Source organism: Pimephales promelas, chromosome 14 (assembly GCF_988280905.1).
Source record: "Pimephales promelas chromosome 14, fPimPro1.hap1.1, whole genome shotgun sequence".
In the NCBI taxonomy this organism is placed as follows: Eukaryota; Metazoa; Chordata; class Actinopteri; order Cypriniformes; family Leuciscidae; genus Pimephales; species Pimephales promelas.
This window is the reverse complement of record NC_142782.1, coordinates 5,586,999-5,731,177: the sequence shown is the minus strand read 5'-3', so window position 1 is coordinate 5,731,177 and position 144,179 is coordinate 5,586,999. Positions and strand designations below refer to the sequence as shown.

Sequence of the window (144,179 nt, the reverse complement as noted above, 5' to 3'; positions counted from 1 at the left end):
CTCATGGCCCTCTATCAGAATCCAGAGTTTTGGGAAGATTGGAGAAACTTAATTTTTCGCCCAAAAAAAAAAACGTAAGGGGTACCACTGTCGTTTTTTTTTTCGGGCCGAATTTTTGAGTTTCGATATCTCAGCTCTGGAAGGGGCTAGAGCCTCCATTTTTGCACTCAGGTCTAAGTCTCATGGCCCTCTATCAGAATTTGGGAAGATTGGGGAAACTTAATTTTTCGCCCAAAAAAAAAACGTAAGGGGTACCACTGTCGTTTTTTTTTTCGGGCCGAATTTTTGAGTTTCGATATCTCAGCTCTGGAAGGGGCTAGAGCCTCCATTTTTGCACTCAGGTCTATGTCTCATGGCCCTCTATCAGAATTTGGGAAGATTGGAGAAACTTAATTTTTCGCCACAAAAAAAAAACGTAAGGGGTACCACTGTCGTTTTTTTTTCGGGCCGAATTTTAGAGTTTCGATTTCTCAGCTCTGGAAGGGGCTAGAGCCTCCATTTTTGCACTCAGGTCTAAGTCTCATGGCCCTCTACCAGAATTTGGGAAGATTGGAGAAACTTAATTTTTCGCCCCAAAAAAAAACGTAAGGGGTACCACTGTCGTTTTTTTTTCGGGCCGAATTTTTGAGTTTCGATATCTCAGCTCTGGAAGGGGCTAGAGCCTCCATTTTTGCACTCAGGTCTAAGTCTCATGGCCCTCTATCAGAATCCAGAGTTTTGGGAAGATTGGAGAAACTTAATTTTTCGCCCAAAAAAAAAAAACGTAAGGGGTACCACTGTCGTTTTTTTTTCGGGACGAATTTTTGAGTTTCGATATCTCAGCTCTGGAAGGGGCTACAGCCTCCATTTTTGCACTCAGGTCTAAGTCTCATGGCCCTCTATCAGAATTTGGGAAGATTGGAGAAACTTAATTTTTCGCCCAAAAAAAAACGTAAGGGGTACCACTGTCGTTTTTTTTTTCGGGCCGAATTTTTGAGTTTCGATATCTCAGCTCTGAAAGGGGCTAGAGCCTCCATTTTTGCACTCAGGTCTAAGTCTCATGGCCCTCTATCAGAATTTGGGAAGATTGGAGAAACTTAATTTTTCGCCCCAAAAAAAAACGTAAGGGGTGCCACTGTCGTTTTTTTTTTCGGGCCGAATTTTAGAGTTTCGATTTCTCAGCTCTGGAAGGGGCTAGAGCCTCCATTTTTGCACTCAGGTCTAAGTCTCATGGCCCTCTACCAGAATTTGGGAAGATTGGAGAAACTTAATTTTTCGCCCCAAAAAAAAAACGTAAGGGGTACCACTGTCGTTTTTTTTTTCGGGCCGAATTTTTGAGTTTCGATATCTCAGCTCTGGAAGGGGCTAGAGCCTCCATTTTTGCACTCAGGTCTAAGTCTCATGGCCCTCTATCAGAATCCAGAGTTTTGGGAAGATTGGAGAAACTTAATTTTTCGCCCAAAAAAAAAAAACGTAAGGGGTACCACTGTCGTTTTTTTTTCGGGACGAATTTTTGAGTTTCGATATCTCAGCTCTGGAAGGGGCTAGAGCCTCCATTTTTGCACTCAGGTCTAAGTCTCATGGCCCTCTATCAGAATTTGGGAAGATTGGAGAAACTTAATTTTTCGCCCAAAAAAAAAAACGTAAGGGGTAACACTGTTGTTTTTTTTTTCGGGACGAATTTTTGAGTTTCGATATCTCAGCTCTGGAAGGGGCTAGAGCCTCCATTTTTGCACTCAGGTCTAAGTCTCATGGCCCTCTATCAGAATTTGGGAAGATTGGAGAAACTTAATTTTTCGCCCAAAAAAAAAACGTAAGGGGTACCACTGTCGTTTTTTTTTTCGGGCCGAATTTTTGAGTTTCGATATCTCAGCTCTGGAAGGGGCTAGAGCCTCCATTTTTGCACTCAGGTCTAAGTCTCATGGCCCTCTATCAGAATTTGGGAAGATTGGAGAAACTTAATTTTTCGCCCCAAAAAAAAACGTAAGGGGTGCCACTGTCGTTTTTTTTTTCGGGCCGAATTTTAGAGTTTCGATTTCTCAGCTCTGGAAGGGGCTAGAGCCTCCATTTTTGCACTCAGTTCTAAGTCTCATGGCCCTCTACCAGAATTTGGGAAGATTTGAGAAACTTAATTTTTCGCCCCAAAAAAAAAACGTAAGGGGTACCACTGTCGTTTTTTTTTTCGGGCCGAATTTTTGAGTTTCGATATCTCAGCTCTGGAAGGGGCTAGAGCCTCCATTTTTGCACTCAGGTCTAAGTCTCATGGCCCTCTATCAGAATCCAGAGTTTTGGGAAGATTGGAGAAACTTAATTTTTCGCCCAAAAAAAAAAACGTAAGGGGTACCACTGTCGTTTTTTTTTCGGGACGAATTTTTGAGTTTCGATATCTCAGCTCTGGAAGGGGCTAGAGCCTCCATTTTTGCACTCAGGTCTAAGTCTCATGGCCCTCTATCAGAATTTGGGAAGATTGGAGAAACTTAATTTTTCGCCCAAAAAAAAAAACGTAAGGGGTAACACTGTTGTTTTTTTTTTCGGGCCGAATTTTTGAGTTTCGATATCTCAGCTCTGGAAGGGGCTAGAGCCTCCATTTTTGCACTCAGGTCTAAGTCTCATGGCCCTCTACCAGAATTTGGGAAGATTGGAGAAACTTAATTTTTCGTCCCCCAAAAAAAACGTAAGGGGTACCACTGTCGTTTTTTTTTCGGGCCGAATTTTTGAGTTTCGATATCTCAGCTCTGGAAGGGGCTAGAGCCTCCATTTTTGCACTCAGGTCTAAGTCTCATGGCCGTCTATCAGAATCCAGAGTTTTGGGAAGATTGGAGAAACTTAATTTTTTGCCCAAAAAAAAAAAACGTAAGGGGTACCACTGTCGTTTTTTTTCGGGCCGAATTTTTGAGTTTCGATATCTCAGCTCTGGAAGGGGCTAGAGCCTCCATTTTTGCACTCAGGTCTAAGTCTCATGGCCCTCTATCAGAATTTGGGAAAATTGGAGAAACTTAATTTTTCGCCCAAAAAAAAACGTAAGGGGTACCACTGTCGTTTTTTTTTTCGGGCCGAATTTTTGAGTTTCGATATCTCAGCTCTGGAAGGGGCTAGAGCCTCCATTGTTGCACTCAGGTCTAAGTATCATGGCCCTCTATCAGAATTTGGGAAGATTGGAGAAACTTAATTTTTCGGCCAAAAAAAAAACGTAAGGGGTACCACTGTCGTTTTTTTTTCGGGCCGAATTTTTGAGTTTCGATATCTCAGCTCTGGAAGGGGCTAGAGCCTCCATTTTTGCACTCAGGTCTAAGTCTCATGGCCCTCTATCAGAATTTGGGAAGATTGGAGAAACTTAATTTTTCGCCCAAAAAAAAACGTAAGGGGTACCACTGTCGTTTTTTTTTTCGGGCCGAATTTTTGAGTTTCGATATCTCAGCTCTGAAAGGGGCTAGAGCCTCCATTTTTGCACTCAGGTCTAAGTCTCATGGCCCTCTATCAGAATTTGGGAAGATTGGAGAAACTTAATTTTTCGCCCCAAAAAAAAACGTAAGGGGTGCCACTGTCGTTTTTTTTTTTCGGGCCGAATTTTAGAGTTTCGATTTCTCAGCTCTGGAAGGGGCTAGAGCCTCCATTTTTGCACTCAGGTCTAAGTCTCATGGCCCTCTACCAGAATTTGGGAAGATTGGAGAAACTTAATTTTTCGCCCCAAAAAAAAAACGTAAGGGGTACCACTGTCGTTTTTTTTTTCGGGCCGAATTTTTGAGTTTCGATATCTCAGCTCTGGAAGGGGCTAGAGCCTCCATTTTTGCACTCAGGTCTAAGTCTCATGGCCCTCTATCAGAATCCAGAGTTTTGGGAAGATTGGAGAAACTTAATTTTTCGCCCAAAAAAAAAAAACGTAAGGGGTACCACTGTCGTTTTTTTTTCGGGACGAATTTTTGAGTTTCGATATCTCAGCTCTGGAAGGGGCTAGAGCCTCCATTTTTGCACTCAGGTCTAAGTCTCATGGCCCTCTATCAGAATTTGGGAAGATTGGAGAAACTTAATTTTTCGCCCAAAAAAAAAAAACGTAAGGGGTACCACTGTCGTTTTTTTTTTCGGGCCGAATTTTTTAGTTTCGATATCTCAGCTCTGGAAGGGGCTAGAGCCTCCATTTTTGCACTCAGGTCTAAGTCTCATGGCCCTCTATCAGAATTTGGGAAGATTGGAGAAACTTAATTTTTCGCCCCAAAAAAAAACGTAAGGGGTGCCACTGTCGTTTTTTTTTTCGGGCCGAATTTTAGAGTTTCGATTTCTCAGCTCTGGAAGGGGCTAGAGCCTCCATTTTTGCACTCAGGTCTAAGTCTCATGGCCCTCTACCAGAATTTGGGAAGATTGGAGAAACTTAATTTTTCGCCCCAAAAAAAAAACGTAAGGGGTACCACTGTCGTTTTTTTTTTCGGGCCGAATTTTTGAGTTTCGATATCTCAGCTCTGGAAGGGGCTAGAGCCTCCATTTTTGCACTCAGGTCTAAGTCTCATGGCCCTCTATCAGAATCCAGAGTTTTGGGAAGATTGGAGAAACTTAATTTTTCGCCCAAAAAAAAAAACGTAAGGGGTACCACTGTCGTTTTTTTTTCGGGACGAATTTTTGAGTTTCGATATCTCAGCTCTGGAAGGGGCTAGAGCCTCCATTTTTGCACTCAGGTCTAAGTCTCATGGCCCTCTATCAGAATTTGGGAAGATTGGAGAAACTTAATTTTTCGCCCAAAAAAAAAAACGTAAGGGGTAACACTGTTGTTTTTTTTTTCGGGCCGAATTTTTGAGTTTCGATATCTCAGCTCTGGAAGGGGCTAGAGCCTCCATTTTTGCACTCAGGTCTAAGTCTCATGGCCCTCTATCAGAATTTGGGAAGATTGGAGAAACTTAATTTTTCGCCCAAAAAAAAAACGTAAGGGGTACCACTGTCGTTTTTTTTTTCGGGCCGAATTTTTTAGTTTCGATATCTCAGCTCTGGAAGGGGCTAGAGCCTCCATTTTTGCACTCAGGTCTAAGTCTCATGGCCCTCTACCAGAATTTGGGAAGATTGGAGAAACTTAATTTTTCGCCCCCCAAAAAAAACGTAAGGGGTACCACTGTCGTTTTTTTTTCGGGCCGAATTTTTGAGTTTCGATATCTCAGCTCTGGAAGGGGCTAGAGCCTCCATTTTTGCACTCAGGTCTAAGTCTCATGGCCGTCTATCAGAATCCAGAGTTTTGGGAAGATTGGAGAAACTTAATTTTTCGCCCAAAAAAAAAAAAACGTAAGGGGTACCACTGTCGTTTTTTTTTCGGGCCGAATTTTTGAGTTTCGATATCTCAGCTCTGGAAGGGGCTAGAGCCTCCATTTTTGCACTCAGGTCTAAGTCTCATGGCCCTCTATCAGAATTTGGGAAGATTGGAGAAACTTAATTTTTCGCCCAAAAAAAAACGTAAGGGGTACCACTGTCGTTTTTTTTTTCGGGCCGAATTTTTGAGTTTCGATATCTCAGCTCTGGAAGGGGCTAGAGCCTCCATTGTTGCACTCAGGTCTAAGTATCATGGCCCTCTATCAGAATTTGGGAAGATTGGAGAAACTTAATTTTTCGGCCAAAAAAAAAACGTAAGGGGTACCACTGTCGTTTTTTTTTCGGGCCGAATTTTTGAGTTTCGATATCTCAGCTCTGGAAGGGGCTAGAGCCTCCATTTTTGCACTCAGGTCTAAGTCTCATGGCCCTCTATCAGAATTTGGGAAGATTGGAGAAACTTAATTTTTCGCCCAAAAAAAAAAAAACGTAAGGGGTACCACTGTCGTTTTTTTTTTTCGGGCCGAATTTTTGAGTTTCGATATCTCAGCTCTGGAAGGGGCTAGAGCCTCCATTTTTGCACTCAGGTCTAAGTCTCATGGCCCTCTATCAGAATTTGGGAAGATTGGAGAAACTTAATTTTTCGCCCCAAAAAAAAAACGTAAGGGGTACCACTGTCGTTTTTTTTTTTCGGGCCGAATTTTTGAGTTTCGATATCTCAGCTCTGGAAGGGGCTAGAGCCTCCATTTTTGCACTCAGGTCTAAGTCTCATGGCCTTCTATCAGAATTTGGGAAGATTGGAGAAACTTAATTTTTCGCCCAAAAAAAAACGTAAGGGTACCACTGTCGTTTTTTTTTTCGGGCCGAATTTTTGAGTTTCGATATCTCAGCTCTGGAAGGGGCTAGAGCCTCCATTTTTGCACTCAGGTCTAAGTCTCATGGCCCTCTATCAGAATCCAGAGTTTTGGGAAGATTGGAGAAACTTAATTTTTCGCCCAAAAAAAAAACGTAAGGGTACCACTGTCGTTTTTTTTTTTCGGGCCGAATTTTTGAGTTTCGATATCTCAGCTCTGGAAGGGGCTAGAGCCTCCATTTTTGCATTCAGGTCTATGTCTCATTAGCCTGGCTGCGCCCGCCTACGCACTTCCGCTCAATTTCATTTTCCTTCAGTACTGCGTCTGGGACCGCTCCATATCCTTAGGTTTCCAGAAATCAATTTTTTGTAGGACCAATCAGCGAATAGAGGGAGTGGCTGAGAACGATGACGTTGATGTAGTGCGTCAGTTTGAGTGCAGTAATGGCAGCGGAGAAAGACGTGAGAAAAGCTATTCGGTCCGTTGTTGGAAAAGAAACTGCCGAATATACAGAATTTAAAGCCGGATTGTTGTCGTCTCACCTCTTGTTGCACAACGGAGGACCAAGTGAAGGAGGCAGAAAGGTTGGAAGTTTGTGCTGGGCAGCTCGTGCACAATGACCGTGACATTTTGGACTTTAGCCTGGTGTTCGCGGTGTTCGGAAGCCCCGAGTCCTGGCTGCTAAACTATTGTTGAAGATCCGCTCAGGAGTCATGTCAGTCGCTCAGATTCCCAACAGTAAATTTACTGATTCTTGTGATGAATAGAACATTTTGAGCCCCTTTGTGCACTCGTACAGGAGGTTGGTGTGTCAGTTTTACATGTTGTAAATCATACAAATTGGTTGTGATTTAAAAAAAAAATTGTCATAAATAAAAATTTGAAAACCCATACTTTGGAGACTATATTTGATTTTCAGTTTTAGATGTCAATGGTTAATTTGTTTTAATAAAAAAAACAACTAAATGCCATATAAAAATGTACAAACACATACTTTGAAGACCATAATTAAGGTAATTAAGAAACAAAAATACGTAATATGAAAAATTGTTGTTTATTACACATCTGCAGACAGACTGATCATTCACTGTAACTTACAGCATTGACTGAATAATCACTGTCCTTCATGTCAAATATACATTTCGAATTAATAATTGTTCCTAGATTAACAAAACCTGCAGCTCTCGTTGACTGAAATCCTATTGTAAATTTAATCCTCTGATCATTCGGAGTTCGGACTTGTTGTTTCTTTTACTGTCTATGGTTGTTTCCAGCCGTTTCGGCGCATGACATACGTCACTCACGACCACACATTAGCGATTGGCTATGGCAGATCGTGAGTGACTCTGGGCAGATCCAATAGATTTGAACTTTAATAGTGAACCCGCCTACAAGGAAGGAAACGTTTCTCAATTGAGGGAGGCCAGACTCTCTGTACAAATGAAATGTATGTACGAGAGTCTGGTAGAACCAGGCTAATGTCTCATGGCCCTCCATCAGAATCCAGAGTTTTGAGAAGATTGGGGATACTTAATTTTTCGCCCAAAAAAAACGTAAGGGATAACACTGTCGTTTTTTTTTTCTGGTCGAAATTTTGAATTTCGATATCTCAGCTCTGGAAGGGTCTAGATCCTCCATTTTTGCACTCATGTCTATGTCTCATGGCCCTCCATCAGAATCCAGAGTTTTGAGAAGAGAAGATTGGGGATACTAAATTTTTCGCCCAAAAAAAAAAAAACGTAAGGGGTAAAACTGTCGTTTTTTTTTCGGGTGGAAATTTTGAGTTTCGATATCTCAGCTCTGGAAGGGTCTAGAGCCTCCATTGTTGCACTCAGGTCTATGTCTCATGGCCCTCTATCAGAATCCAGAGTTTTGAGAAGATTGGGGATACTTAATTTTTCGCCCAAAAAAAAAACGTAAGGGATAACACTGTCGTTTTTTTTTCGGGTCGAAATTTTGAGTTTCGATATCTCAGCACTGGAAGGGTCTAGAGCCTCCATTGTTGCACTCAGGTCTATGTCTCATGGTCCTCTATCAGAATCCAGAGTTTTGAGAAAATTGGGGATACTTAATTTTTCGCCCAAAAAAAAAAAACGTAAGGGGTAACACTGTCGGTTTTTTTTTCTGGTCGAAGTTTTGAATTTCGATATCTCAACTCTGGAAGGGTCTAGAGCCTCCATTGTTGCACTCATGTCTATGTCTCATGGCCCTCTATCAGAATCCAGAGTTTTGAGAAGATTGGGGATACTTAATTTTTCGCCAAAAAAAAAAAAAAGGTAAGGGGTAACACTGTCGTTTTTTTTTCGGGTCGAAATTTTGAGTTTCGATATCTCAGCACTGGAAGGGTCTAGAGCCTCCATTGTTGCACTCAGGTCTATGTCTCATGGTCCTCTATCAGAATCCAGAGTTTTGAGAAGATTGGGGAAACTTAATTTTTCGCCCAAAAAAAAAAAACGTAAGGGGTAACACTGTCGTTTTTTTTTCTGGTCGAAGTTTTGAATTTCGATATCTCAGCTCTGGAAGGGTCTAGAGCCTCCATTGTTGCACTCAGGTCTATGTCTCATGGCCCTCTATCAGAATCCAGAGTTTTGAGAAGATTGGGGATACTTAATTTTTCGCCCAAAAAAAAAAACGTAAGGGGTAACACTGTCGTTTTTTTTACGGGTCAAAATTTTGATTTTCGATATCTCAGCTCTGGAAGGGTCTAGAGCCTCCATTGTTGCACTCAGGTCTGTCTCATGGCCCTCTATCAGAATCCAGAGTTTTGAGAAGATTGGGGATACTTAATTTTTCGCCCAAAAAAAAAAACGTAAGGGGTAACACTGTCGTTTTTTTTACGGGTCAAAATTTTGATTTTCGATATCTCAGCTCTGGAAGGGTCTAGAGCCTCCATTGTTGCACTCAGGTCTGTCTCATGGCCCTCTATCAGAATCCAGAGTTTTGAGAAGATTGGGGATACTTAATTTTTCGCCCAAAAAAAAAAAACATAAGGGGTAACACTGTCGTTTTTTTTTCTGGTCGAAATTTTGAATTTCGATATCTCAACTCTGGAAGGGTCTAGAGCCTCCATTGTTGCACTCAGGTCTATGTCTCATGGCCCTCTATCAGAATCCAGAGTTTTGAGAAGATTGGGGATACTTAATTTTTCGCCGAAAAAAAAAACGTAAGGGGTAACACTGTCGTTTTTTTTTCGGGTCCAAATTTTGAGTTTCGATATCTCAGCACTGGAAGGGTCTAGAGCCTCCATTGTTGCACTCAGGTCTATGTCTCATGGTCCTCTATCAGAATCCAGAGTTTTGAGAAGATTGGGGATACTTAATTTTTCGCCCCCAAAAAAAAAAAACGTAAGGGGAAACACTGTCGTTTTTTTTTCTGGTCGAAGTTTTGAATTTCGATATCTCAGCTCTGGAAGGGTCTAGAGCCTCCATTGTTGCACTCAGGTCTATGTCTCAGGGCCCTCTATCAGAATCCAGAGTTTTGAGAAGATTGGGGATACTTAATTTTTCGCCCAAAAAAAAAAAGGTAAGGGGTAACACTGTCGTTTTTTTTTCTGGTCGAAATTTTGAATTTTGATATCTCAACTCTGGAAGGGTCTAGAGCCTCCATTGTTGCACTCAGGTCTATGTCTCATGGCCCTCTATCAGAATCCAGAGTTTTGAGAAGATTGGGGATACTTAATTTTTCGCCCAAAAAAAAAAAACGTAAGGGGTAACACTGTCGTTTTTTTACGGGTCGAAATTTTGATTTTCGATATCTCAGCTCTGGAAGGGTCTAGAGCCTCCATTGTTGCACTCAGGTCTATGTCTCATGGCCCTCTATCAGAATCCAGAGTTTTGAGAAGATTGGGGATACTTAATTTTTCGGCCAAAAAAAAAAAACGTAAGGGGTAACACTGTCGTTTTTTTTTCTGTTCGAAATTTTGAATTTCGATATCTCAACTCTGGAAGGGTCTAGAGCCTCCATTGTTGCACTCAGGTCTATGTCTCATGGCCCTCTATCAGAATCCAGAGTTTTGAGAAGATTGGGGATACTTAATTTTTCGCCCAAACAAAAAACGTAAGGGGTAACACTGTCGTTTTTTTTTCTGGTCGAAATTTATAATTTCGACATCTCAGCACTGGAAGGGTCTAGAGCCTCCATTGTTGCACTCAGTTCTAAGTCTCATGGCCCTCTATCAGAATCCAGAGTTTTGAGAAGATTGGGGATACTTAATTTTTCGCCCAAAAAAAAAAACGTAAGGGGTAACACTGTCGTTTTTTTTTTCTGGTCGAAATTTTGATTTTTGATATCTCAGCTCTGGAAGGGTCTAGAGCCTCCATTGTTGCACTCAGGTCTAAGTCTCATGGCCCTCTATCAGAATCCAGAGTTTTGAGAAGATTGGGGATACTAAATTTTTCGCCCAAAAAAAAACGTAAGGGGTAACACTGTCGTTTTTTTTTCTGGTCGAAATTTTGAATTTCGATATCTCAGCTCTGGAAGGGTCTAGAGCCTTCATTGTTGCACACCAGGTCTTAGTCTCATGGTCCTCTATCAGAATCCAGAGTTTTGAGAAGATTGGGGATACTTAATTTTTCGCCCAAAAAAAAACAAAACGTAAGGGGTAACACTGTCGGTTTTTTTTCGGGTCGAAATTTTGAGTTTCGATATCTCAGCACTGGAAGGGTCTAGAGCTTCCATTGTTGCACTCAGGTCTATGTCTCATGGCTCTCTATCAGAATCCAGAGTTTTGAAAAGATTGGGGATACTTAATTTTTCGCCCAAAAAAAGAAATGTAAGGGTTAACACTGTCGTTTTTTTTCGGGTCGAAATTTTGAGTTTCGATATCTCAGCACTGGAAGGGTCTAGAGCCTCCATTGTTGCACTCAGGTCTATGTCTCATGGTCCTCTATCAGAATCCAGAGTTTTGAGAATATTGGGGATACTTAATTTTTCGCCCAAAAAAAAAAAAACGTAAGGGGTAACACTGTCGTTTTTTTTTTCTGGTCGAAATTTTTAATTTCGATATCTCAGCTCTGGAAGGGTCTAGAGCCTCCATTGTTGTACTCAGGTCTATGTCTCATGTCCTTCTATCAGAATCCAGAGTTTTGAGAAGATTGGGGATACTTAATTTTTCGCCCAGAAAAAAAAACGTAAGGGGTAACACTGTCGTTTTTTTTTTCTGGTCGAAATTTTGAATTTCGATATCTCAGCTCTGGAAGGGTCTAGAGCCTCCATTGTTGCACTCAGGTCTATGTCTCATGGCCCTCTATCAGAATCCAGAGTTTTGAGAAGATTGGGGATACTAAATTTTTCGCCCAAAAAAAAAAAAGGTAAGGGGTAACACTGTCGTTTTTTTTTTTTCGGGTCGAAATTTTGATTTTCGATTTCTCAGCTCTGGAAGGGTCTATAGCCTCCATTGTTGCACTCAGGTCTATGTCTCATGGCCCTCTATCAGAATCCAGAGTTTTGAGAAGATTGGGGAAACTTAATTTTTCGCCCCCAAAAAAACGTAAGGGATAACACTGTCGTTTTTTTTTTCTGGTTGACATTTTGAATTTCGATATCTCAGCTCTGGAAGGGTCTAGAGCCTCCATTGTTGCACTCAGGTCTAAGTCTCATGGTCCTCTATCAGAATCCAGAGTTTTGAGAAGATTGGGGATACTTAATTTTTAGCCCAAAAAAAAAAACGTAAGGGGTAACACTGTCGTTTTTTTTTCTGGTCGAAATTTTGAATTTCGATATCTCAGCTCTGGAAGGGTCTAGAGCCTCCATTGTTGCACTCAGGTCTATGTCTCATGGCCCTCTATCAGAATCCAGAGTTTTGAGAGGATTGGGGATACTTAATTTTTCGCCCAAAAAAAAAAAAGGTAAGGGGTAACACTGTCGTTTTTTTTTCGGGTCGAAATTTTGAATTTCGATATCTCAACTCTGGAAGGGTCTAGAGCCTCCATTGTTGCACTCAGGTCTATGTCTCATGGCCCTCTATCAGAATCCAGAGTTTTGAGAAGATTGGGGATACTTAAGTTTTCGCCGAAAAAAAAAACGTAAGGGGTAACACTGTCGTTTTTTTTTTTGGGTCCAAATTTTGAGTTTCGATATCTCAGCACTGGAAGGGTCTAGAGCCTCCATTGTTGCACTCAGGTCTATGTCTCATGGTCCTCTATCAGAATCCAGAGTTTTGAGAAGATTGGGGATACTTAATTTTTCGCCCCAAAAAAAAAAATGTAAGGGGTAACACTGTCGTTTTTTTTTTCTGGTCGAAGTTTTGAATTTCGATATCTCAGCTCTGGAAGGGTCTAGAGCCTCCATTGTTGCACTCAGGTCTATGTCTCAGGGCCCTCTATCAGAATCCAGAGTTTTGAGAAGATTGGGGATACTTAATTTTTCGCCCAAAAAAAAAAGGTAAGGGGTAACACTGTCGTTTTTTTTTTTCTGGTCGAAATTTTGAATTTTGATATCTTAACTCTGGAAGGGTCTAGAGCCTCCATTGTTGCACTCAGGTCTATGTCTCATGGCCCTCTATCAGAATCCAGAGTTTTGAGGAGATTGGGGATACTTAATTTTTCGCCCAAAAAAAAAAAACGTAAGGGGTAACACTGTCGTTTTTTTTACGGGTCGAAATTTTGATTTTCGATATCTCAGCTCTGGAAGGGTCTAGAGCCTCCATTGTTGCACTCAGGTCTATGTCTCATGGCCCTCTATCAGAATCCAGAGTTTTGAGAAGATTGGGGATACTTAATTTTTCGCCCAAAAAAAAAAAACGTAAGGGGTAACACTGTCGTTTTTTTTTCTGGTCGAAATTTTGAATTTCGATATCTCAACTCTGGAAGGGTCTAGAGCCTCCATTGTTGCACTCAGGTCTATGTCTCATGGCCCTCTATCAGAATCCAGAGTTTTAAGAAGATTGGGGATACTTAATTTTTCGCCCAAACAAAAAACGTAAGGGGTAACACTGTCGTTTTTTTTCTGGTCGAAGTTTTGAATTTTGACATCTCAGCACTGGAAGGGTCTAGAGCCTCCATTGTTGCACTCAGTTCTAAGTCTCATGGCCCTCTATCAGAATCCAGAGTTTTGAGAAGATTGGGGATACTTAATTTTTCGCCCAAAAAAAAAAAAACGTAAGGGGTAACACTGTCGTTTTTTTTTTCTGGTCGAAATTTTGATTTTTGATATCTCAGCTCTGGAAGGGTCTAGAGCCTCCATTGTTGCACTCAGGTCTAAGTCTCATGGCCCTCTATCAGAATCCAGAGTTTTGAGAAGATTGGGGATACTAAATTTTTCGCCCAAAAAAAAAAACGTAAGGGGTAACACTGTCGTTTTTTTTTCTGGTCGAAATTTTGAATTTCGATATCTCAGCTCTGGAAGGGTCTAGAGCCTTCATTGTTGCACACCAGGTCTTAGTCTCATGGTCCTCTATCAGAATCCAGAGTTTTGAGAAGATTGGGGATACTTAATTTTTCGCCCAAAAAAAAAAAACGTAAGGGGTAACACTGTCGTTTTTTTTCGGGTCGAAATTTTGAGTTTCGATATCTCAGCACTGGAAGGGTCTAGAGCTTCCATTGTTGCACTCAGGTCTATGTTTAATGGCTCTCTATCAGAATCCAGAGTTTTGAGAAGATTGGGGATACTTAATTTTTCGCCCAAAAAAAAAATGTAAGGGTTAACACTATCGTTTTTTTTTTCGGGTCGAAATTTTGAGTTTCGATATCTCAGCACTGGAAGGGTCTAGAGCCTCCATTGTTGCACTCAGGTCTAAGTCTCATGGTCCTCTATCAGAATCCAGAGTTTTGAGAAGATTGGGGATACTTAATTTTTCGCCCCAAAAAAAAAACGTAAGGGGTAACACTGTCGTTTGTTTTTTTGGGTTGAAATTTTGAATTTCGATATCTCAGCTCTGGAAGGGTCTAGAGCCTCCATTGTTGCACTCAGGTCTAAGTCTCATGGCCCTCTATCAGAATCCATAGTTTTGAGAAGATTGGGGATACTAAATTTTTCACCCAAAAAAAAAAATGTAAGGGGTAACACTGTCGTTTTTTTTTTCGGGTCGAAATTTTGATTTTCGATATCTCAGCTCTGGAAGGGTCTAGAGCCTCCATTGTTGCACTCAGGTCTATGTCTCATGGCCCTCTATCAGAATCCAGAGTTTTGAGAAGATTGGGGATACTTAATTTTTCGCCCAAAAAAAAAAAACGTAAGGGGTAACACTGTCGGGTTTTTTTTTCTGGTCTAAATTTTGAATTTCGATATCTCAGCTCTGGAAGGGTCTAGAGCCTCCATTGTTGCACTCAGGTCTAAGTCTCATGGCCTCTATCAGAATCCAGAGTTTTGAGAAGATTGGGGATACCTAATTTTTCGCCCAAAAAAAAAAAACGTAAGGGGTAACACTGTCGGTTTTTTTTTTCGGGTCGAAATTTTGATTTTCGATATCTCAGCACTGGAAGGGTCTAGAGCCTCCATTGTTGCACTCAGGTCTATGTCTCATGGCCCTCTATCCAGATGTTTATTCGCCTCTGCCATAACGACCTATCGGTTTTCATTAAACCGAGAAAAATTGAATTTTGTTTTATTTACGATCACTGAGAAATGTTCTATTATTTAAAAAGCAAAAAAAAAAAAAAAATTTTATTATTTTCAAGGTGAAAAGGATTCATTTGCCTGGATCCACGCCGAAGAAAACGTCTAAATGTCACATTTTTAATGAAGCAGCCTAAATATTCCACTTTGGAAAATGTGTAGATGTCAGGTTTTCATTAAACCGAAAAAATTTAATTTTGTTTTATTTACGATCACTGAGAAATGTTTTATTATTTAAAATGCAAAAAAAAAAAAACATTTATTATTTTCAAGGTGAAAAGGATTCATTTGCCTGGATCCACGCCGAAGAAAACGTCTAAATGTCACATTTTTAATGAAGCAGCCTAATGAGTAAAATGTCTATTTTCTTGGGCGTCCCCCAGCTCCTCGTTTAAGCAAAACGTACGCTAAAACAACGTTACATCGACGTTAAACCACGTTAACGGTGTTAACCATAACCTTTTAAATACTCAGCAACGAAGAAACTCAGAAAAATGGAATTTTGTTTTATTGACGATCACTGAGAAATGGTCTATTATTTAAAATGCAAAAAAAACATTTATTATTTTCAAGGTGAAAAGGATTCATTTGCCTCGATCCACGGCGAAAAAAACGTCTAAATGTCACATTTTTAATGAAGCAGCTTAAATAGTCCACTTTGGAAAATGTGTAGATGTCATGGTTTAACCCCCTCAAACGTGAAACTTACACGTTTGCGTTAACACGCTCCAGTGGAGAGATATCCAGATGTTTATTCACCTCTGCCATAACCATAGATATATACACTAGACCTCACCTTGGGGGTCTAAGCATGCGTCAAAACCGCCGCCATCTTGGAACAGGGGTCTTGTCATAGGAAGTAGCTAGGTAATGCTGCTATCTCTGCCTTTACTTCAAATTCATTGATGGTGGCGGACTTTTGTGCAGCGTATGATGTTCACGGATTAAATCTGAACTAGAAAGAATGTTTTTTTTTTTCTTTCTTTCTGGAATCAATGATAAATACATGTCTGACTGTTGGAACATTCCAAAAAACCAAGAAAAATCGCATTCATGATGATTTATGGTGATTTACTGTGTCTACTACATTGATGCTGATGCATTAAAGTGGAGGGGCTCCCCTGTTTCAAGATGGCGGCTCTATTGACGCATTCGTTCCAATGAACTGCCTTAGCCAAGGTGAGGTCTAGTGTATATGTCTATGTGCCATAACGACCTATCGGTTTTCATTAAACCGAGAAAAATGGAATTTTGTTTTATTTACGATCACTGAGAAAAAAAAGTGCATCTATCCATCATACAAGTTCATCTGTCCATCATAAAAGTGCATCTATCCATCATAAAAGTTCATCTGTCCATCATAAAAGTGCATCTGTCCATCATAAAAGTGCATCTGTCCATCGTAAATGTGCATCTGTCCATCATAAAAGTGCATCTGTCCATCATAAAAGTGCATCTATCAATCATAAAAGTGCATCTGTCCATCATAAAAGTGCATCTGTCCATCATAAAAGTGCATCTGTCCATCATAAAAGTGCATCTATCAATCATAAAAGTGCATCTGTCCATCATAAAAGTGCTTCTGTCCATCATAAAAGTGCATCTGTCCATCATAAAAGTGCATCTGTCCATCATAAAAGTGCATCTATCCATCATAAAAGTGCATCTATCCATCATAAAAGTGCATCTGTCCATCATAAATGTGCATCTATCAATCATAAAAGTGCATCTGTCCCTCATAAAAGTGCATCTGTCCATCATAAAAGTGCATCTATCCATCATAAAAGTGCATCTGTCCATGATAAATGTGCATCTATCAATCATAAAAGTGCATCTATCCATCATAAAAGTGCATCTGTCCATCATAAAAGTGCATCTATCCATCATAAAAGTGCATCTGTCCATCATAAATGTGCATCTATCAATCATAAAAGTGCATCTGTCCCTCATAAAAGTGCATCTGTCCATCATAAAAGTGCATCTATCCATCATAAAAGTGCATCTGTCCATGATAAATGTGCATCTATCAATCATAAAAGTGCATCTATCCATCATAAAAGTGCATCTGTCCATCATAAATGTGCATCTATCAATCATAAAAGTGCATCTGTCCATCATAAAAGTGCATCTGTCCATCATAAAAGTGTATCTATCCATCATAAAAGTGCATCTATCCATCATACAAGTGCATCTGTCCATCATAAAAGTGCATCTATCAATCATAAAAGTGCATCTGTCCATCATAAAAGTGCATCTGTCCATCATAAAAGTGCATCTATCTATCATAAAAGTGCATCTGTCCATCATAAAAGTGCATCTGTCCATCATAAAAGTGCATCTATCCATCATAAAAGTGCATCTATCCATCATAAAAGTGCATCTGTCCATCATAAATGTGCATCTATCAATCATAAAAGTGCATCTGTCCCTCATAAAAGTGCATCTGTCCATCATAAAAGTGCATCTATCCATCATAAAAGTGCATCTGTCCATGATAAATGTGCATCTATCAATCATAAAAGTGCATCTGTCTCTCATAAAAGTGCATCTGTCCATCATAAAAGTGCATCTATCCATCATAAAAGTGCATCTGTCCATCATAAATGTGCATCTATCAATCATAAAAGTGCATCTATCCATCATAAAAGTGCATCTGTCCATCATAAAAGTGCATCTGTCCATCATAAAAGTGCATTTGTCCATCATAAATGTGCATCTATCAATCATAAAAGTGCATCTATCCATCATAAAAGTGCATCTGTCCATCATAAAAGTGCATCTATCCATCATAAAAGTGCATCTATCCATCATAAAAGTGCATCTATCCATCATAAAAGTGCATCTGTCCATCATAAATGTGCATCTATCCATCATAAAAGTGCATCTGTCCATCATAAATGTGCATCTATCAATCATAAAAGTGCATCTGTCCATCATAAATGTGCATCTATCAATCATAAAAGTGCATCTGTCCATCATAAAAGTGCATCTATCCATCATAAAAGTGCATCTATCCATCATAAAAGTGCATCTGTCCATCATAAATGTGCATCTATCAATCATAAAAGTGCATCTGTCCATCATAAAAGTGCATCTATCCATCATAAAAGTGCATCTGTCCATCATAAAAGTGCATCTGTCCATCATAAATGTGCATCTATCAATCATAAAAGTGCATCTGTCCATCATAAAAGTGCATCTGTCCATCATAAATGTGCATCTATCAATCATAAAAGTGCATCTATCCATCATAAAAGTGCATCTGTCCATCATAAAAGTGCATCTGTCCCTCATAAAAGTGCATCTGTCCATCATAAAAGTGCATCTATCCATCATAAAAGTGCATCTGTCCATCATAAATGTGCATCTATCAATCATAAAAGTGCATCTGTCCATCATAAATGTGCATCTATCAATCATAAAAGTGCATCTGTCCATCATAAAAGTGCATCTATCCATCATAAAAGTGCATCTATCCATCATAAAAGTGCATCTATCCATCATAAAAGTGCATCTATCAATCATAAAAGTGCATCTGTCCATCATAAAAGTGCATCTATCCATCATAAAAGTGCATCTGTCCATCATAAAAGTGCATCTGTCCATCATAAATGTGCATCTATCAATCATAAAAGTGCATCTGTCCATCATAAAAGTGCATCTGTCCATCATAAATGTGCATCTATCAATCATAAAAGTGCATCTATCCATCATAAAAGTGCATCTGTCCATCATAAAAGTGCATCTGTCCATCATAAAAGTTCATCTGTCCATCATAAAAGTGCATCTGTCCATCATAAAAGTGCATCTGTCCATCATAAAAGTTCATCTGTCCATCATAAAAGTGCATCTATCCATCATAAAAGTGCATCTATCCATCATAAAAGTGCATCTATCCATCATAAAAGTGCATCTGTCCATCATAAAAGTTCATCTATCCATCCATCATAAAAAGTGCATCTGTCCATCATAAAAGTGCATCTGTCCATCATAAAAGTGCATCTATCCATCATAAAAGTGCATCTGTCCATCATAAAACTGCATCTATCCATCATAAAAGTGCATCTATCCATCATAAAAGTGCATCTGTCCATCATAAAAGTGCATCTGTCCATCATAAAAGTGCATCTGTCTATCATAAAAGTGCATCTATCCATCATAAAAGTGCATCTGTCCATCATAAAAGTGCATCTGTCCATCATAAAAGTGCATCTATCCATCATAAAAGTTCATCTGTCCATCATAAAAGTGCATCTGTCCATCATAAAAGTGCATCTGTCCATCGTAAAAGTGCATCTGTCCATCATAAAAGTGCATCTATCAATCATAAAAGTGCATCTGTCCATCATAAAAGTGCATCTGTCCATCATAAAAGTGCATCTGTCCATCATAAAAGTGCATCTGTCCATCATAAAAGTGCATCTATCAATCATAAAAGTGCATCTGTCCATCATAAAAGTGCATCTGTCCATCATAAAAGTGCATCTGTCCATCATAAAAGTGCATCTGTCCATCATAAAAGTGCATCTATCCATCATAAAAGTGCATCTATCCATCATAAAAGTGCATCTGTCCATCATAAATGTGCATCTATCAATCATAAAAGTGCATCTGTCCCTCATAAAAGTGCATCTGTCCATCATAAAAGTGCATCTATCCATCATAAAAGTGCATCTGTCCATGATAAATGTGCATCTATCAATCATAAAAGTGCATCTATCCATCATAAAAGTGCATCTGTCCATCATAAATGTGCATCTATCAATCATAAAAGTGCATCTGTCCATCATAAAAGTGCATCTGTCCATCATAAAAGTGCATCTATCCATCATAAAAGTGCATCTATCCATCATACAAGTGCATCTGTCCATCATAAAAGTGCATCTATCAATCATAAAAGTGCATCTGTCCATCATAAAAGTGCATCTGTCCATCATAAAAGTGCATCTATCTATCATAAAAGTGCATCTGTCCATCATAAAAGTGCATCTGTCCATCATAAAAGTGCATCTATCCATCATAAAAGTGCATCTATCCATCATAAAAGTGCATCTGTCCATCATAAATGTGCATCTATCAATCATAAAAGTGCATCTGTCCCTCATAAAAGTGCATCTGTCCATCATAAAAGTGCATCTATCCATCATAAAAGTGCATCTGTCCATGATAAATGTGCATCTATCAATCATAAAAGTGCATCTGTCCATCATAAATGTGCATCTGTCCATCATAAATGTGCATCTATCAATCATAAAAGTGCATCTGTCCATCATAAAAGTGCATCTGTCCATCATAAATGTGCATCTATCAATCATAAAAGTGCATCTGTCCATCATAAAAGTGCATCTGTCCATCATAAATGTGCATCTATCAATCATAAAAGTGCATCTATCCATCATAAAAGTGCATCTGTCCATCATAAAAGTGCATCTGTCCATCATAAAAGTTCATCTGTCCATCATAAAAGTGCATCTGTCCATCATAAAAGTGCATCTGTCCATCATAAAAGTTAATCTGTCCATCATAAAAGTGCATCTATCCATCATAAAAGTGCATCTATCCATCATAAAAGTGCATCTATCCATCATAAAAGTGCATCTGTCCATCATAAAAGTTCATCTATCCATCCATCATAAAAAGTGCATCTATCCATCATAAAAGTGCATCTGTCCATCATAAAATTGCATCTGTCCATCATAAAAGTGCATCTGTCCATCATAAAAGTGCATCTATCAATCATAAAAGTGCATCTGTCCATCATAAAAGTGCATCTATCAATCATAAAAGTGCATCTGTCCATCATAAAAGTGCATCTGTCCATCATAAAAGTTCATCTATCCATCCATCATAAAAAGTGCATCTGTCCATCATAAAAGTGCATCTATCCATCATAAAAGTGCATCTATCCATCATAAAAGTGCATCTGTCCATCATAAAACTGCATCTATCCATCATAAAAGTGCATCTATCCATCATAAAAGTGCATCTGTCCATCATAAAAGTGCATCTGTCCATCATAAAAGTGCATCTGTCTATCATAAAACTGCATCTATCCATCATAAAAGTGCATCTGTCCATCATAAAAGTGCATCTGTCCATCATAAAAGTTCATCTGTCCATCATAAAAGTGCATCTGTCCATCATAAAAGTGCATCTATCAATCATAAAAGTGCATCTGTCCATCATAAAACTGCATCTATCCATCATAAAAGTGCATCTGTCCATCATAAATATGCATCTATCAATCATAAAAGTGCATCTGTCCCTCATAAAAGTGCATCTGTCCATCATAAAAGTTCATCTATCCATCATAAAAGTGCATCTGTCCATCATAAAAGTGCATCTGTCCATCATAAATGTGCATCTATCCATCATAAAAGTGCATCTGTCCATCATAAATGTGCATCTATCAATCATAAAAGTGCATCTATCCATCATAAAAGTGCATCTGTCCAACATAAAAGTGTATCTGTCCATCATAAAAGTTCATCTGTCCATCATAAAAGTGCATCTGTCCATCATAAAAGTGCATCTGTCCATCATAAAAGTTCATCTGTCATCATAAAAGTGCATCTATCCATCATAAAAGTGCATCTGTCCATCATAAAAGTTCATCTGTCCATCATAAAAGTGCATCTATCCATCATAAAAGTGCATCTGTCCATCATAAAAGTTCATCTGTCCATCATAAAAGTGCATCTGTCCATCATAAAAGTGCATCTATCCATCATAAAAGTTCATCCGTCCATCATAAAAGTGCATCTGTCCATCATAAAAGTGCATCTGTCCATCATAAAAGTGCATCTATCCATCATAAAAGTTCATCTGTCCATCATAAAAGTGCATCTGTCCATCATAAAAGTGCTTTTGTCCATCATAACAGTGCATCTGTCCATCATAAATGTGCATCTGTCCATCATAAAAGTGCATCTATCCATCATAAAAGTGCATCTGTCCATCATAAAAGTGCATCTATCCATCATAAAAGTGTATTTGTCCATCATAAAAGTGCATCTGTCCATCATAAAAGTGCATCTATCCATCATAAAAGTGCATCTCTCCATCATAAAAGTGCATCTATCCATCATAAAAGTGCATCTGTCCATCATAAAAGTGCATCTGTCCATCATAAAAGTTCATCTGTCCATCATAAAAGTGCATCTATCCATCATAAAAGTGCATCTGTCCATCATAAAAGTGCATCTATCCATCATAAAAGTTCATCTGTCCATCATAAAAGTGCATCTGTCCATCATAAAAGTGCTTCTGTCCATCATAAAAGTGCATCTGTCCATGATAAATGTGCATCTGGCCATCATAAAAGTGCATCTATCCATCATAAAAGTGCATCTGTCCATCATAAAAGTGCATCTATCAATCATAAAATTGCATCTGTCCATCATAAAAGTGCATCTGTCCATCATAAATGTGCATCTATCAATCATAAAAGTGCATCTATCCATCATAAAAGTTCATCTATCCATCACATAAGTCTATCTGTCCATCATAAAAGTACATCTATCAATCATAAAAGTGCATCTATCCATCATAAAAGTTAATCTATCCATCATAAAAGTGCATCTATCTATCATAAAAGTGCATCTATCAATCATAAAAGTGCATCTATCCATCACATAAGTGCATCTGTCCATCATAAAAGTGCATCTGTCCATCATAAAAGTGCATCTATCAATCATAAAAGTGCATCTATCCATCATAAAAGTTAATCTATCCATCATAAAAGTGCATCTATCTATCATAAAAGTGCATCTATCAATCATAAAAGTGCATCTATCAATCATAAAAGTGCATCTATCCATCATAAAAGTGCATCTATCAATCATAAAAGTGCATCTGTCCATCATAAAAGTGCATCTATCAATCATAAAAGTGCATCTATCCATCATAAAAGTGCATCTATCAATCATAAAAGTGCATCTGTCCATCATAAAAGTGCATCTATCAATCATAAAAGTGCATCTATCCATCATAAAAGTGCATCTGTCCATCATAAAAGTGCATCTATCCATCATAAAAGTGTATTTGTCCATCATAAAAGTGCATCTGTCCATCATAAAAGTGCATCTATCCATCATAAAAGTGCATCTCTCCATCATAAAAGTGCATCTATCCATCATAAAAGTGCATCTGTCCATCATAAAAGTGCATCTGTCCATCATAAAAGTGCATCTGTCCATCATAAAAGTTCATCTGTCCATCATAAAAGTGCATCTATCCATCATAAAAGTGCATCTGTCCATCATAAAAGTGCATCTATCCATCATAAAAGTTCATCTGTCCATCATAAAAGTGCATCTGTCCATCATAAAAGTGCTTCTGTCCATCATAAAAGTGCATCTGTCCATCATAAAAGTGCATCTATCCATCATAAAAGTTCATCTGTCCATCATAAAAGTGCATCTGTCCATCATAAAAGTGCATCTGTCCATCATAAAAGTGCATCTGTCCATCATAAAAGTGCATCTATCCATCACATAAGTGCATCTGTCCATCATAAATGTGCATCTATCAATCATAAAATTGCATCTGTCCATCATAAAAGTGCATCTGTCCATCATAAATGTGCATCTATCAATCATAAAAGTGCATCTATCCATCATAAAAGTTCATCTATCCATCACATAAGTCTATCTGTCCATCATAAAAGTTCATCTATCAATCATAAAAGTGCATCTGTCCATCATAAAAGTGCATCTATCCATCATAAAAGTGCATCTGTCCATCATAAAAGTGCATCTATCAATCATAAAAGTGCATCATAAAAGTGCATCTATCAATCATAAAAGTGCATCTATCCATCATAAAAGTGCATCTGTCCATCATAAAAGTGCATCTATCCATCATAAGTGTATTTGTCCATCATAAAAGTGCATCTGTCCATCATAAAAGTGCATCTATCCATCATAAAAGTGCATCTCTCCATCATAAAAGTGCATCTATCCATCATAAAAGTGCATCTGTCCATCATAAAAGTGCATCTATCCATCATAAAAGTGCATCTCTCCATCATAAAAGTGCATCTATCCATCATAAAAGTGCATCTGTCCATCATAAAAGTTCATCTGTCCATCATAAAAGTGCATCTGTCCATCATAAAAGTGCATCTGTCCATCATAAAAGTGCATCTATCCATCATAAAAGTGTGTTTGTCCATCATAAAAGTGCATCTGTCCATCATAAAAGTGCATCTATCCATCATAAAAGTGCATCTCTCCATCATAAAAGTGCATCTATCCATCATAAAAGTGCATCAGTCCATCATAAAAGTGCATCTATCCATCATAAAAGTGCATCTCTCCATCATAAAAGTGCATCTATCCATCATAAAAGTGCATCTCTCCATCATAAAAGTTCATCTGTCCATCATAAAAGTGCATCTGTCCATCATAAAAGTGCATCTGTCCATCATAAAAGTTCATCTGTCCATCATAAAAGTGCATCTATCCATCATAAAAGTGCATCTGTCCATCATAAAAGTGCATCTATCCATCATAAAAGTTCATCTGTCCATCATAAAAGTGCATCTGTCCATCATAAAAGTGCTTCTGTCCATCATAAAAGTGCATCTGTCCATCATAAAAGTGCATCTATCCATCATAAAAGTTCATCTGTCCATCATAAAAGTGCATCTGTCCATCATAAAAGTGCATCTATCCATCATAAAAGTGCATCTGTCCATCATAAAAGTGCATCTGTCCATCATAAAAGTGCATCTATCCATCACATAAGTGCATCTGTCCATCATAAATGTGCATCTATCAATCATAAAATTGCATCTGTCCATCATAAAAGTGCATCTGTCCATCATAAATGTGCATCTATCAATCATAAAAGTGCATCTATCCATCATAAAAGTGCATCTGTCCATCATAAAAGTTCATCTATCCATCACATAAGTCTATCTGTCCATCATAAAAGTGCATCTATCAATCATAAAAGTGCATCTATCCATCATAAAAGTTAATCTATCCATCATAAAAGTGCATCTATCTATCATAAAAGTGCATCTATCAATCACAAAAGTGCATCTATCCATCACATAAGTGCATCTGTCCATCATAAAAGTGCATCTGTCCATCATAAAAGTGCATCTGTCCATCATAAAAGTGCATCTGTCCATCATAAAAGTTCATCTGTCCATCATAAAAGTGCATCTGTCCATCATAAAAGTGCTTTTGTCCATCATAAAAGTGCATCTGTCCATCATAAAAGTGCATCTGTCCATCATAAAAGTGCATCTGTCCATCATAAAAGTTCATCTATCCATCATAAAAGTGCATCTATCCATCATAAAAGTCCATCTGTCCATCATAAAAGTGCATCTGTCCATCATAAAAGTGCATCTGTCCATCATAAAAGTGCATCTGTCCATCATAAATGTGCATCTGTCCATCATAAAAGTGCATCTGTCCATCATAAAAGTGCATCTGTCCATCATAAAAGTGCATCTGTCCATCATAAAAGTTCATCTATCCATCATAAAAGTGCATCTGTCCATCATAAAAGTGCTTTTGTCCATCATAAAAGTGCATCTGTCCATCATAAATGTGCATCTGTCCATCATAAAAGTGCATCTATCCATCATAAAAGTGCATCTGTCCATCATAAAAGTGCATCTATCCATCATAAAAGTGCATTTGTCCATCATAAAAGTGCATCTGTCCATCATAAAAGTTCATCTATCCATCACATAAGTGCATCTGTCCATCATAAAAGTGCATCTGTAAAAAAGTGCACTCCTCCCAGGCCCGAGTTTTTGCCTCCACAACCACCCAGGCTGGAGTCCGCTTGGCCTGCCGGTACCAGTCAGCTGCCTCAGGAGTTCCACAAGCCAGCCAGGCCCCATAGGCCTCCTTCTTCAGCTTGACGGTATACTTTACTTCCTGTGTCCACCACCGGGTTCGGGGATTGCCGCCTCGATAGGCACCGGAAACCTTACGGCTGCAACTCTGAGCAGCCGCTTCGACAATGTAGGTGGAGAACATGGTCCACTCGGACTCAATATCTACAGCCTCCCTCGGGATCTGGTCGAGGCTCCTCCAGAGGTGGGAGTTGAAGATCTCTGCCAAATGTTTCCAGCAGACCCGCTGTACAGTACGCTTGGGTCTGCCGAGTCTGTTTAGCTTCCTCTCCCGCCATCTGATCCAACTCACCACCAGGTTGTGATCTGTTGACAGCTCTGCCCCTCTCTTCACCCAAGTGTCCAAGACAAATGGCTGCAGTCAGATCAAACGACCACAAAGTCGATCATCGACCTACGCCCTAGGGTGTTCAGGTGCTGCATGCACTGATGGACACCCTTTTGCTTGAAGATGGTGTTCGTTGTGGACAAACTGTGACTAGCACAGAAGTCAAATAACTGAACACTACTCGGGTTCAGGTCAGGGGGCCATTCTGTCCCTAGAGCTAGTTTCCATGTCCAGGGATCGGGTTGTTGAGGCCCCCGCCTTCGACTGCCGCCCGATCCTCTCAGCACAGGCCCCTTACGGTCCCTCCCGAAGGTGGTGAGCCCACGGGAAGCAGGGCCACCACGTTGCTTCTTCGGACTGAGCCCTGCCGGACACCGTGTGGGAGGCCCTGCCACCAGGCGCTCACATACTGGCTCCAAGGTGGGGCCCCGGCTGTCCTTGTTTTCACTTCACTCATAAGGTTTTTTGAACCGTTCTTGGTCTGACCCGTCGCCTAGGACCGGTTTGCCTTGGGAGACCCTACCAGGGGCATATAGCCCCGGACAACATAGCTCATAGGGTCGTTCGGGTACTCAAACCCCTCCACCACGTTAAGGTGGCAGTGCAAGGAGGGGTTGATTAGAATCACTTTTTTTCTATTTCAGTTTATTCTAATGGGGATTTGTTATACCCTATATGAAGAGTTCAGATGCAAAAGCCTCTAAGTGCCATTTGAAATTTTCTTCTAAAATTATCATTTTTATCAAGCTTGTATATTTAAGTTCAGTAATTTCACTTAAATGGCAATGAAGATTACCTATTAATGGTCATTTAAGTGAAATTACTGAACTTAAATACACAAGCTTGATAAAAATGGTCATTCTAGAACCAAATTTCAAATGGCACTTAGAGGCTTTTGCATCTGAACTCTTTATATATACATTACACATAAAAGTATTTGAATATATGAGTGGTTTTCTGTTTTTTTTTCAATAAATATAACACCAATATAATGGTTTGAATAGTGGGAGATGTTCATTTGGACCAACATGTTTCAGGTGGGGATCATCAACATTTGCTTCTTAGACATCATAAAGACTGTAAAAGTACAAAAGTTAGAAAACATATATCAATAGGGTCCTGAGGACAGGAGTTCCAGTGATCCAATGTCACAATTTATTTTTACATTTTTGGTGTTCATTTGAGTGTTTATGCACTATACATCATCTAATCATGACTTGATGATGAATTTAGGGTCTCAGATATATCTACCATAAGGGAGTGCGTCTTGTTCCACTCGTAGAGTGGGAGCATTCGTGGAATTTCCAGAGAGTTGGGGGCATCAAATTCAGGTTTCACCTCCTGTATCATGATCCCACCGGTCCAGTTCACCACACTTGAGCCATGAATGTTTGTTGTTATTTTGTTCAGATTGTCCCACTCGAGATGAAACACATTCCCTCACCAGTAGTAATAATAATAATAATGAAAGTATAATTAATTAATTATTAAGCATAACATTTTTTTTTCAACTTAACAGAAACCTGGAGAGACCATTATCTGCCAGTTAATGTGGGCTTCCATAACGCTAAATGCTCTTCACCAAGAAAGACCTTTCTAATTGTGTGTTGGTGCATGGTGTAGGGTATGTATTTGTGTAGTTAGTTTAAAAATGTATGTTAAATAAACCTCACATTACCAGTGAATCCTAATTACATGATGTGATTTTTAATTAATGCATATTTTTGAACACGTTGTATCTTAAAATGTATTATTTAATTAAAATATCTATGTTATATTTTTAATGTGCAACAAGTGAACATTGGGAACAAGCTCAACATGTGCTCAACAATAATTTACATAGCCAATTATGAAAAATGGAGGAGATTTATCAAATCGAAAACTAAAGGAGAAAAACAGACTGCCTATATGTGCTTTTTTGGATATCCAGGGTGGCAACCAATATAGCCAGAAAATACATACATGTGACAATATTTCAGGTGGGGATCATCAACATTTGCTTCTTAGACATCCTAAAGACTGTAAAAATACAAAAGTTAGAAAACATATATCAGAAGGGTCTATAGGGGAGGAGTTCATGATCCAATGTCACCATTTTTTGACATTTTTTGGTGTTTATTTGAGTTTTTATGCACTATACATCATCTAATCAAGACAATCCTCATGTCTATCAGTTCCTCATGCAAAGACGAAGAGAAAATGGGGTAGATTGTGTCTGTAGGATGTATTGTTCAGATTCTATGTAGATTTAAAGTTTTCATTTTCCGCAGCCAAAAATCAAGCATCAAGCAAAAATCACATATGGGACAAAAATTTGCGCGGGGAACATCAAAATTCCTTTTCTAGACACCTTAAGGATTACAAAAAACTAGGTTAAAAAAATATATCTTTCGGGTGCAGGTGAACCCCCCCCCTTCCTACCCTACTAATGCAATTTACGTTGGATGTATATTTTGTTCTTGCAATGTTGTAGGCTATTTGTTGCAATTTTGCACTTTTGACAAACAGTCTGAGATATTTGAGTGTTGTGTGTAATAAAACAACACTCTTTGAAATCATAATTGTATTGCATTGTTTTAACCCTCAGGTGCTCTTCGTTTCGGAGTCACACTTGTTATCTTCCCGGTCAAAAGTGACCGGACACCTAAAAATGAAACTTTCTCCATCCCAGTAAAACCAATGCAATTTATTTTTGTTCTATAATATTTATTCTTTTCAATTTAGTATTTTGAGACAATTTAATTGAATTTATTAATATTTATGCAATATTTATGGTTTATTTTTGACCACTTAGCATGCTCAGATCATGACCTCAATTTTTTTGTGTGTTCACATACATAATGCCATAAAAGTCACCAAGTTTCGTAACATCGCGATGAAGCTGTGATTTTTAAAAATTCAAAACATACTTTTTGTAATCAAAAATGTGTATGTGTATAAAAGTGTGTTTGTGTGTGTGTAGGGTGGTGGGTATGTCTGTTTTGCAGTCTTGATGTTTTAGAGTGTCACCCCTTCAATGATGAGCACTTTTTTTCTGCATCATGGCCGATTTGTAGATTGTACACACAAAAATTCTCAAAGTTTTTGTGTTTTTGTCAATTTCCCATTCATTTCCTATGGTCGGTCATTTTTGACCGAAGAGCACAAGTGTTTTTTTTTTTTTTTTACGACCACTTAGCCTGCTCGAATCATGACCTAAATTTTTTTTTGTGTTCACATACCCAATGCCATAAAAGTCACCAAGTTTCGTAACATTCCGATGAAGGTGTGATTTCTAAAATTTCAAAACAGAAAATTTTTCGGTCAGAAATGACCGAAGAGCACCTGAGGGTTAAATACTAAATATTTTTCTTAAAAACTTTCCTCAGACACTTATTCAGTTATTTATAATATGCGTTGTTCAAACAGCAATAGTAGTTTCAATGTAGCTAGCTACTTTTTGATAATAACTTGTAGCGTAGCTAACTACTGTACACTACAAAAGGGGGTGACTGTAATTTAACTACTTTAACTTACGAGTAGCTTGTCAAACTATAGTTTCAGAGTAGCTTCCCCAACACTGCTTAATGGGAACATTAGCAAAACGTTCTGGGTAGACATTGGATGACACTAGTGCGTATTACCTTGTGTGTCCGAGATCTTGTTGAATCTTCTTCTGATGTGCTTCATTGATTGGGTAAAGATAGAAAAACACTAAACCCACCAGCAAAAGGTGATCGGTATGGGGCCCAAAAGCAGTTTCAGTGCCAAGATGACTCAATCCGCATGACTACAGCTTCAACAAAACACATTGCTCTGTGTAAACATTTCAATGTGAACATTTTAGACTTCCATAAAAAGGGCGGAACTACTGCAAACAGAAGCATGATTATGTTTTGCTCAAACATTCTTGCCTGACAATATTTAAAAACTTGCAGGACATAGAGCGTGAACAATTGTACTTGAATGTAGGCCCAGAGTCCACAATGTTTTTAAAAACTGACAGACTGCCACATTAAATCAGGCTTTACTTTAGCTCGGAGAGAGCGTGTGCTGACTCACTGCAGTGTCACAGAGGAGATGCCAGCAGACAGACCTCCTCCGAGCTTGATGCAAAACCTCAAGCACGAAACAAACTAGAGCTCCAGGCCCAGGGCCCTTGCGGGAGGGGGTCTGAACAGCAAACTCATCCACTACATCTAGCAGCATTGACCTGACCAAGAGGGTGCTTCCCCATGCAAAACTCACAACCACCAAAAGTGTTTAGGCTGGTTGTTAGGGTGTCCTGATTGGTTTTTAGTCGTGGTAGCTGGTTTTGGTGTGGTTTCTAGAGTGTTGCTTTTGCGTACTGGCTGAAGTTCAGACTTTCCAGTCTATTTAATATTCTGATCTCTACTTTGTAAATCTATAAGATTTTTTCATCCATTTTGTCTCTCGGCAGGCAAGATTGTACGTCTGTTTGCTTATAAAAGTAATAGCACGCACCTCTCCTCAACAAGATTTGAGTTGTCATTGATTTATCCTTAGCACAAGCAGTGCAGATCTGGACCGATGACAAATAAAAGGTAAAATCTTAAAAATCTTTAAAAATCTAGTTTAAAATAAGTATGCCAAGTTCTTAGAATTTTTAATTCATGTTGTTTTCACATGACTGTTGGTGGACACCACATAAGTTTGTTTTTTTGCCAGACAATTTTGTTAAAATATTATCAGACAGATAAATACTACTATTCACGTAGTAAACAATGTCCAGCGCTTCCGTGTTGTACGTCAGAATGTCGCCTCACTATTGGCCGGCTCTTGCGCCAGCATCACACGCATGCGTTGTGCTCAAGGGGGTAATCCATCAACCGGAAGTTGAAGCCTAGTCGCGGGAGCTGCCATCTTGTAGCAGAACTTGCATTAGCATTAGCATTTCCATTGACTCCCATTCATTTTGGCGTCACTTTGACCAACACATTCTCATCCCAAAAAGTCATATAACTGATGTTTTGGGACGTCTTTTGACCATACGTCAATATTCGCCTTTTTAGGGCCCCCTTAAACGTCGGTAGATGGCGATCCCGGGCCGTCATACAACTGACGCTTTACCTTTAACGTCAGTTAGGTGACGGGTTAGGTTTAGGGTTAGGTTTAGGTCTGGGGTAGAGTTAGGATCCCATAACCTCATCTACCGACGTTTAAGGGGGCCCTAAAAAGGCGAATATTGACGTATGGTCAAAAGACGTCCCAAAACGTCAGTTATATGACTTTTTGGGGTGAGACTGCGCTGCTTTGACAGCGAATAACTTTACATCTGAGGCGTTTGAAGACTCCATTTGTCCTTTATTTATTTCTAAAGAAACGCGACAATGATAAAATACCAGCTCCTACTCACACTCTTCGCCTCTGCAAGTTTCGGAAGAGAATGATTCAGATTTGTCATGCCACAGCCACTAGAAGACAGACGGGTTGCTCTCGTCACATCTACGTCGTCAAGCTCTGTTTGAGTCTACGCGTTAGGGACGGAAGTGCTAAAACAATCGCCAAAACAGGCTTCACTTGTCTCAATGGAGTTCCAATGAGATGGCTCTGTCCACTTCTTATGGTTGTGCTGCTCACATGACCAGCGTCAGCCAATAGAGAGGCGACATTCTGACGTACAACCCGGAAGCGCTTACACTACGTCAACAGCATAGGAGAATGGCACAGAGGAGAAGAAATTGTTGAATAAAGTTGTTATTTTGGTGTGGGTTTTGTTTGTGCACAAAAAGTATTCTTGTCACTTCATAACATTAAGGTTGAACCACTGTCTCATGGATTATGTTAACGTTGTCTTTACTACTGTGAAAAGTTGCAATGGCCTTGAAAGTTGCAATGCCTATGGTTGGTTGATAAAATCCTGGTTCTGATTTCAATAAAAATATCTTCATTTGTGTTTAGAAGATTAACGAAGGTCTTACGGGTTTGGATTGACGTGAGGGTGAAGGTTTAAAGTAAGATTTGCTGATAAAGCGGCAAGTGCTAAACTATCCATGGTGGAGGATGCTAACCTGATTAGCAGAGATGAACAGCGTGAAGGTCTTATTGTTACTCCCCATGATAACAAGAACTGTGCAGCTAAACTAGCTCCAAGCAAAACACACATGTCCATGAAAACCGGAAAGTTCTCAGGTATTGCAACCAGGACTACCAGAGCTGGTATGAGGAACTACGGAGAAACACAGGTAAAGAACATATAGATCAGGGATGGGCAACTTCAGTCCAGGAGGGCCATTGTCCTACAGGGTTTAGCTTCAACACTAATCAAACACACCTGAACAAGCTAATCATGGTCTTCAGGATTACTAGAAAGTTACAGCCAGGTGAATTTTTCCGTATTGGAGCTAAACTATGTAGGACAGTGGCCCGCCAGGACCAACTTTGCCCATCCCTGATATAGACAGATCACACTCTTAGAAGAAAAGGTTCTATATAAAACCTAAATAGGTTCTATCAGCGCTATGTATTTGGAAACCCTAAAAGGTTCTATACACTCTTAAAAAAAGGGTTCCTCTATAGAACCCTGGGGTTCTGTACTTGGCCAATAGAACCTTTTTCCAAAAAAAAAATGGTTCTATATAGAACCATTTTGGAGTTCCATATATGAAGCGGGGGATGGAACCATTTCTGGTTCTAAATAGAACCATTTCTTCTGTCACCAGAACCTCACCAAAATCAATGTGTATGGTCTCCTCACCATCAGAGGAAACTTACAGGTAGACCTATAAAAAGAGCAGTTTTCTTGCTCAGCTTCACCAATGTCATCTGCCACATTGACACTGATTGCGGCCATACATATCGATTTTTTCGAATCAATTTTTCCAATACAGAAGGTTGGTTTTTGTTATTTACCACATACAATTTCATTCAAATACTCTTGATATGATTGCATGTCAACAACATGATATTTTTGTCCAAGTTCTGATTTTCCATGTACTTTACAGGTTAATTAGAGATCCAAACTGAAGAGCTAAAGCGGAGAAGAGGAAGCCGAGGACCAGACTGGAATGGTACGACAGATGGCCAGTGAGCTTTTTCAAAACATTCAGGTATGTAGTGTGCATGTGAACACTGTGAGGCACTACAGGATCCAGAGTGAGACAACAATACATCATTGCATCAGCAATGAAATTCGAGAGCTAGAGAGCTAGCCTGGTGGGATTTTATTCGTAAACAATAAATTCCCTACAGTTCAAACTCGTATTGTTTGGCTCACAAACATGTTTAAAATGTAGTCTGCCATAAAGTTACCATTATTAAATGTTCCTCATCAAACCCTCAAGCTCAAATGTATGACCAAGGAAACAGAACAAAACAAAACAAAAAACATAAACTAAACATTCTTCAAAATTAAGGTGTGGTCACACTACACTTTTCATTCCATTGACTTACATCACGCATACGAATGTGAGAGACAGGAAGCAGAAGCTCAAGCTGCTCTTTATAGTCTTCACTGAGTTCCAAAGTTCAAGATTGTTGAATTATGACCTGCGAAGTTTTATCACATGAAGACAAATAGAAGATTGGGTAAAACATGTTCCAGTTCTCACAATTAACTAGTTGCTTATTAGCATGCATATTACAAGGATATTCTACTTCTAAAGCACATATTAATGCCTTAATCTGCATTTCTTCTAGATTCCTAATCCTACCCAATACCTAAACTTAAGTATCTCACAAAATAATTATAAGCAGTAGTTATGAGTTTATTGAGGCAAAAGTCGTTGTTAATAGTTAGTTAATAGTGAGAATTGGAACTTGATCTAAAGTGTAAGCAAAGATTGATATGCCCTAGGCCTAGGGTGACCTTTGAGCTGAATTAAAGGCACATTATGTTAGTTTCGCTGCTAGGTCACTTATTTAAAACAATATCGAAGGCGTAGCTTGATGGCGCTGTGAAAGAGCGTGGAATTATGGGAGTTGTAGTCTTCACCTCCACAGCCGATGGAAAGCAATCTGACGGGAATCGTGTTCATGGATGAGCTAAAATATTACAATTTTATTAACATTACTGTGGTTCATTACTGAAGGCCGGGGCAGAGAGCCTGGACATTTTACGCTGCATTTGAATTTAAATAGTGGGGTAATGCAACAAAACTGGTCAAAACTATCATACTAAAAATATGTTTGAGTGTGTTGAAGGTTATGTTTTATATTAGGGGGCTGTTGAACGTTTGAATCTGATTGGTTGACAAACGTTCTAAGGCGTGCAATTATTTACAGGGAGACGTACGGCTAGTTCCTGGCAGTTCCATATCACTGCGCCAAATGATTTCCACTCGCACAGAAACGCGTTGTCAGTGCTGCTCTGATGATTTTATCAATAAAATAGTTAACAGTATAGTTTATCAATTTAAATGCTACATGACCTTTCTCACTTGCGAGGTAATAACGGCGCTGTTCTTGGAGAAGATTAACGTACAGTTTTGCTATTACACTGCTGCTGAACACTGTTGAGAAGACGCACAGACTCAGGTAATTCACACACGCTTGATAACTCTCTCTCTCTCTCTCATAACTGCATTAGTGTGCTATTTGTGGCGCAAGCCTGACTTCGTCATACTCGTCATATTCTAGTGAGAATAGACCCCTTCACGGTTGACGTCACAGAAAAATTTGCGGTGCGCAGTGCGAATGCCTTGGTCAGAAAAGTTCATTCCATCATGCTGTAACCATAGTTTAAACCAGCAACCAGAGAATTTCTCGTCAACATGCCTACTTGTTGCGTCGATAAATACTAACTTGCGATAAATACTTTTTTTATGTTGTTTTTTTTTTTACATCACGCACTGATTTCCATGCATCTCAGTGATAATTGGTGAAATGACAGACACACGTTTAGTTTAGCAAGAATGACCCTGGAGGAAAGGTGACAGATGCTGGGTAAGTGATTAGCCTAGTCGTGACAGTTTTCTAGGGAAATATAACCATCAAGTCAATCAGTCTACAGTGCATCCGTCTCCAATATGATAAATAATTAATGTTACCCTGCCATGCAGGTGCAATTTGCAGTATGGATGTAGCCTTCCCGCTTGTTGATCACGACCCAGGCTTTGTACATAGAGGTCTTTTTCCCCTGGCGCTGGCTCGGTAAAACCTCCGCTTTTAACACACTCGAACGCTTATATCGCTATATAAAACCGTCTAAACAATTATACGCGTCTAGCGATTTGTAGGCTTTGAGTTTTTTACGCGTGTGTATTGTAAACACTCTGCTTGCCCACCAAATAGCTGTATATGGCGGGCCAGTGAATATCTGGCCACTTTCTGACGTTGTCTACCTATTCTGTTATGAGCTCGGGATCAGGGAGACAATCGCCATTAACTAAAACAAGTTTGTTATGGTAATGCTCCCGTTCCTGTGGTGGTAAAAGACAGTGCATAACTTGACACAATATCATGCCGGTCTATTAGCCGCGCCATTTTTCTGACCCCATGCTGCGCGCGCACCCAACAGAGGATTCCAATGTGTACAAACATTGAAGGGGTCTATATGAGTCTGAATCTGCTCCGTAGGGCTTTGATTATGAGGCGTGTGTCTTAGCCAAACCAGGGAAAAAAAACTCTCTGCACTCAATTGGATAGTCGGTAAACCTACAACCAATCTGAGCAATGCAGTAACTCAACAACTTTGCATAGGGCAGAACTACAGAACTTACTTATTTTAGAAGTAAAATAACGAGTGTTGCTTCTTTTACTTATTCCGCCATGTGTGCAACCAAAGGAGAAACCACAACGACCAAAGGCTTTTCATTACGTCCCATCTTCTTAGCGACCGTCAGTAGGGTTGGGTATCGAGAATCGAGTATCGATTGGAATCGGGACTAACTTTTCGTTTTTCCCGGAATCGTTCAAAAGTTAAAATTTCGATTCCTAGTTTCGATATTCACAGTCCGCCGAGCGGAAGAAGAAACCGCTGAACAACACCAACGAAGAAGCGTCTACCGGAAGTGTTGGCATAACCGCGCGAGTCGAACATGAGTAGCTTACGTCGGCGGTCCAAAGTGTGGCTTCACTTTTCTAAAAATAACGAAATCTCGGCAAAATGCAAAATTTGTGACAAAAGGAGTATTTGTGACAGAAGGAGTATTTCCTTCAGAAAGGATTATTTCCTTCCGAAAGACCGTTGGTTAGCAAGGTTAGCTAAACTTTTTTTGACCCTGCCTCTTAAAAGAATCGGAATCGAGAATCGTTAGGAACCGGAATCGAAACAAGGAATCGGAATCGGAATCAGAATCGTTCAAATTCAAACGATAACCAACCCTAACCGTCAGAGCCAGCTGATAAGTTACACTTTTGCCGAATCAAGTAGGAAGGACGGCAAAGAGATCTTTCCGATCGACAAATGCCTTGATTGCAGTTTTCTGTTTGTCTATTAAAATGAATGCGCTGTCGATTTATTTTACAACAGTGGAATCTATACATCTCAATTCTTCAGCTGCAGTCATATTTGAGGGAAACCAGTTAAGCGCTCTTTGATAACGTGATGATTACGTCCCTGCAGATATCTACCCATCATCGTATAAAGCCCGCCCTCGCAATTTGATTGGCCCAAACGTTTCTTGTCTGATCATAAATACTCCTCAATGGATCGAGTCCAGACCGAACTTCCTGACCAAAAAATGTTGTGGGCGGAGTTCAGGCTGGCATCCAGGCTATCCATTACTAGCTCTAAAATTACCTTTTGGAACTAGCAACGCTTGGGAATAGATGCGTAAGAAATTACTCCACAAAATAGTGTTACAAAAACCTGACTAATATCTTGAAATACATCATCTGAATAATGTTTTGAGGTGTAGTAACTGTAGTTTATTTACGGAATAATTGACTCCGAGATGTTGAATTATTGAAAATGAATGCGCACTCCTCTTCCTGTCATGGCTGCATTACCTTTTTACATAACGCTACTCTTTTAGACTGGTTAAAATAGCTGATTTCTCTTGGAAACATTTGGGATAATATAAGTACACGAGTCAACAACATATACAACATTGTTTTAGTGGTTATTGGATATTTTAATCGTACATTTTGTGCCTTTTAGAGAACGCAAACTTGTGGAGTGGATTACATATTTTGGAGTGGATGAATCTGACATCATTTTGTGACCATTTCAGTGTATGTAGAAATTTTGCACGCTCAAAGCTCAAAGTCAAGCGTGACCATGGCTTTAAAAAATAAAATAATTTCGACACAAATGTACAGCAAACATTTTTGTTCTTTGACCCCCAGGAACAGCACCACAAAGAATAGTAAATTTATGACTAGTGCTGATATCATGAAGGTATTTCCCTGTTGGGAAACTAACACATTTATGTAAGTGTACTGTATATGCAAACAACTCAGGGTGCAAATTGCAGGGGTAATAATAAGATCTCCAATGAAACTGTGGCACTAAACTGTACTCATATAAGGAACTTTTCAACTGTGTTTTTCAAACAATGTTTTAGCAACAGTTGAAAGAGTTGGATTACATGTTAGTCAGAGTGTGTATTTTCACATGGTCTCATAGACTAACTGTCCCCGAGGCTGCAAATTACCTATAGAAATTCTGCTAAAAAGATTGAAAGTAATTGTGTAATTGCACACACTAAACAGACCCAAAAATTACACCCCAAAGTTAAATACTTTATGGCTTTGTTTAATCCCTTAGTATTACAAGCTAAGCTTTCCTTAGCAAATGCAACTAATTATAAATGGTAAAACACCTAAGTGACGTCTGAACAGTTGCCCTATTCCACAGTGTGGTGTGTAGGTGTTATTGTGATATGGTTTTGTGCAGCGCTGTGCTGTGTGGGAGGTCCGGTTCTTGGTCCTCGTTCAGACAGGCTTGATATCTTTGTTATACACCCACAGCACCTGACCCTGAATCACGGTCGCCATCAGCACAGCTAACGCCTCCACACTCAGCCCTGATAGAGAGACCGAAATAGGGTGAGATTGGTGCACACAACCTCACAACAACCAGTAATACAAACTATTGCTCTGTGAAACACTATATCGCACACATCCTTCTATTGGATTAGGTCTGTTTTTTCAGTCTTGGCAGTCTAATAATAGATTATAATGGCCCTGTTCCAAAATTTAGTGAGCTGCCTACTGCCTAAATGGGCAGCTGCCTTATAAGGCAGGATTCTAACCAAAATGGAACATTGTGAGTGGCTGATTTGGAATCGTCTATGTAGGTCGCAACTCTGTGCCCCAAATCTGTGAAGTGCTATTTGTAATCTTATAGCATGTATGGCATCAGTTCGCAACAGTGTTAGTTATTGCATTCCTTGGTTGCAATTTTTTGATTTAAAATACAATAAAAACTGTTATATTGTAGAATATTTTTACAATTTAAACAACTGTTTTTATTGGAAAATACATATTCTGTGACCAAAGCTGAATTTCCAACATCATTATATACTCCAGTCTTCAGTGTCACATGATCCTTCAGAAATCATTCTAATATGCTGCTCAACATTTCTCATTATTATCAATGTTGAAAACAGTGGCGCTCTTTAATATTTTTTGTGGAAACCTTGGCTCTATACAAAAGAATAGCATTTATTTTTGAAATATTTTGAAACATTGTAAATGTCTTTTCAATTAATCAATTTAATGCATCTTTTATGCATAAAATAAAACACTTTTTCTTTTTTTCCATAGTATTTATTCATAGATTATAGTAGCTTTTATTTTTATATTTTCCATCTATTACTGGTTTTAGTAATTTTGCTGTGCATTTGACAAGTTTTTGTTTTTAAAAAATGTTTCTATTTAGCTATATTTTTATTTTAGTTTTAGTAATTTTCTTATATTACTTCAACTTTATTTTATTTGATTTAGTTGGAAAACATCAAATTTCAAGTTTGTCTAAATCTAATCTAATCTAAAATACATGTGAATAAAGATTTTAAATAGTTTAACAGTTTAACATTAGCATGTTCTAAGCTAATAGCACAATATTATAGGATTTGTAAAAATGCATAGCACAAACCAAATCGAGAAAAAAAAAAAAAAAAGGAAAATGCATCCTCTTGTTGTTTCAACCCGTATAAATTTCTTTGATTCTTCCATGGAACGCTAAATATGAATTTGTGAAGAATGCCCACTTTCCACAATATTTCTTCAGAATTTCTCCTTTTGTGTTGCATGGAAAAAACGTCACGTTTGAAACAACATGAGGGTGAGTAAATGATGACAGAATTCGATTTTGTAACGCTGACGTTGTGAGTGTATGAGTAAAATGTTATCTCTGTAAGGAGTCTCGGTTGTTGATCTCCTCCCAGAAACATGTTGAGGGATGTATATGGAACACTGTAGACCTGCAGGAAGCATAACGTTCACTTTGAAGAAGTCAAGAACGACATGCGGGGGTAGCTGTGTGATGATGTAACCGCCATTTGACCTCAATAATGAACACGAGAGGGTGGTAATGGAAGTTGGCTAATTTGCCTATTACATAAAAAGCTTTTGCTGGGCCAGTAATCATCACATGGGGAAAGGACAGGGCATATGTTGGAGATTGATAGAATAAGAATTGAAGTCATACACTCATGAAAGTCTCAAAAAGACAGCTGATAATAGGGCACTCTGAACGCTGAGCTCACTGTATTGTGAGGTATAAACCACAGAAAGAGTGACCAGTGGCAATTACAGCACTTCTCTGACACAGGAAGACACAGATGAGTCATATCAAAGCCTTATAAAACACTTTTCTCATTTCTGTTATCAATGCATCTATTATCGCTCATTCTGTTTTCAAACTGTTATATGCACGTTATAACCATTCCATTCTCAACTCTCTAATCGAAGAGTCTATGAACAACATCTGAACGACTGTATAATGTTCATTGTCATAGACAGTAATTATGATTCATGCTTTAGTGTAAAGTACACAGTAGTGCACTTACACTGGAAGCTCAGCAGTCAAGCAGGCCAGAGGGTTTAAAAGCATAAATTTCAAGCTATTTTTCCTAATGCATTTAGATGAATGATTCAGTAATTTATTCATTGTAAAGTTCTAAATGGACTTTTTTTCACATTTGGAACACAGAAGTAAACTATAGCAGGGTAAACCTCTATATAAGGTGAGTTTTTTTCACACTAGAATTTTTTTGACTGACTTACAGTAAGAGTTTCATTTGGATGATGTGAACTACTCTGGTGCACACCGGCGAACCGTACTCGAGTCCGCATTAAAAGAGTGGTCCATGTACGGTTCATGTGAACTCATGGAACAGTTCGATGCACACATCAAATAGACGCCTCTACCCAGATAGCACACGTACGTCTTTAAGTCTGTTAAAGATCACTTCATCTGGAAAGCATCTGCTGTTTGCTAACATCTGATAGACATCTTTAAGATGCCAGTTACATTCTAAATCATTACATCTTAAAGACATCTTCTAAACGTCTATTTGACATCTGACAGGAAACGTCCTACAGACTATTACAGATGAGCAAACACGTCTTCCAGATGTAAACATCACACCAAATAGACTTGTGCTGTCTGTGTGTTGACATCTGGAAGACATGTTTTTATAGTGTTTGCTCATCTGTAATACGTCTATATGACGTTTCCTGTCAGATGTCAAATAGACGTTTAGAAGATGTCTTTAAGATGTAATGATTTAGAATGCATGTTAAACTGACATCTTAAACATGACATCTTAACATCCTAACATCTGGGGTTAACATACATTCTGAGTCATTACATCTTAAAGACATCTTCTAAACGTCTATTTGACATCTGACAGGAAACGTCATATAGACGTATTACAGATGAGCAAACACTATAAAAACATGTCTTCCAGATGTCAACACACAGACAGCACAAGTCTATTTGGTGTGATGTTTACATCTGGAAGACGTATTTTTAAGAGTGTTTGCTCATCTGTAATATTCTATAGGACGTTTCCTGTCAGATGTCAAATAGACGTTTAGAAGATGTCTTTTAAGATGTAATGACTCAGAATGTATGTTAACCCCAGATGTTAGCAAACAGCAGATGCTTTCCAGATGAAGTGATCTTTAAGATGTCATGTTTAAGATGACAGTTTAACATGCATTCTAAATCATTACATATTAAAGACATCTTCTAAACGTCTATTTGACATCTGACAGGAAACGTCCTATAGACGTATTACAGATGAGCAAACACTATAAAAAATACGTCTTCCAGATGTCAACACACACATCAAATAGACGTCTCAGTCGCAGTGTTGTAGTACTCGAGACTCGGACTCGTCTCGGACTCGTCCTCGAGACCATATTTTAATGGTCTTGGTCTTGTCATGGACTCGTGTCCATTTGGACTCGGAATTGACTCGTACTCGAACATTTTTTTTTTTTAGGACTCGGAATTATTCCCGAGTCCACTCGAGTTCAATTAAAAATATTTTTCATGATTATTAATGTATGTTAATAAAATATTTCTTTAAATTGATTGACACGCCCAGTGATTGGTGATTTTCTAGTGCGCAACTGTGCATTACAAATTGTAATAAAATTACTTTTAACACCACCTACTACTATGTGGCCTTTTTACCCTAAACTGAACATATTTTTTAAACTCTAAGTAAATTCAGTAAAAAAAAAAAAAAAAAAAAAGGATTTCTCTAAGTAAATAAAAGTAAATTAGGTAATCAACCCTCACTGGTCTCGGTCTCGACCGTCTCTGGTCTCGGACTCGACTCGGACTCGACTCTCTCTGGTCTCGGTGTCGACTCGGACTCGAGTGAGGTGGTCTCGACTACAACACTGCTCAGTTGTGTCCGAAATCGCCTATTGAGGTAGGCAATTTATTTTTTTTTTTTGTTATTTACTTGCGACCGTTAAAAAATTATGCTCTATACAGCCTCGGTATAAATGTAATACAGACATATGTTGTTAATGTCACGTGACCTAACGGCGTCCGTTACGGCGCTTCACTTCCATTCACAAATCCTCTCTTGTGGACTTCAGAATCTCAGCAGATAGTTGGTCAGTCGAGATCGAGGACTTTATTTTTTTATACTTCATCGGAACGGTACGAAACTTTGTAAAGGTTTTGGCATTTGCTATAATGCCAAATACAATTATGTACAAGATTTTAAAAGGTTATAGTCCTGAAAGATATGGTCACACACTTGACCACATTGAAAACTATTAAAAACTAATGGGAAGCCAATTTCATCAACGTTTGGAATATTGCGCCCAAACAAAATCTCAATGAAAGCTTGTTCTTTGCGATATCAACCTTAAATTTGGAACACAACTTGTTTAGATTTATGGCTTTGATTTTCTCACAGTTTTAGAGTAAAACGTGTTTTAAAAGATACATTTCATATACAATTTTTAAAATAGTATTTTACACTATTACATAATTTTTATTTTATTTTTTACCTCAGCAACAATCTGCCTAGTGTGAGACCACAATTAAGTCTTAAGCCTCCAAAGCATTCAAGATTTACAACAAGTTGGAAATGCCATTTTCATGTCTATACTCAAAAACAGCTAATGAATGGATCACAACTATTCCATAAATATAATTAAGTACCTTAAAATTCCATAAAAATACAAAATTTTAAATAAAAAAATATCAAACCAAATTTTTTTACATTCATTTAATGGAGAAAAGAAAATCTGTAATTTTTCACTGTCACACGAGCAGCACCAGAGGGTTAAATCAACTCCTCTGCAAATATTATTAAACACTGAATCCACTAAAAAAATGATATTTCTTAATATAACACTATGTAATATTTAATTCAAATATACAGTACCACTCATGTCACAAACTCCGCCTCTTATCTTACCACCCACCATGGGAAGAGCTTGCTGATTTGGGTCCACTGACTCCTGCTCACTAGATAGTCGACGAGGGGGACTATGATGAAACGCCTCCATCTGAACACCACACAAGAGCAAAACAAAGAGAAATGAGGGTAAATATGGAGATTGCATACTTTCCATGTCAGAGATAAGATTGTTGAGATTAAATGACTCCATTCAAAAAAGTTAGACATAACTTTAGTTGACAAAGCAGTTAAAGTTAACCCATATGGAAATGGATTTATTTGCATAGAGCTCTTTCGGATCTTATTGTGCTTACTGGACTGCGTTCCCGGGGGCGGGGTTTATGTAAATTATAGGGTTAGTGATGTCACTAAGTGTGTTCACTACACTCTAAAAAATGCTGGGTTGTTTTAACCCAACTTTGGGTCAAATATGGACTAACCCAGCTGTTGGGTTAAATTTTTACATTATATTTTTAACCCAACATTTCGGGTTTGTCCATATTTGACCCAAAATTGGGTTAAAACAACCCAGCATTTTTTAGAGTGTAGGTTGCTTCAGAGGCATAAGGATACAATAATAAAACAATGCATTGACATACTTTTTACTTTTGATACTTACAAACTTTTAAAAACAAGCACTTCTTAAGCAAAAATCAGTCTTTACAACTTTATTTGTAACGGAGTAATATTTGACTATTATCTGTACTTTCACTTTAAGTAAGGAAGTTGTTTACTTTGTCCACCTCTGCTTTTGGCCTAATTTTTGGTGGTTTGTTGTTTTTAGTCTTATATCATAATTGATTTTATATTCACTCTGCTGGTTTCACTGATGCCTATTCCTAAGTAGAGTGAAACTAGTCCATTGATCCTCCCAGGGAACAGCACACTGTAATAAGAGCACACTGTAAGACAGTGTGTTATCACACTGTAATAACACACTGTCAGGCACATAAGGACTTCTTTGTTGTTGAACTTCGAAATGTTTGAAAAATATATTTTCATTCCAATTTTCATAATCAACTTTTATTTGTTAGGAGCATGTTATCTGTGGAGAGTAAAAAAAAAGATTAGTGTAAGATATTATTGGTAGATTTTATTAAATTAAATCATAAATTGTTTCAGTCAGAGACAAAAAAAAACTCATCTCATCCCATTTTTAAAAAAATCTTATATTAATAGTAAATTAGTTTTTATCATTGTAAATACTTTTTTAATGTCTGTTAATTTTTTTTTAAACTAAACATGTAGTACATTAAGTTATTTTGTTATGTCATTTCAGTTAAGTTAATTTTATTTCAAGTAACAAAAATGTTTTTTATGGTTTTATTTTCCGTTAACAATAAAAACTGTGCAAAGAAATTCAATTGATGATGTGAATACCATGCACCAGGAGAAACCGAGCAAAAACAACTAAATTTCTTTGTCAAATAATAAAGTTTGAAAATATGTCGGAACTATACGTAAATACTGTCAGTTAATATATAGTTCGTAATGTTTAATCAGAAAAAAATGCATATAAAAATGAACAATAATGTTAATCTTTTTACTTTTTGTGATTATAACCAAATATAATTTAACTAAATTTGAACAACAATGTAAAATGACACATTAACAATAAATACACATTATTGTAAGCATCACATAATGAGGTTTAGTTTGGACTGAGTACTGTGAATTAGTTTTATTTAGTGTTAGAGAAGTTAATTTGAAACTTTTGTCAGCTATAAAGTAATTTAGCTAGTCAGGTCCACAGGTAGTGAATCAGGTCTTGCAAACCAAAGCATCCCAGTTTCATTCGTATAAGAAAGAGTGACCCTGTAACTGGAGAGTTACAGAGATCCGTTTTCATTACGTTGTCATTCCTGGCAGACTGTCCTTAATGGTGCTTTTGCCATCCACCAACTATTAAGAGATGCACAGGTTGGGCACAAAAAAGTTATTGTTTTTCTAGAACTTTGATGGAAATATAGTAAGGTCAAAACTATGGTCTAAAAAAAGTAACTACACCCCACCCCTAGTTTTCCTGGCTATAATAACAGGAAATGATGATCAAGTGAAAATATAAGAGAAAAATGTTGTGACCTTCAAATACTTTTAAATGCTATTTTTATACCAGAGGAAACTAGTTGACACCACCCAATTTTAAACATCTGCATTTGTTTTTTACAGCCCAAACTGTTAAATAGGATACAATGACAATACAGAACTGCTCAAGGTAAATTCATTTTTATTCTTTTTAGTCATATAGAGCTCAATCTTTAAGATGAGTTTGCTAAAACGGTCTATTTGTCAGTACAATACGGACATCCATTCGATGACAAACCCCTTAACTACAAATCAAATCTGCTCACTCCTGCAGGATTCCATATTTGGAGTATGTTGTGTACCATTGCATTAAGGGCCAGATTTACTAAACAGGAAAAATTAGCATTCCCATAACGACCAACGCGATCTACTAAGGGTACGTTTACACGACAGCGATATGCTTAAAACATTTTTCACTTGTGTTTTCCACGTGCAGACGACACCTTTGTAAAAATCTGGATCTGTGAAAACAACTAAAAACGCTGTAATCTGCTGCCAGCCGGTACCCAGATAGCACACGCACGTCTGCAAGATGTCTGTTAAAGATCCCTTCAGCTGGAAAGCATCTGCTGTTTGCTAACATCTGATAGAGATCTTTACATTCTAAATCATTACATCTTAAAGACATCTTCTAAAAGTCTATTTTACTTCTGACAGGAAATGACCTATAGACGTATTGCAGATGAGCAAACACTCGAAAAATGTATAGACGTATTGCAGCTAGATGAGCAAATAAAAATGTGATGTGTGTGTGTTTACTTCCAGATGTAAACACACACATCAAATAGACGTCTCTGTGTGCTATCAGGGTAGATGGCGATGTAACACTATAGATTCAACACATAATACGTGGGCATGATGTCATCGTTGTGTTTTTGTTGACTGCACATTGACCGTTTTCAAAAACTTGCTTTTGCTGCCATTTTCACAAGTTTTTAGTTGAAAATGGTCTTGTGTAAACAGCCCCTAAAGGCCCTTGCACACTGAATCCGAAATTCGCGTTCCAAATTTTCGCACATTAAAAAACAAAAAACAAATACGACCTCACGTTATGTCAATCATGCTTGCACAGTAGCTGCCTCCGAAACTTTCATCTGTCATAAGAATTTTTGGATCCGATACGATTTTCTGCGTTTTTCGCATCCGTAGCAAGCAGTTTGAATGGTGTTTTGACAGTTCAGAGCCACCGAATCACGAATATGAAACGCAGCAGAAAATTTCAGACCTTTAGAGCAGCGCAAACTAGCAGAGCCACTGATAATATTGTACAGGTGATCTACTGACAACACAGGTGCAAAATAGGTTAAGACTTGCGTTTTTGGGCATTAAATAATGGCGAGTTGACCAGCACAGACCTTAGTGAATCACCTTGCACGATTCATTTAAAAACTCTCCAGCCATGAATTTTGCGTCTGAAAGGGAAACAGGGAACAAATGCATATGCATAACGGTTAGCTGCAAAAATAACCCTGTCCATGCCTTTCCAGCTAATTTTTCACCGTGTTTTTAGTAAATCCTGACAGTAGTTTTTCTTTAACACCAAAAGAGGGTTTGTGCTGTTGCAAGCTGTTAGTAAATCTGGCCCTTAGTGTACAAAATGTTGTGTACCAAAGCAAAGTTTTCCTCCCATCATCTGAGGTGACGGAGTAAACCAATGAATTTTAACACGGTGACAAACAAATAACATTTTTTTTTTTTATCATCAAATGACACAAAGTACAAGTTATATAAAAAAAAAAATATTTGGTCCACTTTGAAAATATTTTTGGATGACACAAATACGGTTTGCATGCACCAGTTTTGGATATCTCTGCCAAAACCCCTGCCATCATTTGATTCAGCCTGTCAAGAACCGCCTATAATTGTTGAAATAGACAACAATGCAAAAAACACATTGTGCTTAAAGCCAGTGTTGTAGTACTCGAGACTCGGACTCGTCTCGGACTCGGTCTCGAGACCATATTTTAATGGTCTTGGTCTTTTCATGGACTCGTGTCCATTTGGACTCGGAATTGACTTGTACTCGAACATTTTTTTTTTAGGACTCGGAATTATTCCCGAGTCCACTCGAGTTCAATTAAAAATATTTTTCATGATTATTAATGTATGTTAATAAAATATTTCTTTAAATTGATTGACACGCCCAGTGATTGGTGATTTTCTAGTGTGCAACTGCGTATGACAAATTGTAATAAAATTACTTTTAACACCACCTACTATGTGGCCATTTTACCCTAAACTGATCATATTTTTTAAACTCCAAGTAAATTCAGTAAAAAAAAAGGATTTCTCTAAGTAAATAAAAGTAAATTAGGTAATCAACCCTCACTGGTCTCGGTCTCGACTCGGGCTCGACCGTCTCTGGTCTCGGACTCGACTCGGACTCGACTCTCTCTGGTCTCGGACTCGACTCGGACTCGACTCTCTCTGGTCTCGGTGTCGACTCGGACTCGACTCTCTCTGGTCTCGGTGTCGACTCGGACTCGACTCTCTCTGGTCTCGGACTCGACTCGGACTCGACTCTCTCTGGTCTCGGTGTCGACTCGGACTCGAGTGAGGTGGTCTCGACTACAACACTGCTTAAAGGTTTATTGGCGTTTACCCTATGAAAGCATGTTCAGTGTTTGAGAACACAGGTGGCTACAGTCATGCTAATGACCACCAAGCTTAAATTAATATAAATGACACACAAACACAGTAGATCCAACTAGACAACTCTAAAGATAATAGACAAAATACTGAATGGGAAAAGTACAGTTAGCACTTTGTACATCATGTTTGATTTCAGTCTTAACTGTTACTGTCTGTTACATATTGGCCACTTGAGGACTCTCTTTGGCCTGGCGCATTCCATAAAGCCACTTGATCACTCGAGCATTTCTCTCGATGACGGAAACGCCATAAACAGGACGTTCATCTTTTGCTGCTTCTTCTTCCTCGTCTTCACCCTCAGCCGTACGCTCGGAAGCTGGGGCACTGGCGCTACGAAGACGTGAAACGGACACAATGTCAGAACCTGGTGTTCCCAGCTCCTCTAAATCCAATGGGTCAAGGCCACAGTAATTAAAGAAGCGCTCGAGCTCTACCCCGGCTCGTGAAAAGCAGTCGCTGACATCAGATTTTGAGCGCGTCAGTGAAGGACGCTTCCTGGAGCTTGTTGAGGAGAGCCGAGTGATGGCCGGAGATGGTGGGGACTGGATGTCATTTTTGGCTAGGAACGAAGCAACGGGGGTTGGAGTCTTTTGGGTCGGAGAGGGACACGATAGTGGTTCTGTGTTTGGTTTTATGGGGAGAGGGCTAGATGGGGATTTAGAAGAAGGTGAGGTTTGTGCAGCACCGTTTGGTGGTTTAATAGGTCCTCGGTTGACGTTCGTGACATTGTGGAAACTTTTGAAATCAATTGGTTGCTGATTTTGCTGTGTGTATGGTCTAAGCAAGCGCAGAAGTTTTAACGGAACCTGCGACGTGGACAGTTGGATTTGTGAGCGGTTCTGTAGCGGTGGTCTACCGGCCATCCTCATTTGAGGTAACTGCGGTCTGACATCGACTCTCCGCACCGTCATGGTAGGACATCCGTTAACCCCTGAGGCTTCTACCGCAGCTTTTGCTTGACTTGAAGTTGACCCGACAGAAGGTTCATCCAGCTGACTTTTTGTTGGAGAGATGGCCTTGCATGTGTCTGTAGCATCTTGATCTTTCCCAGTGCTGTTGGTTTGTGTAGAAACGACCGGAACGGTGGTATCGCCGACTCCATCGATCAGTTTGCAAAGATGTTCCAGGTTAAGGGGTGGCGTTTCAGACTTGGTGGGTTTTACAGCGATCTTCCTCGATGGCTGTAGAGCAGCTTGTCCACTCTGGTTGTTGTTGTTGTTGTTGGAGGAACAAGTGACTGGGTGCTGCTTTTTCAAAGCCACCTGTTGAGTCTTGACGTACTTGGCCTTGTCTGCTTCCAAACGTTCCACCGCACTTGGTTTGCGTATCCCTGGGGATGATTTGACTGGACAACTTAGCTCTGGGTTGCGACTCGGTGTGCCAGGAGTTACAGCCAGCTTTATTATTCTCCGTGGAGAGGGCTGTACGGCGTCAGTTGACATCCTTTGAAATGAAAAACTTCAGCTGTTTTATATATGGTTCCTTATTTCCTGCACTGGTTTGCTTTGAAGTAGATGAATGGACTTATTGCCAGTATACTTCCACATTAACACTTTGGATACCTGGGGGAACAGAAATGATTATGACAAACAGACAATTGCAAAGTCTGGCTAGACAGCCTACTGTTCTATGCACACACACTTTTAACAACATTGTAATGGTTTCATAAAGTAGAAGTGCATTTGCCGAGGATAATGGGAGTGGTGCTTGACTGCATCAGTCAACAACCACAGTTCTAGGGCATTGTGGGTTAGTTATTATACCAGAGCATTGTTTGGGAGGTTTCTTACTGGCCCAAACCCACCCCCAAGTCTCTATTCAGTTGTTAAGTCTGACATCATGCAGCACTGTTTCCTCAGAGCCCAATAGCAAACAATTAACATTGCTAATATACACACACAGCCCAGAGAAGAGCTCTCTAAACTTAGTTTAAAGGTGTGCTATATATGAAGTGTTCATAAATGGCTGCTGAGAGTATTCTCACTTTAAACAGAGTAAAGGAGTCATATTGATATACAAGAATTCATATGGATAAATGATCATAAGATTTTGGCCAAATTGTGCAGCCCTACAAACAAAGCACAGCAAACATTTTCTACAAACAAAATCGAAAAATGTATATGTTCTCTGAAAGTCTGAATCACCCAGCCCTAATTCGATACCTCACGTGCTTTTCCACCATCCGGCCTAACGGTTCTGATGAGTAACGGTACCAGTAGCATTTCCATAAGAACATGATTCAGTATGGTATGATATAAAATCTCCCACAGATGTCTAAGCATGGATTGCTAACGTTAGGATAAGAGAACTGTACAATTTGAATCGTTTTATACCTGTAATACAGACTACAGCCGCTTTCCGACCAAGTAGTTACAGGAACTTGGTTATAGGAACTGTCCACTTCTGGAGGGGTGACGTAAGCATGGCGACAGGCTTTATAGCGTCATCACTAGACGTAGCGCGTAGCGTGGCTATTGCAATGTTTCTGTTCTGCCTTGTTGGAACCTTAATAACGGAGAACGAATGGCGGCGTTTAAAGATTATGCTTGAGTTCTGTACAGAGAAACACAGAAGACGAAGGCTCCAGCTTAATATGATATTAATATGATGGAAGAAGACAAAAGAGCAGAGCGCAGGAGGCAAACAAAACGACGGGTAAGTTTAGCTAGCATTAGCAATTAGCTGGTTGAATGCGTTATGTTTGTCTTAATCCTTAGTTGTAATGTTTTGCAAAAACACACCGCGTATGGCAGACAGCGCGCTACAAGTTCCATGTTGACAGTGGGCATGACTTATAAGTTTGACCAATCAACGTAGACCTAGGGAAAGGGAACTAAAAAAAGTCCTCGCTCTAGACTAGGTACTGAAAGAGTTATAGGAACTACGGTCTGAGGAACTAAAAAAATCCCCAATTTAGTCCGGTCGGAACACGAGAAAAAAAGGGTTATAGGAACGTTAGGTTCTAGGAACTGCAAAAGTCCCTCCGGTCGGAAGGCGGCTTATGATTTCGGCAGTCCTATAAGATCATTACAAATCACACTCTACAACATGCATGTAGTCTGTACGTTGATGACACCTATTGAATCGTAGGCTACGACGCAAATTAGTATAGAAGAATAAAATTTCCTCAGCATGCGTTCATGGTAAACAAATAGAGCAAGATGAATCGCACTTTGGCAATTGTGTTTTTATGTGAGCTGAAAAAAAGCGGATGAAGCGAAAGAGAAGAATATGGATACGGTCATCATGGCTAAGGAAAAGTTTTGAAAATGAAGCTTGAGGTAAGTAGTTTTAGGTTTTAGCAGCATGTCGTGTTGATCAATACACAACATGATATCAATTTCATGTTGCATTTTTATTGGCTAGTCTAGACTGATCTCATGAAGTAGCGCGTGTATGCCACGGCAATTCCATATTTCCATTTTTGGCGTGCTATCAAGACGCATAATCGCCTTTCAGCGTGTTTATGAACGCCGTTGACTTAACGTTATATAAATGTATGACTTACCTCAACCCCGTCCCTAAACCTAACCAACACTGGGGTTAATGGCATTTATGACTGGAGATTTGACTGCGTGTACGGACACGCGGAATGACGTGGACGTTAATGGCGTAGACATATACGCATACACGCGGATAGCTCAAAATGCGTAGAGATAACACGCCACCTGACTCGAAAGTGGCGTATATGTTTACGCAAAAGTCATGATGTCATGTTGGCTAGTCAGTAGGCATAGGTCGTAGCAGCAAACACACTGTGAAATGGTAATACTGAATTTCTGACACTGTCAGAAAATGATCACAGGCTAACTTTGGCAAGACAATGGCCGTCTTTAAACCTCTCTCACTGTATGACGTAGGACTAGGGGTGTAACGATTCACTCGTTTTCTCGATGCATCGATTATAAATCCTGGCGATGCATATGCATCGATCCTGAAACATGTATTTTGAATCGTGAATCGTTTATTTACGTGAATAATCGATTTAAAAGGCTAAGATTCGAATTAATCACGATTTTATAGCGATTCAGTGGTTTAAAATATATAAACACAACCTTAAAGTGTTCCTGGTACAAGCTGCCTCACGCATTGGCCGTCATACGACATCCGCATTTGATTGGTTTCAGGCGCTCACACACCCCTGATTTCTTACGCTGAAGCCCGGTCGGTCAAATGCCTGAAAGATGAGTTTATCTTTCTTCCCGTTGAGCTACTCATGTCGTGATCAGCTTGTATTACCGCAAATTAGTTAATCTCCCGGAATCTAGAGCGAGCGTGCATACGAGACAGAGGTTGTGCTCCAAACCGCGTATCGCGCGTTCACACACGGCTGCACGCACTCGGCAGAGAGGGAAAGCGAGCGAGAGACCACCTTGCGTGTACGGCGTGTCCATGTAATAAATGAATGAAAGCGTTTTATTTCATAGTGCCCACGCAATGGCATGGCAGCTTTATCAATGGCTTGAGCGGTTTGCCTCAAAACTATTGCTTTCTCGACAGAGAGCTCAGCTGGAGAGCTCAAACATGGACTGCTCAAAAATCTGTAGTTAACGTTATGAAAGCATGAGAGCTATGGGACCGAGCGCGAGCAAAATCCAGTGAAAAGATGATAACGAGTGCACTGAGAGGACGCAAAATGAAACTAATGAAAACGTCTCCATTAATTTGTGCATACGTCATTTAATGCAATACTTTAAAAGCCTTTTTCAAAATATTTGCTACTTGCAAATGCTAATTTGTAGGCCATTGAATTTGAATTTTTATAATAATATATTCATTAAAATTAAAAACAAACATGAACTAACATTAACAATGGACAAAATCCCCACTATCTGATCCCTGAAGGCCACTGTAGGCTAATTCAAACCCAGACAAAGATGGGTGAAGCATTGAAATAATACTATAATGCATATAAAAAATTAAGAATCGAATCGAATTATTCGAATCGCATCGAATTTGGATGTGAATCGCATCGAATCGAATCGTTCTGAATTTGCACAAATCGTTCATGAATCGAATCGAAAACCTATGAATCGTGAATCGAATCGATTCGCTGTCTACCCAAAGATTCACAGCCCTACGTAGGACCGTGTAGGAGCCGCGACCACAGAAACCACCACGATTGGTCATCTTTCATCTGGGACAGCCCAAAATCATACAATGTGCACCAGGCATTAGTAACTTATGATCAAATCCTCATTTTTCAGCACAACAATCAAAAAACCCAACAGTGTCAACAAGCCCAGATCAGAATAGACACCATGACTCAGTGGCAGTAACCGTTTAGCCTGATGTGTTGAAAAGATATGAAATTCTGGTCTCTAAATATGGCTCCAGTCCTTGCTTAAATTAGTCTATGGGACCCCCACCACCCCCAAAAATGAGTTTAATTGCCAAGAAAAATCATAGCAATATTAAAGTTGTCGAAGAACAAACAGTGTAAGGCGAGTTGTGCTTCCAAATTGAATACTTGGGGTTTGATCAAATCCCTAACCCAAAGTATATGAAGCAATAGTAATGGAGATACTAGCTTTAGCAAACAAAACTAATGAGCTCTTTAGGCGGCTGATGTATGTTCCAGTGCGAGTTAAAACCATTATGAAGCCATTCTCAGACTCCATTAGCAGTGGCTAAAAGACTTCCACTTTCTTCTAGAATATTAATGAAACAAACATTCACGTAATTGATTTTTTAATTGAATACTTCCTTAAATAACTGTAAATCACGCTAAAGACCCATTTCAGTGCGACTCCATTTAGCAAACTGATATGAAAACACTCATCCAAGATTGTGATACTTACATGCCCACTAGGAATGTGATCTCATGGAGAAATGCGACACTGAAGTCACTGGTTAACTCAAGGGATTTTTTGTTTCAGACTCAATTTCGTTAATAAATGACAGCAGTTTGTGAGTGACAGACAACAGCTTTTATCAATGAACTGAAAATACTTTCACCAGCTCATTGACTAAACGTTTATCATTCCTTTAGCATAACAGCCAGTGCTCCACCTAAGGTTGAAGTGCACTGCATGCTCTATATCCTTTCCCGTCTTTTACAATCTCTACATTATTCCCATCCTCTTTGCTCTCCCATCACTCAGTCAATCTTTCTGACCCCACTCTCCCTATATTTCTTCCAGTTTTACACACAACAACTGGTCAAGTCAAGATACAGTAAATATGAAAACAATCCCTCAAGGCAAGAAAAAACAAGATCAACAAGAATAAATGGAACAAGATTTCACTTACGGATTCCAGGGACAGGATTCGGCGTGTCTCTACATGATCCAGGATTATGTCTAAACAAGCCAAAACAACAGTTACAGGGAATTAGAATCACACAAGTAGATAAAGTGAAGCGGTAAAGTGTATGTTAGCTTCATTGTTTAAAGGTATAGATAGCATTAACGCATACGTAGACAATACACACCCACACTACCAAACACATACCTGTGGTTGCCTCACTAAACTCAACAGCAATGGTTTCCTCTTTAATTGTAAAGTTTGAGTCAGGACAGAGTCAGAATGCAGTCAGCAATGTCTTTAGTGTGTGTCAGAGAGCAGAAAGCAAGCAGGGCAGACGGTTGCACGCGTGTGCTTGAGTTAAGGAGAAAATAAAACTTGCCAGACCGGTTTGATTCTCTCCCCAAACGTTCCTCCTGCCCTTTTTCTTGTCCTATCCAATCAGAATTCATTCCCACACCAGGAAGTATGTGCCAGATATGCCCTCAGGGTCACCTGATCACAAAAGGAAAGAACCTTTTCCTTGAAACAATTCTCCCATGGCACTTTTTTTTGTCTGTGAACTCAGAGCATTGTTCTGTTAATAGAGAAGACACCGTTCGAAGCTGCGTGACATCAGATTACCTGCTTGTCAATCCTCTTCAATGATACAACATTATAATTTTTTTGTCTGTTTAGGAATTCTCATTTAAAAAAATTATTTTCTTATTTATTTATAAAAAGCGGAACTAGGATATTGAGAAAAACAATGCTGGTACTATATTTCTGAGTGCTATTTATAGACATATGATTAAAAAAAAATAGGATTTGAATGTAATCGTCATTTTGCTTAAACAGTAAAGCCCTAAAAACGTACTTTAAAAAAAAATAACATCATATTCTTCAGGTTCAAGTGTTTTAATTTTTTCTCATTCAAAGACATAACTTTTGAAAAGCTTCAAAAACTTATATTCAGCCAGAAAGCATCTTGAAAATAATATAAATCCATCACCATGTTGTTTATAAAAATAAAATTTTAGCATACAATCCTTTGATCTCTATTTTGCAGCACACAAAGTGAAAGTCATGTGTCTTTATTTAAACTCTCATTTACACACGGAGAGGTTTGAAATGTCAATATTTACATATAATACAGTTGATGAAGAGACAAGTATGTTATGTTTTGATACGGTCATGTTGTCTTCTCTTTGTTATACAGTATATGCTCAACTCAACCACTTTGTGTTTGCATTTCAACAAGTTTCACTTAGTTAAACTTGTTGAAATGCAAATTACATAGCCGTTTCCAAACCAGTCAAACAAGCAACGACTATTGACCTGTTTAAGCAGTTTGATTTAGATTTAGCGCTTCAGATGTTAACGTTAGCAGATGGCTTTAAGGACTAAATCATAATTTATTTCTGTGATTTTATAATGTTTTTGCTGAATGACTGAAAAAAAAATATTTCACCCACACACAGGCAGTGTTTGGAATAGCGCACCACTGTATACTGTGCATAGAAATGTTCAGTGTGAGAAATGAACTAAGTCACGATTGTTTTTCTTCATTTTTTTGATCGGCAAATGATATTTGAACACAAAATTTGATTTAAAAATGTAAGATAACTTTTTATGAGGTAATGCAAGGCATTGTTGCAAATGTTTATTGTTACATAACAAATACTGTTTTGCATAGTATTATTTAAATATATTAGGCAGGACACAGTGTATACTGCGCAGTATGCTTATATTCCATTCCAAACAGGCTCTGATTCAAGGCAAATATGCTGTGTGAAAATTTGGTGCAATTAATAATTTCATTTTAAATGAATGGCTGTTAATGCGGACACAATGAAATTGTTTAACAAAGAGATATTTTAATCTCCTTTCCATTGCAATGCGAATTAAGCTGACCAACCAATACGATTCACACTTTTGTACTTTTAGTGAAATGCAGTTACATAAAACTGTGACTTGATGGCCTATATTCTACGTCGGAGGCGTATTGCATTCAATTGAAGAAAAAAAATCTACTCTGTTTTTCTGAATTAACGAGTTAATTTTTCATGAGAAATTTTTTTTTTTGCTCTGTTTTTCTGAATTAATGAGTTAATTTTTCATGAGAAAAAAGTTTTTGCTCTGTTTTTCTGAATTAACGAGTTAATTTTTCATAGAATTTTTTTTGCTCTGTTTTTCTGAATTAACGAGTTAATTTTTCATTAGAAAATGTTTTTGCTCTGTTTTTCTGAATTAATGAGTTAATTTGTCATGAGAAAAAAAATTTTGTTCTGTTTTTCTGAATTAACAAGTTAATTTTTCATTGTTTTTTTGCTCTGTTTTTCTGAATTAACGAGTTAATTTGTCTGTTTTTCTGAATTAACTCATTAATTCAGAAAAACAGAGCAAAATTTTTTTCTCATGAAAAATTAACTCATTAATTCAGAAAAACAGAGCAAAAACTTTTTTCTCATGAAAAATTAACTCATTAATTCAGAAAAACAGAGCAAATTCTTTTTCTCATGAAAATTTAACTCGTTAATTTAGAAAAACAGAGCAAAAAAAATTCTCATGAAAAATTAACTCATTAATTCAGAAAAACAGAGCAAAATTTTTTTCTCATGAAAAATTAACTCATTAATTCAGAAAAACAGAGCAAAAACTTTTTTCTCATGAAAAATTAACTCATTAATTCAGAAAAACAGAGCAAATTCTTTTTCTCATGAAAATTTAACTCATTAATTCAGAAAAACAGAGCAAAAAAAATTTCTCATGAAAAATTAACTCGTTAATTCAGAAAAACAGAGCAAATTCTTTTTCTCATGAAAAATTAACTCATTAATTCATAAAAACAGAGCAAAAACTTTTTTTCATGAAAAATTAACTCATTAATTCAGAAAAACAGAGCAATTTTTTTTCCCATGAAAAATTAACTCGTTAATTTAGAAAAACAGAGCAAAAAAATTTTTTTCATGAAAAAGTAACTCGTTAATTTAGAAAAACAGAGCAAAAAAATTTTTTTTCTCATGAAAAATTAACTTGTTAATTCAGAAAAACAGAGCAAAAACTTTGATGAAAAATTATCTCGGAATTCTGAGATAATTAACTTGTTAATTCAAAAAAACAGAGTGGATTTTTTTTCTTCAAGTGAATGCAATACGCCTCCGTAATATTCCACCCCCCAGTGCAAAGTCAAGAAACGGATTTTTTAGGTAATGTAATCTTATTAAAATGGATTTAATAAAATTGTTTGCGAAAAATTTTGGGACCATTGTCAAAGTCAGGGTATCGGTATTACTATCGACGTGGAATATTTTTGAACGATACCGAGCCCTAATCTTAAATCGCATGCCTAAATCAGACCCAATTTACATGCCAAAAAAATCGTGTTGGTGTGAACAGGCATTTAGCTGAAAAGAAAAGTAAAATTAGTTTGTAGATCTATCTAGATAAATCTATTTCTTTTGCATACATGTTTAAACTGTAGTCCTACCTTCCCTGGCTACAATGAACAAAATATAGATCAGAAGTGTTCCTCTGCCCGAATAAGAATGCAAGTAAATTTGACTAAGCATCCTGATACTGATATATTGGATAATATTACATAATCTCTATAAAAATACTGGTACACAGATGCACAGACTGCAAGATAGATTCTATGTTTATCATACAAAAATGTGACTCATAAACTTTGTTCTTGACTGAGCAGCTGGTTTGGTTCAGGGAGTTTGGATTTTTCATGGCTGTCTCAGGACAGAATGCAGTTCTTGTCCTTGTCTTTTCTACTGAGGCTCCGTGTCCTTCTCCTGAAACTTCCTCTCCGGCTCTTGTCCTCGTCCTCTTTCTGTCCTTCCGTTCTCTCTCCACCCGTCAGCTGTGGCGGCAGAGGAATGCGCTGGCCCAGAAAGAAGCCTTCCTCCTCCGAGTCTGAGGAAGAGGAGCAGGTGGAGCAGGACTCTTCGTGTCTGGAGCGGGTGGAGTGCAGGGTCAGGCTGCCGTTTCGACTTCGCCTGCGCTCCCCGTCCCGCCATTCCAGAGTTTCCAGACGAGGTCTGTCGCTGCGAGAACCTCTGGATCGTCTGAGGTGCTTCTCCATGGGAAGCTGGCCACCGCTTCCCCGACGGAAACTGTGGTGGTACGACCCATCTGAAAGGGAAGATGCTGGAGTGAGATCGTGAGTGATGTGACAACAGCCGTAACAACACTTCACTATAGCTTAATGTGAACAGCTCCCCCAAAAATTCCTTACATTTTTTTCTTTTCATTCATGAACAAATCATTCTTTTGAGTCAAATCCTTTTAGTGAATATGCTAACCCAGTTCAGAAAAACCAGTAGGAGGGATCATGAAACAGGCTGATCCAGTTCTCTTAGTGATTATCAGTGATTAATGACTTAAAAGAAATTGGATGAAACAACAGAAAGCACTAAAAGTGGACGAGGTAATGACTTACATTTAGCATTTTACATCTTTTAGCAGATGCTTTTATCCAAAGAGACTTGAGGAGAATAATAGAAGCAAATCAAACCAACAATATGCAAGTGCTGTGACCAGTCCCAGTTAGTCCAGCATAGTACATGTAGCAAGGTTTTATTTATTTATTTTAGATTATAGAATTAATTGGTCAAGTGATGATGATGAAAAAGACATGTTTTCAGCAGTTTCTTGAAAATGGCTAAAGACTTGAAATGTCAACAGTTGCTTTGTAATAATAATGTCTTTACTGAATCACCACTTACTGACAAGCGCAACTAACTAAATTAACTGACTAAACTGTCCTTGTCTTAGGGTGGTGATGGTGCAGTGGATAAGACACATGCCTTTGGTGTGAGAGACACCAATGTGTCCCTGAGCAAGACGCTTAACCCCTAGTTGCTCCAGAGGCGTGCGACCTCTACATGTATAGCAATTGTAATTCGCTTTGGATAAAAGCGTCAGCTAAATGAATAAATGTAAATGTATACGTGTTGAATTGCATTCTTTGATTTGATAATCACAGTTTGATAAAATACAGTGCCTTGCCAAAGTATTGGTAACCCCTTCATTTTTTTTCACATTTTGCTGTTGGTTGCAGTCTTATGCTAAACTGATTTAAATAAAACAAATTCACATCAATCTTCCATCCATACACCATAATTACAAAGCAAAAACAGAGTTGTGATAACTTTATTTTATAAAAAATACAAAAAACTGCAATAATAATGAGTAAGTTAGGGCCCTATGAAATCTGTTTTATTTTTTCCCAAATTCTGTTTTTTCTGTTTTAATTTTTGGGAATTAGTTTCTTTACGCTTGACTGTTATTTTAATCGTCAAAAGAGTGTGCTTTTAAAGTTATTCATTAAAACGTATAAACATACAAATAAAATAGGAATGACCTTAAATTTATTGAGTTAATACAGACATTTACTCGGTAGCCTTTGAGGACAAATACTGCATGACGCAACATAACACTGCACTCTTCAAGTAACAACAAAATATGTTTATGAGCTTTAAACTGTCCGGTTATATAAATTATATTAGTTTATATAAGTTTAAATAAAGTCACACTCTGTCTCTCTCTCGCCCAGTGTCGCTTCGCTTTTGTCCAGTCCGGCGCCTCATAGACAGACGCGGTGTGCACGTTGTGTGTGTGTTTATGTGAGAGAGAGAGAGGCGGAGGGAGAGCGGGGAAATACAACTGAAAGAATACGCTGCGTGTTTGAAATTGTGTTAAAAAATGAAACGCAGTATGTGGCAGCGAATTAGTCTATGTGTGGAAAACACTGCATAAGTCATGTGCGAACTTCTCGGCTCGGCACTGACGGCTTGTAACTTTTTACAGACGAAAGCAGAGCCATGGAGAGCCGCTTCGCCATGCGTTCATTGTTTTGATTTCGTCAATGGAGCTGAAATGACGGGTTGGGGTGTTTGTGTCGCCCAGATTAACTTCCCCCGTCTGCATTTTCACCAGATCTGCATTTTCACCAGACATACGTTCTTCTCCCACACAAAAACAGCATTTCAAACCAAATATGTAAAATTCCACAAAATTCCGCGTTAACACTAGATTCCGCATTAATTGGCCAATTCCGCAATTCCGTCCGCCATGATCGCGGAAATCATGGGAAATCATAACTTCTGGGACACTTGAAATTTAGCTCAGGAGCTTTCCAATTGTTCTTGTAGATGTTACTACACCTCGAGTGGCGTTAACCTGTGCAAATTAAATTGAATGGGTGTGATTTGGGAGGGCACACACCTCTCAATAAAAGGTCTAACAGCTGAAAATACATGAGGTCAAAAGAACTGCAGGTAAATCACAGATACCTCGCTTCCACCGAAAAAGAACTGGTTCGGAACTGGTGCTGGTTCAAAGTTGGTTCAACTTGCGAACCTTCTCATAACCTGTTTGTTTTCCCACTGACTAGAGAGCCCTGCCCTCGATGTAAACATGACGTGGTAAAAGAAAAGAATGGGTCTAGTCCAACAAAGAGTTGGTGCCGCTTTGGGACCAATTTTCCTTGCCGAGAACCGGTTCTTTGGCTGTCGAAACACAAAGAACTGGTTTCGCCAGTAGGCATCGGCTCCGAACCGGCTCTCAAAATGCTTTGGTGGAAAAGCGGTAAAAGACAGGATTGAGTTGAGACCGATCTAGGGAAGACTACAATAAAAATTGTAATGTATTGAATGTTCACAGAAGCATAGCCGCCATAATCCTTAAAGGAAGAAGATTGGAACAACCAGGACTCTTCCGAAAACCAAACTGAGCAATCGATGGAGAAGAGTCTTGGTGAAGAAGCTGATGGTCACTCTGGTTGAGCTCTATGATCATATAAGGAGATGGGAGAAACTTACAGAAGAACAAACATCATTGCAACACTCCACCGATCTGGGCTTTATGGCAGAGTGGCCAGACTCAAGCCTCTCCTCAGTGAAGACACATGAAAACCCACTTGGAATTTGCAAAAAAAAAAAAAAAAAAAAAAGCACCTAACGGACTCTCTGACTGAGAGAAACAATATTCTCTGGTCTTATGAACCTCGGGTCCAAGCGTAATGAATGGAGGAAACCTGGCACTGCTCATCTTCAGCACAATACCATCCCAACAGGAACGTGTGGTGGAGCAGTATCATGATGGGGGTGTGTTCCAGCGGCAGGGACTGCGGGACTCGTCAGAGTAAAGGAAAGCTCAATGCAGCAAAATATAGAGTTAGCCGTACAGAGCATTCAGAACCTCGGACTGGGCCAACAGGAAAATGTCCCGAAACACAGCTAAGATGATACAAGAGTGGCTTATGGACAACTCTGTGAATGTCCTTGAGTGGCCCAGCCAGAGCCTGTGCTTAAACCCAATCAAACATCTCTGGAGAAACCTGGAAATGTCTGTCCACCGACAGGCCTTGGCCAACCTGACAGAGCTTAAGAGGATCTGAGGAGAACAATTGCAGAAAACGAATGCGCAAAGCTTGTGGCATCATACCCAAAACAACTTTCTCTCTAAAGGTGCTTTAACTAAGTACCGTGTTAAGGGTATGCATACTTATGCAATGTAATCATTTCAGATTTTCCGTTTTAATAAATTTGTAAAATTGTCATAAATATTTTTTTTGCTTTGTTATTATGGGATGAGGAGTGTAGATTGATGTGGGGAAAAAAGTCATTAAAAAGGAAAGGTTAAAGCCGCTTAGCATCAGGCTGCAACAGAACAAAATGAAGGGGTGTGAATACTTTTGTAAGGCACTGTAAACCACTACTTCAGTTTTATTTTGATTACCAGTGCATCCCCATTGGTTTATTTGAATGTTACGTTTGGATTGAATTAATTATTAGCTTTTCATGAGCTCATGAATGCCTTACAGTTCCCTTATGCACCTCTGGTCTGGGAAACCCTGTTTTTAAAGGGATACTTCACCTCTGGAAAGATGCATGTATATTTAAAATGGGTCATTTATGTAGAAGAAATGTGAAATTATTTTTGAATTTGGAGCTTTCTAGACTGAGAAAAGCCAGAAAATGTATTTTTGGCTTATGTGGATGAAAGACAACCACTCCCAGAATGCACTTGCTTCGCTGCCTTAGGAGGCCACGCCTACCGGTAACAGAGCGCAGTAGTTAAACAACAAGTCTAGGCTACTAGCGAGCGTCTGTGATGAGTCTGCCCGGGATTTCGAGATCACCCAAAATGTCCAGGATTCGGCTTTTGCGTTCTACAGTCGGCATTCATCACGTTTACTGTGGCGAGCGGGACGAGTGAGGGCCGCGGGAGAACGGCGCGAGGCCGGTGGAGTGATTACCGATGAGCGACACCTGTGAGACGCACCGGTCTCGTATCTCTTACGGAGGAGCGGGAATTTTCTTAGCAATATTAAAACACACATCAACCGATCACTTGTTTAGCGTTCATGTAAACACTATATTTAGATTCATCAATCGGAATGAATTCAGTTAGACTGAAACAAAAGCTGTGCATGTAAACAATGAATGGCGACTGCAGAAAGCAAAAGCTGAATCCCGGACATCGACGGCCGGACAAGTCCAGGAAAAAGAGGATGGTAACCCCTACTACTCAGCTTTCTCCACAGAACAAGAGCCTGCTAGCTTAGCTTCCAAAAAAAGATGGCCGACACTGTGAGTTCATTCTGTGAGTGAGAGCTCCCTCTATGGGCGGGTAGAGAACATGCAGGACAGACCTGACTACTGACTGTAGTCTTTAGCCTCTGGACAAAAAATCCTCAGATGACGCAAAAAACTTTTTTCCAGACAAAAAATACGTAAATCTCTCGTCTCAGGGGGATTTGAGGGTGGAAATTCGAAAATACTACAAGTTTTCTACAAATACAAAGCTAAACGCTAAATCCTGAAGTATCTCTTTAAGCATTTCCCACACACGTCATTCTCCAAGGGGCACTTAATCCGTTTAGTTTTTGTAACAAATTAGAAAAGACTGGGACAAAATGTTAATTTGTAGTTAGTGACCTTAATTTGTCACTCAGGCTAGTTTAGTTTTCAGCATTTCTATATTTTCTCTATTTCTTTAAAAATCTTTTTCTTACAATGACTTGAGTAACTTTGTTGAATGATTAAGCTAAATAAAAATATACATTTTGGTTTTGTTTCAAAAGTCCAATTAAACAAAAGATTGTTTTCTCTAGCAGTGGTTTTGCATGTAGCTATCCAACAAATGTTGTTTCTTTTTGTGTGTGGCATTTAATGTGCATAAGACTGTATTTTGTTTTATTAGGATCTTAGGACAAAGCCTGAAAGCATTATGATCTCACCCAGCAGGTCCATTTGAGACGGCTCTTCAGTGCAAAAGCGCAACCTGTGTCCCAAGCTTCCCTCAGCTTCTTCTCCATCTTCCTCCTGCTCCTCATCCTCTCCCTCTCTTCTCTCCATCTCCACCCCTTCCTCTTCCTCCCACTCTTCCTCTTCCACAGAATAACTGCAGCTGATTGGCTCTCTGAAGCTGACCCTGGCGGTGCTGCTGCGGACAGGTGTTGTGGGGAGGTCTTCGTCTTCAGTGACAACCGGAAGGGAATCCGAAGGCGTCAGCGAATCAGACGGATCGAAGAAAACAGGGGGCGGAGGAGGCGGAAAGGAGTCGGAGTCGTTTAGATCATCAAACGCATCTGAAGACTCAAGTTGAGAGGAAATTCCTATGAGGAAGCAAAGTGAGAAATGCAGCTTCAGACATGATAAATGATTCATTGTTTGAATTAATTTGACTCCATGACATCAAGCAAACCTGTATGACCGCTCTCTGCGATGTTCCCACAATCCTTTGCAGTGGAAGTCCCCCTAGATGTGCAGTTTGGTGGGAAAGGACCAAATTCAGCATATCCGTTCAGCTCCACTGTAAACTCCAGAGCGTCTGACCGGCCATTCATTTGGTGTGTGCTGATGCTCAATTGGTCCTTGCAATGTAACGCTGCCCTGTCATTGGCTACTAGACAGAGCTGAGAGGAAAGTTGTGAGTGTTGTGTGTGAGTTTGTCCATACGGTGGAGGTTCTCCATTCGGTACAGGAGGGAATGAAGTGTGAACACCTGCAAAATGACCAACGGCATAATTAGTGATGCTTCTGACTACGAACACTGTCAATAGTATGTACTGATGGCGCTTTTCCAATTTACAAGTTATAGTTCACCACAAAACCAAAGGACACAATTGCTAAATTTGCGTCAATTTGCGTCATCCGCGAGGACTAGAAATGACGCAAACTCTGAATCAACATGCACCAATGCTACAATTTTCTATATGTCATAATCATTTGTTAACAACTATTCATTACTTGAATACAATGAGCTCATTGTTTCTGCCTTAAATTATTACATTGTTTAAATTAGTAAATTTTTTTAGCTAACTGTGATTTGTATATGTACAGGTGAAAGTCGAAAAGTTTAATTTGCGTGAAAAACGCACCTCATTACAAAATCTTTTTATTTGTGTGGATTAGTTGTGTATTTGCATTGATTCTCTGTGTGAAAAAGTGTTTTTTTCTCCTCCTAGTTGTGACAATTACCGATCACAATTTGTTATTGAGTCTATTGTGTGTAGCAGGTGTTTTATTTTTTTTGGTGAACGAATTTCATTGTTGTGTAATTGTTGGTTAGACTGGGCTAATTTATTACATTAAATGATTTTGGTGGATTTAATTCTGTCTGGCGCCAGAATTTTGCTTGTGAGTAATTTAATGAATTATTTTCCAATAAATAAGTATGGTTGCCACCGTTACAATATCGTTCAAAAGTTCACTTATTTCAGGAATTCAACTTAAAACGTGATGATTATGGCTTACAGCTTATGAAACCCCCAAATTCAAAATTAGAATATTGTGAAAAGGTTTTCATAGCTGTAAGCCATAATCATCAAAATTTCAACAAATAAAGACTTGAAATATCTCACTTTGCATGTATATAATGTATCATTTTCACCTTTTAAGTTGATTTACTGAAATAAATGAACTTTTGCATCTGTATATTTCTGAAATGCATAACTAAGACAGTTACGTCTGATTACAGATCACTATAAATTGTAATTCTGTAAAGCTGCTTTGAAACAATGTGTATTGTGAAAAGCCCTATACAAAAAAATGTGGATTGAATCGAATTGAAAAAATGCACGACTGTCCATTACTTTTTGGTTGGTAAATTTTGAAAGAAGTCTCTTGTGCTCACCAAGGCTAGAAATTTATTTGACCCAAAATACAGTAAAAACTTCTGAAATATGATTACAGTTTAAAATAACTGTTGTATATTTAAAAAATGTAATTTACACCTGAATTTTTAGCAGCCGTTACTCCAGTCTTCAAGTGTCACATACTGAAGTCAACATGCAGATGTCATTTTTTTTGTTGTTGTACCTAAACACTAATCATCTTGTCTGGAAACTTTTTTAAATTAGCATATATTAAAAATAATAAATAACGCATACTTACAAATGTACTTTACAATTTAGAAAATTATTTTTAAAAATGTATTACAATAATGCAAATTTGGGAACAAACGTGCTTAATTGTGCTTAAATCACCATTAAGATGAAAGAGAATTACTAAAATATTTTTTTTTAATTAAAGAATGAAAATTCAGGGAGAAAAATTCTCAATCCCCACTGAGAATAAATAATAATAAAAAAATGTATAAAATGTGATTTTTTTTCAATAGCTCCATTCTCACAAAATATAATTTATTGATTTTTCTATTAATTTTGTAGTAAAATATGACATTTCTTGCAAGATTTAGCAACATTTTATTTTTCCATGGTGTGCTTAGATTTAAAAAAATAACGTGTATGTGTGAAGCGTCATAAATGTAAAAAAAAAAAAATGTAAACAATAACATCTGTACCTTTGCTCTTCAGTGGAAAATGACCCCCATTCTCTGTTGTAGTAGTTGCTATGACTGCATTCTTCTTTGTGCTAGCTTTAGAGGCGGCAGCAGGGACACTGGTTCCCCCCTGTGGCCGTGCTGTGGAACTATGCTGCGGATTCTGAATTAGTTTATGTGACACGGATTTGCTCTGTAGGGCAGAATCGCAGGAGTCGGAGTTGTCTGGGTCTTCCCCCAGCGAGCAGGAGCGTGAGCAGAAGATGAGTCCGCCGCGGGGCAGGAAGGGTCTGCCCAGCAGGGGGAGCCGACAGCAGGCACAGCTGAAACACGCTTCAGAGGCGTGCCAGTGCTGGCCCTCGTATGTCATCTGGCCCTGATCTATACCTGCAGACACACAGAGAGAGAGAGAGAAAGAGGGAAATCAAACGTCACAGCACTCAAAATCCTTCAACCATGTAACGTCTCAATCAGGAACCACAGCATTTTTCTGTAATTGCTCAGCTTTTTACTGCCAGAATTAACGAGGAATGTACTGCATCTCCAGCAATTACATAAAATGACTTCAGTTCATGTTAACGCACCTACAAAGGTCTAGCAGGCAAGTGAAAAAATGTTGTATAAATGCAACTAGGTCATTCTTTTGTCAAGTCAAGTCACTTTTATTTATAGCGCTTTTTACAATACAGATCGTTTCAAAGCAGCTTTACAGAGATAACAGGAAAATAGTGCAACAAAGGTTGTTTCCAGAAGAAAATAGCATCACAGTCCAGCTTAAGTAAGTTCTGTGATGGTTCAATTTTGTTGTAAAAAAGTTATTAATTTAGTTCATTTATAGATATACCGCAATGTCATCATCCAGCTCAGTTCAGTTCTCATATAATGCAGGCAGATCAATATTATTGTTGAATATTAAATTAAATATCCCCAACTAAGCAAGCCAAAGGCGAAAAAGGCGACAGTGGAAACAAACCAAAACAAAGTCAGTGACAAAATATATAAAAGTTCTCCTGTTATATACTTTTGATATACATTTGACATACTTTTGATATACTTCCTGTTATATATTTTTGATAAACATTTTGACACACTTCTGATATACTTCCTGTTATATACTTTTGAAAGTATATAACACTTAAGGCATAAACTAGCATTGTTTTGTCAAAGACTTTTTAAATGTTTTTGAGGAAGTATCTTTATGTTCACCAAGGCTGCATTTTTTTTTATCCAAAATACAGTAAAAGCAGTAATTATGAGAACTATTATTGCGATTTAAAATGACTTGTCTGTTATATTTTAAAATGGAATTTATTCCTTTGATCAAAGCTGAATTTTCTGCATCATTGCTCCAGTCTTCAGTGTCACATGACCCTTCAGAAATCATTCTAACATGATGATCTTCTGCTCAAGAAACATTTCTTACTCAAACGCTGTTTTAGAGGGTATACTTAGCACTTGTTAAGAGTTGATCAAAATGGTTGGATGCATTAAAAAGCTTAGCGGTACACTTCGGGTTTAACCCTCAACCGGGTCATGGGGTCTATACGACCCCAATCGACTTTTACTTGATAAAAAAAAGGGTTCCCTTCATCTCAGTGGATCATAACATCATAACCTGTCAGTGTCGTTGTCGTGACAACTTGACATTACTAAGACAACACAACCTGTCATAAACATGACATAGCTGATTAATTATCAAACTTAAGAAACCACCTAGCTTTATGGGTTAATACATTTAACTGTCAGGTTGTTGGTTTTGACATTGGCTGTCATGAAGCCATTATAAAATTTTAATGACAAATTCAATCTGTACCACTGTAGCTGAGGTCACGAAAAATATTCATCACACAGTAATAATGCCTCATGACAGCCAATGTCAAAGCCAACCACATGACACTTTAATGTAATGTTAACCCATAAAGCTAAGTGGTTTCTTAAAGTTGATATTTAATCCGCTAAGTCATGTTTATGACAATTTATGTTGTCTTGGTAATGTCAAGTTGTTATAACAAAGACATCTTAAACAATGTCATATTTGCATTATAAATGTCATAATTGAGCGAAAGACACTTAATGACAGTTGTCATAAACATGCATAAAACCTTCTTCATATTCATGACATGTCATGTCATGATTATGAAGGGGTCATGTTAGTCTTATGCACACCCCTTCAAGTAAAGTGTAACCATATGGATATAGAGAGTAGTTTGTCTGTCCTCACCGATATGTTCTCCGCAGGTGTCGCAGTATTCGGCGTACAGTGACTCGTAGCAGCGGCAGCAGTAGGGCCGACTCTCTCTCATGATGTACCGCTGACCGCCCAGCGCCGCCTCACACTCAAAACAGCAGAAATGCTTCATGTGCCAGTGCCGCCCCTCGGCCTCCGTACACTCGTCCGCAAAGATGATCTGAGGGAGATATAGTCTAAGGTCATGTGTGTCAACTCTTAACTATCAAATTCAATTTTAGTTCATCTAATAAAATGCGATTTAAAGGAGTAGTTCACTTTTAAAAAAAACTTTTGCTGATAATTTACTCACCCCATGTCATCCAAGATTATCCATGTCCTTCTTTCTTCAGTTGAAAAGAAATTAAGGTTTTTGATGAAAACATTCCAGGATTTTTTCCAAATAATTGACTTCAATGGGAACCAAACGGTTCAAGGTCCAAATGAGAGTTTCAGTGCCGCTTCAAAGGGCTTTAAACGACACCAGACGATGAATAAGGGTCTTATCTAGCGAAACGAGCGGTCATTTAAAAAAAAAAATAAAACAGTTTAAGTTTTAAGCACAAATGCTCGCCTTGCTCTGTTCTCTGTTCTTGCTCTGTTCGTGACTCTCCTGTTCGAACTCGTTCATCAAAATGAACAAATCTTTTTTCGAGTCATTTGGTTCCTTCAACGAACATAATGAACAAAATGACTCGAAAAAAAGATTCATTCATTTTGATGAACAAGTTCAAACAGGAGAGTCAGACAGAACAGAGCAAGGCGAGCATTTGTGCTTATAAAACTTAAACTTCTTTATTTATTTTTGAAATGACAGATCGTTTCGCTGGATAAGACCCTTATTCATCGTCTGGTGTCGTTTAAAGCTGCATTGAAACTCTCATTTGGATCTTGAACCGTTTGGTTCCCAATGAAGTCCATTATATGGAGAAAAATCCTGGAAGGTTTCCATCAAAAACCTTAATTTCTTTTCAACCGAAGAAAGAAAGACATGGACATCTTGGATAAAATGGGGGTGAGTAAATTATCAGCAAAAGTTTTTTAAAAAGTGAACTACTCCTTTAACCTGTGTCTTCTGCAGAACACTAAGGCACATGTGTGATAAGCACTACCCAACGAATTCTGTCATCAAATGAATGAAAATAGAAACTGTGTGAACAATAGAAGGCTAAGAGCTGAAGTGCGGCGTTCACCTCGTCGCAGGCCTGGCATCGGGGTTTGATGTGCTCAGCGTGGTGCCGCCCGCAGTAGATGTGTCCTTCCTGGTAGAAGTAGATGAGGTCTACCAGCAGCTCGTTACAGGAAGCGCACTGGAAACACTGAGGATGCCAGCAGGAGCCGTGACCCGCACGTGACGCAAACACCGCTATGTCACCGCCGCAAATCTGCCTTCCACACTGATCAACAGTCAGAGAGGAGAGGGAAGGGGAAAAAAGAAAAGAGAAGAGAGGTTTAGAAAGTCATACTGTAATTACAAGTTGGAAACTCAGCATTTTATGGAAGCCCTGACCGCTCCCACATGACCGCTGTGATGTCATATAACAACCAAGTGTAAAGGAGAACTCCGGCGCAAAATGAACCTTTGGTCTAATTACACATCGGTACCTAGTCAACCGTTCTCTGAGATTTGTTTTCATGATAATCGAATGTAAAGAGTTTTATCTCTAAAAACTGTTTAGCGTATAATGCTAGTAATGGGGGCATATAATAAGTAAAAAGAAATTGCTAGTTTATACCAAGGCTCAAAATAGTTAACTTCGTGTATACAAACAGGGGCCATCTTAGAAAACAGTCTCGACAAGTCAAACCACGAGTGAGCTGAACTGTATGAACGGCGTTCGGGGATCGACTTATCGAGACTATTTTCTAAGATGGCTCCTGTCTGTATACACAAAGTGAACTGTCTTTATAATGTATCTTCTTATTAAACGGTCTGTACACTTACAAAGTTCTCAATGCTTCGTTTTGCATGTATGGACCCTCATTATGTTTCTGTCTTAGTGTGGGGCTATTTTGAGCCTTGTTAGTGGTATAAACTAGCGATTTCTTTTTAAATTGTAAATGCCCCCAGTACTAGCATTATATGCTAAACAGTTTTTAGAGATAAAACTCTTTACATCCGATTATCATGAAAACAAATCTCAGAGAACGGTTGACTAGGTACCGATGTTTTATTAGACCAAAGGTTCATTTTGCGCCGGAGTTCTCCTTTAAGATCCCACTTTTCTTCACTGTATTGATTTATTTCATCCTGAAACAGGAAGTTTGTGCAGGACACATTGAAAAAACTCCCCCTTTTTTATTAGCCATTAGCCTTTAGTTTATATCATAACGATTATTCATGATTTTCTGCTTCAGAGATTAAAAATTATCCACCTTTCAGAGAAAATAATAAAACAATAATTCAAAAACAAAATAAAGCTCTATGATGTAATGTTTGAAAGCAAATAAATTAAGATAAATATCATGCATATTTTCATACTGTTGTACTACAAAATATTTGTATATAATAATATATCTTATTTTACAATACAATAAAATGATTACTATAGTAAATTAATATTTCTTTTAATACTTATTTTTATAATTTAATAAATAAAATTAATTTAAATAATATTATTAATTGTACTGCAGCTAATTTATTGCTATTGCATATTAAATAAATATTTTATAGTACAATAGTGTTATTACTATAGTTTTCTTTAATGACTAAATAATAATTATATAATTTAATCAAATAAAAAAATATATATATTTCATGCCCCCTGTCCCCAGGAGACAAAAAAACCCTGTAAAGTGCAGGATGAGTCATCAATATTTTTGTCAATTTCTTTTTATGAAAATACTTATACATTTCAAATGTTTATATAAAACAGAATTTAGTTAAACTAGGTGTACATTCCTAGACTAAATAATAGTTTATCCTGATTTGTATCATCAATAATTGAAATTATTTCTTGAACATAAAAAAAAAATCATTAACAAGGTTGTAAAAGGGTGAATACACGTCAGCTTCAATACACGTCTAGTATAGCCTAGAAATCTAGACGAACCCTAGCGGCAGCAAAAATGATTTCGCAGCCAGTGTGGCCTAGCAATTCTTAATAGACGTTTTAGCTGGAAAAACCAAACTCCGGTCAGGCCAATCACATCGTGCATAGAGTCGGCGGGTGGGGTTAACATCATCGCGACAGAGTTGCAACAGTTCACTGCTACTTGAAAACAAAGAATGGCTGCTGCTGGCGAACAGCTGTCTTCGATTCGGCTTTGACCGCTACTCTGGATGATCAGAACAAAGAATGGCAAAAAAAAAAAGATGTGTTCGGAGTTTTGCCGAGTTTTACATGGGACACATTTATCACCTTCTTCTTTGCTCTGACTGGTTGTAGCACTATCCAATTGCATGCAGAGAGAATTTGAAAGACAACCGTTTATCCCGCCCCTCGGATTGAGCCCTGTCAATGATGAGTTCCCAGACCTAACATCTTGATATAGGTCTGGCATGCCAGGCTACGTCTAGACTAGTACCCTTTAACTTTGCTTTAACAGCACGTCTCTGTTCTTTAGCAGGGTGACACCTCATAATTAAAAAAAAAAAACTATTATAATATAAAGTCAAAATTAAAAACTTTACAAGTAGAAATATGAAAGAAAGATTACATACTATGTTCTGTGTTTGAAAAAAACTGGGTTTTCACATAAATCAACAAAACAAGACTTGTAATAATCTGCCTCTTCTCAACACAGTCACACCCTCTTGGCAGCTACTCATCATCTGGAGTGCATTATGGGTGTTGAAATGTGGCAAAACACATGAAATATTGCAGGGGGTGTATGGAAAGTATGCGGGTTTTATCTAGTACATATGGTATCTGACTTGGCACTGGCCAGACTGGAGTTTGAATTTATCACAGCATATCAAAAAGTTTCCAGAAGCCGCATGCCAGACGAGTGCCTCTTCCGCTCAAGTCGTTCTATGCACACTCTATACTTGGGCTGAAGTGGTACTCAGCTAAGTATGCGCTATTTCTGGACGAAGGAAGCAGTAAGTTCACATTTCAAGGTGATTTTACAGTTGCATCCGGACTGATCTCATCAGCAGACAGCGCCGTTTTTGTCGCTCTCTTTCTCTACCTGTTGACAGATGGCTCCGGTCATGGTGACTGGAAAAAGTCGTACGATGCCCCGGCCCAGATTCTCTCTCTTCCTTTGCTGGCTGAATAACTTCAATTCTTTTTTCTCTTCTTCATCCAGAGAGTTACAGTACTGAGGCTATACACACACACACACACACACACACATACATTTACAATACTGTTACAGCTCACGCAAGACCACCAGAGACTTATGCTACGTTCACACTGGATGCTAAAACTCACCAAACGGTTCGGCTCCGAAGGACACAAATATACGGCGACGATGATCCCCACGCCGCTGTTCTGCTCTCCAGAGTAAATACAGAGCGGTAACTCTCTTGATGAATGCTCGGTCGACATAAAATCAATGGCCGCCAACGGATTTCGATTCTGACGCGCGTAAATTTCGCTTCAAACTTTTGTTTTTACGTGCGCCAGTTTCGCTCTTGACACGCGAATTAACACAAAGTGGTCAAGTGTCAAACTAGACGAATTTGACGCGCGAATCGCGTCCGGTGTGAACGTAGCATTACAACATGACATTCTCAACATCATTAATGTATTCAGGCCAATATGAATGATGAATTCATGAAAAAATAATGTGAGTATATGTATGTGAGGGGTTGTACCTCGCTGTCATGGGCCGGCAGCTGGTGCAAGAGCTGTTTAATACGGTATCGTTCACCTGGACTGTTCACGTACGGAACCTTGTCCTCTGGAATACAGCTGAAGTACTGATAAACCTGTATGTACAAGAACACAAATACACACATATATTAGTGTGACAGATTATGTCTGGGGTCTTATGAAATCCTTTTTATTTTCCACCAAATTCCATTTCATTTTTTCCTAAATTCAAAAATTATTTCAATCAAATGAAAATGTATCAATTCCCTTTTGTAAGTTTTGTAAGTTTTATTAGTATTACTTTGAGAAATACATTCGACCGTACAATAGTAATATTTTTCCTAAAGTTAAACCAGTTCGCAAACCAGTTTAATTTGAACAGAAAAGCAAGCATGCGTGATTTGGCATGACAGCTCATTTGAATGATAAATAACCATTGCCTTACCTAATGCAGCAAAACAAATCTTTTATTGAAATTCTGAATTAAATATACATTTGCCTAGAAAGCTAAATCACTAAAAAGTAGGGCTGGGTATTGACACAAATTTTCGATTTCGATTCACAAGCTTGCAATTCGATTCGATTCGATATTGATTATTTTGGATATCAGTTACAATAAATGGCTATAATTTTTAAATTATAGCCATTGAGAAATAATTTTCTCAAGGAAATCAAATCTCTTAACTAATGCTGTAAACTGGGAGTCTAGTTGTAGCCTACTAGGCTTCGTTAGCCTAATATGAAGGTAATAATGAACTGTTTTGTAGCTATACAAACACTTAAATTACACTTTTATTTATTTTTATAATATAAGATTATATGAAATACAAACATTTAAATGGTGGCTGTCGTAAAAACTTGCCAGATTTATTCAAATATGCATTAAATATTGAAGAACATTAAGATTATAATGCATATGTAATATGGTGTATATATTTAGCAAAATGCTCCTCTCTAGAGTTATTTTTTTCTAGCTGACTAACGAGTTTATGTGGGTTTTCTGAGGTAATAACGATACATGACATTGATTACAAGCTGTTTAACTGACGTCTTTCCACAGTTGAAACGCTGATTGAGCGAATCAATGTGACATGATACGGATTTCGATAAGTTGTACTCGATCTTTTAACACACTTTCAGATGCTCATTCATGTTTATTTGGCGCTGTAGATGGTATTATTAACCCAGAAGTGAGATCAGCGCTGCTGCTTCTCTAGAGCTGCGCCAGAGCGATCTCACGCCACAGCGCCAAAACGCTATTTATGTTTTTGAATTTCTAAAGAAAATGGACGTAATTTGAAAATTGAGACTTTGTTTCATATCAATAGTAACAAAAAACAAAGATTATTGCGATTTGTTGGATGCGCGCAGCCGCTATACAACGTCCCATTCATTCAGATGAAACAGGATGACTAATCGATTCTTGAGATTTAAGAATCGATATTGGTTCGTAAAAATGAGAATCGATTAATATCGAGAAATCGATATTTATTACCCAGCCCTACTAAAAAGCTGTCACTCGTCTCAATTTATCGCGATCCCACAAAAGTTCCAAAGTTGGATTTAGAATTTTATATAAAAAAACAACAACTGTCCTGTTCAACAGACACCGACAAACGCTAACTGAACATGTTCAGTAGGGTGAAAACAAACCCAACAAACACCAACACGGGTAACACACCGATGCGACAAAACCCAACAAACATGTTTTTTGCCGTTTGTCTGTATGGTGTGAATTGGCCTTAAAAGCAATCAGATGCAGCAGCAGTCAGTGGTTTGAGTGAGAATATTCCAGGCTAGTCTCAAATGGCCAGGGCCCAGTCTTACACACACACTTTATATTTGATTGAACAGTTGAAGTTTAAAAGGATCATGAACTGGATTTTTAAATTTTATCATATTGTTGTCTGAGGTCAACTTATGACGTTTGCTTGGTTTTTACATTCAAAAACATCAAAATGCATAAGTAATAGGCTATTTTCTACCGTAGTTTTGAGCCTAGCTGAAAAACGCTCGGTTTATATGGGCGTCTCGCACTGAAGACTTGGAAGTAAACGCCCACTGCTGTGAGTGGACAACAGTTTTGCATATTATAATGAGTTTCAACTCACCCGTCAATCCACTTGAGGGAAATTGTTTTGAAAACTTCCAATGTTGTAAAATGGCAACCGGAATGATTCGCCCATACATGTTCGACCCAGTGTCTGTGTGTTGCACAATTCCTGTCAGATCCAATATTTACGGCACAGCACCGTTCTTTACTCGGTCTGCAAATCCTGTCTTGTTTACAAAACAATCCTCAGTGAAATGAAGCGAACAGACGGACAATATTTTACCTCATCAGCTGGAACGTATTAAAAATAAAGTTTATCCATACATTCCTATTGGAATCCAGAGGAAGCTTATGCAGCGACTGTCTTCTTCCACAACCAGGCACTGCACAATATTCTGTATTGCTCGGTAGATCCAGTTTGTCATCACGAGGTAGGAATCTACCTTATTTAGCTATGCGTGTAATGCGCGAATCGGTGGGCGGGGCTAAACTGGCTGTGTCGAAGTAGGCGTTGATCTTCTTCTGGTGTTTTGTCCTCTTTGACTTCATAGTTCACCACTAGTGTTGTCACGGTACCAAAATTTCAGTATTCGGTACCGATACCAGTTAAAATTCACGGTTCTCGGTACCAATTTCGGTACCAAAGCTTAGTTTAAATTTACATATATTTAAGTGTTTATCACGGTTACAAGTATGGAAACTGTACATTTGTATTATAAACACTTTAGAAAAAGATTAGATAAAATGACCTAAAATAAACAATATTATACACCAACACATTTTTAAAGTTGTTTGTAAAGTTTTAATCCATTATTTATTTAATGCACAATGAATTAAGTGAACAAACATTAACAATCAGGTGTTTGTAATAAATAACATTTTTAAACATTAATTAATGTTGTAAAAATATATTGTTCACTCAATGTGTTGATAACGAAGTAATGTTTATGAATGGTATCTTTGTAGCATTACCATAAAACATGTTTTATTTGACTTGACTGTCCTTTTATTAATCTAAAACTGCATTCATATTTAATTTTAAAAAGGCTTTTTAAACCTGCTGAGTTATAAAGGCAAGAATACGCCTAGAACTGGCACTGACATTAAATGACAAAACTAATACCATAGTACTCTGGTGTCGGGTAGATACTACTGTGCTCATGTACTCGTAAAACTACCCCGAAAGCACTTTAGAGGCCGTTCACATGTCGCGCGTGTTTTTTAATTATATTTTTGCGCGTGCTTATTCTGTCCAAAGCGCTTGCTCTCACGCGGCGTCTGTCGTTGCTATGCAACGCCAACGAGTTTTTATTAGGAGCGCGCTTGAATCGCGCCTATATTTGAAATTGCGAATTTGCATGTAATCGGCCTCTTATGGCAACGTGACATTAGCCTAATCCAAAATATTTCCATATGTGGCTCTTTCCTCCTTTCGTTTCAACAAGTGGATTCAGAGAGAGAGAGCATATCAGCGTTATGAAGAGGACGCAACTATGCACGTTTCAGACATCGCGTCTAGAACAGAACTGGACGAACCTGGTATTCGGTACCTAGAAAAGCTGGTACCGTAACATTTTTTTTTTTTTAGTACCGACTTGGTACCGAAGTACCGAGTTTTTTGACAACACTATTCACCACTTTGAAAAACGAGTCGTTTGCTGAAGCTGGTGTCAATAAAATCTTTTATTGGACTAAAAAGGACGTTTTCAGTTCTGAAACTTACAGGATATTCTTACTGTATAATAGGATGACCTCTTAGATGTCAAAAGCTCAAGGAAAATTTGATTTCTCAGTTCATCACCCCTTTAATACTTACAAGCACTAGTCCATATATAGATTTGATTAAGTATACAGCCCTAGTTTTGACTTATTGAACCAAATTTCATGACATTCGATGTTATACTGTCATTTTTTATGCGTTTTCCTCATCACAAGAATCATTTGTACAAAAAAACACGCATAAACTGATTAGTTGCTTAAACATGTAGGTGCAGTCTCTAATGGTCTAAATGGGCAGTTATTGGCCAGGATAAAATGAAATGCAGAACTGAACATCAACACTGGCGCTACACAGGACAGCTGAGGTGATGTTTTTGTACTTCTTAAAGATTGACAGCCTTGTTTCATTGTATGAAAAAGAGAAGCTTGTGTGGATTTAAGAGAGGCTGTGATTGGCTGATTCAGACCAACCGCTCACTTAACAGTTTACTTTGACGTCATCTATAGATTCACCTGTTCAGGCTTGATTCCGGGCGGTACCCAGGCGTATTCTTCCGAGGCGCAGCCCGAGTCGTCATCGGATATGGAGTGCCTCTGGAAGTCTGACACCAGCTTCATCATCATTCTCTCCAGCTGGCCGGGCACCGAGCGCACCACATGCTCTTCCCGCACACACTTACAGTGCACACAGATCTTCCTGTGGAAACAGGTCAGCAGAGGAGTGTTGAGTGGACAGGCTGGACACTGACAATCCAACCTTCCGCTCCTTTACAGCGGAGCGCTTTCATTCCTCACGAAAATCCTGAAGCTTTCAATCAGACAAATAACGGAGTGTTGTAAAATGCAATCTACTATAGCTAAACCTGAGGACGTGCTTTATATTAAACCATGTTAGTAAAAGCACATTAAAGGGTACATATCATGCTTTTAAATCATTCATTTTTACATAAAAATCATACATTTGTGATCAATATAAAACATAACTGCAATGCTTGGGACTGAATTCCTCATTATTATAGCTCCACAGGCCCCTTTTCTGATGTGCGTCTGTGAGCAACTCATTTTGAAGCGGTCTCTTTAAATGCAAAGTCAATTCCACCCCATTCAGCCATTTTTGTAGTTTGATTAGAGATATACGATTACACTGTATAGTGTTTTTTATTCGTTTTTTATTCATACGTTAACAAAATGTCAACAATGGAAGACTTGTCCATCAAGCCTTACATATTCGAGCGAGTTGAAAAAGACGACGACGAACCTGCAGAAAAACGTCTTCATATGGATGCAGTGGTATATAACTGTATTGTGTTGTAAGTGAAAGTCGATTATTTCTTGTTAAAATAAGCACACTGACAAGATAAATGACTACGGTCTAATCTTACCACTAAAAATCTGTATTGATAATATGATCAGAAAACACAGCAGCTAAATGACCATTGTCATGATGAAACTCAAGAACAATAATACTGCAGACGTGTAAGTTAATGTTACTTCAAAACAAAAACAAAGAAAGACAAAGGTACTGCTAAACCATGACCACCATGTGTTTTAAGAAAGTAAACTACTTTATTTTTTTAACGATATTTACAGCTTATCGAAATGCTCTGTTCATCGTCTCCAAAGATAGAAGGGAATTACCCTTCTTTCAGATGAAGTCGATCGGCAAACCCTTCTTTATACTGGCGGAGGTTGTTGAAGTGGGGATCCTTGAAGTGCTTCAGGTCACTACATCCAACAATCGAACTGAACATTTTGACTTGCCCTCTCGTAACTTATGCATCCTTGAGCTTGGACTACAAAATCGGAGCGAGAAATAATAATGGCGGATTGGTTGAAGTGTTGGGCCGGTAGTCAATGTCCTTATTTGTCAGTTCCGCTGCAAATACTGTGACGTAATTGTTAAAAATACGTCATATAGAACAGAAAAACCAGAACAGGCTGCAAAATATGACCAAAACAGAATATAAAAATAAACGAAGCACCTGAAGAGAATAATTTAAAATTTTCTGTTCTTAAAGACACTCCAAATGTACAACAAAATGCATTTAACGGTTAAAAAAGTCAGTCCCTCCAGGATTTCACGATTTTTTGTTGTGATTTTTGCGATCAAAATGACTGATTTTGTGGTGGTAATTTCCAAAAATTTGTGAAAAAATTTGCGATTTATATTTAACATTTACCATAATAGTATTCAGTTCTTCCAGAAAAACGCAGAGTTTTTTTTGTGATTGTTGCGGGTAAAAATTGATTGATTGTGCGGCCCGTTTTCTTTAAAAATGCGATGGAATATGCGGGATATTTATGCAATTTTATGCGATGAAATTGCAGGAATTTGCAAAAATTGAGGGAACTTGCAAAAATTGCGGTTTGATGAAAAAGAGAAAAAAAAGTGATTCCCCCAACATCCTGTTAATGTCAGAGTCATTTCTTATTATTTCCTTTGATAAGCAAGCATACTACAGCATAGAAAGTGCTGGGAATATTTAATTTCTCATCTTGTTTTATTTCAGACTGTAATGAGTGTAAATAAGGTGTGGCCCCTTTAAGAGCTGCGCGCTCCCTGTTGAACTCTCTGCAGTGTTATATGTGCGCCTCGAACACCCCATGTTTGCGGGTAATTTCTGTTTGATGCTACTTCTTTTATCTTATGTTGTTTATTAAGTAACGATGTGACAGTAGAACGTGTGACAGACAGAATACGAGTTCGATTTGTGAGATGTCAATCGCCTCCGTGAGTCTGTCTGGTGTCGCGTAATTGCGTCACTTCATAACGTTCCCATGGAAACAGGGGGAAATGGCTGCTCTTATGTGAAGCCAACGCAACATTTTTCAACTTTCTGATAAGATACATGTGACTTTTTTGCAACGAAAATGCAAGGATTATGAAATTATGCAAACCCCGCATATTTTGCACGTAAATCGGCAATTTATGTGGCGAAAGTGCGGCGTATTTGAAAAAATGCGGCCCCCGCATAAATATGCGGACTTTGGCTGATTTTGCATTGAATTCAGCGATCGCATAATCGCGTTTTTCTGGAGGGACTGAAAAGTGGATTTAGCATGATATGTCCCCTTTAAGCTGCAAAAGAGATACTGTTCACCAGGCGGCTTTCTGTGTGCGCACCGAGACGCACAAATGCAGATATTCAATATATTCGACGCGTGGGCTTCGTTCGAATATACGCCTAAACGGTCAAATATCAAAAAGTCAAAGTGACGTTTTGGGAAGTATTCTCGTAAACACAGTCTGTTTGTCTTAAGTGAGCATACACAGTTAAGAAAGAAGGCACTTGTGTGTAACAGTATATTGCATCAAAAATAACTTCATTTCAACTATTAATTTCCTTCTCTGTGGGCCTCGAGTCAGGTTACTAGTTTAACAGCGTATGATCTGTTGTTGTACGTCACACGCATCACACACATGACCAGTGTCGGCCAATAGTGAGCCTACGTGTGACGTAGCTCTACGCAATTACACTAGTTTAACTGACTCGAGGCCCAAAGAGAAGGAAATGAATAGTTGAAATAAAGTCGTTATTTATGTTTGTTTTTGCGCACAAAAAGTATTCTTGTCGCTTGATAAAGTTAAGATTGAGGCAGTGTAGTCACTCTGACTATTTTAACGATGCCTTTAATAACTTTTCGAGGCCGGCAAGTTTCAATTTCTCAATAAGCCTATGGAATAGTATGGAGGAGTGATCCAGCTCTCAGATTTAATCAAAAATATCTAAATTCGTGTTTCGTAGATGAACGAAGGTCTTACCGTACGTTCACACCGCCGCTGGCGAGAGCGGCAAAATTCGCTCTTGCCGCTCTGTTAACGACGCCGTGGAAAGATTCGTGGATGCTCTGATGCTCTTTTTTAAAACGGTATTTAAAGGGGCCACAAAGCAAACAAGCATGTCAGTCGTTATTTTTGCAGAAAATTGATCGATGGAAAGAACTTTAAAATTATAGTGACATGTTTGCTAACGAAATAAACAAATTAAAAGCCATGCGTGTGTGGTGTGGCTTGTGTGTTCATGGTTAAGTGCTATTACAATTTGCATTCTCGCTAAAAAAAGTGTTCTAGCACGAAAATCTTGCCTATAAATAGTGTTGCGCGCCCTCTTATCAAAATCAAATTATCAACCTCCTCTATTTTGCTTTGGAACTAATGTGGCCGGAACCAAAGTTTACAGCACTGCGTTCTCTGGGATTCTCTCAAACGGAGCACTTCTACATTCCGGTGGGGTTGCCGCCGAACCGCGTCATTGCTTATTACCATAAAGTTGAACTGATTTCAACTCTGCTCGCCGCTCTCGCCGTCCGAAACGCGCCGCACCGCTCTCGCCGGCTCTCAATGAAAATGAATGACTTTCGGCCACTTTGACGCTCTTGCCGGTGGTGGTGTGAACGTACAGTTACGGGGTTGGAACAACATGAGGGTGATTAAATACTGACAGAATTTTCATTTTTGGATGAACTATCCCTTTAACAGTTGACAGTAGCCATTGACTTTCATAGTGTTATAATATGTATGTGTGCGTGAACACGTTTTCAAATAATTTATAGCTAATTTAGTGTATATTGTGTAAAATAAATATTAATTTAATTTCAGCAATTGTTATTAATGCATTTTTAAAATAAATAGTGTGATATTGCGTCTTTTCAGTAGCAGCCCCCACTGTGGAATGCTCTGCTCTTCTGTATTAGATCTGCATCATCACTATCTGTTTTTAAATCAGAGTTTTCTTTATAATTTGCTTATAATCAATGAGGAAGTTTTATTACATTGTATTTTAGTAATTACATTGTATTTGTCAAGTTGTTCTGTTTATATTGTGCAGCACATTGGTCAACCCTGGTTGTGTATATAAATAACATTGCCATGAATCAGGTTTATAGCAGCCATCAGTCACCCTGCTTTCTAAGATGGTGGCACTAGAAATAAAGAAATCATTATCGGTCAAACACTACTCATGTATTAAAAAGAATCTCATTCTTAATTTCTGAATTTGGTCAAACCCAGTCACCAACATTCCTGAGCATCAGCTGACACAACCGATGTTCATGATACCTATTATTACTTCTCAAAACAGACAATCATTTCAGGCTGGTGATTCAAGCCTATAATATGTATTATATATTATAATATATAATATCAACTCATGTCGACTTTACGCTAAAATCAAATGTTGAAAGCAACCTTACAATCAAAATGAACATCTTTACATTCTAATCTGGGATGCAAATGGCATTTCATGTTGGTTTCTACATGTTGGTGTCCTAAAAACCTAATCAAACAACACATCTAATAAATTCACACATTTCACCAAAAAATCTTAAAATGAATAACACTGCATTGAAAGCAAATATCAACACACACACAGACACACAAGTTGTGCATGCAGACAGGCCTGTCCCACTGCATTGGTATCACACCTCACCCTGAATTAACCTGCTGTTGTCAAAGCAATTTAATTAATGGCATCTATTAATGACAACGTGACCAGCACAGCAGGTTCATCCATGGCAACTACTGGAACAATGGCAGAGTCACAGATCTTACACTTCACTACACAGCCAAACTCATGCCAACAAAAGCCCAGACATACACCAAATGACTATACACAATTAAAATCATAACCAACCTGCACTTTATTTTGCATAGAACCAAGATTCAATCAGTCATCATTTACTCTAACATTCTTCCAAACCTGTGAAACCTTGAAGAAAAAGATTTAAGTCAGTAGGGGCCAATGTTGTTTTATTTTGGACCCCATTGACTTTAATTGTCAGGACAAACATGAAACACTCTTCAAAATATATATTTTTGAAGATAAAGAAATTGATACAGGTTTAGAACAAAGAGAGAAGTAAATAATTATCTATGATTTTTTATTTTTAGGTGAACATACCTGTAATGCACAACATATGAAATAACAGTCAGACAAATCTAATATTTTGACACTAAATCTAAACAAAGTTTGCGCCATATGTAATATATCAGGATTTAATGGCTCATATAGTATGATATAGTGAGAATATGGAGCTTATACTTAAAAAAAAGTATTCAGATGCCCAAACTAAGCCGAAATATGCAATAAGGTGAAGTTGTTGGTATTTATATGGACAAAAAGTAAGATGAAATTATTAAATCCCTGATATGCAAATACATAATATTGAATTATTATAATGATGTGAAAGTCATTCTTACGTTAGCTTGCCTATACAGTTTGATATGTTTTAATACCACTTGAATTTCCTTGATGAAACAATTAGAAAATGTATTATTTGAACTTAGTAAGATCTTTATAAAGCCATAGCAATTTAAAATAAAGCACATCTTTCCAACCTTACTGCTTGAATAAATTAACAACAATAATCTCAAAAGCAACAGATTAAAAGAGAATGAACAAATACGTACAGAATACAGTTCAAGAATCAGCCAGAAAATGTCCAGGTGCGACACACTTTTTTTCTAATCCTAATCCTGTCCCACAACACAACAAAGCTCGTCCTCGGGCTGAGCGCTGCCAGAGACTGACGAGCGGCGGACGCGCGTGTCACAGTCTGACTCTGAAGACCCGCTCATTGGGCGGCACTGATGATATCACACCACTTGTGCGATCAGTTTACTCTCTATCTCATGATGAAAATGAGGTCAAAGCCCGGTCTTCAAGTCCACATGGAGGTGAGCGGGAATATTGTGTGTGGAAGGGGTGGGGGTTTAATCCTTCTCAGTACAGTTATGTGATAAGCGCTACTGTTCTCTTAAAGTCAGACATCAGTGCATTTTAATGGACAGCAGCGGTCATAATGTCAAATAGAGAAAAAGAAAGCAGATGAGTGCATACTAAACTAAACAATGTCACTATATCCAGACATTGTGAATATTGTATAAAACCTCAGATGGGTTTTGGTGGCATGGCACAAGCACAGATGGAAGACAAAAGCTGCTTTTCACTCTCTTTCTATCCACCACTCCATTACCAATCCCTTCTTCCCCTGAAAAGCTGCCACACATGGATGTCCACTGCCCAACTTGCTTGTGTATAGGGGTGTACATAAGCCTGACATGACACTTTCATAATCATGACATGACATATGTTATGAATATGAAGGAAGTTTTATGCATGTTTGTGACAATTGTCATTAAGTGTCATTCACTCAGTTATGACATTTTTAATGCAAATATGACAACGTTTGAGATGTCTTTGTTATGACACCTTGACATAAACCTGTCAGTGTCTTTGTCATGTCATATTTGCATTCAAAATGTCATTATTGAGCGAAAGACACTTAAAGATGTCATAAACATGCATAAACTTCATATTCAAGAGACGTATGTTATGAAGGTGTCATGTCAGTCTTATGCACACCCCTTCAAGTAAAGTGTTACCGTCTCTTCTGCTCACCAAGACTGCATTTATTTGATAAAAAAAAATAAGTTAAGACAATAACATGGTGAAATCAATTTAATATATTGATTTCACCATATTTATATTTTACTATATTTTAAAATGTAATTTATTCCTGTGATCAAAGCTGACCGTTACTAAAGTATTCACAGTCAACCACTAAGCACATCACACAAATCTTGAATAATAATAATACATAAATAGTATACAGCTCCACATAATCTCTGAATGAGAGCTAACAGGAAAGCTTACATAAATGGCATATTTTGTCCTATTGTTCCCAGAAGGGACAAACAAAGATTAGCACACTTCAAAAACTACACGGCTCAGGCATAAGCACTGGTCAACTGTTCGGCCATGCTGGTAAAAGCCATCCTGACCCAAGATCAACAACATGCAATCTGTTGCCAGATGTGTCCAGACTCTCGGTATGACTGCACATGATGATGTCACACACATCCGCCAATCCGGTCATTTATCCTATGCACACATATTTACACAGAAAACATTTGTAATACTGTGCCACACAGTCTATGATAAATCAAAGACGAGGGGTATGCAATGTCTCAACTCACACTGATAGGAATGAAGTCCAACTTTTCCAATGCTCTAATAGCTGAATGATGACTTTATTTGCACATTGGCACAGATCAATATTTGAATACTTGCAATACATTCAATACTGAATTATCCAACATATTGTGATAATTGTTAATCATGTTTTTATTTGGCAAGTTAATCGCTCCAGTAGGAAGTAAGCTTTCATGTCCTTTCTGCGACAAATAAGTTAGCAAAATTGCTATTTATCTACACAAATGAGTTATTTCAAACTTTTTAAATTAATTATATATATATATATATATATATATATATATATATATATATATAAACGATTCTCACTATTGTAAGTCATTGCTAAAAACATTTAAAAAAAAAAATTTTCTTAAAAATGTTTTCTTATATTGTGGCATTTAAATACAAACTACAAAAAAATATTATCTGTTAATTTAGCGACAAACTGTGAAAACATACCTTAATTAATTTTACATTACATTTTTTTTTCTTAATTACAAATCTGAGGACGCATATTTGCAAAACATTATTTAAAAATGAATAAGCACTCCAAACTCCAAACACACTTTTGCCAAAGTAACGCCGATACACATCATCATCATCATCACTGCTATTGCCATTATGATTGTCATTCTGAACAAACTTCCTGTCAGACTAGTTCAAACACAAAACTAAATTGAAACACTTCACAAGATCATAGGTAACTGAACACTGAGTATATTACCTGTGATCCTGACACGGCAAAATCCCCTTTTAAGAGTTGTAATATGTTGAACTGTTCAGACCTAAGGTGGTTAAAGCAAGTATAGCCATTCTTCAATGACCTGGTAGTGAACAAAACGTCATCCCGCTGGAGCCGAGTCAAATAACAGTGGTCTCTATTGCTCGACTCTTCCCCCTCAGGCCGCTGAAGCCAACACTGATCCCAAACAATAGATTCTCCCTTCACAAGCCCTCCCCTCGGTCTCCTCCCTCGCCAACATGTTTCAGATTTCCCTTTTCAAACACGTTCTCTATAACAGCTCATGTGATAGGAAGGATGTACAGTGTGAAGCTGCGTCTCGTTTGACGCTTTCATCTTAAAGGAATATTCTGGGTTTAATACAAGTTAAGCTCACTGGACATCATTTACCGCACAAACTAATGTCCACTTGTCCCTCCTTTTCTTAAAAAAAAAGGTTTATAGCAAAGGCTTATTCGCAAACAGTAAAATACTCAAGTAGAGCCACTAGATGTCAACTTTATGCATAAACTTCAAACTTTATCATTTTCATGTGAAACATTTACACAGAAAAACCTTTTCTGTGTAAAGTTACATCCAATTTTACACCTCTATTGCCATGACAACACAATGCTATAAACACTAAAATTACGGTAAATATTATTAGGGATGAACCGATATGAAAATTTAGGCCGATAATGATAACCGATAGTTCTTTATTTTTGAACGCCGATAACCGATATATTGGCTGATAGATCTAAATCCAAAGTTTTATATCATTTTGAGAGCATGATTACAAAAACAAAGCCTCACCATTAAAATCCATGTCCCAAGCACACGACACAATTATAATATTCACATAATAATTTTTATGTAACCTACTTAATTCACATTAGAATTATAATTCACATTATAATTTTTATGTGACAGACATTTTTGAATGGATTTCAATCATATTTCAAGCAATTCAACACTAACATGGCGAACAGTGCGCATCTGAAGTGTCTCAGCTGACGGAAACAATCCATTATTTATCGGCTTTAATATATTGACCAAAAAAATGACCGATATTTCTTATCGATAGCGGAAAATTGTTTCCGCCACAGAAAAAAAAAGATAACTGCGACTTTTTCATCTCACAATTCAGACTTTTTTCCTAAGAATTGTGAGATTTAAACTAGAGCCAGGCCGATATTATCGGCCGATATTAGGCATTTTCCAAACTATCGGTATCGGCAGTTATGATGGCCGATAAATGAATATTTCAAATTAAAATAAAAACGGACGAAACACGCTTCAACCATGTCATGAGTGTTTTGCTGCTGTTAAATAATCCGAGAGTGAAGCGGAATGAGCTAGTAATAGTTGCGTTACGTTGTTACAGTGTAGTTGACTGACTGTCCTTTTAACTTTCGACAATGTGACTGAAGTATTTCTTTAATAGCGTGTGGCAGTTATAGCAATGAGACGAATAATCTCTCCTTGGCCTGTTGAAAATGTTGAAAATATATTGAAAATGTATATTTTACAATTTGCAGTATGACATTATCCATTGCTAAATTATGGCTCATCATAGACTAGTTAACCACAAAACTAGCTAATGCCACTATCATCAGTCTGTTCTGTTGGGGCAATAAAAGAAACAAGTTTCTTTTTAAAATGAATTATCATATTATTTTAGTTAAAACTCATAAATAACTACAAATAACTAATGTTAGGGAAATCTGTTAATGTTTTGTTGCGCGTTTCTGAAATAAAAATATCGGACGATATATCGGAATATCGATTTTAAAACCTACAAATATCGGTATCGGCCTTCAAATTCCTTTATCGGTCGGGCTCTAATTTAAACTCGCAATTGCGAGAAAAAAAAGTCAGAATTGTGAGATAAAAAGTTGCAGTTATCTTATTTATTATTTTTTTTCTGTGGCAGCAACAATTTTCCATAGTGATGTGCTGAAGAGTTGCAAACGTAAAAGTGAGTAATCAAAGGATCCGGTTTAAAGAACAGATGGACACTGAAACTGTGGGTTTCATGGTGGCAGCAATAAGCGGTTGAGTAATAACAGCCTGGCTCTTCACTGGTAATTCAATTATTATTATCCTGCCAGACTCAGGCCAGGCCAGACTATCATGGCCAGGAGCTCACTGGTAACTCAATCAAATTCTCACTAGAGCTTGACAACCTCCAGGACAACTGCCTTGGACAACATCTTAATGTGTACTACAGCAGACACACATGTTCTCTCCGGTGCTTGCTCTCAGCTGGCACAGATTCTGGGGCCGATCTATCATTCACAGGCTTTTCGTCATCCTGGCATGCAAAATGCAAAAACCTTCTAGCTAAATCAGACCTAATTAAGTCACAAAATATGGACTTTTGGGGTGTTTTAAAATGAATTTTGGCCCAGTAAATAATGCAATTAAGACTTTATGGTCATTTCAGTTCATGCTGATAAATTCAGGGTGGGAAATTAACGTTTCTTCTCCATCCACAGTTGCCGTTGAATCAAAGATTGTGGCACCCATTTCATTTTTTGCTGGTCCCACTGCAGGGGTCGGCAACCATTTTGACATGAAGTGACATTTTTCCTTTAGTTTGTTTGTTTTCAGGTTTAAATTACACTTTGAATTATATCTTTAAAAAAATAAGGGCAAGAACTAATACAAAAAATAGATGTAAGGGGAAATTATGTAATAATTGTGATAAGGAATTGTGATATTTCACTCAATTTGAATAATTTGTGTATGTAATATTTAAACTATTGTATATCAGAAATGTGTGCCTTTGTAATCATGCATGTACATATTTAACTGTCTGTTTATCTTGTATGAATCAAATCCAATGAGAAGAGTGATGCTCATTAGATAAATATGTATAAAGGCTAGACATAATAAGCCTTCAGCCTACACCTCTTTCGGTTATTATGTACATTTTTTTTTACTATGGGATATTGTCGGTGAGCGCTGAAATACTTTTTTGTTGAGTTGAAATTGAATTGAATTTCCAATGGGCCTGTTTATACCTGGTCATTCATGCGTATTTACTGATTGGATCTATCCTTTTTGTTAAAATTGTTCCAATCACACTTGGCAACATAAGTATGTTTCTTTCCACATCACCAATATGAATCTAATCTGCTAAATCTAATTCTAATGCTGAATTTTCTAACACTGTCATATTCATCTGTCATAACAAACAAAAATTCCATCTCTTTTGGAGGGCATTTCCCCCTTGGTGTTTTTTTTTTTTTTTTCACAATTGAACAGCTATCCGATCAGATAAAACACAATTAGAGTCATATTTATGTGTGTGGAATGTTCAATATGCCTCTATATTCTTGGTTGAAAATCACATTAATGTTCAAGCAATATTTCATTGACTTGCATGGATTAATTCTCAAACTTGAATAGCCGGTCATTTATAACTCTTTACTTAATAAAACAATTTATACTTTATTAAAATACTGAATGAAAAACATTTACCTGTTGGCACAGTTTCCGCCCTCTGCCATACTGAATATAATACATTTAAAACATTATATAGCCTACATGATATACAGAAATATATCATTTGTATTAGTATAAGACAGATATTTTATTAACTTTGGCCAATATTTGGTATTTTTTTTATTATTAGTATCAGCTGATAAATGTTTATGTTTGGCTGATGTGTGTGGGAATGGGACTTTTATTTTGACAGCGCTAACCCTTACCAAATAATAAGAGTACCAGTGACCAACTTAAACCAATTGTGAAATTAGAATGAGTGAGTGAGAGTGAAATGTGAAGGCCCTCTGTCCTGTACATTTAACCCATCCAAGTTAGAGCACACATTAAGAGTAGTGAGCAGTGAACACACACCCAGAGCAGCAGGCAGCCATTTTTGCTATAGCGCCCGGGGAACGATTGAAGGCCCGGTGCCTCGCTCAGTCATTTCCTGCCGATATTGAGAATCGAACCCGCAATCTTGGGTTACCAGCAGTCTGACTCTCAAACCATTAGGCCATGACTGCATAACCGTTTCCACGAATGATGAAAATCGTTTGCCCTCACGCGAAATTCCAGTTTGTGCACAATACTATTGAATTTTCAAGATTTCACTTTTCCAAACAACCATAAATGTGACCGCACCTTTAAGTAGCTGACATGTTACAATCATAAACAATGTAAAATGTAACATTACATTTAACTAAAATATTTTTTAAAACATGAAATGAATAAGAAAAGTCCACCACGCATTTGAGTGATCTCAGTGAGTTATGGGCTAGGTGCACAAGATGGCGCCTGTGAGCTTCGGCAATGCGAGTGTGTGCATGTTTATTTCCGCTCATAGTCTTCCGGTCTCAGCGGCGTTCGCATTTACATAAAATTATATATGAAACCTGGTTAGATACAATGAATGTTTTAAAAGAAAACATCAGGTTGAGGAGCTACTTTGAAACTGTACTTTGCTGAGTTACAAGCTATTGATCATTTAAAGTAGTTCAACTACGGTCAAGACACCCTTTAGTGCTAGTTAGGGGCCTAACAAAACTAGTAATTTAAATTATTCAACTGTCTGTTTCCATTCAGGTGACCATCACATAAACGCATAACAAAATACATACATTTAACAAATTACAAAATACATATACGTTTTTTTTTTATAACTAGATCAAAAACATAAAGAACAGCAGCAGTTTATTTCAACATTTTTCTCTGTTAAGTAATGCTGTTAAGTAAAACCTTAGCTATAATAAGAAATGCATTTTGAGCAGCAGATCAGCATATTAGAATGATTTCTGAAGGATGATGTGACACTCAAGAGTGGAGTAATGATGCTGAAAATTCAGCGTCGCCATCACAGAAATAAATTATATTTAAAATATGTGAACCAGTCACATGGGTACATTTTTTGAAATTGAAATTTATACATCACATGAAAGCTTTCCATTGACATATGGTTTGTTAGGGCAATATTTGGCCCGAGATACAACTATTTGAAAATCTGGAACCTGAGGGTGCAAAAAAATCTAAACATTGAGAAAATCGCCTTTAAAATTGTCCATTTATGTTCATGATTGTGCTGCATTCACTCCCAAAAATAAATGTTTTATATATTTACGGTAGGAAATTTACAAAATATCTTCATGGAACGTGATCTTTCCTTAAAGGGTAACTAAACCCTAAACCAACTTTTTTTAGTTAATGATCTGTAAGAATGGGGCTTTATTAGTGCTGATCATTGATTCAAGTAACTTTTTTTTGACATTTGGGTATAAAGTATTTTAATTCTACAATATATGGTGTAAAAAACGTTTTAGTGCTGCCCTCTTCAGTTTGAACAGTGGCTACTGCAGTTGAATTTTCCTATTGGATGTTTGCGGTTCTTTGTGACGCAAGTGGGTTTCAGCTCATCACGCCCTTGATACGAGCTACAGCTACCACGCCCTCTGCAGTTTAAAAGTCATCTTGTTTCGTCAAAACCACTGCGAGTCAAGAGTTGGAATTACGAAAACTGAAAATGATCAGGATAGAGTATTGAAGCATCTATTTAGCATAGCATTTAGATTTTGATTTTTTTATTTATTTTAACATTTCACAATATTACAGTTTTAACTGTATTTTTCATCAAATAAATTCAGAGAATAAGAGACTTCTTCAAAAACATTAACAAACCTTCCCGCCCCCAAACTTTTAAACGGTAGTGTGTATATAAATAAAAACACTTTGGAATTCAAATTCGAATAAAGCTCAACTGTAAACACACTGATCAATAGTAAGTAGCATTGCTTCTTTAAGTTACTCCCCAACACATGATCCGACTCTGAACTTAAAGAAAGATGAAAAGAGTGTGACATAATGAAAGGGAATGAGAATGAGTAAAAGAGAGTAAGACAATGATTAAATTAAGAAGCAGTGAGACAGAAGAGGGAAATGCAGAGAGGAGAGGAGGGTAAGTGTGAGAGTCTGATGGCTCAATTCCTGCAGTCTTGGCAGCAGAAGGACCTGAAAGGACTAATCTTATTAGTCGGACAGGAGGAATTAGGACACAAAATAGGGGGCCAGACGGGTGGACATGGGGGAAAGAGTCTGTGAAGAAAGGAAACGAAGCAGAATGGGTAGAATCTGAGAAAAAGAAATGTTACCGCAATGGATAATAACGTCACTGTAACGAACGAACATTGTTGTTTTTTTTACGCAACGCTTGTTGAGCACAATCTGAATAGGCTACTTTTCGTAGATTAAAGCAGTGTTTCCCAACCACACTAGTGTTGTCAGGTGTGCCGTGGAAAATGATCAAATGCCCCAAAAATTCAATAAATAAATAAATGCTATGTCGCTGTCAGGCCGAAACTTCTCATCTCTATATTTTGTCAATTTTTTTTACATTTTTAAAATGCAATGCTATTGGTCATCCTTTACGCCTGTATGTGGGTTTTACAAATATTTAACCAATGAAAATGATTGTAAAGAGCTTGTGACTAAACCTTGTGCTGCACGCAGTTTGAACCTCATCTCTGCTTGTTTGCAGGGATGTAACGAAGTAGAACTACTTAAGTACTGTACTTAAGTACTAAAATGCTGTATCTGTATTCTACTAGAGTATTGTTTTTTTTCTCATACTTCTACTTTTACTTCAGTCGATATTTTCGATGAATTTAATACTTTTACTTCAATATTTTTTTTTAATGTTCTGCTAAAAAAAAATTTTTTACGAATCATTCGTTGCAAGTTGGCTTTCATGCTGCCTAAATCACACGCCAGTTTTATAGGGTAATGGTATTGATTGACACACACATTGACAACTAATGCAGGGGATGTCCTGCAATGACATTTTTTTGGCGGCCGCCAAAGCAAATTTGTATCCCGCCAAAGCGCCTTATTTGATTGCTAGTTCAAACTTTTTAACTGCTTTCTTTAATAATTACATGACACAATACTTGTACTTTTACTTTTAGTACTTAAGTAGTGAATTTTAAAATAAACTACTTGCAATACTTAAGTACAAAAAATGTTGAATACTTTAGTACTTCTACTTAAGTGTGGTGCTTAAAGGAACACTCCGACTTTTTGGGACTTTAGCCTAATCACCTTAACCCCCAGAGTTAGATAAGTCCATACATACCTTTTTCATCTCCGTGCGTGCTATAAGTCTGTTTGACGCACCCACCGCTAGCCTAGCTTAGCACAAAGACTCGATGTGACTGGTTGCAGCTTTCATACTAATCCAAATGAGTGGCAAAATAACGCAAACGTTTTCCTATTTACATGTTGTGATTTGTATAGTCACATAATGTACAAATAACAAAGTCAAATGAGACACAGACATCTTTTAACCGTATAAAACCTGGGAACTATTCTCTGAAGGCGAAGCACTGCTACTTTGACGGCGTAATAACCGCATCACCTGAGACACGCCGTGGTGAGGAGCGGAGAGTTCGCTCAGTGTTTGGGTAACATAGTCAGCAATTTATAAATAGTAAAAGTGTAGTTTAGAGTCATGGGTTCTCGCTCTATTGTAAATAGCTGCGACTGTAAACAGGGGAGGTAATACCATTTCACAGAATTCCAACTAAAAACGCTGACTGGATGAAGAAATGGCTAACTTACTCTGGATATTTATCCAAACACACCTAAGATTATCAAGGGACATTATGTTTGCTCGGTACATTTCAATGGACGACTATTTTGAAAAATGGAATTTGCCACACGGACCATAATGTGCTGAAGGATACGGCCATCCCATCGATAGCACAGACAGGACAAGTGGATCACCTGCGGCTGAGGTAAGTGTTTTTAGATGACCTACTGTAACAGTGCCATTAGCCAGATCTAATGTAACGTTAGTGACACTATTATATGATTAGGGTATGAATATGTTTTTATCTTGATGCGGTGCGGACGCGCTTGGAAAAAAACGAGCGCGTTCACCGCGTTGAACTTGCACCCTGCGCGCGGCGCGCCTAGTAGCCTAAATTTGAAATAACCATGGAAATAACGAACTTGAGCGTGCAAAAGGGTACGATAGGCTGTGAGTTCATTGTGCAAAAACAATTTGTGCTATTACTTTCCCCTTATTCTATCCTATAGTAATAATGCAATACTGTATTATATAGGCTACTGTTGAATACATTTGGTTCAGCTAATAAAATGCATTTAAAATATATTGATTCCTGTAATAATAATTATTTATTCATGTGATATTTATAAATCTGGGTGCGTTTTTGGTTGGAAATCAATGAAACATGGTACTGTATAACCTGGTCTCCCCTGTTTATTGTCACAGCTCATACAATAAAGCAAACACCCATGATAAACTATGCTTTTCTATCTAACGTTAGTAATTGCTGACTCTTTATTCCAACACTGAGCGAAGCGAACTCTCTGCTCCTCGTCACGGTGCGTCTCAGGTGATTGTTATCACTCTGCCCAAGTAGCAGTGCTTCGCCTTCAGAAAATATAGTATTTATACGGTTAAAAGATGTCTGTGTCTCATATGGCCTTGATATTTGCACACTCTGTGACTATACAAACCACAACATGTAAATAGGAAAACGTTTGCGTTATTTTGTCACTCATTTGGATTAGTCTGAAAGCTGCAACCAGTCACATCCAGTCTTTGTGCTAAGCTAGGCTAGCGGTGGGTGCGTCAAACAGACTTATAGCACGCACGGAGATGAAAAAGCTATGTATGGACTTATCTAACTCTGGGGGGTAAGGTGAATAGGCTAAAGTCCCAAAAAGTCGGAGTGTTCCTTTAAAGAGCACTTCATCTTCTACTCAAGTCCAGGTTTCTAGTACTTTATACATCTCTGCTTGTTTGCAATGCAATGGTACAAAAAGCACTGATGTTTGAATAAGTGCTCATTTTTCTTTAATCAAGAAACACTATGGGCCCTATCATACACCCAAGTGTGTTTTGCTATTTCAGGTACTGAAACAGACTGCGCCATTGACCGACTGAAACCTTCTCTAAAGTCAATGGCGCAATATTTCTTTAGTTATTTAAAGAGCGGGTTAGTAATATGCGCCTATAGGCGGATCCACAACGCGCATACACTTTGTCCCGTCGATGGTCTGCTATATACGTACATCTGCTACGCTTTAACCTCGCGCACGAGCTGATCCGTTTCCTCGCTAGAGAAGCGTTCAGTCTTTCCGCTGGCAAATACCGCCATGTAAATAGCGAATCCGCCATGGGCGAGCACAACTGTCTTTAAAGGGAATGGGAGATGAGCCTCTGATTGGTTTATTGCACATTACACCCAAAACACACCCATTACTCATTAAGAGTTTACAGGATACGCCGGGAGTGCCGACCATTTTTCCCGTCGTCAAACTAGCAAAAGTGGATTCAGACATGTCCTGAGCGTACTAGCGCCGTGAGCTTTAGACTTTGCGCTTGGATTGTTAAAATAGGGCCCTGTGCCAATAAAAGCTAATGTTTTTTTGTATTTGAAGAGAGGAGAAGAGTCTAGTTGTAGCCAATATACTGTTTTAAATATCCTGTGCATATAGCGCTTTCCTTATAGGCTAGCACTTCATCTTTTATGTCATGAGATTTAAAAACGCACACATAGCTACACTTTCAGAAAAAAAGGTACGAAAGCTGTCACTGGGGCGGTACCTTTTTCAAAAGGTACACTTTTGTACCTAAAGGGTGCATATTGGTACCTTCATGGTACATATTTGTACAATTATGGTACCAATATGCACCCTTTAGGTACAAAAGTTTTTGTGACAGCTTTCGTACCTTTTTTCTGACAGTGTATGATAAACTTTATATACACATATACTTATGTAACTCCATTTGAGCTTGATTCTCATCAAATGTTATAATTATAATGACACATGCATGTCTGACCAATTTTAAAGCCACATTACCAACTTTGATGACACTGTTTAATTATTATTTAAAAAAAAAAACATGAGGTTTCCACCCGACAGAGACGATGTGTAAATTTGTTTTACTAACTGTATGACCTTATTGTGTTCATATTTGATTCCAGTTCAAGTTTCACATTGAATGCGAGTAATATATATACTTTTAATATGACATTTGTAGCAATGCATGTTTGTGCAGTTTTTGTACTTTAGTGGTTAGTGGTGTGCAGTGGGATTTTTGACATATCAAAACTGTGCTGTGGCAAAAAAAAAAAAAAAGGTTGGGAAACAGTGGATTAAAGCAACACATTGTCAGATTAAAATGATGTAGTGCAGATCTAGACGTGATTGTTTCTGTGCTCTGGATTATATTGTAGCATTTGAATAGTGATTCACTTGAATGGGCAACAGATTAGATTTGGACTAATGTTGATGTATGACTCTGGACAGAAGCGCAGGCATGAGAGTGAAGAGTGCAGTAAGAAGATTTATGGGGACTTTCTGCTCTGTTCATTTACACAGAGCAGACACACACACACACACACACACACACACTGGGGAGTTAAATACACCAACAATGCCAAAAGCTAGTGCTGTCCCACTAATTTAAAGTAAGAAAAGAAGTCATGCGCATATTCATTTACAGCAGAAGGACCCTGATACATCCCTTAAAAAGAGGCTGAAGAGGCTAAAAAGATCCCTATAAATACCATTTTATTTGATATACCTATATGAAAAAAATACTACAATTATAAATATAGCAAAAAAATGCATGTGTGTGTGTGTGTGTGTGAATATATATGGGTCAGTAATTATTTGAAGTAAAAAGAAATCAAAAATATAGATAAAGCAGTAAAGACTTTGATTGTCACAAAAAAATCTATTTCAAATGAATGTTGTTCTTTTTAAGTGTGTGTGTGTGTGTGTTACATGAAACTGCAGTATGACTTTAGTACAAAGAATGATCATTACCACATAAGACACGCAGTTTGATAAAAAATAAGCTGATTTTTAAGCCTCAAATTACTTTATAGTTCATTGATGCACAACCAAATTCCATCAGAAATTAATTATTCATTAGGCAATCCTGCAAAAATCTATTTTTTGCATCTGAAACTGTAACTAGATCTGGCTATATTTCTGCACACTATATCAAGCTTTCATGGGTTTTTAATTATCTTTTATTTTTATATATTTTAGGTTTAATTGTTTTTTAATTTACCTTTGTCATTTTTCGTTTAAATATTCATTTCGCTTTAATTTAATTTGTATTTCAGTTTTAGGATTTACTTTAACTTGAAGTTGCCAAGGCAACATTTTTTTTTAAGTTTATTTTAATACATTAATTTATTTCAATTGCTTAAAACAATTTTAAATAGTTTGAGCTATTATTTACTTAATTCATTAATCATTCAACTTTGAAGATTTTATCTAACTTCTAAAGACAATTTTCCCCCAACATACAGCTATCTGACACACACACACACACACACATACACTTGAACTCACTGGAATGCTTCATGTCCTTTTGCATTCGTTCCAGGTCATTGTCTGGCTTCTTCACACACCCGCTGGCAGATGAAGGTAAGTGTTTCTGAAGCATACGAGTATGTGTGTGTGTGTGTGTGTGTGTGTGTGTGTGTGTGTGTGTGTGTGTGTGTGTGTGTGTGTGTGTGTGTTTTAAAACATGGTCCGAATCTGAACTGACTGTGAGGACAAATGTTTGTAGTAGTCCACATTTGAAGTGGATCAAAACCTTTCAAAGTTATACATGAATTTCAAATAATACCCATTCTTGTCTTTTGATAAAGTTTTTTGATCCACATCAGATGTTGACTACTGTACTTTCAGTCAAATACATAATAAAGGTGCGTAAGTACTGTTTTGTTATATTTTATGTTATTCTGGCCGATACAGTGTTGGACGGCATACTGATGTGTGGATGTATCATCACACAAAAGCAAAAGCTTACAAAAACAGATGCCATTTTCTGATGCCCATCACAAAAGCATCTGGTATTCGGTTGGTCATGTGACCAATAGAGAGCCTAAGTCCCGCCCCTCCGCTTCCGGCTCAGTGGACCTTATTTTGGAAAAAATATGTGGTAGTCAATGGCGAGAGACAACTTATGTTTTTATTCCGTCTGAACTGTGCCCTCAATTACACATATGATGTTTGTCAACTTAAAAGATAATTCTGAAAGTCAAAAACGGCGCAGTTTGTCATAAAACAGAAGAGTAACATTTAGTTTTATGTGAAAATCGCTCAATGAACTACATCTCCCGGGAAGCGAAACAACGAGCAAGATCCGCTGCTCGTGTGTGTGTGTGTGTGTGCAGTCTGGTACAAACGCGGCGTAACGTTACGATTATAACGTAAGACTATAGAAACAATGACAGACATTAGCCTCAGGCCCCGTCCACACTACTGCGTTTTCGTTTAAAAATGGAGACCTTTTGCTACATTTGCACCTCCCATCTACACTTAACCGGAAAAAACGTCGCAGATCCGTTTTGCATTTTGAATCTCCGGAGGGCGTTTTAGTGAAGACGGAATAAAACGGAGGAGTCTGACGCTCTGCTCTATGATTGGGTGTAATTGGTCATGACATGTCCTTCCCTGATTCGTCAGCCACTGTTTACACCGGCATGCCCAGTGTTGGTGAATGGTCACGTGATCCACGTTTTCAGTCATTTTAATGTGGACGGAGATCAATTCTTATACGCAGATAAAACGGTGGTGTGGATGGAGATTGTATTCGTTTTAATTCTCAGTTTTTAAACGAAAACGCAGTAGTGTGGACGGGGCCTCAGTAAAGTTAGCTTCATTCATTGAGAGTAAATGTGCACCTTTGGGGTTTGTAGTCTTTGTAATTACGTATTTTCACAGGCTTATACCTCAACGGTTTTATATCAAACTGTGACTTTCTTTACTTTAAAATGTATCTTTTAAATTGACAAACATCATATGTGTAATTCAGGGCGCACTTCAAACGAGATCATAATATTTGTTGTCTTTCGACATTGACTACCATACGATATTTTTACGAAATAAGGTCCCATGGTGGTCGACCGGAAGGGGAGGGACTTAAACATCTTTTCTAGACTCCACGACAAGATAAAAGTGCTATTTGGGCAATTCTTTAGGGATTTTTACAGTGGTAAATTGGTGCACAACAAAAAGTAATTGCCATAATCAAACTATCAATCAGTCAATTCATCTGCTTTCTGAAAAAAGAGACATCAAACACAGCTAAACTACAGCATGGTATATTTGCGATTGTTTTTTTTTTGTTGAGAAAACACAGAAAAAAAAGATCAACAGCTGGCATGTATTAACGTCACAAACCACCCTTTGGATTCTTATTTCTGACATCTAAAATTAATCTGATGGATTAACATAATCTACAGCTCTGAACTGGCTCTGAGATATATATATATATATATATGAAGAGTTCAGATGCAAAAGCCTCTAAATGCCATTTGAAATTTTCTTCTAGAATGATCATTTTTATCAAGCTTGTATATTTAAGTTCAGTGATTTCACTTAAATGGCAATGATAATTACCTATTAATTGTTATTTAAGTGAAATTACTGAACTTAAATATACAAGTTTGATAAAAATCATCATTAAAGAAGAAAAATTCAAATGGCATTTAGAGGCTTTTGCATCTGAACTCTTCATATATATATAGTAGCCATGACTTCAGAAATATTGCATTTACTGGTCAACGGGACTCCACATTATGGGACTTATCTGAATATGGAATATATTTGAAGTGTGGATAATGTTGGCTGCCTCATAAACTTAATCCCAGGAGCAAAAATCAAGGATCATGCAGATGACGATAGCATATGAGAGCGGAGATGGCTTGTCTAATGGCGTACAGTGAAGAGTGGTTAGTGTAAACACTGTGCGGCTCTCATTACTGCTCTGGAAATATGATTAGACGTCTTGTGTTACACACAGAAATCCCAGGTCTCACACAACGCGCACACGAATCTTTTCCTGACAGACTGCAGTTAATCAGCACTGTCTTCCACGCTTTCCTTTTCCTCTAGGAACTTAATTTCAAAACAAATGCATAACTAAAACAACAATCCGAGGTGTTATGTCTGAGGATGTTATGTTTCCGTCTGCAGATTGTCAGGCCTGGGACGAATGTCCTTCGAGAGCAAGTCAAGGGTGGGATCTGTGGCCTGGTGGTTAGTATACACGATGATTGAGCTGTTGCGCTCATAACAAATGTGTTCATTAGAATCTGGCTCTCATCATTTTCATGTGAATAAAACTGCCAGCAAAAAGGAAGGAAGGATCTAGTTTGGAGCAGTTTTAGCGCTCCTGTCTTACCTCCATCCGTGCATGCGGAAGCCAGGACACTGATCTCCACAGCGCATACATGGCTGCCCCCTGTCTGGATCCTCATCCTCGGCCTGCCACAGAGAATACAGACATTTTCAGTATTATTTACTTCATCATTTATAGGGCCAGATTTTCTAAACAGGGCAAATAAGCGTGAGAGCACAATCCCAAGAAGTCTAGGACCGGCACTGAAACAAACAATGACGTCCCACCATGTACAATTTTAGAGTGAATCTCTCTGCTGATGTCATAACAAAAACTTGTGAAAATGTGTACTTTCAGAAAATGTTATGGAATCAGATTAAGCTAAAATAAAGTTAAAATTAACAAATATGTTCTTTGGGGGTACTTTCCTGTTATCCGGACCCCACGATTGCCTACCTCTAACCCCGCCCCTAAACCTACCCCTCACTGGGGTTAAGACCAATCAGGGACGATGGCCTACCCCTAACCCCGCCCCTAAATCTACCCGTCACTGGGGTTAAGACCAATCAGGGACGATGGCCTACCCCTAACCCCGCCCCTAAACCTACCCCTCACTGGGGTTAAGACCAATCAGGGACGATGGCCTACCCCTGACCCCGCCCCTAAATCTACCCGTCACTGGGGTTAAGACCAATCAGGGACGATGGCCTACCCCTGACCCCGCCCCTAAACTACCCGTCACTGGGGTTAAGAACAATCAGGGACGATGGCCTACCCCTGACCCCGCCCCTAAACCTACCCCTCACTGGGGTTAAGACCAATCAGGGACGATGGCCTACCCCTGACCCCGCCCCTAAACCTACCCCTCACTGGGGTTAAGACCAATCAGGGACGATGGCCTACCCCTGACCCCGCCCCTAAACCTACCCCTCACTGGGGTTAAGACCAATCAGGGACGATGGCCTACCCCTGACCCCGCCCCTAAATCTACCCGTCACTGGGGTTAAGACCAATCAGGGACGATGGCCTACCCCTGACCCCGCCCCTAAACCTACCCGTCACTGGGGTTAAGACCAATCAGGGACGATGGCCTACCCCTAACCCCGCCCCTAAATCTACCCGTCACTGGGGTTAAGACCAATCAGGGACGATGGCCTACCCCTGACCCCGCCCCTAAATCTACCCGTCACTGGGGTTAAGAACAAAAAAAGACGATGGCCTATCCCTGACCCCGCCCCTAAACCTACCCCTCACTGGGGTTAAGACCAATCAGGGACGATGACCTACCCCTAACCCCGCCCCTAAACCTACCCGTCACTGGGGTTAAGACCAATCAGGGACGATGGCCTACCCCTAACCCCGCCCCTAAACCTACTCCTCACTGGGGTTAAGACCAATCAGGGATGACTATAGTTCTGAAATGGTATGGAGGGGTCCGGATAACAGGAAAGTACCTCTTTGGGTAGTGCATGCATGTGTGTTGTACAAATACATTCTCTGGTATACTATATGCGTCCAGCTGACATTGTCCTTTGACGTGTATTTTCTGACCTAAAACATACTAAAAACAACCAGGTAATTCACTCGGATGTCATCAAGGGGAGAGTTCACTCAAAAAACCATCAAAATTCTGTCATCATTTACTCATTTATGTTGTTTCAAACATTCTGTGAAACACAAGAGATGATGTTGGGAAGAATATTTTTTTGGTGACCATTGACATCCATTGTATCATAACAATCATAACACCCCCATGTATAAAAAAAATATCTTAAAATAAAGTAATTCAAAATATATTTTCATTTTTGGGAGAACTATCCCTTTAAACAAATACATTGTAACAACAATTAAACTTTCTTGGTAATTATGGTCATTTTATTTGAAAAGTGTTGCATACTTTTTTTTAAATCTAACAATGACTTTTTAGTATTATAGTAGTATTTTTAGTACTTGGTTATTTTTATTGGTGTTGCTAGTAATTTATTTTAAAATATCACGTGCTGGTGACACATTTAATATCCCAAATAAGATTATTTGTGTTTCTAGGTCTGCGAGTCCAACAGGGCCGGATTAGCAGGGTTGATGCCTAACTCTCCTTTAGGAGCACCAGAACTGGATATTAAGTTCTAGTATTTACTGGAGCGCATGAGAAACAAACACCAAAAGTCAAGAGATGAATCTGCTGTGTCTAATCAAAGCGTACACACATCCAGCAGTTGCAGTGTGAGAACAGCTGGACTGGTGTAGATGCGTTTGCCTCTCTATTAAAGTGATAACCAGATTGAATAGCTTCAGCCATGTAAACTGTTGATTTTGACAGCAAATTTCAACAAAAATGTCATTTAGTTTAGTCATATTTTAGTCATCTGAATTGTTTTAAGTTTTAGTTGACTAAATACAATATTTTAGTCCACTAAATCTACAGTAGAATAATTGTTGTGGACACTCTTCGTATGTTGAAGATTTGATTTGTTTTTAAAGGGATACTTCACCTCTAGAAAGATGAATGTGTATTTAAAATGGGTCATTTATGTAGAAGAAATGTGAAATTATTTTTGAATTTGGAGCTTTCTAGACTGAGAAAAGCCAGAAAATGTATTTTTAGCTTATGTGGATGAAAGACAACAACTCCCAGAATGCACTTGCTTCGCTGCCTTAGGAGGCCACGCCTACCGGTATCAGAGCGCAGAGGTTAAACAACAAGTCTAGGCTTCTAGCGAGTGTCCATGATGAGTCTGCCCGAAAATGTGTTTCAAGATCGGCCAAAATGTCCGGGATTCGTTTTTTACATGTTTACTGTGGCGAGCGGGACGAGTGAGGGCCGTGGGAGAACGGCGCGAGGCCGGTTGCGTGATTACCGATGAGCGACACCTGTGAAACGCACCGGTCTCGTATCTCTCACGGAGGAGTGGGAATTCCTTAGCAATGTTAAAACACACATCAACCGATCACTTGTTTAGCGTTCACGTAAACACTACAGTCAGATTTACCAATCGGAATGAATTCAGTTAGACTGAAACAAAAGCTGTGCATGTAAACAATGAATGGCGACAGCAGAAAGCAAAAGCTGAATCCCGGACATCGACGGCCGAACATGTCCGGGAAAAAGAGGATGGTAACCCCTACTACTCAGCTTTCTCCACAGAACAAGAACCTGCTAGCTTAGCTTCCAAAAAAAGATGGCCGACACTGTGTGTTCATTATGTGAGTGAGATCTCCCTCTAAGGGCGGGTTGAGAACATGCGGGACATCTTTAGCCTCTGGACAAAAAATCCTCAGATGACGCAAAATTATGTTTTTTCCAGACAAAAAATACATAAATCTCTCGTCTCAGGGAGATATGAGTGTGGAAAGCATGGTATTTCAAAATTACTACAGGTTTTCTACTAATACAAAGCTTAACGCTAAATCCTGATGTATCCCTTTAAATACTCATTTTTCCTGTGGTAGAAAGTCTTGTGGCACCAAGATAGGCTACTATGAAGGGGGCCCTTGTGTTTGCTATAGACCCCGGACCCTGTGTGTTTTTACTCCAGGTCTGAAATCCAACACTAATTTCTCCAACAAAACACACAGTACCAAAGGTGAAATGCAGCAGAAGTAGATTTATCTACTGTACAACTTCACTTCAGGCTGTGTTTAGCCTCAAGGTCTTCTGCTTGTTTGTGGGAACAAATAAAGCAATAAAACGGAGAACTTGTTCTTCAAAAACTCCAAGTGACGTGATTAGGGTGTTTGAAATCTTTGACGTGCCTATATACGGCAAGACAACAGCCATAAAACTCAAACACCTGGTTTGCTCTCTCACACACACTGAGGGCGATCCCAGAGTCTTAACATGCTTTCTCTTCTTCTGATAGGCTACATACAGAAAGAAATAGGTGTCAAGTTGTGTATATTATAGTATGTAGTATACCTTCACTGTGTTGAGAACAAAGTAGAAGCATGAAATGATAACCTGTTACACATGTGGGTTAGTACAAAAATAGACTAGGCACTTAATTTACCAAATCAAGTTAGTACATGCAGTGACAATGAGCTACAAGAATACACTTTTCAGTGTTGTAGTCGAGACCACCTCACTCGAGTCCGAGTCGACACCGAGACCAGAGAGAGTCGAGTCCGAGTCAAGACCGAGTCCATAGAGAGTCGAGTCCGAGACCAGAGACGGTCGAGTCCGAGTCGAGACCGAGACCAGTTTTTTACTGAATTTACTTAGAGTTTAAAAAATATGATCAGTTTAGGGTAAAAAGGCCACATAGTAGGTGGTGTTAAAAGTAATTTTATTACAATTTGTCATGCGCAGTTGCGCACTAGAAAATCACCAATCACTGGGCGTGTCAATCAATTTAAAGAAATATTTTATTAACATACATTAATAATCATGAAAAATATTTTTAATTGAACTCGAGTGGACTCGGGAATAATTCCGAGTCCTAAAAGAAAAAATGTTCGAGTACGAGTCAATTCCGAGTCCAAATGCACACGAGTCCATGACAAGACCAAGACCATTAAAATATGGTCTCGAGACCGAGTCCGAGTCTCGAGTACTACAACACTGACACTTTTGTTAAACACAATTTGAAGATCTTAGTGAAGATTAATGCAGACGAGAAACACTAATAAGCTTTGTGTACTATGAAAGCGCCGTCAGGATGAGCGGGTGTGAGGGAGAGCCGGACTGCAGCCGGACGGCGGCCTCTTGTCGTCAGGAACGAGAGATCTATGGAAACACGCGTGCTAAAACAAACACTGCCTGTAAGATCAGTGAACTCTAACACTTCACTGAACCGAGACCAGAGCATTGCTATTCACTGCTGAGAGAGAGAGAGAGAGAGAGAGAGAGAGAGAGAGAGAGGGGATCTTTGAGTGTTTTTTCTTCTCTGAATAGTTAATTGCATTCGCCTGTTTAAAAGAAGGAATAGGAGAGAAGGAAGGGGGAGGAATGAGGGGGAAAAAAAAATCTCACAAGCGTTTATTATGTGTCGCCTTGTACAGACAAAACTGTAGATAGACCAAGAGTTCATAGAAAAACAAAATTGCCACATTCGCAAATTAAGATCTGGGATCAAACTAGTAGGGTAACCTGCCATTCAGGTCCAAAGCTGGTAGTGTTCATGAATTTGATTTTAATGCACTCTTATGAACTGAAAGAACTGAAGGCTTCATTGTATTGCAGGTACAGTATATAAGACAACAATCTATGGATAAATGTGGGTTTGAATTACATTACGTTTTTTTGTTTTTATAAAATTTATATTATTAAATATATATCAGTGACATTTATCCCAGTCCAATATACTTAATCTAAAGCAAAAGTCAGTTAGTGTTACACAGACTTTTGGGAAATACCCAAAAGGGCTTTTCACACTGCGCTTAACCCTTGTTTATCATAGTCGTATTAAACACCGCTTTTAACCCTGGGTAAACGAACGTTTCACACTTGTTATTTAGAGGTTAGTAGGGGTTAGTAACGCTTAGGGGTTAGTAATGCTTTTCACACAGGAAACCATTGAAACCCCCTCTTGCGGAGCTCTTAAAGCTGATTTTAACTGCGTCAGACCAACGCGTATCCTCTACATCGGTTCCCAACAGGGGGGGTCACGAGTTGGGAAGTGTGTCCACCAAACCTTAGGCCGTGTGTCCACCAAAGGCCGTGTGTCCACCAAACCTTAGACCGTGTGTACACCAAAGTGTTTTTCCACGCGCCTATCCATCTAACTGACGCTAAAGGGCGCCTAAAGCGTCAGATATTGAAGCATGGTCAAAATGCTTCCCAAGGCGTCAGTTACTTAGGTGACGCCTTGGGGGTGAGAATGGGCTGGCCTGGCGTATGTTTTCAATTGTTTTCAATGGGAGCGCCGTGTTTTTTAAACGGCATGAGCGAAACGAGGCGCTGAGCGTTTTTTTTTTTCACGCTGAAGCGCCGAGCACCCAGCGTTTTTTACTGAAAAATGTTCAACTTTGGATAAAACGCAGCGCTCATCACTGTCAATTTTTACCCAGCCGTCCAATCACAATGGAGGAGGGGCGGGACTAAATCACACTGACCAACTGTCACAACATTCTTTCTGTACAACGACATCAACCAGAGCGAACTGAACAAAATGGATGAAAAATAAATTGTTAGTATGAAACAAATTTTCTGCAAAATCAGTGACAAGTAAACTGTGTTGCGGATATTCTGTATCATAGCAACGAAACGTCTCAACGGAAAAAACGCTGCGCTGCCAGAATGCTCTCAAGCGCCAGAGCGTCTAGCATTTTTAGCTGGCTAAAAATGCTTTGGCGGACACACAGCCTTAAGGGGGCCTCAGCGAGCTTTGTGGGGGGTCGCGTCATATTTTGAAATGCTTTGAGCAATGAGCATTAAATAAAAGTCCATAACTTTTTTTCTGTCCAAAATTTACATAAATTTATATAATGAGCAAGTTCATCATGAATCCATTTTTCAATCCGTGTTTTTGTCTTATCCTGAACCACTATGGTACACCTACATTGGGACTATTTTATACTGGTTCAGATTGCTGCAGAGAAGTTCAGTGCCTGCGTGACTCGTTCTTCTGAAAGACGCATAATTATGTTACTAAACGCAAGTTTATTATCGCTCGCTAAAGCGCCAAAAACATAAAAAATAAAACCTCAAATAAAGCCTCACAAATAACTTGCAAGTATTGAGGCCCCAGACAGCAGTCATTTAGTAATAGCGTATATTCTTAATTTTTTTTACCTACATACCACTGTGAAAATTTTTGCAATTCAAATAAGGCCATTATACGTTTTTAAATTACAAAGGGCCTATACCGATGTTTTTGTTATTGTATTTTCAATATTACAGGCTATTATTTGTGCATAAACATATCTGGTTAAAGTAAACATACCGTTTGCTTAAAAACAACATGTTTTGTCATTCTTGCTGCAAGCTTGCAAGACCGATAATTTTAGGGGGGCCCTAAAATATTTTCTTGGGAAAAAGGGGGTCTCAGACAAAGAAAGGTTGGGAAACACTGCTCTACACTGTAGGCTACGAAATCACGGCGCTTGTGGTCCGCGTAGAAAAACGTTTTGTAACATTACGCCTACGACATAGAAACGGCATGAGTTCGATGCAGAAGTATAAATTAGTCTTTGACCACGCAATGCGGTGCCAAACTTGTACAGTGTGAAACGTTGCGGTGTTAGAACGTTAAAGCTAAACGCTTACTAACCGATAACCAATCGCCTACATATTTGCGTGCTTTGTACAGTCACGGAAACATTGTGCATTTTATATAAACAGTAAATTCAGCATTTGAGAGGAAAAATATCAAATACTGACAGAAAATGTGTCAACTTTTTATAAAATAAGAGACTGTTTTATTAATTCTTACAGTCCAAAGTAAGCAAGCATCCAATCACATGAACTCAATAGTATTGTCAGCAATAAGAGGATACGCAATGCGAGAGGAATGGTCGCGTGCTGCGTTCATGACCCCGCAAATATGCAAATAAGATCGTTAACCTGGGGTTTAGGAATGTACAATGTGAAAAGTCAGTTTATGAATACCCAGGATTAATTGTTAACCCCGGGTATTTTATGAGCAGTGTGAAACATAAAGCAAGATAATTCTGTTTACCTGCAGTTCAGAATGACCCAGGGTTAACCATTTAATGTGTGAAAAGCCCTAAAGTAACTCAAGAACTGAAAATAACCAAAATTCCCAAAGTAATGCAAATAAGGAAAGTAACAAACGTACTAAAAGAAACACAAGGAAAAAAACAAACCTACAGTATGGTTATTAAAGAAGGTAATTTGTTCTATTATAGCTAAAGCAAGAACTAGGGTTGGGTACCGCTTGAATTTTAACAATTCCGATTCCAATAAGGTAAAGAAACAAAAAACCTTAGATATCGTTCACATTTAGTCTGATTCCAAAACATTTAATTGTAACTTAATATCAAGAACAAAAATCAACAGGCTAAAGAACAAGGAAGGAACGCAAGGATTACCTGTGGTCTAAAAATACCATAGAAAAACAACTAGCCTAGTCTAACTAATATAAATTTCAAGCATTATGGAAGACAAACACTTAGTAATTAAATGAATGGTTGGTTTAAAATCACATCGAAATGCTCACAAAGCGAGGAATCGAAATTTTAACTTTATAACAACTATCTAAATCCTGACCTCAAGTATTCGATTCCAGAATAGAAATCGATTTTCAATTCCCTACCCTAGCACAAAACACAAATTTGGAACACTGTAAAAAAATATTTTCAAGATCTGTTATCACAACATTTTTTCTTTTGTCAAATCAACTTAAATAATTTATTTAGTTCAGATAACTTATTATTTTGAGTTTCTGATGATTAAATCAATCTCCTTCATTGCATTAACTCACTTTTTCCAGTTCAATCAACTTGAAATTTTAAGGCAACCAGGTTACTTAATTTTTTTAAATATGCAAGTATGGAAAGTAAAGAAAAGTAAAGAACAAAAAAGTAATATAAGGTAGGTAATCATAAAAGTGCTAAAAGCAACGCATTACTAAGTAAGGAAAGTGATTAATGTAATGAAATGAAAGTGATGCACGTAAGTGCTAGTAACACAAGGGCTACTAAAAATAAACTTATTTTAACTTTAAAATTAGCTTATTTAGAATGCCATGTCATGCGCAAGATGCTGCAAAACTGAACGTTTACATTAAAAAACAATGGGAAAGAGCAGCGGAAAAATGCGTTCTGTGTGAAATGCAAAGAAAAGGATAAAAATGCAAGTAAAGGAAGAACAGAACGTAACAGGGCAACGAACATCCAAAAAATACTTTCATACAGACAAAACAATGACTTAGTTTAGCAGAGTTATCTCAAAGGTTATTGTGCAGATTACATTTGCAGAGAAAAGATAACGTGAAAAAGAATAAATCAAAACAAACTATGACGTGTACACACTATGTGGAGAAACATACGATGACCTGACGGTTTTATGTCCCGTCTCTCGCGGTGAGACAGGAAGCTCTCTGGGTGTCTTCCTGTCCACACCCTCAGGGGAAATTTCCTCTCGATTGTGACCATGACAACAGTTACAAGAGGTCAAAAGCTTTTAAAAGACACTTTTTTAAAGGCCCACCATCATTGTTTCCTCATGCTCAGATCAGTGGTCTGTTCCGAGTAGGACATTACAACTAGTAAGACACTTACAAGGGGGTGTTTGAGAAAAGAAAACACTGGCTGAGTGTCAAAGAAACTTGCTTGTGAATCCTGGTCAAATTTAATAGGACAAAATTTCATTTTAAGATGCATTATTTCACCATTAAGACCATCTGGTACAGCTCTGAATCAAAACATTACAGAGAGCCGCTTCAGGAAACAAAGAGTTTCCTGTTCTAATCTATTTACTATTCTAATCCAATTAGCATCTTCAATGAATATTGGCCTAAGCATGTCCTGATGTTTTTAGGTTGTGTTTACTTTTTGTCCCGGACATTTAAGGAATGTTTCCTCAATGGTAAGCTAAGCACTACCTTCAGAAAGGAAAACAACACATTACAAAGCTTAACATGAAGCATTGCTTACTGACGCTAGGTACGGGCTAACGTTTTTGTAATATTCTTAACTGTAGAATATGACACATAAAATTCAAGATTGTGAAATGAATCCGTGCTATAATTCTTGTAGACTTAAATAACATAATCAAGTATACGTTTGGATTAGACCTCATTTGTTGTTTTAGACAAACTAAACACATTATTTGGGTAAATTCAGTGTAATAAATTGACATACTAAAACATGTATTATTATGAAACGGTCTCCTCAAACGATGTCGTCACCTGCACAGGTAACGGTGACGTAGGCACAAAGAAGCCACGCCTCCAAAATGCAACAGTTAACATGATCACAAAAAAATATGTCACATTAATGATTAAGGGTAAAATAATGACTGATAACTATAGGCTATATGCAAAACTTACAGAGGATACAATTAAAAGTAAATATAGGAGTGCAAGTTAAGTTATAACATGAAACCTATCGGCTACTCCATGCCCGATGAAAGCAGTCTCCTCAGGTAAATAAGTGGGTGACACAAAAGTAACTTTCGACCATCAAAGCAGCACGATAGGTTTAAAATGACCTTTAAAACACCAAACCACACTGCGTTCATTCAAATACCTGAGGACAGACTGTAGAAAAGAATCAAATGCCTTTAGATAATGTTAAAAGCGGGATGCCACGACACGAGAGCGACTTACCGAGCGATTGGAGCGTCGCTTTTTTGATCCGCGCGTGAACATGTCGGCGGCTGTGGGGATTCACGCGCGCATTCTCATGTGTCCCCTGAAGTTTCCTTGAACCTAACGTGACTTCTTCTTGCTCGTCTCGAGGGTCCGAGGGTCTGGTTTTTGGCCTGTAGATCTCTGTGTGCTGGTAACAACTCCTCCAGAAGTTGCCCGTAAGAGCGTGTAACCAGACGGGCTACACCTACAGGACAAGTGTTTAACTGTAGTATCAGGATTCAGGAGTCAGGACCACCCCCTACTGTACCTCAGACTCCCATCACAAAAACATTCTGTTTCTCAATGAAAACCCCTTAGCGTATTTGTTTTTGACTAGTTTTAGCGATTATAAATACGTATATTGTGTGTAGGTTATAGTGGTGTAAAGTGTGATTAGGGTTTGTTAGGCTATTCAGTTTTATTCATAGCCCTACAGCCGCCTACTCATCTGTTGTTATCTATCTATCTATCTATCTATCTATCTATCTATCTATCTATCTATCTATCTATCTATCTATCTATCTATCTATCTATCTATCTATCTATCTATCTATCTACTTTTTTATTACTCTTTAAAATAATGTTCTATATGTATTCTATCAATTTTTATATTTAAAAAATAATTTTTTTATCATCAAGTACTCATGTCTACTGTTACATGATCCTTGAATCCAAATGTATTGCTTCACAAACAAATAAATAAAATCATCATTCTTAACTTCTGAACGGTATTGTAGCATATATTTTTTAAGCTATCTTTTAAGCTATCCCCCCATAAAATGAATAGCATTTTCACAAGTCTTTACCAAACATATTGGTCTCTTTACCTTGCAAGCAAAGCCTACAGTAAACTCCTCAGTATTTCAATGATTGTACGTAAATGCTGCCATCTAGTGACACATATTTGTCACATTTTCTCCAATAGCTGTCTATCATTGAATATAGTGAATTCTTCTTTTCTTTTAAATCATTCTCTCTCATTTTTATATTTAAAGTAAATTTGTGTAGCAAATGTATTATTATTGGCAGTCGAAACCATCCGTAACACTCCAGCAGGTGGCGCTGTGCGCACAGTATTCTTCACTCACTTCACTCGTCTTCATTCAAATGAAAGGGTACACACATTTGTAAAAGTTGAATACGTTATAACAGCCTTTTATTGAATGTTAACACCAATTTAGACAGGGACTTTAATCCTGCAGAATTATTTATTCCGGCAACAAAAAATATGGAAAGAAAAAAAAGGTCTAAAAATACGTCCGTTTTAAAAGAGCAGAACATCCTGAGTTAATCTTTTTTTTTTTCTTTCTTTTTTTTTTTTCAAAACTGATGGCATTTCTGACCATCTCACAAATAAATGCTGTCAGGCAGTCAGAGCTGAGGCTGCAAAAACAAATAGACATGAGAGGAAACAGGCAAACAGTCTTCATAAATCCGAATTTATAAATTAAAATGGTTACAACACTTGATACATGCTATAAATCAATGGTTAAGATAAAACACTTGCTTACACTCTAGATTATGGTTTTACAAAAATGGAAGATTCATGAATCTCTGACTTAGACAAACTCCCTATGTTTTACAGTAATACTACAACTGTTGTGCATATGCCATTACAACAATCAGGTGTTAGGTGAGAATGATAGTTTCCTGTTTCAGAAGTGCTGCTTATCTAAGCATGAAGACGACCAACTGCATATTAGAAGCACTGAAGAAGCTGGCAGTCCAAATACTCCTCAATGATCTCTTTCAAGGCACGTCAAAACAATCATTTCTTATTACACAGTTGAGTAAACAGTTTTTATTCATGATATTTCCTGAAAATGATGACAAACTGTGAAAGCTGTTTTAGTATTTCTTACATCAATAGGGTTGAATGGAATCGGTTTATTATTAGAATTAAAAAGAGAACACTTGTGGCACTGAGATAGTGAGCAACCTTTGAGGTAACCAGTTAAATGTCAAAATGTAAGAAAGATGAATAAAAATGAACATATTCGACAAACTAGGGGTGTAACGTTACCCTCACACTGTAAAAAAAATATATATTTTTTAAGATTTGTTATCACAACATTTTTTCTTTTGTCAAATCGACTTAAATAATTTATAGTTGAGATAACTTAATATTTTAAGTTTCTGATGATTAAATCAATCTCTATCAATTGTATTAACTCACTTTTTCCAGTTCAATCAACTTAAAATTTTAAGGCAACCAGGTTACTTCGATACATATTGTTGCATTGTTATATGTTGTGACACGATATATTGTTACACCCCTAATACTTGTTAAAGTAAAAATTTGTACCACCTTAGAAGATATTAGGGTCCTTTTCAATTAGAAAATCCCTTTAAATTGACTGAAAACTGACTTTTTCTAGACTGGATGCACCTGAGCATGTTACTGATACAAATCCTGTTTGAAATCACTAAAAACTAACTTATTATTATTATATTATAATTATTATAAGACAATTAACTTATTTTAGACAAAAAAAAAAACACAAGAATTACAAGATATGGTGAAGTTTTACACCATAAAAAGCTTAAGCTTTAATGTTTCTTCAGATAAAAAAGAAAAACAAAAAAACACAACAGCACCAGACTGAATTGGATCCAGTTTTCCAACACAACGTAATAATAATAATAATAATAATAAAATGACTTCACTGGACCTTTCTCTAGTAAAGAATTGGAAGACGACTCTTTTGAAAATAGTTTTGCAGCAGTCAGTTTTATCTGACATGTTTATTAGCCCCATCTCATACTAAATTGTAATAGTAACCAACCAATCTGACAAACTATTTGTGGTAACAAAAGCCTCCTAACCAGAACGATAGTACTGACTCTTTGGATACCAACAGCTTTCTGTTGCTTCATAAATGGTGGCTTCTTTAACAGCTGTTCATTAATCTTACAGTTCCCTTTTGTGCTGTGCAATGCTTCCAACCTTTTTGCATTCCTCTGGTCTTCATCTGTCATGGTAACTTTGCGATAACTCTCAGGAATTCCCTTCTTTTGCCATTTTTAGAATCGTTCTCCATGTTTTGGTTTGCTGTTAATGTTGTAGTGAGGAAAGTAGCTTTCAAACTGCGTCATCTGTTAAGAAAGCAAAGAGAAAACAAAAAGGGAGACGCAAAATAAATAACTGGGGAATAGTTAGTTAGGTTAAGTTGTTATAGTTACACGAAACGAAGAGCGGACATGTAAAACGGCATAGCTTTAGGTTAGAAACCAGTGTTGCCACTGGCGTCTCTACCGGAATAACTGTTTGGCTCAAATGCCAAATGTCAGTTGTAAACATCCCACAGAAGCCTTCAGCGACCTGTTCAAAGAGAGTTACAACATGTGTCACCTTTAGTTCAAACCTAGTGAGAGGCTTAAACCTCGGCCTTCAACTGGAATAAAGGCTGCTGGGAGAACAGATTTAAAGGGACAGTTCAACCAAAATGTCATTCAAAACCCTTCAAGAAACACAGATCATGATATCTTTAATGAGATTTCTGTCCCTCAACTGAATGATACTGCAGCATTTGATGACACTTAGTTTGATATTTTGTCTAATGTAATGACTTTTAAAGGGGTCATGACATGTAAAATCCAATTATCCTTGATCTTTTGATATATAAGAGGTCTTTGTCACATTAAAAAATCCTGCAGGTTTCATAGCTTTAAACCGTCCTACTCATTTTAAACAAAGCATTTATTAATCAAGCGCAAACACAGCTCGTTGTAATATTGCGGGATCGGTGACGTCACACGTAAATACACTCACCGGCCACTTTATTAGGTACACCTGTCCAACTGCTCGTTAACACTTAATTTCTAAGCAGCCAATCACATGGCGGCAACTCAGTGCATTTAGGCATGTAGACATGGTCAAGACAATCTCCTGCAGTTCAAACCGAGCATCAGTATGGGGAAGAAAGGTGATTTGAGTGACTTTGAACGTGGCATGATTGTTGGTGCCAGAAGGGCTGGTCTGAGTATTTCAGAAACTGCTAATCTACTGGGATTTTCACGCACAACCATCTCTAGGGTTTACAGAGAATGGTCCGAAAAAGAAAAAACATCCAGTGAGCGGCAGTTCTGTGGGCGGAAATGCCTTGTTGATGCCAGAGGTCAGAGGAGAATGGCCAGACTGGTTCGAGCTGATAGAAGGGCAACAGTGACTCAAATAACCACCCGTTACAACCAAGGTGGGCAGAAGAGCATCTCTGAACGCACAGTACGTCGAACTTTGAGGCAGATGGGCTCCAGCAGCAGAAGACCACACCGGGTGCCACTCCTTTCAGCTAAGAACAGGAAACTGAGGCTACAATTTGCACAAGCTCATCGAAATTGGACAATAGAAGATTGGAAAAACGTTGCCTGGTCTGATGAGTCTCGATTTCTGCTGCGACATTCGAATGGTAGGGTCAGAATTTGGCGTCTACAACATGAAAGCATGGATCCATCCTGCCTTGTATCAACGGTTCAGGCTGGTGGTGGTGGTGTCATGGTGTGGGGAATATTTTCTTGGCACTCTTTGGGCCCCTTGGTACCAATTGAGCATCGTTGCAACGCCCCAGCCTACCTGAGTATTGTTGCTGACCATGTCCATCCCTTTATGACCACAATGTACCCAACTTCTGATGGCTACTTTCAGCAGGATAATGCGCCATGTCATAAAGCTGGAATCATCTCAGACTGGTTTCTTGAACATGACAATGAGTTCGCTGTACTCAAATGGCCTCCACAGTCACCAGATCTCAATCCAATAGAGCAGGGGTTCTCAACTCCAGTCCTCGCGACCCACTGCTCTGCATATTGTGTATGTCTCTCTTATTTAACACACCTGATTCAGATCCTCAGCTCATTAGGATAGCCGTAGAGTCTATCTTAACGAGCTGAGGATCTGAATCAGGTGTGTTAAGTAAGGGAGACATACACAATATGCAGAGCAGTGGGTCGCGAGGACTGGAGTTGAGAACCCCTGCAATAGAGCATCTTTGGGATGTGGTGGAACGGGAGATTCGCATCATGGATGTGCAGCCGACAAATCTGCGGCAACTGTGTGATGCCATCATGTCAATATGGACCAAACTCCCTGAGGAATGCTTCCAGCACCTTGTTGAATCTATGCCACGAAGAATTGAGGCAGTTCTGAAGGCAAAAGGGGGTCCAACCCGTTACTAGCATGGGGTACCTAATAAAGTGGCCGGTGAGTGTACATTTACATATCACTGCCACCACAGCAAGACATTGACGAATAGTTACACATCATCGCACCATAGGCCCCGCCCACTGGCATTCAGTCGCTTATTAGTGGCTGACATTTCCCTACACTGGATGTGAGCGTCAAATCGTGTCAAAAGTAAAATAACCAATTATAATCACTGACGCTGCCTACACTGGATACATGTTTCTGACATGTTTGACGTGCTTGAGTCTGCCGACAACAGGACAAATGGAAGAGTGAAAGAACGTTTGTTTGACGCGTCCAGTTTAAACAGCTGGTTTGTGTCTCTGTAAAGGATCTCAGTGAAAGGAAATAAGTGAATGGTGTATTTTAATGGCGTCCTGGATTTTATATGTATGTTCGGAGCATTTTCGGAGCATTCGGAGCAGGCTCAGAATAATGGAGAGTTCGCAAAGAAACTTTTGTTGACAGATGAAGCAGCAACTGATCTGACAGCAGATGCATCACAAACCATACAGAAATGATTAATGCTCCGTCCTTCGGATGAGACGTTAAACCGAGGTCCTGACTCTCTGTGGTCATAAAAAATCCCAGAATGTCTTTCGTAAGAGCAGGGGTGTAACCCCGGCATCCTGGCCAAATTTGCCCAGTAGCCTCTGTCCATCATGGCCTCCTAATCATCCCCATATACACCAATTGGCTTCATCACTGTCTCCTCTCCACCAGTAAGCTGGTGTGTGGTGAGCGTTCTGGCGCAATATGGCTGCCGTCGCATCATCCAGGTGGATGCTGCACATTGGTGGTGGTTGAGGAGATCCCCCCCTTCTATGTGAAGCGCTTTGAGTGTCCAGAAAAGCGCTATATAAATGTAACGAATTATTTGTCTGTAAATGATGGTATTAAAGGGATAGTTCACTTTGAAATTAATTTTTGATATGTTTTAGCTTACCTCAAGGGCATCCAAGATGTAGTTGTCTTTGTTTCCACAGTATTTTCAATTTTAATCTTTTTGATTTAAATGATTTAATGATCTTGACATGATTTAATGACTCGTAAATGTAAGTACACATTGATGGCCTAAGACACGAAACGAGCAGTTTGTGTGAGAAAACGAACAGTATTTATATCGGTTTTACCTCTTGTAACCACAGCCACATCCAAGTGATCTGAGGGTGCGGGCGCTTCGGTCTGCGCAAGAGCTGGAAAGCGCCGGAAGCGATCTCTCACGTGGTTAGGAAAAAAATTCGTTGATATATCGAAATCGTCTTCCATTGCGATTTCATGTATATCTGAATATGTTTAGATCTTCACAGTGAAGGATAACAGGATAACTGAAATCTCTATATAAACAATGAGTGACGTACACACGCGAGAGATCACTTCTGGCGCTTGCGCAGACCGAAGCGCCCGCACCCTCAGATCACTTGGATGTTACTGTGGTTACAAGAGGTAAAACCGATATAAATACTGTTCGTTTTCTCACACAAACCGCTCGTTTCGTGTCTTAGGCCATCAATGTGTACTTACATTTACGAGTCATTAAATCATGTTTAATTTGGACTTCTCTGTGCATGGTCTTTGAGGTGGTGACCATAGACCTGCATTATATGACTGACCGACAAGAACGGTTTGACTTAAAAAAATATAAAAATTGAAAATACTGTGGAAACAAAGACACCTACATCTTGGATGCCCTTGAGGTAAGCTAAAACTTACCAAAACTTAATTTCAAAGTGAACTATCCCTTTAAGTGGTTGTTTTCAAAGTACTAACATCCAATAGCGAGTGGGCGTTTCCTATGCAATGATAACAGTGGCCGTTTGCTGGCAAGCCTTAAAGGAGCCGCCCCTTAAAAACGGATCATTTCAGACAGAGGCTGAAAATGAACTTTTTTTTTTTTGCATATTTATATTTGTATTGATTTTTTTTTTGGGTGTGTGTGCAAAAGTATAAGTGAACTTTAAGGAACAAATTAAAATCATTTTAAGATCCATGTCATGACCCCTTTAAATGTGGTTTAAGTGTCTAAATACCGTTTTGTACTTTCTGACATGTTAAATAAATGAATGAGTGTGTTCATGCACCTGTGGTAGCAGCTGCATGCTGTCTGCTGCTCTTGAGTTCCAAGAAGATTGTGTAGGAATCATAAGCAAACAAGATCCCAGCCAGTAGACCGAACACCTATGAGAGAGAAGGTGAGCTTTGTTATAAACAGCTGTCAGACTCAGAAGAGCAGAGTGATGGATATATAGCCCTAACAAATCAGATTTGTTCATAAAGATGAAAGAATGGTATGTTTTGATGCTGAGCGTTGGATGTCTCACCCCACCAGCGATGCGAGCCCCATCCCCAGTTCCACCAATCACACAGATGAGAGAGGTGATGAGATAAAGCGCTGCACCGACTGCAGCGCGGAACAGATCCTGGCGGGGCAAACAGAGAAAATGCGAATGAAAAACGTGAAAAACGCGCCAACACAATGCCAGGGTGGACCGTGATGCAAGTGTGTGTGCATTCATACTTACGCTCCAGAGCCAGTTGACCACCACAAACTGTTTGTTCAGCTCCAACATGAAGACAATGAAGAAGATGATGGCAAAGACCATCTCGCAGATGGCGACAGCAGTATACCCTCCATACGACGATGCGGCGTAACAGATCAGGATGATGAAACTGATGAGCTACAAGAAAACAGACGGACAGAAAGTTTCAAAAACTTGATCACATCAGTGTAGAATGTGTAGTGTAAGGACGTGAACATGGTTTTGAGCAGGAAGTCAAGAGTTAGCTGGTTAGCATTAGCAGTTAGGCCGCATTCTGCAGACAAAAAGCCTGTTTTTCTATTGTTAAAGTCGCGCTGAAGCTGAACTAGTGGCATATCTATTCTTCCATATTGTGACATGCATCCGAGTCAATCAGATTATCGTAAAGAACAATTTTTAGGGCAAGGCTTGGTTCTATCCACCGGTTATTGATTCAATTTTGTGAGTTTTGCAGTCAATTGTGGATTAAGAGTTTAAGCTGATTCGATTGATTGGAGAAGTTCAGCGTTCACCAGAGAGAAGTCTGACATTTTCATTGGAAGATCAGTTAAACTTTATGGTGTTAAAAAAAACATTAAAAATGGCCTACTTTAAACATGAAAATACCACTAGACAGAATAACACTTATCTGACCTAAGAAATTTAAATTAAACCAGTTAGCTAACTTTCGTAGCCATAACATTTTAAAATTACAATAAAAACTTTATAAAGTGAGATGAAAAAACAAAAACCACACTAGAACTAACAATGATAGACTGAAAGCTATCCATACTGTAACTTAAAGCTTCTTAAAGAGCCAGTGTATGGTTGTTTTCTTTACTATTTTCCCAAACGTCTTGGCTTTATAGTGTGGAAATTTCTCCTCTCAAGTGCGTCACCCATGTTTGCTGCCAAATCACCAAAGCTTTCTACTACTGTTCACTACCAACAATTCATCTGAACGCACCATCTGCTCTAGGTGTCAGTTAACAGTGGAGCTCTAAATTTCTCACATCCCTCTAGAGTTTGTGAAGCTTTTTGAACTTTGATTACTAAAACATGTGGTGAGGACTAAAAGAGAGGAATACGGCATGGGTGTAAACTGTAAACACAGCGCAATTCATGCAGAGCACAGTAGACAAGGTCCTTATATGGTTATAAACAGAACTATTATAAGAATACCTTTGGGAGAACAGAAATATTATGAATGTGTAATCATTCAGCCCTTAAAGTCAAACACATGATACGCGCGTTTGCTGACCCTGCTACCTGCCATGAAACAAAAATATCCAAATAAACACTGAGAGCAACTACTACTGTAGGTTTGCTTCCTCAAGACTCTATCATTTAATCTATGACTATGTTTTTGGTTTTTGTTTTTTAAGAACGATAAAAAAAGCAAGTATATACAGTTTGACCTTAAGATTTCAACATCCTCAAAATGTTTAATCTAACGAAACATTAAAAGAATTTAAAAAAGAAAAGAAAACGTAACCAGACTTCATTTTGGTGGCAATGAGACAGAGAAAATGTGAGTGGTGCAATAATCACTGACAAAATGTTAGGAATTTCTGGGCTGTTGAGTTGTTAAGGTGTTCTGTGTGGTTGCTAGGTGGTTACTTGCAGTCAAATCATGACATATGCGAAGGAATGACATATGTTTGGTGGCCTTAAACGGGAAATGAGTAAGCATTTTAGCAATTCCAGTTCGGAAGTGCTAACATGCTAACTCATTTCCAGGTAAAGACTTACAAAACATTAATGAGTTTTAAATGTAATAAATAAGGTCTGTGGTTAACACAAGCTCAAGATATTTTCACATTTTGTTTTAATGACATAAAATATATCAGAAATACACATTGGCTTATCATTCTTGCGTAGAAACAGGCGTATATGTTGGCGTAAGATTATGCTTACACTCCTCTCACCGCCTGATTTATAAAGCTTATAAAGCTGTATTTTAATGTCTGAATGTTTACTCATATTTCCAAAATACGTGTATCAAGGACAGTACAGGTGTTATTTAATGTTCTTACAGGGTGCAGTTCCGCTTCAAGTGTTATTTAGGTTGCCATGGCTGGTCGTGGTACTAATGGTTTGTCTACATGTCACCGTGAAACACCTGTGCCTTGTGTTTGCAATGTGCTGCTGCTTCCACAGTAACAATGGCTCAAACATGCAAGTGTGAAGACTATCTTCTCAAACAGGAAGATTCTCAATGTGTTACGAGGCAAGTTTCCTGTTTATCATCACTTGGGCAAACAAAGTTATGCTACCATGGCAATGTTAAGCATACACATTAAAAAATTCGCCCTATTTAATTACCCATAACTCAATCATCCGGTGAAATTACAGACTTCTATCTAGGGGTGTAAGCAGGGCTTCTCCCTTGCAAACTTGTATTCAGCAGATTTACATCACCAGCCGATACATAAATCTAAGCCCCGCATTTGATTTCTTTTAATTTGTTTCAATCAGATGTACGTAACAATATGGAAGAAAAGGTCTGTCACAACTTTTCACAACATTGTGATTTTAAAGTCAAGGCAAAATCATCTTTAACATTTTAGCACTTCCAGTTCCATCGTCCTGAAGTCAATGGGCGTTTTTGAACGGGTTTCTGGTACATGACTTTTTAGAAATGTATACTTTTCTGATACTCTTTCTGGTTATCAAAGAATCCTGAAAAAATATGAGGTTTCTACAGCACAAGCTAAAGCAATGGCTGTGGAAAATGAATGTACATTATCCATGAAATGAGGAAACACTGATAGAGATCATCACGGTTTTTTTTTTTTTTTTTTTTTTGTAAATTCATGTCCCAGTTAGACTTAACATTTTTCAGGTTTTTGGAAATAGGCTCATTTTACAACTCCCCCAGAGTTAAACAGTTGGTTTTACCGTTTTCGAATCCATTTAGCCGATTTTCTGATATTTAGAAGAATATCGGTAACCAGACAGTTTCTGGTCTCATTGACTACCATAGTATATATTTTTTCCTACTATGGTAGTCAATGAGACCAGAAACTATCTGGCTGCTGATATTCTTCTAAATATCAGAAAATCGGCTGAATGGATTCGAAAACAGTAAAACCCAACTGTTTTGACTACCATGAACGAGTTTCTGGTACATAATTTGCATTATCCATGAAATGAGGAAACACTGATAGGGATCCTCACGGTTTTTTATGTAAATTCGTGTTCCAGTTACACTAACATTTTTCAGGTTAAAGGTATACTCCACTTTTTTTGGAAATAGGCTCATTTTACAACTCCCCCAGAGTTAAACAGTTGAGTTTTACAGTTTTCAAATCCATTCAGCTGATTTCTGATAGAATATCAGTTTCCAGACAGTTTCTGGTATCCCTCTTGCACGGCCTTTTGCACGACCTCCACTGCTTCGCCCTCGACCCCGGATCTGTCCTCGAGCTGACGATGCGGTAACATGATATGCATAAACATACACGCCACTTTCAAGTCAAGTGGCGTGTATGCGTGTAATGTATGTCTATGCTGTTAAATGTCCGAGTGATTCCGCATGTATATACACGCCGTATATACCCCCCCCCCCCCCAGCGCTCATTGATGCCCCTCCTACCACAGTTTCTAATACAATGCTAAATCATAAATCAGATGTAGAATATACAATACCAAATGTCCAGCAATCTATTTAAATAGTACATTGTGTTTAATTTGTTGTCTAATTGGATCTAATATGCGTTGGTGCCAAGAATTTTCACATGAAGAAATAGATATATCCAATCCGACATTTTATTGTAAGTGCTTTAATGGTCCAGTGGCAGAACTTTAGACTGGCGTGCAAGAAATTCGGGTTCTAACTCCCGAGTTACGGAAGATGCGAGTAAGAGACCGTGTGGAAAGTGCACTTTTTCTGACACGTTTGTTCATACACTGTATACAACACTTGACAAGCTATAATCCATTAATGGTGATGGGCGTTCCAGTGCCGACAATCTCTGCCTACGGTTTACATAAATGACAACTGACTGGGTCATTTGACCAATCGCCGCAGATTCGCGTCACACAAAGGAGGTGTTTGGGAAAATGAATCATCGAACGAATCATTTTGGAGTCGTTAAGCAAATCAGGTAAAAAAAAATGCGTGTTATAAGACAAATAAAGTGTTTTTTATCCTTGCATGCACGTTAAACTGTTTTTGGGTACTGCCAAAACAAAAATAGGAACATTTCAAATGCTATGCTAGGGGCTCTTTAACAAATGAATGCTCTGCTAGTTAACCGGATATGTTTTATTTATTTGTATTGGTACATCCGTCCCATGAGATGTATAAAAGTGCTGGGACAACATCGACCCTGGCAAAAAGTGGTTGGGAAATTCGCAAATAATAATTATAAATAATAATTATAATAATAAAAGGTGTTTCTTTTTTTCTTTTTTTTTGCGTCAAAATATTTCTTTAACGGCAGTACAGTGCCCCGCCCCCCGCTGATGACCCAATCCCCCTCCAGTAGAAGTGCTCTGGCGCCGACTCTGGATCTACATCTGGGGAGCGATTTTTTTTTTTTAGGTTTAGGGACGGGGTTGGGGTAGGTCATAGATTTATCTATGTATACAGTAATGTAACAGTATGTAGAATGTCAACAGTGCAACAGTAATGTAAAGTTAACGCCGTTCATAAACACGCTGAAAAGTGGAAATACGAATTGGCATGTCATACATACGGCATTTCATGAGATCTTGTCTCTGGAGTAGTCCTCATCAGAGTCAACTTTCATCATGGACACTCTTACATGCCGAACACCATATATGTATATGTTATGAATCTCACACAAAATTCATCTACATCACAGTGTAAATAATGGCAATGGAAAAACGTGTATCATGCAATCTGCTTTGCCTTATAAATAACTAGCTCGTTAGCGAATCAATAAATATATATTTTAAACTTGCTAGCTTGATAGAGTAAAATACATCTTATTTGTTTATCTTCATAATGATAAACTTCGATTTTTTTATTACATGTGAATCTGACATGATGTCACTACATGCACTGCGCTCCTTCCTCTCCGCTCGTCTCAGGTAAATAATGCGTCTTTAGCTCAGCGGTTGGAGTCACGCGTTCATGTGTTTTGGGGGGCGTGGCTTTGGAAGGAGCCCAGAAGGGACGGGGTGAAGTGAATGGAAATAATGAGCTGTCTTTAAAACAGTCGTGAGAGGTCTACAGACACTCGATTTTTATACTTACATTTTAATTATGCATTGATATATAAAGAAAGTTTAAATTTGGAAAAAAGGGTTTTTTGGGTAAAATACCTACCTACAATACCTTTAATATAAATTATGTATCTATACATACACAAAGTATATATATACAGTATATACATGCAAATATTTCTTAATATATACATGTACTGTATGTGTGTGTATTTATATATACAAAATAATTAAACACACACATATATATTATGTAAACACAAAATTTTATTTTGGATACGACTAATTGCGATTTGTATTTGACTACTATTGCGAATAGCAGTAATTAGTAGTAATTGAGCCCAAATAAATTTTCACCATACCATATATAATATTGTGATTTATTTTGGTATTTTTGCATTGTAATTGTTGTTCTAATTAAGATGAACTATTTTTTCTTGTTAAGTTTTCTCCTCATTTTTACATTTATTCCACAATAATAACTACAAGAACGCAGTAACACATTTCATGTAGGCTATATTTATTTGTTAATTTCAGCAGTTATTTTGGAATAATCAATCATCAAAGCTCAGTAAACACTGCAGGTGTCATGAAGGTCACAGATGTACCTTCAATATCAACTATAATAAAAAATGCTAACCTCCACTTCCTCTTTGAAATGAACCCTTAGGTAATGTTGCAGAGGTGACCCTTACTGGCCTTGTTTTATATACAAAAGAGAAAACAACTACTAGTGCGTTTACATTTCGCATATCAGATCCAGTCAAACGTGCAAGAGGTTAGTTCTGGCCTAATGCTACCCAGAACATAAATTTAAAGCATTCCTAACACACTTTTCATTTTCAGCTAAGCTCAAAATACCAGACAAAGAGCCGAGAAAGGCATTTTTTCCATTAGGGAAGCCAGTTGAAAACATGCACAATCGTATCTCTTCATGCCTTTGAAAAGAAGCCAGTGTGGGGCACATACAGTATATCCCTGCCAGCAGAACGACTGCTGTTTGGCTTCAACACGCTGTACTTAGTTTGACAAGCGTGTAATACTACATTCACAGATGTGTCCATGCTACATGACTACAACCTGCTCTGCAATATTGACCATTCCGATTCCGAACTTTAAGTTTTAAACATTTATGTAGGCTACATTCATTTCATTTTTTACATATCAGAAAATTTGCATGGTGACCTTAAAACATTTGGAATGTAACAGGGTTGAAGAGGTATAAAAACAGGTTTTAAAACATAGGATTTTTTTTTTCTATAAAAATGATTTATTTATACAAGACACAAACTAAGTGACCAGAATTTACTCAGTTATCCATTTAAATGACAACCTTCTGTGGTGGCCTTGAAATAATGCAGCTCTTTAGGGTTCAGTGTTGGATTAGTAACCACATATTTACATTTGCCGGTGAGTTTAATAATCAGCCAATGGAAAATCCATATTAGTTAATCACTAGTACAACATAAATCACTGCTTTACTACCAGAGTTTCAATTTACATTTACATTTATTAATTTAGCTGACACTTTTATCCAAAGCGACTTACAAGTGCTATATATATCAGAGGTCGCACACCTCTGGAGCAACTAGGGGTTAAGTGTCTTGCTCAGGGACACATTGGTGTCTCAATGGATTCAAACCCGTGTCTCTTAAGGCTGATGTCTTATCCACTGTAAAAAATCTATATAAAAAAGGAGTAGGTGGATTTTACCATTATAGGGTGGTTGTGTTGTGTGTACAAATTGCAGACACACACTTACATAGAAACATCATGTAAAAGTGAAATTTGCATAATAGGTCTGCTTTGAAGCAAACACCATTTTTATTACACTATTTTATAAAGTATGCTTGAACATGCCTAAAGAAAAGCAGTATCTTTACAGACTTTAGTATATTGTCTATTTTTTTTTTTTATCTTATGCTGAAAAGTTTTCCTAAAGCACTACAAAATAATCATCAAATACTTGACTGAACTAGAGGCGAGTCTTTACTCCTGTGGGCAGCGAGGAGGAGCGGGCAGCATGATGTCATCAGGCACTCCTCCTTCATGCACATATGTATCAGAGCTTTATGAGTTGTGGGGACTGGCACAAACTGCCTCTATGAGCCTCACACAAGCATACTGAACTCCAGCCAGCGCACAATGAAACTCTATTCAAGGATGCAGCGCTGCCCCTTTAAGAACACCCACTACTGAGGGCTCGAGCTGAACAGGGTCACGCGGGGAACAGAGAAATGAGGAAACACCAGAAATACAAAATACCTACTGTAACAGCACACACACGGAAAACATCAACGTTTTAACAATACAGCATACACATAAAACACGAGTGAAATATACAAACCACTTTCAATGAAAAATATTCAACACCCTAACACTGATCATTTGGCAAAAGCGCACAAAGACACACTTAGTGATGGCTATGCGCCTACAGCTTGTTTACGTCACACTCGAGCACACATTCTTGCATGTGTTTGTTTCGGTCCAAAACAGCAAAATATAATAGAGCTATACAGTACATCAGTAAAAGTCCCAACATGCATGGTTTCTTACTGTAAGATGCTAGGCGTGACCGTGAGTCCGTGACTCTACATGTTTAGCTGTGGGTGTGTCTGCAAGACAAAACTGAACTCTTGAAAATGAGTGTATCATGAGTGTCCAATGTCCATGACTTTAACCAGCAATTAGTTATATAAGATCATGCTATTATTGCTCATCTGTGTTAGTTAATAGTCAATAGCTTCTCAAAGAAGGCCATCAATCCATCGTCTGATCCGGAGATATAGCCAAGCAACAAATTCAGATTGCTTTGATAAGGACACAGTGTGCGGAATGCCATATTTAAGCAAGAGACAGGAAGTTGGGCATGTGATTCATTATAATAATAACTGATAGAGGGGTGCTGGTTTATCATTCAGGCCTTTATAACTGTTTTCTCTAATTGTATGCAAACTAAGACATGGTGAGTTTACAGTATGTCTCTAAAATCCCTCTGTCAGCTCCTGCTTGAATCATTTACCCAGAACAAATTTCCTAATAACAAAATTTTTTAGCCATGTTATTAATTTGCTGTAATATGGGTTTTTAGGATACCGAGACCTATTACAGAAGTGCATGTTTTAGTTGAACCTGTTAACCGTCACCCCCTATTTGGGCAGATCTGAACTCCAACGGTTGTGATTCATGAATGCTTGCAAATACAGACATAAGGTTGGTTTGGCTTTTTAAAGAAGACACGTGTCAGCAGATTATTGCAGAAGGGAAAGCACTTCAAAAATGTGAAAGAGTGAAAACGTTATCTGTTAAGCAATTTATATTTCATACAAAATATACATTTTACAAAATAATCTGGACTGTAAAAAGGCTAGAAAATCAAAGCCTTATGTCTAATCAAGTTTGTTCCCAACTTGTAGTTTGTAAAAAATATATAAATAATTGATTGAGCCAGCTAAAAGAATTTAAAGTACTGTTCACATGCATGGTAACATATTGTCCAATTTTGATTTACTGTAACAAAATGGTTTTCACAGAATGAATTTGAGTGTTTAAGCTTTCGAATGATACCTCATTTATGATTATTACTAAAATATGTGATATGCGAGGGCAATAAGGTAACTGAGTGCGACTGAGAATTTCAGTGAATAATCATTTAAATTTCAGTCTGTTCCAAGACTCTGATTTAGATTAAGAATTGAATTGAGAATGTTTTTTACTGTAAATTCAAATTCCATTATTCAATTTGAACTAGCATACGAGATGGAGAGCAATTGAATGTAATTCAGTAGGCTACGCTATAGTATTTATTTGAGATACATTTTTTTTTTATTAATCGAGCGAAAGAAAAATATTCTTTATATTAGTCGTCCAATTAGTCGTTAGATTAGTCGACTGATCGATAATCGCCCAACTAATCATTTAGTTAATAATCATTTATCCCAGCCCTGATAGATAGATAGATAGATAGATAGATAGATAGATAGATAGATAGATAGATAGATAGATAGATAGATAGATAGATAGATAGATAGATAGATAGATAGATAGATAGATAGATAGATAGATAGACTTGTTTCGAATTTAGTTATGGTATAGAATTTTGTCAGCCAAGTTCCAAAATCGTAGTCATATCATCCGCAACTTCTCCTTTCTGAGGATTGACACAAGATAACACACCAGGCTGTCCTCTATCTTTCCAGCAGATGGGTGAAACCTCATGCCCTCTGACCTCACACCATCAAGCACATGGTCTGCATTCCATGCCACCTCCTCCCAGAAGCACACACTTGTGTGTCAGTGTGAAGTTTCAAATGGCTCCGTGGTGGGAGGTATTTCATTCAACAGCACTATTAATACTCTTTTCATTCTCCCACTTATAGCTCTGTTACTTACTGTTACTCTAGCCATATTCTCACAATAAGAAATATTTTAATTTTTTCAGGTCGATGTACTGAATTGCTGCAGTTGTATAATTTAATTTACGTTCCATACTTCATCTTAGACACTTTTTGTTATACTGGACACAGCTGCTTGGATGACAAGTATGACACTATCTTCACATATTTTTTTAGCTTTCAAAGCGGAAAGTATGTGGTTTATGGTCAAAAGTTAAGTTTCTTTCTTCTGTTGAACACAAAAGAAGATGTTTTAAAGATTATTGGTGACTAGAAAGCACCCATTGACTTCCATAGTAGGAAAAAATACTATGAAAGTCAATGCGTGCTATCAGCTGTCTGGTTCAAACATTCTTTAATGATCTTCTTTTGTGTTCAACAGAAGAAAGAAACTCATTCAGGTTTGGAACAACATGAGTGTGAGTAAATGATGACACAATTTTGATTTTTTGAAGTGAACATTTTAGATATTTTAAAAGATATTAAACAATGTTTACCCCATTATGTTCTGTTTGGAGTCTCATTTTATTAGCTCAAAAACATACTTATGACTAACGGGTTGGTAACTTATGAGTCTATGAGAAATGATTATAAACATGAGTTTTATATGAGTAGTTATTTCTATAGCATAACGTTACTCCTGTTTGGGGGTGACGTCAAATTATCAGACCCAGAACACTGGATGAATGAAATAAAAACAAATGAAGTAAATATTCATACAGTAAGTAGTCTATGAAAAAACAAACAAACAAAAAAAACCCTCTCAGTTTCTCTGACTCAAGTGTGTGAATCAACAGGTGAATTATTTTTATTTAACGAGTGGGAGCGTCTCCATGGCAATAGCAACAGTTCATTTATATCATACCAAGCATTTTGCGTCTCACACTTTCCATGAAGCAAATGAATAACGGACGTTATTGTTATTACTCGCAATGTTATGCTAGCGTCTTACAAAATGAAATTGCTGATCACGGCAATGTTAATGACTTACTATTTCAGCAGCCAGTATCGTTCCTTTCCGAGTTCGCACATAATTCTTCAGTTTCTCCAAACAGCCTCCGAACGGACTCTCCTCAGTTTCTGCCATTCTGCAGATGAAACTGTTGCTATTCCTATGAAATAACGCCTTCTTAGGAAGCCTAGTGTCCGTATAAGCAAACAGTGAACGTTGAAACGTTGAAAGCGTGAAAATGAAAGAGTAGTTATTGATTCAATCCGCGAACTCTGACGCAGCTTTCAGCTTCTTCATGAACTTCCTGCGAGCGCGCGCCTCGGTTACTGCGAAAGGAAAGAGTGAGTGCGCGGGGCGTTGGCTCAGGCTTTAGTATAGTAGCACTTTCTTGAGGGTAAATCACAGAGAAGGAAATTAAAACCACTAGAGGGAGAGTTTTTACAACCGAGTTTTAAAAACCTAACGAGCTTCCTACCTAAACAGCAGTTAGACAGTAGCCTATTTCTGCTTAGAACTGCCCATAGACATATATGAGAACTGCCCACAAATGCTGTCTAAGTAAAAAGCGCGCTAGGGTTTGACCGGTTTTGACACACAGCCGGAATATTCATAGCTGTGAGCTGCGGAAATTTTCATTCAGCAGTTCTGACTGCTGCTGAGCTTTCTTTGAAGACAGTTTTACGTTCATAAATAGGCCTAACTATCAAGTTTTCAAAGAGGAAACCACAGTTGCCCCTTTGTAAATATATTATTATATTATGTCCAGTGTTGGGTGTAACTAAAGTAATTACCAAGTAATTAGTTACTGTAATTTAATTACTTTTCCCTTGAAAATGTAAAGTAAGGGATTGCTCTTCATTTCTGTAATTTTATTACAGTTACTTCTGATGTAATTGAGGTAAATACTGTGTATAGATATAGATCAATCTGATCTCACAGCGATTCTTATGGATTTTATGAGGTGTCTAAATCATATGATCGCACTCGTACAAATTCATATGAATTATTGTAAATGATGTATGAAAAAAGTGTGAAATGTCATGAGATCAGACATAAAACAATAGTGGGTTTAACATCAAAATGTATTGTCTGATGTTAAAAAGTATGTTTTTATAATGTAATCTTCTCCACCTTGGTCAGTTTAAGGATAATTCTTGCAATTTTATAGTATTTATTTGAAAGAATTAAAACAGATTATTAATGTCTATCCTTGTATTATTCAGCTGGTTGAGATTGATATGGGATTTTGAAAGTAATTAGTAATTTAATACTTTTTAGAGAGAGTAATTAGTACAGTAATCGAATTACACTGTTGAAGAGGTAATTAGTAACTAGTAATTAATTACTTTTTTAGAGTAACTTACCCAACACTGTATGTTAGTATCACAATTTGAATGGAAATTACACAAATTAAAGCTGAAAACTGTTTAAGAAAAACAATATCAAGAAACAATATAAAATCAATATTGCAGAGCAAGATTATATGCTAGTTTATTAGGTTTGTGCTTGAATTTTTAAATGACTCCTTTCAGACAGAGACCAGTTGCAATTAAATATGTCTTTTTAGTCAAAATGTCATTGCAGTACACAACAGAATAATTATCCCCTTTCAATATTGCAACTCCAAAAAACATTCCCAATTTAGCAAACCATGCTTATAATTCTCCAAACTTTAAATCAAGTTTTCCTGAACTTCTGAAACAAGTTGAATAAAGTTGGGGCCAAAACCAAAAATATTTAAGCTTTTTTGACCCGATCATGTTCGCTAAATGTTCCTCCTCCGCAGTGGAGAATAGGCTTTATGCACAGCTGCACTACTTCCTGAACTTCAGCCAGCTCCTTGTTTCCTGTATGCCATTATTGGCCAAACTTGATTAATTCAGGAGGTGTGTCTGATTATTGTTGCCGTGTCTACTGAGGTCAGTCACACCTGAATTAATCAATTTGACCAATAATGGCAGACGGGAAACAAGTAGCTGGCTGAAGTTCAGGAAGTAGTGCAGCTGTGCATAAAGACAATTGGCACTGCCTTCCGGTTTCTGGACTGGCTGCAGTAACACGCCTCTGTCCATACGGGGGCGCTCGCAGGCGGAGTGCAGAATGAATGGAGGTCTATGGAGCAACAAAATAACTTAGTTATTAATCTGATTTGTCTTATTTTGGGTGGGATTCACTATATGGTGTTTAAAGTACATTGTATTTATTAGCAATCTTAACAAATCTGTGATCTGCAGAAAAACAATCAATAAACTTTTCTCATTTGTTGCATTTTTCTTTATCTTTCAAAACTCTTTCCTAGTCACACAAAAGATCTTACTTTATTTTTTCACTCAACACCCAGCAACATACTAATGAAAGTCTTATCTGTTTTCTTCTGAATGACGATGACGAAGATGATGATGATGCCAAGGATAATCACGTTGAACCCACACTACAGTAATGTCCATGAAAGCTCAAGTCCACAAATCTAAATCTCAAATCCTCCCAGTGTCAACCTTAGTGTGGATCCAAAATCCCATACAATTCAGCTTCGGGATCCATAAACTAAAATAAGCCACAGGGCCTCTAAACTCGCTCGCATAGTTTCAGACAAGGGTGCCACCATGAGTGACAGAAAGACAAAAGCCACAGTATGTGAAGTCCTTCTACAAAATAAATAAATAACATTAGAAAAAATACATACTCATACATCAACCAGTCAACATAAGAAAATAAATAATGCTTACTTTCGATTGAGCATCAAACTTTCAGTTTCCCAATCAGGACCATTGATTTCTTGGATTTCTAATGCATGCTTACTTCTCCATTACATGTACTCTCTACACCTGTTTTATACCTGAGAGTATTACTCATTGATGCCCCCGCAAGGTGTGTAGTATAATTACTACAGCTCAAAAAAAAGAAAACATGTAACACTCAGGGTTGAGTGTTACAATACCCATGCAATAACCCTAAAAATCCACTTTTCTCAAGATATCATTTTTTTATATATAAATGTAATGCGAATGTGGTATTTGTATGTTGCGGCTATTTAAAAATTTGATCTGACGTTTTTGGAGTTGTGAGGACCAGTCTTTCACCGGGCTCTCAGCGCTCATGTACCCCGCCTGGAACAGCCTTTCCTCGGCTAGTGCTTCTGACGTTTGCCGCTGGCTCTGATGTCTGTAATCAAAACATTTTTCTTTTGTCAAATCAACTTAAATAATTTGTTTAGTTCAGATAACATATAATTTTGAGTTTATGATGGTTACATTAATCTCCTTCATTGTATTAACTCACTTTTTCCAGTTCAATGAACTTAAAATTTTAAGGCAACCAGGTAACTTACTTTTTTAAGTTAAACCATCAATATTTTTTTACAGTGTAGAGGTTTGACAGAGCAAGCTGGAAGACCAGCCAGGAGAGCATTACAATAGTCCAGTCTGGATAAAAACAAGTGCTTGGACAAGGAGTTGTGTAGCATGCTCTAAGGAAGGGCCTGATCCTCCTAATGTTGTGTAAGGCAAATCTGCAGGACCGGGCAGTTCTAGCAATGTGGTCTGTGAATTTCAACTGATTATCAATTATTAGGCTATATGACATCTCTATGTATAGGCCCATCTATATTTGCATAAATTATGGATTTTATTAGCATTTAATTGTATGTAAGTTTTACATTTTGCTACTTGTATTTTTGATACCTTGGTATTACATTAAAAATAAGGTGGATAGAGGACCTGCCCCTCCTGAAGAATTTCATTTTTTTTCCATATAAAGATAAAAGTGTGTGGGAAATGCTGAGGTGCAATAGGTGACTGTCTAAAATTAATTTTTTTTATTATGCGGGTTGAAAGTCTCCTCATATCCTAAAAGCAATCACAGTGTTAAGCGGTCGAACACACACACCATCTCTCAAAATCAGGTACGCCAATATATTATTATTACAAAATATTATTTACTGAACAATAAAAGTTAATGAACAATAACAGCCATTATACAAGAATACATTATACAATACAATACAATACAATACAATTTTATTTGTAAAGCACATTTAAAACAACCGAGGTTTGCCAAAGTGCTGAACACGGAAATAATTTCAGACAAAAATTAAAAACACATGACAAAAGCACAAGACACAATTAAACAAGTGACAAGACAAAACAAAACAAAAAGCAGATTTACTCTCAGTCTGATTTAAAAGCCAATGAATAAAGATGAGTTTTAAGTCGTACATACAAGCATACATTATACATGAATACAAAGTGTGTAGAATAGTCAAGTCAAATATATTTAAAAAGCACTTTTTACAATACAGATTGTATCAAATCTGCTTCACAGTATCAATCAAAAGAACTTAACAGTGTTTGTTTATTACTGGAAAAAAAAAAAGACATCCAAGTTTGGTGGAGCTGATCAATGGTATGATGGGTCATTTAATTTGAATATCCCCAACTGAGCGAGCCAATGGCAACAGTGGCAAGGAACCGAAAAACTCCATCAAGTGACCCGATGGAGAAAAAAAAAAACCTTGGGAGAACCCAGGCTCAGTCGGGGCATAAACTAGAGACCATTACAGTAACTGTAAGATAAACATTTTATATGAACGCCTGGCTAAATAAATGCATCTTTAGTCTAGCTTTAAACTGGGAGATAAATGTGAAAATGGAAATAAATGTGAAAATGGTGGATCTGGATATTCTAGGAATGAAAATAAATAAAAATAAATAAAATGCAAAAAGGTGATGCTATTAGTATTTATACTAATTTATGACTCAAGACTTGGGTATAATCCGTCTTTTTAGTGGTACGGGTGTAATGTAGACGCACGACTCACACATAGAAAAATGTTCGATTGTAAGTGAGTGTAAAGAAAGTGAGTTTGGCAATCGATCGCAGGGCGAGCAGCAGTGAAGCAGTGTCTCGCTCTACAACCAACAACCAAACGCTCCAGCCGTATATTTGCAGTTCCAGCCGTATAATGGCTTGAGACGCGTCTGACCTAATTTTAGCTACGTTTGAATCTAATTCTAGCTACAACTCTTTCACCCAATTACCCTTTAAATTCTCCTTTCAACTCTCGTCACCTTAGAAACAAAATAGGAAAAGATGAGAGAAACCAATACAATATTCAATCAGAATAAAAAATGTAAAAAATGAAAATAAAATACAAAAGGACTTGAAACAATCAAGAAAAAAAAACAAAAAACAACAGCAACGTGGAAAATTGAAATCACACTAAGTCCAATTTAGTCCTCAACCAACAGTGTCCGTGTATATCAGGTTGCCCAATTTCAGCTTCAGTTTGATGATTCTTCCGCAATTCAGGCTTAGTCAATACAGAAAAGAAACGTGTGCACAGTCCTACAACTCAGCTCAGGATCAGCTTGAGACTGGATTAACTGGAAACAGGCTCGTAATCTCCCATTAAAATTGATAACTCTGAGAGAAGATCGGTCAGACATGGAGCAGACGATGAATCGGAGTAAAAGAAACTTGACTGGGAACCAGATGGACTTGAGAAGGGTGACGTGTCTAAACTGATCTCGCGGTGAGATGGACCCGAGAAGGGTAACTGGTCAGAACTGATCTCGCGGTGAGATGGACCTGGCTCGGTTAAGTCCCTGGAGAGGACAGATATCTGTGGCTGTAGATCTGCTGGATCTGGGTCCACTGTGTCGTCCCCGTAACAGCCAAGAGCGGAAACCTTTAGAGTTTTCCATGTTCGTTGGATGAATGAGCCTTTCTTCACCCTCCTTCTTGATGGTTTTTCTAAAAAAAAAAAAAAATGGAAAAATAAATTCAGTTACGCCACGCCAACTTCGGACAAAACAAAGACAGTAGAGAATCACAAAATAATTTTCATATTAATAAATCCCTTATGTAAACGTATATGACTACAGCCCACACACAAAAATGCCTTTTCAAATGGAAGAAAACCGGATGTGTAACTATTTTCATGCACTCATTGCTAAAAAACTAAATACATTCCAAGGTTCACATTTAATTCAGTCGGATTTTCTTTTTTTCTCTAGAGCTATTAAACTGTGTACCGCAGTCAAATAAGAGAAGTAACACACAACAGTAAACTACAATCAAAATGCTCATTTCAAATCGAAATTTGATTCAAAATCGAGAATCGTTTCGAATCGCGAAGCACCAAAAGATTCCCACCGCTAGATTATAGTGAAAAATAAAATAGATGCTGAATGTTGAACACTAATAATTTAAGGGGAACAAGAATAACATAAACCGTAGACTAGAGCAAAAGTCTACAACTATAACGAAAAGAATGACAGTAGACTAATAATAGACTTACCAACAGCCGGCGCTATCATAGCCCTCCATTTCCTACGGAGAAACGCACCCACATCTTTCTTCTTCTTCTGTGTTTGGCTTTCAGCAAAATCTGAGGGAAGACATAATGAAGAAAGAATTCAATTGTGAGGTGAGACAACTGGAAAAGTGGCACATTTTTCAAGTATTTTCAGAGTATTTCCTCCTTAAAACTGCAGTGAACCAAAGACAGTCTCAAAAACACGGTGTGAAATCGCTGGTGTTTCTGACGTCACAAACCACCTTGTAACCAATCAGATCAACGCGTGATCGTCAACCAGTGGATCTCTGGGCTGAGTGAGTGGAGGCGGGGCTCATTTGCATATTCATAGAACCGAGCATACTAAATGAGGCAAGGGTGTCGAGTTACATTCAAGCTATTTTAAGGCGTGACGGATTGTTTTTTCAAAGAAAAAAACATTTAAATATGGAAATATTTGGTGATCAAAGATGAGTTTAAAGGGATGAATTGATTGACCAGCGGGGGACTTTAATAATTAGGTACACAAGATGAACTCGACAACACAACTCGGTATAATGAAAGTACTGACAGTAATAATAATGACCATAGACTCACCCGGGACAGACGATGCATCGTCAGGATCGTCCTGAATAGAGTCCGGCGTCAGCTCGATACTAGAGAGACTGGACAATCCTGAGAGAGACATCAGCTCTAGATCTCGCGCCACTGCCGGCTCTGGGTCCAGGACAGATGTGCAAGAGTCTTCGGGATCGTCCGGATCGGCATTAACCGGCAGCTGGACTCCAGATGGACACGGATGCACTGGTGTTGCCCAGTAAAACTCGGATGAATCCTGCTGGACATCCATGGGATTGCAGGAGGGATATGTGGACACAAGTATATCGACCTCACTGCAGTCCAGCTTTACAGCCTTCCCGATTCTCCGTAAGAAAGCACAGATGCCTTGAAGAAAGGTAAAAACATTAACACAAGAAACCGTAAATACTGAGGCTTGACATCATGAAGAAAGAAGAACATGGGATGAAAACAGTTAAATATGTTCTTCCCAATCATCCTAGTGCCTGATTACACACACACACACACACACACACATGCTTTCCTTTTCTCCCTTACATTTACAATTACAGCTATATACAATAGTGAACACAAGTGACGTCCGGCCCAGGAAATCTGACATCTGCACTCTTGTCTTGCATTTAAATGTTATTATAAATGTGTGTAAGATTTTGTAGTCATTTTGCACAGTTAAGCTGGGAGTCGATTGTTTAATTTGTGATAATAATTCAATAAAACATAAACAATTTGGCAACATCATTTTTGTCCAGGCTGTTATATAAAGCTGAATTAAAAACACATGCAAAAACAAGAGAACCAACCAAATATTAATAATAACTTATAATGTTGTGTACCATGTGTGACCATGATCCTCTAAAGCAGGGAATAGCACACACAAGCATGTTTCAAACTAATCATAATTATTAAACAGTGGATACTCAAATTATGGCTATTCTTGAAATTTGTACCCAATCCTCATTTAAATATGTTATGATGTGTCTTGGAATAAAAACTAAATCTGATTATTGGCTTCAGTTGTATTTTGATATAATATGGTGTGGTCATATATGGTAATTAATGACACTCCAGTGATAATATTCTCCAATGGTCATTTGATTTACCCTCAGCTCTTCTCTCGGGTATCGGTGCAGTCCTCTGGTCTGGGATGATGCCGCTCCAGTCACGGGAATCACGCTTCTCCTCTTCCTCTGCCTAGGGGGACCATATTTTGATTACCAAAAACCAGGACACTCGGCCCAGCAAACAGATACTCAAAGTTTACTCAAAGATGCCTTATTCATTTCAATACATTGAAAGTAGGCTATTCCTCCTATGTATAAATAGAAAATTGTTACATTAACAAGACACAAATTCAGATAGGCTTCTCAGAGGTTACTCTTTATTATGACAGGTTTCAAAAATAATGAAATAATGTCTCTTCAGTATTACAAAAGTAAATATATAAATAATAAATAACTGAAAGAAATGTCTCCAAATTGAACAAATATATATCTCTCACAAACTTGCCAAAAAGAACTAACAAAATATATTTATATCTTTAGTTTTCTTCCTCTTTATCCTGTTTTTCTTCCTTGCCCATCTATATTTTGCTGTAGAGCTGATCTTTCCCAGCAGTTTTTTGAAAACCAGGACATTTTCATCACTTTATAAAGAGCAGCCAGGAGGGCCAGGACAGGACGTGAAAACAGGACTGTTGGTCACCCTACCTTTGCCTTTGCTCTCCGAGAGTCTTGAGAAGAAGTGGACGGACGTCCATCATCTGGGCTCTGCTGGCTGTCTCTCTGCCACTCTCTCTTCCTGTCAGCCGGACCTGTGGAGACACAAACAAACTCACAAGACAGAGATGTTACATATCCAGGAATGAGCTCATGGCTCTGAGTCCCGGTCGGGCCTGGCATCCTCCTGCAAACAAGAGCAATACAATACAAAATACAATACAATACAATGAAATACCCCACCTCAGTAATACCCCACCCAAAATACTCAGAAATACCCCACCCCCCCAAAAAAATAAAAAAATAAAAATAAAATAAAAATAAACAATAAAAAATAAAATAAAACTCCCAAACTCCCTCAAAAATAAGAAAAGAACAATCAAATTAAAGCGTCCTCAGAAATAATATTAAATAAAAATAAATAAAACGATGTAGCGTAAGCTAGGATATATTATCCGATCTCCTTCTGGAATAAAAGTCTCCTCTCTCTCTCTCTCTCTCTCTCTCTCTCTCTCTCTGAAATCCTCCGAACAGCTTCAAAATCTCAAGTTCAGCACAAGAAAATTTTCAGCAAAAGTCTCTGAAATCGCCTCGACTCTCAACCAACCAACAGCGATCAAAGTGTTGATATTTTCATTCAAAATTCATAAGACGCGTCGCCATAGCAACTCATACTCGAATCACTCATATGCTCGCACGCGCATCTGAAGCCGCGTGCGTGAGCAGAGCGCGTGAGCTCACATCAATGACAAATCAGGTTTTCAACTGATAAAAAAAAAAAATCAAATTGGTTAAAACTGTACATCAAAGTAGTTATTATCTTTATGGGGATGTTTTTTTTTTTTTTTACTTGTTACTAAAATCTAAATTTTAAACTAGTATTTTAAGCGGTTTAACTGAGAATCATGTGACCACACCAGTCAAAATGTCATAAGGCCTACAGGATAACGTTAATGCATTTTCTAAATATTATGATATTAAAACTTTTCAAATCAATAATACTTAGGCTAATGAATATGTAAAGTGATGCAGTAAACAATATTTAGAGATCAGAAAAATATATATATATATTTTTTTGTATTTCTTGTTCAAGTTCTTTACGCACATTTTAACACTGCAATGTGAGTTAAAATGTAAAATGTCTGAAAAAGTTTTACAGGACTTGATTTAATGTTATTATTGTTTCCTCAACTTCATTTAGTGAAATTATGCATTTCAATGGAAAAAAACAGCGTTATCTTACGGTATATGGTATATGAAAACATATGAGATATCACATGAATTGTCATTTTTACAAAACTTACACATAATAATGTTCATAAATAATGAATGTTTATGTTATGTAATGTTTTTTTTTCAATGAAATTAATTAGGCTCCACTTTAAGGAAATACACAAGTGGTTTTCAGTGTGTGAACTGTTACACACAAACTCAGTGTGGTTTCTTCCCAGATTTGCCAAGTATACAAATACAGTTAAACCATTTTTTTCCATGTTTATGAATATCAAAACAGCACAACTTAGTTTAAGGTTTAATTTAGTTCTGAAAAGTACCTTGAACCATTTTACTGATCATAGTCACTCAACATCAATATTCATAAATAATGTAAGGGTTAAAGTAGGCGACCTTCACTGATTTCACTGAACATTATTTATTTGAACAAATTTACAAAAGCATGTAATTGAACAATATATTTATAAAGACAATTTTTATTATTGAAGTACATTAAATCACTAAATTTCATTAAATTAACACTAAATGTTATTTTAGACAATGTCTATAGTAAATGTAATGTAACTGTAATTGAAAATTATTATGAATTAAATCATTTGCTGATATTCAACTGAACAATATTAATGATATGTTAGTATTACAATTTGAAAGGAAATGATACGAATTAAAGCTGAAAACTGTATAAGAAAAACAATATAAATCAAGAAACAATATAAAATCAATATTGCTTTATGCAGAGCAAGATTATATGCTAGTTTATTAGGTTTGTGCTTGAATTTTTAAATGACTCCTTTCAGACAGAGACCAGTTGCAATTAAATGTGTACTGCAATGACATATTTGATTAAAAAGACATAACAGAATAATAAGCCCCTTTCAATATTGCAACTCCAAAAAACATTCCCAATTTAGCAAACCATGCTCATAATTCTCCAAACTTTAAATCAAGTTTTCCTGAACTTCTGAAAAAAGTTGAATAAAGTTGGGGCCAAAACCAAAAATATTTAAGCTTTTTTGACCCGATCATGTTCGCTAAATGTTCCGAGTCTTGGCACTGTCTCGTTTGTTCACGAGTGCTCTCTTTGGCTCATTAAAGACTACTCTGGCTGCAGCATTCTGGATCAATTGTACACTGTAAAAAAATTTTTCAAGATTTGTTATCACAACATTTTTTCTTTTGTCAAATCAACTTTATAATAATTTATTTAGTTGAGATAACTTATTATTTTGAGTTTCTGATGGTTAAATTAATCTCCTTCATTGTATTAACTCACTTTTTCCAGTTCAATGAACTTAAAATTTTAAGGCAACCAGGTTACTTACATTTTTAAGTTAAACCATCAATATTTTTTTTTACAGTGTAGAGGTTTGACAGAGCAAGCTGGAAGACCAGCCAGGAGAGCATTACAATAGTCCAGTCTGGATAAAAACAAGTGCTTGGACAAGGAGTTGTGTAGCATGCTCTGTAAGGAAGGGCCTGATCCTCCTAATGTTGTGCAAGGCAAATCTGCAGGACCGGGCAGTTCTAGCAATGTGGTCTGTGAATTTCAACTGATCATCAATTATTACAACCTCAAGGTCCTCAGGTCCATATCGGCAGCTGGGTCCCGGCCTTTCTCGTCCCACGGAGGAGGAGATCGGCTTGGAGGATCTGCAGGACAGCCATTGAATGCAGGGTGGAAGCTGCTTGCCAGTTACAATACACACCATACACTTCAGAAAGCCTACTTCCACTGAAACTGAGTTTAAAACTACCTGGCTAGTAAATCTTTCTTCTGTCACATGTTTACTTCTGCTTCTGTTCTGTCATATGAAGCAGGCCTGCTTGTAATTGTTTTAGTTCTAGAGTGCCGAAGTTACGACGTCACTCTGTAGGCCAAAACGGGGAAGTGAGTTAGCATTTTAGCACTACGGTTCCCTCGCTCTAAAGCCTATGGGATTTTTTAATGGGTTTTTGCTAAATCGCCTAAAATAAGGTCTGTGGTGAACAAAGCCTCTAAATATTTTCACGTTTTGATTTCTGACATAGAACACAGTTATAACCCGCTTGTGGTTTTTTAAAATTTTATTGTGTCTTTTTGTGTTTTTTAAAAACTTTATATGGGCTTCAAAATTTATAACTTTTGGATTAACTTGTAAAGATTATCTTGATAGACAAAACGTGTAAGGGTCACACTCACAACTGTTTGTTAAACACAGATCTTATTTTTTGCGATTTTCCAAAAGTCTATGGGGAAAATGCATAGCTTTTCGACAGAGGGAACCCATGCGCCGCTAGCTTCCGAGTTGTCCTACAAAGTGATGTCATCACTTCGACACTCTACTGATTGTAGATTTATCCAACTTTGAACTAGTACCAATTCAGTGCATTTTCTTTTTTTCATTTCACAAGTTGTAGTGAAATTGCTGTCTCAAATCCTCCTTACGAACTTAGACGATAACTATATAATGCTAGTGTGCCCATTCAACCTGATCAGTTAATACAGAAGCCTACACTATAGAGTACACACACACACACACACACACACACACACACACACACACACACACACACACACACACACACATTAATACAACCACAGTTGACCACAGTGCTGTAGAGACAGAGCAAAATAATCATAAAATCACATTCAAATTCTATACCATTACAACAGCCACACAGATAAAAACAAAACCCCATTTGAACTCCCAGTAGGAAAACGGTTTGTTGCATCCTTCATCCCGTAATTCTAGAATTAGATCTCTCTTTTAAAAGGAGCTTGTAACAACTCCATATGTGGCGTCATATTGGATGAACTTTATTGACCATATTGACTTTGCCAGTATGGACTTTGAGTTTGAAAGACATTTCACTAACATTTTTACACAAATTTAACCCTGCTAATGTAGCACTCCTGAAAGGGAGCAGGTTTATCAGTAATCAGTCAGACGAGATGCTTCATTAACAGAGTTTTTACTTAGAATCAATCTTGGCAATAAATGAATAATTATTACACAACAATGCATGAGCTCTATTATTTCTATGATGTTATACACAAGTGCATGAGCTCGTGTGTACTTCTCCTTTAAATCAACGCATCCCAAGTTCACTGTGAATAAATGAGTGCACTTAAAGTAGTGCGCATCCTAAAACAGCGACACTGTCTATATTCACAAGCCAAAATCTGACATAAAACACACGTGAAAACACAGATCATATATCGACCTTCAACTCATTTAATCACTCTACTGATAAACACATAAACGATTTGCGCGCGAACCGCGTGCTCTCCAGCTGAAAACTCTCGCATTTTACATTGGATTCGCCCCGTATCGTATTTAACTCAACAATACAACACAATACCTAACCTAGTAAAATTAGATTTAGTCACTAATATTCACATGAGTGCAAATGTACGGTTCATGTACCTGAAAGGGAGCAGGTTTATCAGTAAACAGTCAGACGAGATGCTTCATTAACTGCAATGTTCTTCCGGGTTTCTCTCTCTTTTTTTAAGGATGTAATGTTTGGCTTTTTTTTTTTAATATACAAAAAACTCAAACGAATGAATACTTTATTATTATTCTATTATTGCTATTAAATTCTCTTTTCAAATTCACCGTTTTTAGGAGAGAGGTCCAACAGTACATCCAAATATTTCATCATCTGAGAATCTTAAAGCTCAGTAACCTTGTTTCAACTTTTTAACTCATTTAATTAAAGTTTTCTGTTCTGTTTTTACTTGTATATATAGGCTATATGAAATCTCTATGTATAGGCCCATGTAGCTATATTTGCATAAATTATGGATTTTATTATCATTTAATTGTATGTAAGTTTTACATTTTTGATATGTACTTGTATTTTTGATACCTTGGTATTACATTAAAAATAAGGTGGATAGAGGACCTGCCCCTCCTGAAGAATATCATTTTTTTTCCATATAAAGATAAAAGTGTGTGGAAAATGCTGAGGTGCAATAGGTGACTGTCTAAAATTAATTTTTTATTATGCGGGTTGAAAGTCTCCTCATATCCTGATAGCAATCACAGTGTTAAGCGGTCGAACACACACACCATCGCTCAAAATCAGGTACGCCAATGCATTATTATTACAAAATATTATTTACTGAACAATAAAAGTTAATGAACAATAACAGCCATTATACAAGAATACATTATACAATACAATACAATACAATACAATTTTATTTGTAAAGCACATTTAAAACAACCGAGGTTTGCCAAAGTGCTGAACACGGAAATAATTTCAGACAAAAATTAAAAACACATGACAAAAGCACAAGACACAATTAAACAAGTGACAAGACAAAACAAAACAAAAAGCAGATTTACTCTCAGTCTGATTTAAAAGCCAATGAATAAAGATGAGTTTTAAGTCGTACATACAAGCATACATTATACATGAATACAAAGTGTGTAGAATAGTCAAGTCAAATATATTTAAAAAGCACTTTTTACAATACAGATTGTATCAAATCTGCTTCACAGTATCAATCAAAAGAACTTAACAGCACTGTAAAAAATTTGGAGTAGGATTTATTTGAAAAAACCTTGCTAAACGATCTCACTCAGAAAATGCTAGTAAATTTACAAAGATTTGCCAAGTAAAAACCTAAACATATTTATCAGTAGCTTTAATTAGAAATCTTTAAGTTAAATTTTCTTGGAATGTGGAATTAAGTAAACTTTACAAAAAATAAGTAATTTTAACTCTGCTAGTAAAAGGTTGATTAATACCGATTTCCTTTGCCTTTGTATTACACTTCACTAAAACAATTATCTTGAATTTTATTAGTCATTTATAGTATGTTCTTTACTTAGATCATCTAAGCAATTTATATATACATCATGTCAGACTTTAAGCCTTATGTGAATGCAAACACCTCAATACTTGGTAGACAATACACAATGGTGGTAACATTTGATGGATCGTTTTTGTGTTTGAATGTGTCGTTTTAAGCAAAAAATTTACTCGAAATGTCACAAAATGGCAATTTACTAATACTGAAAACAAAAATCAATGATAAAACAGTGTAAATACAGCTGGAAACCAGTTAAAAATGAACCTCATTAATTATTCAAGGTCCAGTGCATGATGGGAACCCCAGTATCAGAAAAGTTAAGTAATTTTTACTTAATTTTATTGAGTTGATATTACACTTTCATTTATACTCGCTTGAAATAAGTACTGATATGGAATTTACTTAGTTTATTAAATTCTTGCCTGAACTAACTTTTTCAAGTAAATTACATTGGGTTTTTTCACTCGTATTTACTTAACCAAAAAATCATTTTTTACAGTGAGTGTTTGTTTATTACTGGAAAAAAAAAAGACATCCAAGTTTGGTGGAGCTGATCAATGGTATGATGGGTCATTTAATTTGAATATCCCCAACTGAGCGAGCCAATGGCAACAGTGGCAAGGAACCGAAAAACTCCATCAAGTGACCCGATGGAGAAAAAAAAAAACCTTGGGAGAACCCAGGCTCAGTCGGGGCATAAACTAGAGACCATTACAGTAACTGTAAGATAAACATTTTATATGAACGCCTGGCTAAATAAATGCATCTTTAGTCTAGCTTTAAACTGGGAGATAAATGTGAAAATGGAAATAAATGTGAAAATGGAAATAAATGTGAAAATGGTGGATCTGGATATTCTAGGAATGAAAATAAATAAAAATAAATAAAATACAAAAAGGTGACGCTATTAGTATTTATACTAATTTATGACTTAAGACTTGGGTATAATCCGTCTTTTTAGTGGTACGGGTGTAGTGTAGACGCACGAGTCACGTATAGGAAAATGTTCGATTGTAAGTGAGTGTAAAGAAAGTGAGTTTGGCAATCGATCGCAGGGCGAGCAGCAGTGAAGCAGTGTCTCGCTCTACAACCAACAACCAAACGCTCCAGCCGTATATTTGCAGTTCCAGCCGTATAATGGCTTGAGACGCGTCTGACCTAATTTTAGCTACGTTTGAATCTAATTCTAGCTACAACTCTTTCACCCAATTACCCTTTAAATTCTCCTTTCAACTCTCGTCACCTTAGAAACAAAATAGGAAAAGATGAGAGAAACCAATACAATATTCAATCAGAATAAAAAATGTAAAAAATGAAAATAAAATACAAAAGGACTTGAAACAATCAAGAAAAAAAAACAAAAAAACAACAGCAACGTGGAAAATTGAAATCACACTAAGTCCAATTTAGTCCTCAACCAACAGTGTCCGTGTATATCAGGTTGCCCAATTTCAGCTTCAGTTTGATGATTCTTCCGCAATTCAGGCTTAGTCAATACAGAAAACAAACGTGTGCACAGTCCTACAACTCAGCTCAGGATCAGCTTGAGACTGGATTAACTGGAAACAGGCTCGTAATCTCCCATTAAAATTGATAACTCTGAGAGAAGATCGGTCAGACATGGAGCAGACGATGAATCGGAGCAAAAGAAACTTGACTGGGAACCAGATGGACTTGAGAAGGGTGACGTGTCTAAACTGATCTCGCGGTGAGATGGACCCGAGAAGGGTAACTGGTCAGAACTGATCTCGCGGTGAGATGGACCTGGCTCGGTTAAGTCCCTGGAGAGGACAGATATCTGTGGCTGTAGATCTGCTGGATCTGGGTCCACTGTGTCGTCCCCGTAACAGCCAAGAGCGGAAACCTTTAGAGTTTTCCATGTTCGTTGGATGAATGAGCCTTTCTTCACCCTCCTTCTTGATGGTTTTTCTAAAAAAAAAAAAAATGGAAAAATAAATTCAGTTACGCCACGCCAACTTCGGACAAAACAAAGACAGTAGAGAATCACAAAATCATTTTCATATTAATAAA

At 37.9% G+C, this 144,179-nt stretch overlaps 6 protein-coding genes across 7 annotated transcripts in view; all 6 read right to left on the bottom strand.

Moving 5' to 3' along the window:
• Positions 1-28,852: 28,852 nt before the first annotated feature.
• mfsd2al2 (major facilitator superfamily domain containing 2a-like 2) lies at positions 28,853-45,792 on the bottom strand. The gene is given in 14 exon segments (XM_089119196.1): positions 28,853-29,587; positions 29,590-29,674; positions 29,917-30,015; positions 30,017-30,072; positions 31,937-32,048; positions 32,594-32,658; positions 32,883-32,960; positions 37,087-37,167; positions 37,646-37,711; positions 37,714-37,813; positions 39,136-39,189; positions 39,417-39,441; positions 42,671-42,754; positions 45,779-45,792. Coding segments are annotated over 14 exon segments (1,008 nt in total). The 3' UTR covers positions 28,853-29,498.
• Positions 45,793-47,307: 1,515 nt separating this feature from the next.
• fam110a (family with sequence similarity 110 member A) lies at positions 47,308-53,965 on the bottom strand. Its single transcript, XM_039688973.2, has 3 exons — positions 53,836-53,965; positions 53,635-53,684; positions 47,308-48,944 (listed from the first exon to the last, which is right to left on the bottom strand). The coding sequence occupies exon 3, from the start codon at positions 48,822-48,824 to the stop codon at positions 47,538-47,540; it is 1,287 nt and encodes a 428-aa protein (XP_039544907.2). The 5' UTR covers positions 48,825-48,944; positions 53,635-53,684; positions 53,836-53,965; the 3' UTR covers positions 47,308-47,537.
• A 2,708-nt stretch (positions 53,966-56,673) lies between these two features.
• Positions 56,674-109,499, bottom strand: prickle3 (prickle homolog 3). The gene is made up of 11 exons (XM_039688967.2): positions 109,256-109,499; positions 99,090-99,172; positions 76,685-76,868; positions 72,402-72,515; positions 71,771-71,908; positions 68,830-69,033; positions 67,631-67,817; positions 65,431-65,796; positions 63,331-63,630; positions 62,864-63,241; positions 56,674-57,750 (listed from the first exon to the last, which is right to left on the bottom strand). Exons 1-11 carry the CDS (start codon positions 109,295-109,297, stop codon positions 57,353-57,355), a joined length of 2,394 nt encoding a protein of 797 aa, XP_039544901.2. The 5' UTR covers positions 109,298-109,499; the 3' UTR covers positions 56,674-57,352.
• Positions 109,500-112,312: 2,813 nt separating this feature from the next.
• plp2b (proteolipid protein 2b) lies at positions 112,313-127,851 on the bottom strand. 2 transcript variants are annotated; one of them, XM_039688971.2, is made up of 5 exons: positions 127,562-127,851; positions 116,984-117,139; positions 116,783-116,881; positions 116,543-116,639; positions 112,313-112,601 (listed from the first exon to the last, which is right to left on the bottom strand). In XM_039688971.2, the coding sequence occupies exons 1-5, from the start codon at positions 127,655-127,657 to the stop codon at positions 112,594-112,596; spliced, it is 456 nt and encodes a 151-aa protein (XP_039544905.1). In that variant the 5' UTR covers positions 127,658-127,851; the 3' UTR covers positions 112,313-112,593. The 2 variants fall into 2 exon arrangements, with proteins under 2 accessions (XP_039544905.1, XP_039544904.1); XM_039688970.2 differs by having other exon boundaries at positions 112,313-112,375; positions 127,562-127,819.
• A 3,585-nt stretch (positions 127,852-131,436) lies between these two features.
• LOC148973632 (uncharacterized) lies at positions 131,437-136,361 on the bottom strand. Its single transcript, XM_089119323.1, has 5 exons — positions 136,103-136,361; positions 135,497-135,587; positions 134,415-134,762; positions 133,821-133,910; positions 131,437-133,273 (listed from the first exon to the last, which is right to left on the bottom strand). Exons 1-5 carry the CDS (start codon positions 136,292-136,294, stop codon positions 132,900-132,902), a joined length of 1,095 nt encoding a protein of 364 aa, XP_088975449.1. The 5' UTR covers positions 136,295-136,361; the 3' UTR covers positions 131,437-132,899.
• A 5,634-nt stretch (positions 136,362-141,995) lies between these two features.
• Positions 141,996-144,179, bottom strand: part of LOC120464171 (uncharacterized) — a 5,169-nt gene continuing 2,985 nt past the window's right edge. The window contains exon 5 of the mRNA XM_089119322.1: positions 141,996-144,077. Within this exon, the coding sequence (XP_088975448.1) occupies positions 143,704-144,077 (374 nt within the window). The 3' untranslated portion in view covers positions 141,996-143,703. The remainder of the gene's footprint in view (positions 144,078-144,179) is intronic.

Excerpts from the sequence above, each read along its gene's own strand:
- fam110a (XM_039688973.2), bottom strand. The coding sequence starts at position 48,824 with ATGTCAACTGACGCCGTACAGCCCTCTCCACGGAGAATAATAAAGCTG.
- prickle3 (XM_039688967.2), bottom strand. The coding sequence starts at position 109,297 with ATGTTCACGCGCGGATCAAAAAAGCGACGCTCCAATCGCTCG. Across the intron at positions 72,516-76,684 it reads CCGGAATCAAGCCTGAACAG|GTTTATCAGTACTTCAGCTG; the intron begins GTGAATCTATAG and ends TTGTACATACAG. Across the intron at positions 65,797-67,630 it reads CACCTGCGGAGAACATATCG|GTATAGATCAGGGCCAGATG; the intron begins GTGAGGACAGAC and ends GTGTGTCTGCAG.
- plp2b (XM_039688970.2), bottom strand. The coding sequence starts at position 127,657 with ATGGCAGAAACTGAGGAGAGTCCGTTCGGAGGCTGTTTGGAGAAACTG. Across the intron at positions 117,140-127,561 it reads CGATACTGGCTGCTGAAATA|CTCATCAGTTTCATCATCCT; the intron begins GTAAGTCATTAA and ends GTTTTCTTGTAG. Across the intron at positions 116,882-116,983 it reads TGGTCAACTGGCTCTGGAGC|GATCTGTTCCGCGCTGCAGT; the intron begins GTAAGTATGAAT and ends TTGCCCCGCCAG.
- LOC148973632 (XM_089119323.1), bottom strand. The coding sequence starts at position 136,294 with ATGCCAGGCCCGACCGGGACTCAGAGCCATGAGCTCATTCCTGGATAT. Across the intron at positions 135,588-136,102 it reads CTCGGAGAGCAAAGGCAAAG|GCAGAGGAAGAGGAGAAGCG; the intron begins GTAGGGTGACCA and ends TGGTCCCCCTAG. Across the intron at positions 133,911-134,414 it reads CGATGCATCGTCTGTCCCGG|ATTTTGCTGAAAGCCAAACA; the intron begins GTGAGTCTATGG and ends GTCTTCCCTCAG.